This window comes from Drosophila novamexicana, unplaced genomic scaffold (genome assembly GCF_003285875.2).
Source record: "Drosophila novamexicana strain 15010-1031.04,08,12 unplaced genomic scaffold, DnovRS2.1 tig00000008-arrow-pilon, whole genome shotgun sequence".
NCBI classification, from domain to species: Eukaryota; Metazoa; Arthropoda; class Insecta; order Diptera; family Drosophilidae; genus Drosophila; species Drosophila novamexicana.
In genome coordinates, this window is record NW_020824765.1 from 4,070,487 (window position 1) to 4,192,301 (window position 121,815).

Consider the following 121,815-nt stretch of genomic DNA (forward strand, 5'->3'; position numbering starts at 1 on the left):
GTATTTACCATTCATAATTAAACGACTTCACATTGTTTTCAAATTACCGATTGAAATTTGTGTTGCTTACGAACAGATGATTTATATTTTAACAGTGCGTTAACAACGCACTGTTAACATAACATAACTTAACCTTGTATCATAACATAACATAACCTTAACATAAGCTGTTAAGTACCCGCGAAATTAGAAGTATTTGTCGTATAACGTTTTGCGCCAAGTCGTCTTTACTTATTAAATATGTAAAAAGCTACATTTTATTTTCTTGGCTAATGCATTAGTTAGTTTAATATAAGCATATATGCATGTGTGGTAAGGATTAAACGTAGGCAAATTGGAGAGATTTCTGCGATGCATCTTAATTCCGTTTCCAACCATTTCGACATTTTCGATAAGAATAGATACGGTTTTTTGTTCGATTTCGAATATTCAACTTGTTGTAATTTCGTGATAATTATCTTTATTATGAACGCTCGTATATATAGTATAAGAAGTTTGTTGAATTGGCGTTAAGCACAGCTTAAATTAGGTATTAGTTTAAAAATGGGTGTTGCATAAATAATTACATAAATACTCGTACGTACAAAAATTAACACGTATACGGAAAATTATTCAAGATTACAACGAAACGGAATCAATTCCAATTCTTGTGAGCATTTGCCTTTCGACTCGCAGGATTCGAGTGGACCCGATGTGATGCAGGCTACAGAAGCAGGATATCATCTTAAGCATAGTCGCGTGATCCTTCCAGTTTGCGCAGCTGTGGGATGAGAGTTGGGGGGAAAATGTTAAATGGAACTGTTTTCCAGCACGAATTTCACTTGGTAACTTATTTACACTGATTAATTTGAGAGTGTGTGAGTGTTTGTGGGTGTGTGTGTGTACGTGTGTGTGTGTGTGGATGTGTGTTTGTGGATGTTTCAGGTGTCTCGTTGTTGTTTCAATAGAAACTCTTATCGTGCCAAGCCGCAAAAGCTCTCACCTCACGTTCGTCGGCATGCGTGCGATATTTCTCGGCGACCTCGTTGCTCTTGGGTGGAGTCTTCGCCTCCAGCACCTGAGTGTAGAGCAGAGCAGCCGTCACGCCGCCCAGCACTGGTCCGACCCAGTAGACCCAGTGGGCGTTCCAGTTGTTGGTGGCAAAGGCCGTGCCCACAGTGCGAGCCGGATTCATGCTGGCGCCCGTGTACTGAATAGTGCCCAGGTGTCCCAAGGTGACGGCCATGCCGATGGCCAGTGGCGCCGTGTAGCGAGAGTCCGGCTTGTTGGCATCGCAGGCGCCGAACACGGTCAGCACCAGAACTAGGCCCAGGAAGAACTCAATGCCCAGACCCTGCAGCTCGGAAATGTTGTGGGCCAAGCTGGTGTGGCCCAGACCGTTGTGATATAGCGGATCGAGAAGGATCTGCAGAGACAAGGAGGCTTAGTTTGGCTACCTTGAACAATGAATCGGAACTCACCTTGACAGCAGCCGTGCCGGCAATGGCACCCAGGCACTGGAAGACTATATAGAAGACCGCTCGAAGTACGCTGATTCGGCCTGCTATGAGCATGGCCAGGGTCACGGCGGGATTGACGTGACCGCCGCTCAGATGGCCCACGATCTGAAGGAAATGCAGGATGTGGATTTAGTTGCCAAGTGGGTCGGTTCCCTCGGCTGTACTTACAGTGATGGCCATGAAGACACCCAGTCCAAAGGCCAGCGCCTTGAAGGTGCCATCCTCTGGCTGCGTGCAGGCGCCACAGGCGAAAAAGTTCAATATCAGATTGCCAATGAACTCGCCGACAAGCGCTTGCCACAGGCGCAGCTCCTTGGACTTGAACTCATTGAGGCCCAGCGAGTACTCGAACTTGCCCATCTTCTCCAGATGCCGATCGGCCAGACAATGACGCGCTGCAAGACACAGACAGAAGCCGGAGCCTATTAATTATGGAAGTGAACAATTGTCGGACACGGGCCGTCCAAGTGGGCGATGACCGCATTTGAATGCAGCTCTTAATACGGGCCCGACTACAGTCTGGACGTGGCCAGTGTAATGCGAATGGGTAATATCTATGAGTCGACGATGACAGCCACTTCCGCTGGATGACATCGTCGACATGGCACCTAATTGGTTATCCGACACCTTCACAGCTACTGCCAATTGACTTGGATGGCAGCAAAGCATTTTAATATGCACTTTAATTCAATTTAAAATCAAAACTTAAGGAGTGCAGATATTCCAAATGAAGCTAATAATAGCTGACACAGATTGCCATTAACTGCGAGACAACCAATATGATATTGAGTACACTTCATGATGTTCATTATGTTTCATGGTACATGCTCATTGCTGCTCATTGAGCTAAAAACAGAACAATATTGGCCAAACTCATTATATCTCATATGATCTAATATTTGATTACTAAAGGGATTCCGACAAAGGACTAACTCTTCTTTGTCTGACACATGACAAGTCCTGCTTAGCTATTTCTTCAGGCAAAGGCAATATAAACACTTATTAATTCATCTAATATAATCTAATGTATTGTCTTTGGCTTAAGGTATTTTATTTGCATTGTATGTCCGTTAATGAATTACACTTCAGCTGTTAGTTTCGGGAAATTCTTAATTAATTTGAAATGTACACAGACTAGCTGTGTACATACATATGTTTTTAGTCATGCAGCGCACTTAGTAAATAAATAAGCATACTTAATTAATAATTGAGCATTAAGTAGATATTGGCCTAACTGCGTCTCGGCTTTAATCAGCTGGAGAGCTGCATTGGCAATTGGCAATTGGCAACAGGCCATAAAATCAGTGTAAATATTAAATGGCAAATATTGGCAAGAGAACGGCATTAACACTAAGCCTCAGCCTAATTGAACGCATCGCCCGGATCAGGGGATTAGCAGCCACTTCTGCATGTTGGCCAAGGCGAAGGCCCTCCCCTCTCCCCCTGACCCCTCCCCCTAGATGGCCAGATCGTCGATTCTCGGTCTTATTTGGCGCAAGTGTCGGACGCAATGCGGTCAAGAGCAGTTGCCAGCCCAAAAATGGGTTACAAGCGGTTGGCCATGCCCCCGCACATCAGAGCAACAGCAACAGACACAACAACAACAACTACAACAACAACATTCGACAATAAATGCCTGATCTACGCGTTCTAAAGTCAGAGACTTGCCATTAATATCAATGAACGATTACTCAATGCTAAATTTTAAATGAAAACTATAGACTCGAGAACAAGATTTATGTATTTTCAAGTTTTTCATCTTTTCGTTTTTTGCCTTTTTATTTGTTTTTAATTTCAATGCATGCCTTCAAAATGTTTCACTTTAATCATTTTGTATACCCTGCAATAAAATGAGTCTGAAGAACAGAAGAACCAAGAGCACAGCATAGAGACAGCGAGAGAGAGAGAGAGAGAGAGAGAGAGAGAGAGAGAGAGAGAGAGAGAGGGGTAGAGAGAGAGAGAGCGAGATATAATTAATATGTTTCAATTTTATAAAATGTATCTGATAGTGATATATAGAGTATTTGATGGCCGTGTTTCTCCTGCGCACGTTCTTTCTTTTTACCTTGGAGTGGAAGATTGTACCTATTTTATCAATATCAGACCTTTAATGTCGAGTGCTCTCTTGATATCGATGACCATTTCGCAAGTGAGTTAAATTGACTCTTAATAGATAAACGTTCGGGTTGACATCTTGTTTGGGCTTCGCCATGAATTCAACTGGTGAATTGACAAATTTAAAGTAATTTAATTGCCAGGCCGACAGCAGAAGGCGCACCCAAAAGTCTTCATTCATGTGTGTTTACCTGTGTGTGTTACCTGTGATATGCCCATGTAACAGATCTTTTCATTTGAGACAGCGACAAAAGCAAGCTCTGAGTTACGTCATGTGAGATCACTTTTGATGGATTAACATTTTATTCATGGTATAAACGCAGTTCCAGTCTTTTCCAATTAGCTCAAAACGCGACTAAGTCAAGTTCGAGGAATCTAGAAACTAGTTTTGTTCATTTTGTTTTTGGGTTTTCTTCAAAGACATTTGTCATAGCAAAAAATAGCGATTATTCACCCAAACTGCAGCTAGGAATAAAATGTTGGCAATTTACTTACATTTGATTTGCCAATTAAATATTGTACTATTGTCTGAGCGGCATTCCACGTGAAACAGGGCTGGAAAGTAACATATTTTGCGGATTTAGCAAACACCTGCCCCCAAATAGAAATATCAATTCAGTTTCTGAAGTGGCAATCCGACAACAAAAACAATGATGATAGCGTGTTCTAGTTGTAGTTATAATTAATCAGAGTAGGCTTATCTGATAATGATTGGCTTTAACAAATAATGAAATCACAAAGGCTGATAAAACATTTGCTACAGTTTCTTATGGTGCGAAGGCAATCCATGTATATTTGCCAATTCTGTCATACTCGCATTGCATTTGCGGCTCGTGCGTGATATTTTGTCGAAATGTTTGCTCAACAAATTGGCGCAAACGCCGCGAACAAAACACACAAATTAACTGAATTCTTGCACACAATGCAACAAAAGACGCCGCCGCAAATGATTCGAACACAAAATATATATCAATAATCGGAATACTGCATTCTGACACCTTCCTCCACAAAAGTCAACACTCGAGTATTTTCGAATACTTGAATAAAAAGTAAAAAAAAAACACACGCATACATTCAAATTCCAGAACCTGCACACAAAAGTTCATGAACTGTTGCAAGCCAAACGGACGCTCGCATTAAATTGAGCAAAAATAAGTAAATAAATTCATTTCAAACAAGACTCTAAACTGAATCTGCTTGGCTTGTTTTAAGCACAAAGCTTGACGTCATCTATTTGATATACTACTGAGCAGCTTGTTAAAATTTAAATAATAAAAAGAAGCAAACAAAATAAATTAAATGAAATAGGGGTAAGCGTGGGTGTCATTAAAGCTGAAAAGCTGATCTAATGTCGGATGGCTTTAGATCAATTTAAAAACCGTTATACGCATACATACAAGCTGTTATATGTTATATGAAGATCAGCCACAAACCCAAGTTCCCTAATTCCATTTCTAGAGGCTGATAGAAGCTGTTATACCATAGCTAACATAACATGCCTAGATCTGTTATACTGAAGATCAGAAAATTCTTATATTGTAAAAGAGTCAATTTCTACGGTTAAATAACACGCCTTGATATTATCATCGCATACATATGTATTCAGACTGATATACTGCAAATTAGCCGTCTGCAAAAAAGCCAATTTCTAGAAGCTGATATCATCTTCGGATACATACTATCTGTTATACTGGACATCAGCCAATTCTCACACTGTAACTGCAAAAGAGTCCATATATGGAGGCTGATATATTGCAATAATATCAACGAGAGTCCATTTCAACGGGTTATTGACATGCCTTGATATTATTGTCGCATACATACAATCTGTTATACCGATGATCAGCCAATTCTTACATTCCGACTGCAAGAGAGTACGTTGGTAGCGGCTGATGATTTGCTTTGATATCTGTTATACTGGAAATCAGCCAATTCTGAATGCTAAAAAGACCATTTCTAGAGGCTGATGACTTGCTTTGATATCATCGACGCATATATACAATCTGTTATACTGGAAATCAGCCAATTTCCACATTTTGAATGCTAAAAAGTCCGTTTCTAGAGGTTGATGACATGACTTAATATCAACGTAGCATACACACTATCTGTTATACCGAAGATCAGCCGACTGCAATAGTCCAATTCTCGAGGCTGATGACATGCTTTGATATCATCGCAACTTGTCACTTAAATAGACATAAAACACACTTAAACTCAAAACGGAAATTTGTATGCCGCGCGAAGGCTGTACCGAAATGGAGATGGAGTCAGAGATTTAAAAGGCTGAACGTACGCAAGTTTCGATCCATTAAAATCGTGTAGTAAAGTCAGGGATGAAGTATTCAGATCTGAATAACGAATAAGTCGGTGCGAATGGCATATACAAAGCACACGAATAAGTTTATTATGATTGGTTTGCCTAATTAGCTAGACAATAGAGCTGAACTTTGTGGTTATAGTATATGCTTATATTTAAATGTGAAATGTTTTTATAGTACAGTAAATTTTCGCATCATTACACGCATCGCCGCGCCCAAAGTTTTGGGGGACAGGCATATATTTATACATCTAAAGCGTAATTTCTGTGGCACCAAAATTTAATGGTGGCCATAGAAATCTGTTTTTATTTAAATATATTTTGGTGGCAATGCATCATTCTCAAATTTAACCATATCGCAACATCTAGATGGAACACACATATATACATTTTAAAAAAATTATGTGCTATGTGTTGTTTCTTGGAATAATTTGTGGCTTGTGTCTGCCTCACATACAAACATAAGTGGAAGACAATTTTGATTTCGATTTGATTTTTTATGATCTCACACGTGTGCTTCTGGTCCGAATTTCTTGTATTGTTCTGTGAGATCATTTTTGGGATTGGCGCTCGAAAGAGCGAACGGCAACAAGTAAAACGATTGCGAAGGTAAGACATGAGGTCAAAGAGGCGACAAAGCGTAGCAGAAAACATTGTAGTCGAGTAGAAGGTGGAAGGTGGAATATGTCTATTCGTAGATTTGTTAATTGGCGTATTGAAAACTCTTTGTTCTAGCATATTTGTCTATTTACCTTTTTATGTTAAATAGTTTAAGCACAGGCTTAACGGCTTCTTGACACCTCTTAATGTGCAATAAATGCCACCTTTTCAATTATGTACATAAATAAATATTTAGCAACAGCAACAGCAACAAGAACACAGTTCACTTGACTTGACGACAAAGTTCAACTTATTTGGCAGGAGTCTCTCCCCTCCGACAAATGCGATCCGCGCACTTTGACTTAATAACAAACACTGCGCGCCACGAAAATCGCAAAGCTTGAAGACGTTGAAAAAAGCAAAAAGCGGTAAGCGCTCTGCGTCGCACACTGGGCTAAGCTCATTGAAAACCTGCTCAATTATTTTGGGAAATTTATGTTTAATGAATTCATTTAGCAGCTACTTCAAAGTGTTTATTGCTGTTCTGTCATATTGGGCTATTGTTCTATGAACATAAAACATTTTAATGTGTAGTTAAAAATTGTGGCGTTTGAAGTTTCATTTATTTTTGTATTATATATATTATAAACTGCCAGCTTATCGTTGTTATTTTGTTTATTTGACAATTTGAATGCTTATTTGCTCTTGCTTGTAATCTTTTAACTACTTACTTAAGTCAGTTGGGCATTAGGAATATGTTTTTTATTGCCCCAAGCCAAGAATACAAAAATCGTATTCTCATATTCTCTTCAAGCAGTTTGCTCGTGGTTTATCTGTGCGAAGCTAAAAATAACTTCTGGTAAGGCAGAATTATTATCAATTATAAACTTAAAGGCTTAAAATGATTATTCTGTAAATAAATTATAAAGAGAAACAGTTTGCGTAAGACTACGATAACATATCCAAGGATAAGAATACACAAAACAAGCATTAATAGTTATATAGAAAATAGAAATTTTTATTTGTTTTTATGGAAAAATTTAACTTACCAGCGTTTGGATAAAATATTACCCAAATGATGAAGTTATCCTGAAGATAGGAAATTTAATATTTCCCTCTGATGACGATGAAATTTTTGTAAATATTATTAGAAACAATGTGAAGCGTTTAATTACCAAGCTCTTTCATTTATTAAAAAAAAAACAATTGTTTATTATAATAAGCTAAAAACTAAAAGACTTAAGTGCAAGATTGATTCGTCGGTAGAACGTTTTAATAATGGTAATTTATGTTGAAAATTCCCCTTATAGCCGATCTACTTCTTTATAGTAATATAAAGTTGTTTGTAAGTTGGTTTTGCGCACAACTGGCCGAAGGGCCAGGTTTTACCCATAATAATGGGATTTTGCAAGTTTTTAAGGAAATGGGAAATGGGAAATAAAAAATAACGACGTACAAAAACAGTTCCCCAAATCCGAAAAATAAGGAAATATCGAAGAAAAAAAAAAATCAATATAAATTCAAGTATACAAGAATACTTGAAATGTTCTCCAGTCTGCAGATGGACATGGCTAGTTCGTCTGGACATTCTCAAGACGAACAACATCAATAATGGGATCGGAGATCCCTCCCTTTGCCTTTTGCATACATTATCACTAAGCCAATATACCCCTTGCAATGTGTAACTAATTTAAAGAGAGTAAGAAAGTACAATAGGCTTATATAATTGTATTAAGCCGTAAATAATTGGCACAAATTGACAATTCCACTGTGCGGTGGCAGACATAGACGGAGTAAATAACTGACAGCTGAAAACAATTGGCTAAAAAGAGAGGCAGGTGGCAACAGGTGTGTGAGGGCGCGCGCGCGCCGTCGCAGTTGTTCTTAAATGTTGTAATGCTTATCAAAATGCGAGCCCAACTTGGTAGTGAGGATGGGGGTGAGGGTAGAGGGAAGAGGGTAAGAGAGTCACGCTGTGAAACGTCAATTGTGACGACAACGCGTGCAATTACTCCCAATTCGTAAGTAAATAAACATGTGCAATCAGCCACATATTGTTTTATGATCTGTTTAAATATTTAAACATTTATTGCTGCAAACACAAAATTGGTACAACGCCCAGGCCCAGGCCCAGGCCCAGTCGGATGGGGGATCGCGTGACGTTTGTGAAAAAGTTTCCGCGCTGCCCGATTTAATTTTGTGCAATTTCCATGCTGCTTATCACAAGCGAAAGCCAAACAATTCGAGCAATGTTTTGATTTCTGTTTCTAAATTAATTTAGTGCAACCATTGCGAACTTTTCCACTGTGGCGTGCCATAAATTCTGATTTACTTGCTCTGCCACATGGCCAATATTGTCACTTTCAATTCGCTTTATGGCCCGTCAGCATGACGGGGATCGCGTGTGTGGGAGGGTGCGTTAAAAGTCGATCAGATTTCAGCCTGTCAATCCCATGACATTCGACTAATTGTTGTCAAGACAAAGTAAGTAAGTATAATAATGAAAATGTACAATTATTACTTAAAATTACTTGAAATGAGCTTAACCCTAACTAAATTGTTTGGAACAATATAATCATACTTATTTCTAAGCCTGTAAATACACGCATACATATGTAAATAGAGTTTTCAGCCAAATTACAATCGAACTGCACGCTCTATAAAGTGCAGCATACTTTTATGAGGTGTCATAAATTGGAAATGGTTTGAGTCTCGGGCTTGTGTGTTTACCGACTAATTTCCTTCGGATTAGGTAATTACAGTCGAAACATAAAGTTTGCAGGATAAGTTCGTAATCTAACGAAATGACAAAATTTCGCATATAACTAAACAAACAAAAACAAAGCTTTTAACTTGTAATGTTATATTTATGAGTAGGAGACATACATATGGCACACATAAAGTTGGTTGTTAGTCACATATAAAAAAGGTACTAAAGAAAATATGTGGAAATGGGAAGTACCCACCCATTCTGCAGTCGGAGCTCAAGCTGACTTTTCATTATTCAAATTTATGCTTTGTTCGCAGCACATTTGACATGTGGCTAGGACAACGCCCAGTTGAGTGCCAGGACGAGCGTCCTTGAACTTTGAGGCTCAGCATGACGGAGCACTATATTTGCATGCCTACTCCCCACGAACCCCTAGGGCTGCGGCTGATTAAATAGGCTATGGAACTACACCCCTGGGCAAGGATGTGGCATGGATCGGGATGTGAATGACTCTTGTGGGGGTATGACAAATGAAAAGCCGGATATATAACACAGAAGGGGGTCCAATCAATTAAACAAATTGAACATAAAGTGCGCGCCAAAAGAAGTTTCGAGTACCGTGCGGAAGCTAGTTTAAATGACATGCTGCTCACAGCTTTCTGGCCATTAAATGGCAACAGTTGAATGAGTTCACATTAGCAAAGCTGCCGCTTATCAGCTGCCCCAAACATATTTCCATCAATTTAACGTTCTCATTCCCATTCCCAATCCCATTTCCGAGCTAATGGAGCACGTACGAACTCTGCCCAAGTTGCGAAAACAAAAGGCGCCGGCCGCCTGCAAAAAGTTAACTAGCAAAAAAAAAAACTGAAATAAAATGAAATAGCGATATTAAGCTGAAAATTGAAATACTGTTCTCGGCATTCGGCTGAGCAAATACGAGTATTTCTGTACAACAATTAAATAAACACAAATGGCGAATTTTGAGCTAGACAAAAGCCAACACACGCACTTGACGGTGTCAATCAATTCGCGTTTGAACTCAAGTGTTCGGCTCTAAGAGTTAAAACTTAAAAAGCCAAAAAAAAAAAGCTAATACCAAAATTCTTAATTGCCTGCAATTTTGGCCGCGCACGCGTCTCGTTGGCAGGAAGTGCCCCAAGACGCGCCTCATCTGTCAGATCTGTGCGATCGGTCTCTGTACTCGGGGGCATGACGGATGCCCCCGAAATTCTATTCATTGCTTAAAAGAGTTTGCTTTTTGTCTCAATACTAATTAGAGTTTCTTGTTTAATTCGGCTTTCACGACGATTGCTATTCATTTCTATCCAAAAAGTTTGAGTTTGTTTTGTTTTAATAAGTATTAATTAGAGTTTCGTGTTTATTCAAGTGGATTTCGCTTTCAGGCTAAGTATATTTCCATTCATTTTCTGTTTGATAATTGATTCTAATTAATTCTTACTCTTAATATATTATATTGCCAAATCGATGGCGCGCTTTATAGGTGGTACGAAAGTCAGCTCACAACTCAGCGAAATAAATAACTTAAATAAAGGGAATTCTCCAAACTCCTATAAAGTCCTCATTTAACTTATATTAGCTGCACATACAAAACAAAGTACTTTTTGGTACTCTAAGTAAATAATGGGAATATTGGGAACAATCTTTGTTATTCAAGTGTTATAATCTTCGAGGTATTTTCTTGATATTGAGTACAAATTCGAGTGTATTTCACTAACCCGACTGCAGAGTATCTTTAAGTTGATAAATTTTAAGATACTTTTTTCATTCTAAGATAAATAACTGCAACAATCTAAAAATAATCGCACAAAGAAATACTGTTTCGTGGGATCTTGCTCTTCTCTAGAAAGAGGGAAATTCTTGAAGAGCTTATTGCGACGTAGATTCTTCACCTTTCCATAGCACATTTGTGTCATTCGAATGTAAGTACATAAGTAGATCTGTATGACATTGCCATACGCCCCCACAAAAATGTGGGTGTTTTGGACAATTTCCCACGATATGCGTGTGATGGGTTGCAGAAACAAAAAAAAAACATTTTGTCAATAGCTGAGCAATTCGAGCCACAATAACAACACTTAACGCTTCGAGAAACAGTTAGTCATAGTCATGGCAAGATCAGCAGACACTGCAAAATATCCGAAAACAACAAAAAATGTTGACTGTAGCCGCAAGCGGCGGCCTTATTGAAACACACGAGTGGATACACCTTATATATGTAGAAATATTAGGTACAAATCGGGGCTCTTAGCCATAATTAGAGCGGACGACGCAGAGAGGGGGGCAGAGGCAAAGAGATGGAGAGAGAGGCGGGCTGGACTCGCTCACGCAGTGGGCCCAGGTAGAAAAGATTGATGGATGAAGCTGAAGCTGAAGCTGAGCTGCGCTCTGAAGTGTCAAAGCTGCAGCTCAGCATTGAGCTGGCGACATTGACCTTTATTTGCCGTGTACATAGACCAAATTAATGATTCGCTCGTAGCTCAACAACAATAACAACAATTGCACGTGGCACGCTCCGGCTTCAGGCACCTGACCGAACCGCAAAGTGAACCAATTTTGTTTTAGCAATTTGATCAACATTTTGGTTTCGGCCATTTCATGGCTCCATTTCTACTGACTCATGTGCGTTTATTGCTGGCAGTTGCCTTTTTGCACACGAATTTCGTTTCATGATTAGCCCCGCCAATAACTGTAAATCATTCGGGCCAACAACAGCGACAGCTAGCACCACTCGCCGATCGGGGCACATCGCTCGATCTCCGATATTGTGCTCCGACTGGATTTCGCACAAGCCAACATTTCTTCTCTGGAAGCGCTAAATTACATTTTGGCTAACAACTTGGTCCAAAGGCAGTTCCAATGTCACCAGCAATGGGGCTGCGGACGAGGCAGGGTTCCTGTCGCTGCTTCGTTTATTGAATGACTTTTCAAAAATAACCGCGCTCAGTTTTGCTGAAAGCTAAATTGAAGAAATTTTGATAATGCTGAGAATATGAATGGGTAGAATTTACTATAATTATTATTTATTAAACGTGAGCGTAGAATATCTTATCCACGCCGAAGATTTAATACCCTTATATATGTTACATATGCCTTAAGGCTTGGCAAATATGTGAGAATAGGGAAGATCGTATATGCTGAGATTTATGAAAACATCTCGAAAAACAGAATATTTTGACACATAAGAATAGTGGTATTTGATAAACTTATAATTCCCAAAAGGGAATATCTTGATAAACCAAAAAGGTTTTCACACAGGAACCTACTTTTCTCTCTTTTCTCACCTTTTCTTATGGCAGCTATATGACAAAGTTGTCCAATCCGAACTGAGGGATAAGTTCTTATAGAAACAGACAGATGGAAAGAGGGTAAGACGGACATGGCTAGAACTCAACTCGACTGTTGATGCTGATCTGGAATATATATACTTTATGAGGTCGGAGATACCTCCATCACTTGTCTACTTCATGACAAAATTCAAGTATATCAAAATGAGATAAGTTAAGGTAATTAGAGTGCATCCCAAGTTGGCAATAAGAAACGTATAATTTAAATATCTAGTCTGTCATTTTTTTTTTTTAAGAAATTTAAAATTAGGAAAAAATTGAATAGTTGCTTTTTTAGGTACGTAATCATAAAAGTCGCACAAGCAGAAAAATATATGTAAATATTATTATTTCATTCTTATCATTTTTTTTGTGCATATTGTGGAAATTTTCCCAGGGTATTTCATCAGTAATTGATTCGACATGTTATTTACTTGGACATTACTCACAATACTTATTAGGCAACCGTTTTAAATGCTAAGACTAAAGATTTGCCTGTGCATTTAATTGGCTTAAGAATCCAATCTGAAGTATTATCAATTCGAAATTAAAGTGCGTTTGGTTTCGGGGGTTTATAGACGCCTTGGTTCGTTGTGCAAAGTCGATGATGTTTTTCAATTAGGAATTGGTTAAAGAAATGAAGAAAGATGTTTAAACAAAAGTGTTCCAATTAGGTTTAAACAATGCTAATGGGGAAAATAAACGCCTAATGCAGACAAGGCTAGGACTGTGCATCTTAAAATCAAGCCAAGTATCCAATTGTTGTAAGTATCCAATCGTATTATCTGGTCTTAAAATATTATTCTTAATAAGATAAATTCAGAAACAAATATTCAAATGCAAGAAGAATTAGTATTCTTTGACAGTTCAAGTACTTTTCGAAGCTTGGCTTGAATTTGTTCCAGATGGGACTTTTTTAATTGAATATGTGAATATTCACACATATATTCGATAATATAATAATTTATATTTCTACAATTGGAAACCAACAATAAAAAGCTGGTCGACAAATTACGAATAAATCAAGAAAATATTATTTTTTAATTAATTAATTAATTATATTTATCTTGCCGTAAAATTAAGTGTGAAAATAAGAAAAGTCTGCATTTGACATTTAGTAAGATCCATTTTGATTCTGCCGCCTAATTTTATTTTATTTTCAAAAATTACTGCAAAGTATTTCGAATATATATTCCAAACTTAAGACTCATATCTCGCCCAGTTCGAAAGCTACCGATTTGTGCCAGGTACTCAGAGCAGACGAGTCACAACGGATCGTCTGACTTTGAGTAGATATCATAAATTTTATAAGGCTGGCAAATTGGTTTCTTGAGCGTTAAATACGCCCATTCACAACTGGGCAAATAGAAAATCTGTCTGAGCGCGCATTATTTATCAAAAAGTGCGCGCTGCCATATCTTGCTTTTTTTGTTGTTGTCTTTGTTTTATGTTTTTGTTGGCCTGTCGCTTGTTTTGTCAATAAATGGCAACTGTTGCTTGAGCCCGAATAAAAATATGACAAGGTTCGCGTTGCGTGTATTTATAAGCAGGCTATTAACCAAGAAAACCCCTAATGATAATCAATATCAAAGCGATGCATTGGCCAGGTGAAATTGTTTAAAAAGTGAAATATGAAAAGTATTAAGCAGCCAGCAAGCGTTGCCTATTAGCCAAGAAAAAGTGCCCTAATGTGCAATTAAACTAGTCAAGCGTCAATGGAAAACATTTTCGCTATCTTCAGGTCGTGGACGGAACGGCTCGCAACTGGACGGGATTACCGCCAATCAGTTGAAGGTATTAAGTTCTTCAAGTTGATAAGGTATGCCTTAATCAGTTTTAGGCCTATTGAGTACAATTTCTTGAGTGGAACGTGTCAGCAGAATGACTTTAGGAAATTTCAAAACAACTGACAGAACTAATAGCGTGTGTGCTGTGCTATCAAATACCCTAGCTATGCATAAAGTGCATTAGCGTAGCATTAGGTACAATATTCTGCTATCAATAACAATTCTTGTACAAATTATAATTTAACTTATACTTAATGCTGTTGTACAATGATGAATTCCTCTTTCATTTTAGAAATGAATCAATGCTCAGCAAACGGGCTGTCATCAATATGGAGTTAGACTGTGCTGTGCTATCTAATACCCTAGGTATGTATAAAGTACCTCAGTGTAGTATTAAGTACAATATTCTGCTATTAATAACAACTCATAATATCATTTTTCATCATCTTTCATATCATCTGCAGCTAGGCAAACGGGTTGTCACCAATATACCTCTCGCACGCATTTGGGCAGGGTATAGCTAGTATGCAAACCTAGCTAATTAAGACATAAGGGCAGCCCGAAGCCAGTCCTGTAACGGTAACCAAACAGCTGAACGCCAAGCGCCAAGCCCAAAAAGTTAAGCGACTGCGCTGTCGACGTCGCCGGCTTCGCAGCCGCACTCGCCGCTAACATGAACGCAGCCGCAGTCGAAGCCAGCGCCGGCGTCGACGTTGTGCCGACCGAGAGTATATCAGTTACAGGCAAAGCGCCAGCAACGTTTATTTGCGCTCGAGCAGCGAACGTGGCAGCAAGCAAAAACAAAGCAAAGCAAAGCAAAGCAAAGCAAAAGCAAAAGCAAACTCAAACGGAAAAGCAAAAGCAAAAGCAAAAACTCAGCAAGTGCTAGACGAAACGAATCGAAGCGAAGCGAGCAAAACAGAAATCTGGCCAAAACAGTCGAAGCCAGAAAGTTGGAAAGATAGTTCGTCAAGTGCTCACAATAATAAATATAATTTTAATTTCGATTTCAATTATCAGAGGAAACGACTCTAAGCCAAGTTAATTAAATTGAGAAAATTGATAGTTGCATTCATTTTCGTTTTCAAACCAAATAAACGCAATCAAAAGATCGCGCCGCTTAAAGAAAATATAAATAAATACAAACGACGTGGTTAAATGTGAAATTGTCATTGCAAACATTTAGACAAGCTGCAAAATCGAACTGTTAATTCGCATTCGTGTGTGTCTGTGTGTGTGTGGGGGGCATTTGCGCAATTGTGAATTGATCGAAAAAGCGCTTTTCAATATCGAATCCAATTTTTATGGTCAAGTGCCTGCGTCTGGCCATTGTGCAACTGCCAGCCAACCCAGCCACTTAACCTTAACAATCATTATTTGGCAATAAGACATTTGGCCCAATCATTTGATTCAAGTGTGCCCAAGTACGCCAAATCGAACTTTTACCGTACAAACGAAAGCAAAGCAACAACAACAACAACAACTGGACTCAACGAACCCACGCGGCGCTTAACTCGAGTAGCAGCAGCATCCAAACACAAAACAGCACAAGAAGAAGACGAAGAAGAAGTAGAAGAAGAGGAGGGGAAACAAGCAGCAGCAGGAGACAGCTGAGACAAACAAAAATAGTGCAAAATGGTTGAGAAGACAGGTGAGTGCAAGTCGGAGTCAAGACTGAAGACTGAACGAATGATTCGGGGAAATTTCAATTGTTTGCATGCACGAATACACACATATGTACATGTGTGCATGTGCATGTGCGTGTGTGAAGGTTAGCGGAATCGAAAAGTGTGCGAATTTGAAACGTGCGTGGAATATATTGTGCACAATTTGCATGAATTTGGCAAATGAGTAAAAAATGTAAGTGTTAGAAAGTACTTGCATTTAATGAAAGCACATGTCAAATAAAACTTGAAACTTTAACCAGCAAGTTCTAATTTAACATTAGTTACAAATTTGCAAAGCGAATTAAACTCTTTAATCGAATTATACGCTTGTCAACTGCATTTAGCGGAAAATTCTCTTTGTTCTATAATTCCTAGCTTCTTTCTTGCTGTTTCTTTATTCTTTTTTATTTTAAGAAAAAATAAGTTTCATAACAGCATAATAAATCACTTTGCAAACTTTAATGAAAATAAATTAAAAATAAATTTGATTATTTCAAGCTTTTTTTTTAATGTGCATCCGATTAAATTTCATTTTCGCATTAACTTTAAGATTCTGCTCTCAAGGGGAATGCGCAAATTTATATTTAGCAGGCACACATTTTTATTTTGGCAAGTCTTAAATTAACCGATTGGGCTGAAACATAAACCAATACTTAAGTGACTTTTAGCTTGCTGATAAATTGTAATTTTAACTTGAAAATTATAATTCGCAAGGAACAGTATCGATGCACCCTAATGTGTGTGCAGGGTAATCCTAAAGGAAGTCTTTGCAAGCTTGCTCTTAAATTCCCTTTTAGAAATTGTAATACGCAAATAACAGGAACAATGCATGCTAATTTGGGACTTTCTAGAGTAGGGAAATTCTAAGGGATTTATTTCAAAGTTCACTGATAAATTGGTAATTCGATATGAAAATTATAATTAGGAAAGAGCACGATCGATTCAACCTAATGTGGCACTTTCTAAGAGTAGGGAAATCCTTAGGGAAATATTATGAAATTCGCCGATAAATTTATCATTCGATATAAAAATTATAATTAGCAAAGCGCAGGATCGATACACCCTAATGTGGCACTTTTCAGAGTATGGAAATCCAAGGGGAGTATTTTGAAGTATATTATAATAAGGATCGATACACCCTAATGTGTCACTTTCTAGAGTAGAGAAATGTGTGTTGCGCGAGTCGTCAAATTAATTTCAGTAACTATTTAAAAACTGAAATATCATCTTTGCCCATTTAATCGAATATGCATGTCTTTTGCATATGAGTGTGTGTGTGTGTGTGTGTGTCTTTTTTTGTCTCTTTATCAATAACCAAATGATTGCTTTTCAATTTCAATTTTCATCGCCGCAACATGACGGCAAATTGGTCGCTAGTTTTGCTGATTTTTGTTTTGTCGTGTTGGGTTTGCTTCCGTGGCAGGCAGCAGGCAACAGGCAGCTGGGTTTGATTTGTGCTTCTGAACTGAAAGTTTTCATGACACAGCGCCACAAAAAGACATTGATAGCTGGACGCAAGCACAGGCGACACAACATTAACGCCAGCTATTTAGGCGATGATGACTTCCTCGACAAAGGCTGACAATAAAACCATAAAACCATTAAAGCAATCAAAGAAACAGTTAGGCAAATTTGCCATTTGCCAACAAGTGAATGAACTGCAATTTCAAGACATTGCACATGATGTCAATCTAATGGCACGTATTAATTGATTATTATTATGGCTTATTTGGGCGTATAATTTCGAAGAATTCGTTAGAATCAACAGCACAGCCTGCAGCTTGTTTGCGCTGGGTTAAAAGCCTCGCGAACTGGCGTCATGTTCACGGCGATAAGAAATGAAAATAAAACAAATATATTTGCCGCACTAATTAATTTTCGACGCGGCCAACGCCAAAGCAATTGTCGTGCCCCACAATATTGAAATTCTTCGAGCAGCTAATTAATGTATCTGTTATTGTTTCAACAGTTGTCCAAATAGCGCGCGAGCTCAACACAAACCCAATATTTATATTTGGTTTAAAGATCAGCTGAGCAGGTTGTGCACTCCGCTTTATGGAGCTGCTAAAAGGCCCCGCGACATAGGCCTGCTCAGCTCGCAGCCCGACCTTGGCAGTGAACACACAGTGGAAGTAATTGATCTTCGCAGTTATTAGCGGCGTGTGAAGCTCGGCGGGAAGATTTTATACAAATTGTGGCAATGCCAAAAACGTGTTTGTAATTTCTCTTCTAACTGCAACTAAGTATTTTTATGGCGGCAAGCGTGCCTTGACCGTCTGTCGCATAATTCATGCTGTGAAACTGTGCATAGATGGCAGTCGGAAGTCGAGGCGGCTTTTTGCGTAGTAGCTGCAACTAAGTATGATGCCCACTAAATGTAATCGTGCCCGTAGCTGACAGTCTTCTCAATGACATCACGGCAAAATTGTAAACAAATGCAAATTTAAATAATGCTTATTAGCCTGATTGCTGAGCTAAATCTGAGTCGCTGCCAATGGAAGATTATCGAGTTATAGCTGCAGCGCCTCGGGCTGCGATAGGCGCCAGTTCGCTGTGGGCCGAGTTATCAACGGGATATCAACGTGTTATTAATGAACGCGGCTTATAATTAAGTTAATAATCTGGCAAGCGGATTGATCAGAGCTTGCAACAAACTTCTGTTTGCCATGGAAAGTTTTTGCTTGCGTGACACTGAGTAAATGGCATTAGCTAAATGGTTTTCAAACTTATTAAGTATCTCTTGACTTAGTCTTATTGCAATATTTAACGGAAATGCATAGCTATGTACATAGAATATTAACAGCTCTCAACAATGAGATAAGTAATAAAGTAGGCAAGATATTACCAGCTGCCTGTTGGGCAACGAAATTATCTTTAGTTTTTCACATTTCTTAATGTGGGAACTTTTTGTCGAGGTAAGGTTATATAATTCAGAGCTTCTTAACGTTTTCTATGGAAATCATTAGAAAGATCAGCTAATGACTTAATAATAGCAATAACAATGAAATTCCTGGATTCGCTTACGCATCCAATTCCTTAAACCTCAAATTGCGGTCTATTTGTTTATTTGACGAAGTGCCGCGGTGAGAATTGGTGCTGATTTATTGGCAGAGTAATCGTGCCCGCTTTAAGACATAAATTAGCAGGCCATAAAACACACCTCCCGCATAGCCCAGAACCGAACCCAAAGCCGAACCTCAGCGCGAGCCCGAGCTGGCTAATTAATGAATTTATAACAATATTTATGGCTGATCAGAGTTTTTGAGCAGAGCGAACAGGTTTTTGCACTAACTGTGAAGAACTGCGCTTTGATTGTTGCTGTCTTAATAAAATCATCACCTATTCGAGGCGAACGCAGGGCAAGGGTTCGCAGCGAAACTAATAATGGGATTAGATTGATTAATTGTCATTAGACAGGGGGTAAACACGCGCCTTTTGTTGAACTTTGCGCTCTTTTGTTTGCATCGTAATTACAACTGCCGAAAGCCAAGCCAAATCTAATGGTTAAGTCAAAGAGTGACAGGCAGATGTGCATGTGTGTGTGCATGTGTGTGTGCCAAAAACTTGAATAAAACATTAACAAACATATGAGAGACCATACGTAAATTAGCAAGTTATGCGATTTTTGCGTGTCTGCGGCTCATAAATGAGCCGCTTCTTCTATTAACCTATTCAGAATTTGCCATTTGGCATAATGAACTCACCAGCAGCTGGGGTTAAGGGAGAAGCCAGTCACATTGCTTATACGCAGCGTGGTGCGCTCATATCCAAGAATACGCAGGCTAGACCACGCCCCAAATGAACAGTGATTTCTTACAGGATTTGGGTGTGGCTCATCACAACCACACCCACACCCACACACAAAGTCCGGCCAAGCCTTTGACTTGACTCCTATCGAGGTGTGTATCTGTCCATCTGACACGTGTGCCCAGCCGCGCCCTCGTCTTTGCCTTGGCTGTGCCTGTTGGTCAAGGCTGGCCATGGGCCAGCACCATGTCGTGTCCTGCTGCACAACATCCTTTTTGGCAGCCCTGACTTTACGAGCTCAGGATGTGGCCGCCCGTTGCAGCGGAAGTGCACAAGAGCTGCGAACTGCAAATGCAGCGGCCATAAATTTATAAACATTTTGTGGCACTTGGCGTGCCTGCAGAGCTGGCATATAATTATAATGCCCTCCCGAAGGCCTTGCGTAACTGAACAATCGGAACAATAGCTCCAAGCAGCTCTCATCTGAATACGGCACACACTCTGCGCATTCTTGCTGGCCTTGTCGCTGGCCTTTATCTTATCAGCCTACACTCTAATGCTCGCAGTGCTCATAAATTGTCGAGACGCGTCGGGCACATGAAAGTCGGGCACAATGAAGATCGTATCTGGCTGGCGCAGTGACTCACAATAGGAACTCTACAATAACGGGCTGTTATACTTGCTAGAGGTGTTTACCCAGTAACTAGAGCCCAATCTGGTGTGGGACTTCGCTGGGTGTCAATCAAAATAACACATTTCCTTAGTGTGAAACATTGTGGCATATTTTGTTGGGACTTTCCATATGTTATCAAATAAAAGGAATTTTCAAGTTTATAGAATATAAATCACAATTAAGCTAAATAAGTGCATTTGTATATATCTTCGCCTAGCTCAACTATAAACACATTAAACAGTTTTTAAATAGCGTAAAACATTCAAGATTTGAATTTTTAATTTCTATCAAAGCGACATTTCAAACTACCCTCGCGCTTTTATGGCGTGCAACACACTCAAGCATAGTCCGCAGTATGCAATGAAATTTCCTTTCTAGGCCACAGCTTTACCGTTAGCCGGCCAAGGGACGTTAACGTAAATTATATGGACGGAGGCAAGCCTCCAAATAGAATCGCTTGGCCAACTTGCTGTCCAAGCCAAAGCAGCTCCATTGATGCCCCATTTCTGATAGCGAAAGTGCGCGGCAGCCAGAGGCACAACATAAGTACGAGTGTGAGTGTGGGTGCGAGTGTGAGTGTGAGTACTCGTATGAGTGTGACCTTGACATTAGAAGTGAATCGTGTTGTGTTGCAAATACTACAAGTGTATTCCTATGAATTCATTCATATGCCATCCACAGCAACAGCAAGATTTCAATCTATCTAAATAGTATAACATTGCTGAGCTCGACTAAGAAATACCCTGCATGCCATAAATATACATAGCTGTTAAAATTCCCACTTGCTATAACATAAATAATAAATAAAGAGTCTTCGACTACATTTTGCATCTGTACATACCTTAACCTAACAAATAATACACTCTCTTATCCATTTTATAAGTACAGGGTATTTTAAAAAAATGAAGATTTCTACCTGGCATTGTTGCTGTTCAATCCGTACACGGAAGCAACTAAAACGGAGTTTTCTACCTGTTTTGCATTTCAATTTTGTGTGTCGCAGGTTTGACTTTGAGTACTTCGGGTACTCGATTACCCGGCTACTCGTTATTTGTTACTCGTTATTCGGCCCAAATTGGGTTACATGTGCAGACTGCGAAGTTCCAGAGTGCCGTTGGGCACATTACACATGCCTCCGGAATGTGCGCTAACTGACGCCAGAGGGCGTTGCTGCAGCTGCCGTCCGCCGTTGACATTTCGCAATTAAAAATAAATGTTATTTGTATTTGATAGGAACTTGTTCTTGTGATGCGCACTCGCTAATTAATGTTTATGTTGCTGTCGTGTTCAGTTCTGCCGATACGGTTCTGGCCTCGGGTGGGAAGTGTTATTATGGCAAGTGGAGAAATGGCTGAGATTAGACAAGCACCTGCCTGAAGAAAGTCGTGTGTATAATTTGTTAATTGGAGCAATTAAAAGCCTTTTAAACAATGCTCACAATTAATGTGCTGTCTTTAAGCAAAAATCAAATAAAATAAAATCCATTAGATACAATCAACAATCGGCAATCGACTTTAGCTGTAGCCTTGCCTTGTGATCCACTCAATGCCTTGTCGTCACGCCCTCAGCGAAGAAACGAAAAATGGAAGAGAATGAGAAAAAAAAAACACCTTGCCATGTTTTTATTTTGTATTTTTTATTTGTTTCGTCCAATTGCCGTTTATTGTGTGTAATGTTTTTTGTCTTGAATCTTACTTTTTGCAACAATTATTAATGTGCTGGCAGCAACAATAATTCATTTGCTTTGTCATTTCGTAGACCCATTTTCGTAGCCCACAACTCGCCGATCTCTGCTCAATGGCAGCGATAGCGACCACTTAAGCCGAATTCTGCGAACATGAGATACTCATTTCCAGTCCATGGCCAAGGATGTTAAAAAAAACCTAATCAATAGCTGTGATCTTTGATCTGCGCACGGCTCCACACTCGAGCTAAGACTCTGCCGGAAGGTTGAAGTGTATCCATCTCTCTTTATTCCTTGTCATCGCGCCCAATAAATAAATTGTCCATAATGCAACAAGATTGTGCGGCAATTTAGATTAGATCAGCCGTCGTCTGAGCCAAGTTGATAAGAAAAGCCACAGACGTGGACTCTTGAATTCAGTTAGTTCTGATAAGTGCCAACAATTGGCTGCGTATCTTTATGAATATTATGCGAATGGTAGCCAGATTGGAATGTGGCATTTTCAAACGCAGTCATAAACAGGGCTTAGCTACCTATAAATATGGTCTTTTTCCCAGTATTTAAGTTGACCTATTTCTGGACTGATTACATCTAATATGTATTAGTCTCGTGCTCTTAATATCTTAGCAATAACAATTAGGAAAATTCCTATTTGATAAGAACACAGGTTCCGAACTTGGCTGCTATCCAATTTTAGGATATTTTTCTGTCGATAAGTTTTATAAAGTATTTTTGCAAGAATATAGGTGTTTTTATTTAAGAGAAATTTTAAATTGGTTACGTAATATGAAAAGCTATCGATTGCGACAACGATTTCATTTAATTTTAGAACTTTTAGCCAGCTTAGCACACTGCGAAGAAACGTTTTTCATAATTCGGAATATTTATTGTTATTAGCTTATCAGGCAATGGCTACCAATATGGCCACGGGCCAGATTAGGGCCCGAAGCATGTGAATTTGAAGCCATCAATTATAAATTGTGATTCAGTCAGTTCGCGGTAATAAAAGCTCGAGGAACGTAAGCCTCGACGAGCCCATCGACATGTGCTTGGTCTAAATATAGCAGCAGTTGCTATTTGCGCAATCATTCAAATGATTGCGCTAATAATATATAAAGGGAAATATATTAGCGGAGACTCCCGTAAAATGTGACATGGACATGGACATGGACAAGGGCAACTGGCAACTGGCAACTGGCAACAATTAGCTGAGTTTCTCAAGTGCATTTCCATTTCGTTTTCGATTTTCATTTGGAAGTTCGGCTCGAGCCACACAAACGGGTTGCTAAGGTTTCATTGAACTTGAGCTGTGATTCTGGGAGCCTCGCGAAATGATTAATCAACTAGCTTTGGTGCGATCAGGCGCCGTTATGGATAGAGCTATTAATGATGCGCTGCATTGCATTAGTATAACATGGGTTGATTGATTGATTGACTGACTGACTGATTGATTGTCGCACACATTAGCAGCACTTGTTTTGCTTGAATGCGAGTCTCGCATGCAACCGCCTGCCTCGCAGCCGTTCGATTTGCTGCTGATTTGTTATTGTTGCCACCGGCGGCAGCCGCAGCAGGCACAGCCACAACTACTTCTCGATTTGCATAAACAAATCGCGCTGTGGCAGTCGCTTAGCATACAATGAGCAGAGCGCGAATCGAACAAATGTCCAATGCAAATAAACCATAAATTTTGGCTTATGCTAATTGCAGGCTTAGATTGCGATGCTTGTCAACAAGCTGATCTCGTTTCTCTGAAAATTATTTATGATTGTTTCCACTTCAATCTCAATCTCGATCTCAATCTGAATCGAAATAGTTTCCATCATCTGTGGGCGTCGCGCCAAACTGTGCAGAACAGCAAGAATTTTGATCACATGATATGATTGCATTTTGATATAAATACGATCTGCAGACAGGTTTGAGAATCAAATAAATAGGTTAATTATGTAGCAGGTTTGGCACTTAGCTATGCCATATAACGGATTTAAGGTTTGACTCCATTTTGACCTTAAAAGTCGAAAGCAGGGATTTTAATGATACGAACTTTTGTTGACTTTGATTAGTTTAGCTTAGTTTCCACCCTTCCTATATTCAATTTCCCATCCCACAGCGATTACATCTAAACAGATTTCCTATTCCAAACACGTTCCGCTGCATTCTAATCTTCTCTATGCCACGACGATTCTCATATAGGATTGCAATGCGATATGTCCGTCACATGCCCAATGAATCTGAATGAAATGTGAGTCAAGCGTTTCCATTGTTAGTATACCCTGTACCCATTGGATAGGCTGTAAGGGATATTGTTTTGTGCAATTGGTGTTTGCTACACACAGTTTACTTGGTATGCAGGTTCTAGTAGGGTATAAAATATTCTACTTCTTGGATAACTCGACCCGTTCTGCTCGAATTATCGAGTATCGGACTATACGAAGCTGGGTCTAGGGTATCTCCTAGTCGAGCAGTCGCGACTCTGGCACTCTTGTGAGTTTTGTTGTTGTTTTCGTAAGCTCGCGGCACGTTGCCAATTGTTTTACGATGCGTCTTAGGGAGCTGCACTGGTTGAGCTGTCGGGCAAACAAACAGCCAAATGCCAACTGCCGTGTTAACTGTTTGTCTGTTAAGCGGCTCGGACTATGTTATTTTTTTTTTTATATTTATTTTTTGTACAGCCCCCCTTCCAGCCCAGAAATGGCGCTATGCCGTGCTCGTTATCGTCGTGTCATGGAGGCGTGAGCAAAACTGGAGATAATTGTCGTATTAAGTGAAGTGTCCGGACTCGTTGATAACATCGCTTATCAGAGCAGGGAACACTTAGCCAAGTGACTGGGCTGCCAAAAGTGGGCAATTTGATAAGCATGCTGCCTATTTACATGCGGATTACGAACATTTTTACGACCCTGGCCTCAAGTTCGAGTTGAGAAGAATCAAAATAAATATATATATATAAAGCGAATTCCTTCATATAGATACGGGCTTACTGATAAGAATTATAAGAAGCGCGTGGAACGTGCTAATTCGGATAGTTGGGATATTTTTGGCAAAAAGCTTCGTTAAATAAATTACCGACAGGCAATTCCCGTCGGGCCCTTAGGCAAGCCAGTGTGAACGTGCTAATGCGAATAATTGGGATATTTTTGTGTATAAGCTTCATTGAATACAAATACCTATTTACTGGACAATTAGCAACCCAGAGCAGACAATAAATCAGTTATGAAAGATGCTTTGAGCATTTCATTTATTATTATTGGGAGAGTAGGGCAGCAATATTTAAAATAACTTATCTTAAGTGTGCCCGCATTGGGCGCACTTAAGTGCTGCTCAATTCATTTACATTGTATTTGCAAATGAGGCGTCAATATTATTTGTTTAAACAAATTAATTGACACCTGCCGATTAGCATTGGCCTTAAGCAAACACACCAATGAATGGAGGAACAGCAAATGAGGAAATAATGTGCGGAGTGCGATCGAGCTAATTAATTAATCAAACGGTGTGAAATTATCAATGGATTACGAAAACTGGCACCACATGAGTTTTCACACGACAACCGGGAAGGGAAGCTAGGAAACATCTCCAGCTGTTTACACCCTTGTAGAATTTATTATATATACTTTGAATGCTAACGATTAAGAATTGATAAGTAAACAGAGAGTTTGACAGGAACTACTGTTATTCAATATTCTGTCCTACTTGCCTTGTGGTAGGAAAGACGATTTCTGTACAGATATATCAACAGTCGAGTTTATAGGTCACCTTCTATGGAAAATAGTGTAAGAACCAGGTTAACTCAAACATTGGTAATGAATGGGTTAGTTGATGTCGTTGACCATACAAATCGTGACTTAGATAGATATGTTTTTTTTCGCAATACTTGGAACGAAATACTTTAGATGTCATAGGAGTAATGTTTCAATGTCTGTTTGTTTTTCAAGTTATATGACGAGCTACTTTCCAGATTTCTGCAATATCGTATCAAGTCAAACTTCTGCATAACTTCAGCAATAAATCTTTAGCACTTTTATGCTATTTGTTGACAAGGGATGCCCGAAGTTAGCTGCTTATTTTTGTTTTATATTTGAGACAGCGATTTGCAGTCCAAAAAACAAATTATAATAATTGCTGCTAGAGATAAAACACATAAACATTTGCGCCTTTGTTTATGTTTCCATTCCAAGCAATCGTTAAAGTCTTACAGCCTTTTCCCATCTCAAATATGTTCTCATGCAAGATTATAGTTAAGCAGCGCTAATGTGTTTGGCGTACTGAGTACTTAAATTAATGTTAAGGAAATTAAACAAAGCTCAAAAATTGTGCTGGCGCAATGACAAAAAAGAACTGTTCGTTCAAGGTCTAAGCTTGAGAGAGCATGAGCTTGCGAAATGCTTACATATTTTCTAGCCAATTAATTAATTCTAATTTTTAAGAATAAAATATTTAAATGAATATAGCTGCTAAGAGCTCGAACTGTAAGCCAAGACTTCAAGTTGATTTCCTTTTTACACGATTTACTGATTTTTGATAAGTTATTTCCTATGTCTGATTTCTGATCGCTGATTGATTATGCTTGTCGATGCATGAGTAATTTAATAATTAATTAGAGCTAATTAATATTGAGTCAATGCATTATTAATGCCGTGCGTTTCTTTACAGACATATCGAAAATCGTTGGCGTTGACGACATCGCGAAGAACAAGAACATCTGGCGCATGCTGCTCGGCGAGCTGGTGGGCACATTTTTCTTAATATTCATTGGCGTTGGCAGCACGGCGATCGGAAGCGCGACCGTGCCACAGATAGCGTTCACCTTTGGCTTGACGGTGGCCACGCTGGCCCAGGTAACTAACCACAACCCTCTACTCGCACGCAGATTGCCATCAGAGCTTAGATTGGGCCAATACCCAATAGCCAACATCGAGTATCGAGCGCTCTAGCTGGTCAATAGAAATAGCAAATCATGCGTTCAAGGACACGCCACCGCCGCGTTACACTTTCGGCCGGTCCAAAACTCATTCACAGATCGCAGCCACTGGCAATTGCACTCGCATTTTGGGCAAGACATTGGCATTTAAAAGCCGACCGCAAACGACAAACGACAAACGGCAAACGGCAAACTTTGGGCTAACAACAAACGCATAAAAACGGCAATCGAATGCGGCGCAGTCGTCGTCGCGTTGGCTGCGTGCGAATGTTATTTACAAGACTGACAGATTTACAGACGCACACAGAACCGATTCAGATACAATTCGAGCTCGAGCTGCAGATACACAGATACACAGATACGCAGATACACAGCTATAGATTCAGCTGTGGTCATTAGCGGCGGCGCACTCTGCGTATGAGTAACGCGCCACGATTTTGAGTCCAAATACGAGTACGAGTATGAATGCGAATGCGAATGTGAATGTGAATAATAAATGCGCACTCGCTGCAAAAGCGTCTGCGTCGGCAATTAACATTAATCAACACGCAAAATATGCAATTAGATTATTATGCGTTTAATTACGTTATGCCTTTTCATGTTGTTCTTGTTGTTGTTGTTGTTGTTGTTTTCTGAATTTTAAACGCTGCTCGATTTTGAATTAAATTTACGACAACATATAACAAAACTGTGCCCGAGGCAATAAGCATCCCCTCCATTAAACTGGTCGAGACGCTTGTTCTCTGATCTCAGCCCGAAAAGATCTGCGATCGATTCGCAATTGCTTAATTAAGACTCACAGTTGGATAGAGTTGAAGGTTTGTAATCAATCATTGATCCATGTGATAGGTTCTGATTATTGACAACAAAAATAAGACTAATTCATTGGCTATTGACAATAAGTTGAATTTTGCAATTAGGTGCCAATGTGGACGAATCCAAATAAAAACATTTTGTAAAATTTCCCTATGAAGAAATATAAGAGAACATGATCGAATAGCAAAGAAATCAAAAGGTAAATATCAAAGACTTAAACCAATTTGTTTATATTCCAACCAAGAAAGGAAATCCTGAAGGAAATTTTACATATTGCAAAACTTATTTTATAGCATATTCATGTTTAAGCTTAGTCGACCAAAAAGCATATATAGGCTTCGGCTCTTTGAAGGCGGGACAGTCATCACGAAAAACTGCTGTGCATAGGCCAGACACGTGTGTCCACAGCAAATGCTGCCAGGTAATTGATCGCCACACGAATGCATCTTCGACAATGCAGCTAGATTTCCACACTTTCGCCGCTTGGCGATATCATCAGCGATTAATAACAAATTAGTTTCGATTGGCCAATGCAGGCGAGCGACTGGTGAAAGACAGTCACGAGTCTGTGGCACGTTCGAGTGTTACGAAAACCGATCAGCATTTCGGCAATTAGTTGCAGTTGCACTTGCAACAATGACGTGTGGCACGAGACTCCGATTCGGTCTACTGGACTCTGCGGTCGACCGATTTCCAAATACGCCCAGCACTATAACGACAATTTTCAGCAGATTCGATCACTATTTTTACAAGCCCGCAACAAATGGGAAACGTGCTAATTACCAGTTTACCATTTATTGCCGTCTGTGCAAAGGTAAAAATAATTTCAAGTAAAATATACTCTGAGCTGTTCCGGCATACTTATTCGTCTGTTGCTGTTCTTGCAAAGGAAAAACTGATTAATTAACAATCTGCGAATCTGAAAATATTTACATCAAAAGTAGTAACAAAGTATCCCTGATATTTCTTTGATAATAAATGAGTGATAATGATAATGATAATGAATGATTTGATATTGAATAATGAATGAGTTGATAATGAATAATGAGAGCAATAGTTTTTCTCTAGCTGAGATTGCAACCGTCTTCAAGGTACCCTTCGTTTGCTTGGGACATTGGGATATTCAGCTTTGGGATATTAAGAGTCTCCAATGAGCAGCCCTCTAATGGGTTCTTATGAAAAGGCTAATATCAATCAATGAACAAGGGTTAGAGTCAGCTTCTGATGATAATCTAATGAGAAATGTACAAAAATTTAATTTAATATGAATATCCACTTTGATGCGGTACGTTTTATAAAACCCATGCTCTGCGATATCATCGAATGAACTCGCCAGAGATTCAACAACAACAACAACAACAAGAGCGGCATTTGTATGCAGTTTGCATTGCGTTGTCTGAGACGATCGTTTGACAGGCTGCCAAAAGGAAGTGGGGCAGAAAGAAAATGCAAATAGCAATAATATTAAGTACTATAAGCACAACAATAGCGCACAATAGCAACAACAAGCCGTAGAAATGCAAACATGCGACGATTTGCTGACGCTACAACATTTGATTTTAATCGCAATTACTCGTAATTCCATATAAATATATAGATATACTGTATGTATGTTGTATAAGTGTTGGACCTGCTGGGGCTAGCAGATGGGGAAAATTCCAACGTTGATTTTTATGCGGGCCAAGACGCCAAACGAACGCAAAGAAATAATCATAAATTTCGAGTGCCGGCAGTTGCTGTTGTTGAGTTTAATCAGATGCACGGCTCGCAATTAGGGATTGGCTCTTTGATTTACGGGCATTATTAGGCGACACACTCACACACACACACACAATTTGTGGGGGGAATAGAACATGCTGCAGGCTGCCTCAAAGATGACTTCCCAAAGTTAGTCAAGAGATTGAAAGGCCAATGCGAAATATCCAACTCGAAGTCAAAGCCGAAAAAACCTCCAGCGCCAATCAAGGTGCAACATGCAAGATCAATAAAAAAAGCTAGTGTATGTGTGTGTGTGTGTGTGTCTTAATTATGCGAGCAAACGCAATAACAACATGGGCTACAAAATTGTGCGTGCACCATTCACGTTTTCAATTCAGAAATCAAACGATCCGCAAAACTGCACCGAAATAAACCAAAATGGCAAAGTCAACAACTAGCCGCAGCCGCAGCTCGAGCCTAAGGCACCTCGCTTTGGGCCAATGCTCGGCTTTTGGCTACAACGAACTTGAAACGCACAGCAACAATCACCAACAACAACAACAACAACGACAACAACAACAACAACTGCGACAAAAACAGCAACAACAACAGCCGCAGTTGCAGTTGCAGAAAAGCAGAACGAAACAAACAAGTTAACATTCAATTTAACTAAAAAGCCATAAAATATGATTTAAGCGCAAATGTCGCGCAACAACAACTACAACAACAACAACAACTAAACAAACAACAACAACAACTAGAGAAATACGCGCAGACATTCGTGCGCCGCCGCTGCGCATGCGTAAGCCCCGATCTATGCGATCGTTATCTCCATCTCTATATCTCTTCCATGGGTCCAGCTGCGAGAGCTCGAACTGACCAGCGTTAGACAGAGACAGAGATAGAGACAGAGACAGAGATAGAGGCAGCTAGTGAGAATTGATCGCAACAATCAATTTTATGGAAAACAACAAACCTATTCTGGGGTACTTTTACATATCGTTCAAGCCTTTGTTAACCCCACCATTCATGAACCCCCTCGCGCTGATTCTTACAAAATTTAAATAATAAAATGTTTAGGAACACCATGTTGTATGTAAGGCAACGTTTAGTTGTTTTCTGATTTGAATCCCAGTAGAACTAACTAACTAGAACTTAGAAGAAGTTCTGTTCAGAGGCGACTTCTTTGTCGTCTCTCTCATCTCCCTCGTCTCTTTCATCTCCCTCGTCTGGGTCATAGAGTACCTTTGGTAGTTTATGTTCCCCCAAGTGCAGACAAATCACAGTCAACCGGCGCGATTCTCACGCATTTGACGCATGTTCTTGGTGCATACGTAAATCATATTAGTTAATGATAGGTTTGTGTGCCCCATCGAGTGGCGAGTGGCGAGTGGCTTGCCGCGAATCATGCGAAAACCTCATGAGTCAGACGCAAGTCACAAGTCGCAAGTGAGTAAACAAGCGAGTTGCGTTCTAAAAGCCGATCTGATCGATGTGGCAGGCACAGGTTTTGTGGGCCGTCATCGCCGTCATCGCTCTTGATGATTAGGTGCGACTGGCAGCGCATTATTCACACACACAGAGCAACAACAAAAGCACATTTGATGAAGAGAAAAACCATCAAATAAATTGCAATGCGTGCGTACGCCAAATGCCAAGCAGTCGATGCAGATTCGTTGCCGGGCGTAACTCAAAGATTGCATCTGTATCTAAAACTGTTCGAACTGTTCGGCTTGAACTTGCTCTTTGCACTGGCGCTGTAATTAGCGCCGTGGAGCAGCAAGTGGCCAGTGGCCACCCCAGCCTCCAATCGCCTCCATTCGCCTCCAGTTGTCGCCGCTTGCGCATTTATTAATTAAACGCGAAACGCAGACACCCGACATTGGCCATGTGTGCACTTGAGTAGAGCCAAAGCCAGGCCGAATCCAAAATCGAAATCGAAATCCACATCCAAATCGCAGCGAGCCGAAATCAGCTTAAGATATGGGGCTACATAGAAGCCTGCACATCGGCCTTGGTCGGCCTCCGACGCGTTTCGACGTGCTGCGTTTTCATTCATAACACGAGTGTGAGTGTGAGTGCGAGTGCGAGTGCTATTAGTTCGAGTGTGAGTACTCACTCGCCGCCGGAGTGGCAATTTGTTTTATTTGATTGCTGAATTCGGTTCTAAGCGAACCACTTCACTGCTGGCTGACTGTGATGACTCAACAGAATGCGAAACACTTTTACTTTCAGCCGCAGTCAACCCCTCGGGCTTGAACTTTAAAGCCAACGGCATCGATCCAGTGAGATGGGAATCGGAATAGTCTTTGGCTTCGACTGCACTCGACTGCATCTCAGCTCTGACAAATTGCTTGTATCCGCTCAGACAACAACTGCGACTGCGATTGCGCAATAGCCAAAATGCAGACTCCGTGGCCAAAAGGGTAAACATTACCCAACCCAGAAACGCGACTCACTTGCCAAACGGCGATGACGTCAAGTGCGAAGCTAGTCAAAAACTTGACATTTGATAAGTGAGATCTGTCTGAGATCTAATGAAACTGTATCTGAGATACAATCGGAAATTATGTGTGATTTCCAATTATATGATCATGGATTCCTACAATTCCTTGTATCCAAGCGCATCCTCCGATCGACAATGGAATCGTGCTGATGAATGCTTCAAGATTTATTATCTCCACGACAGTTAACATTATAAAGCCTTACTTAGTATAGAAATGATTTAAATACGAGCTGAACTTGATTTCCAGCCGCAACATTTATGACCCCGTTCGAGACTGTAATTAACAGATTTCATTTGGCGATGTTGTTTACAATCTCATCTTGTCCATTTGCTACAATTGGCTATTATAAAGATTTGAGTAAATACGTGCATTGTTTGTGTTTATAAACAAACCGTGTCAGATCCGAATGGAATTCAAATATTTCTTATTTATATATACATACATGTAGATATGGACTTGACCAAAAATTCGCATACACCTCACGCACGATTATTTTATTATTAGGTGGATGACAAACTCTTATGCGTATATTGACATCACACAAAGAACAAATGATTTCGGGAGCGGGTTATAGTGATAACAGGAGCAGGTTAGAGGGAAATATAGAGTCTGAAAGAGACAGAGAATTAAAGCGTAAACAAAGTGAACGTATGACTTATTAGATTGCCAATGTTATTTGCTAATGTGCCACTTGTAAGCATGAGAATCGCAAAGTAGGGCGTTATTTAAAATTACGTTTCAATTAATATGCAAAGCTGCGAGGGCAGTTAACGCATAAGTGACTGTGTTCGGTATAGAAAACTGCCGTTAAACCTCCAATGAGTTGGTTTTCCATGAATCTTCCATGTTTCCCGGATTCATGTCTACGTGTTTGTGTCCTTACAGGGCCTGGGCCACATTAGCGGATGCCACATCAACCCGGCTGTAACAATTGGTTTCCTGGTCGTCGGCGAGATGAGCATCCTGAAGGCTCTCTTCTACATCATCGTGCAGTGCGTGGGCGCCATTGCCGGGGCAGCTGTCATCAAGGTGGCTCTCAGTGGTCTGGCCCCCAGTGGACTGGGCGTTTCATCCTTTGACGCCTCGCTGAATGTCGGCCAGGTGGTGCTGATCGAGGCTCTGATTACCTTCATTCTGGTGTTCGTGGTCAAGGCTGTGTCGGACCCAGGTCGCCAGGACATCAAGGGCTCGGCACCCCTGGCCGTAGGCCTCTCCATTGCAGCTGGTCATCTCTGTGCGGTAGGTGAAACGAGCAGCTGAATGATCCGATCCCAGGCAAATACAACTTTTGTTCTTGTTCCCGCAGATTAAGCTCAGTGGCGCCAGCATGAATCCAGCACGCTCCTTGGGGCCCTCCGTTGTCCAGAGCATGTGGACCGACCACTGGGTCTACTGGGCGGGCCCCATTGCGGGCGCCATTGTGGCCGCTCTCATCTACAGGTTCGTCTTTAAGGTGCGCAAGAGCGACGGCGAGACCAACTCGTATGACTTCTAAGATATCTTATCCGCGTATCCCGCCCTCACCTCTTATTCGTTTGGGGGAGAATCCACATCCTTGTTGTTGTACGTGTTTGTATTCACATTCGTATTCGTCTCATTCACAAATGTGCTGGCACTCTATCGGAACAATCGCACAATCCACAAGCCACTTAGATTAGCGGGCCAAAAGCCGCACAATACAATTAATACAATTTTTATTTGTTGAAAAATAAAAATCGCTTCGTTTTAGTCGTACTAACACCTAAAATATTGAGTATTCTATGTTTGTAGCTTAAGATACATTTAATTCGCATGTTTATTGAAACCAATTAGATACAGCACAAATTCGAGCCTCGAAACGCAGTTTGCTAAACCGAATTCCACATTATTTGTTAAAATTGTTATTGTCTAATTAATAATTATCGAGCACAAATAAACGTATTTGATAAATGACAATTGTATGTGTAATAAAAAACTATCAAAATATTTGCACAGAGTTTCATTTAAGGTGTTCTTAATAAATATTCATAATAATGTGTAATTTTCTTAACCCAGGATGGTTCTTCAATAGCTTCAGAGGCTTACAAGATCCATATGTCTGTTGTGAAATCTGACTAATATTGTATTTTAGTGGAAAAGTTTTTCCTTTTTATGAATATCAATGCTATAGAGCCTTACATTATATAGTAACAGGTAATACATAGACTTTCCTGTTATGAAACAAGTTTTTGTTTATAGCTAATTCGAATTATTCAGTTTATCATTTATTCATTTATTTATCATCATTTATATATTCAACAAGTAAACAATTTCTTTAACATTGTTTTATTAATAGACACATTATACATTATAGAAAACAAATTTTAAATAATTGGATAAGAATCGAATAAGTTCTTGTGTAGCATAAGAGAGCAAAGTTTTTGTTAAGTGTGCCTTAAGAAATATTAGATTCGAATATATTCAATCTGTTCAATCGAAAAGATTCTATTCTATTAGGGTTCTGCTTTTCCTGTTCCAGCTCGTAAAACCTAATTTTGTATTGTCTCGTTTCTGTGATAGCTAGAGATTCCAGAGAGAAGAACGTTTGTGCCACGTTAAAACTTATTTTGTTTTTTTATCTCGCTAAATATATAGATATAGAATGCAACGAATCTGTGAAGAGCGTAATGCCTAGAGTAAATGAATATATGTGTAAATATATTTGCAATTTTAATATTAATAATATAATATTTCAAGAAAAATTATGGTCTGTTAGTCTCAAAACATGATTTAGATACAAATATTGCATACTTCTTGGCATGATATAAAATTCCAGCTGTCCACTGCCAGATTATATTCGGAGTAATTAAAATATGTTGCATGCTTTCGGGCAATCACGGGATATTTATATTTCTGGTCTGGCGTGGAAGGGAAATTTTGCCCAAGAAAGTCTTATCTCATTAAAGTTTCAAAAATGTTTCTGTTCCATAGAAAGTACTTCGCTTAGGTTTTTATAATGCCAGGCTCTACTGTAGACGACTTTATGTACTTTACATGTTGCAAATAGCAAACGTAATCTAAAAGTGACCTTTGCAGTTTATTCACAATGCATTAAATGTAAATATCCCTTGATGGGATTACGTGCTAATTGAAGTTCAATAGCAGTTCGATTTGCATACGAGGCTTGTTGCATTCATTCATTTATTCGCAATTTTTTTGAAAGCAAAAGTTCTTTGCGTCATCAGCGTTTGCTGGCATTATGCGGGTGCAGGCAACAACAACAGCAACAACAACAACAACAGCAGCAACAACAACAACAACAACATAATGCTAAATATTAACTCTATTAAAAACGCGACAATATATATGTTACAAGGTAAGTCGCGCACGCGTGCTCATCCACCCGCAGGTAAGCAATTCAAGCGGTACTCGCTTGTGGGTTTCACTGCTGATAAGCCGACGATTTCCTCTTGCCCTTCGCCTTCCCCTTGCCCCACACTGCCCACAGCCATTAATGAGTGCTACACTTCGAGAAATGCACCATAGCTTTTGCAACTTAAGCGAGTCGCCGCACTACGCCAAGAACAGAGCTAAAAACATATTACTCATACGTTTTCCACGAATGGCATAAGTAAATTTAATAAAATGTTCACTGCCGACTAGCACAGGCAGCGGCAGCAGCGACGACAGTTGATGCCCGGCCCGGTGCTCGACACGGGATCAGTCTGAAAAGCAAGCAGCACACGACAGCACGGGCAATTGACTTTGTAAAATGCAAGTGAAGTTTAAGTTGCAGCTCTTGTGCCTGCTCTGGCTGATGATGCGCAGCCAAGTGCACGGACAAGACATTGAGCCCGAATTCCCAGAGGACTTTCCCACAACCACAACCGAGGCTCCCACAACCACCACAACAAAGGCAACAACAGAGCTGCCCACCACCACAACAGAACGAACCACAACTGAAGCAGACACAGAACCACCTACAACTGCAATATCCACCACCACCGAGGATGTGCAGATCAGCTTGCCAGATCTGCCGACCTTTGCACCGCCAGAGCTACCTCCCTCTACTAGGCCGCCAGTAGCACCACATTACCCGAACTTTTTTCCCTGGTTCTGGGACTTGGTTCAAGGTGTGCTGCAGCGCTGTTATCTAACGGAGCAGGAGGAGCGCACGCATTACCGATGGACCTGCGGATGTAAGTAGAGCGCGCGCGATATCGCGGGTCAGACCCCAACCCAATGAAATATATTCCAATTCGATTTCGCAGACACCAGCTGGCTGCCAACAACAACCTGTTATCGCTGCTGTTACTACGGCGACAGCGGATTTGCCGGCTGCAGTAAGCTGCACAGTGGACGCTGTAACAATATAAACTACGGCAGCTGGGAGACCTAATCTTCGCAAATGGGTATTACCCCTAATCGAAAGAGGGAGAGAGTGAGAGCGGAAGTGAGAGGTGGATGATTAACTAATCCAACATCGCTTAAAATTGTAGCACTAAATAGTTCGAGACATTTTTTCAGCAAATTAAATATATATATAAACAATAAATATTCATTAAAAGTTATGGGTATTCGCTAGACTCTAGCAGTTCGATTAAGTATTTTATTTAATGGGCTTCATATTCTACTCTAACCACAAGTAGGGGCTACATTTAGTTCAGATTGTAGACATTGCCCAGGTTCAGGAAACAGTCCTTCAAATGCTGCTGACACTCGCAGAAGTCGGGGAATGGGGGCGCCAACACCTCGTACATGATCCGTAGCAGGTCGACAAACTTGTTAAGCGCCTTCGAGTAGTCGCCGGTATCGTAGAGTCGCTTGGCGGTGCGCGTCATCATTTCGGTGTCCTGCATGACCTTGAGGCCCTTCAGGATGTTGGTGATCTCGCCGCAAGTGACGCACTTGATCATGAAATCGTTGCAGGTGGGCGGCACCTCAATGATGGCCGCGCAGTTGTTGGGCGCCTCGCAACGGAAGCGTATAATGTCCCTGGGCAGCTCCTCGAACAGCGGCCAGCTTTCCAGGCAGGCATCGCAGTTGCACTCGAACCAATAGAGATCCTTTAGCCGGGCCTGACGATCTTCACGCCTGTCCTGCGTGTAAATGGGTCCGTAGTTCTCGTTAATGGGCAGGCCCGCCTCGATGGGCCGCACGCTGTTGATGTGGATGGTGGTGCCCCGGAAGTACCTGACCACGCCCGGGTCGCAGGAGTGGTTGAAAAGTGCCAGCGTCGGGTATATAGCTCCGCCAATGAAGATGGATTTCTCCCTCCTCTCGGCCTGGAACTTGTGCAGCTCGGCCACCTCGTGGGTATTGAACTGAATAAACTGCAGACTCCGCAGCAGCAGCGCGCTGATGGCGCTCACCTGCTCCGGCTGCGGCTCGCTGCCGAAGTAGCCCGCCGACTGCAGGCATTTGGTCAGAAAGCGCGCCATCAACACATACTGAAAGAAGTTTGACGGTTGCCGCTGCCCCTCATGACGCTCCAAGTGGGCCACGCGCCGAAAGTCGTCCTTGGGCAGGCTGCAAAGATGGAGAAAAATAGATTTAGAATTCGTGGCAGCTGTGTCTATGCCCACCCCAATAGCTGCTCCAGCGACAGCTCCTCGTCAAGGCTCGACTTCAGCTGCAGAAAGTAGTCCAGCGGCTTGCTGGCAATGATGCGCAGGGCCATGTGATTGTTGATGGAGGCGCCGGATCGCCAAATCACCGGCAATATGCCGCACTCGTACTTGTGGTACTTGGCAGACGCACGCTCCTGGCACTGCTCCGAACAGTAGATGACATCCGAGCAGCCCGGACAGGCCACTGGCACCACGGTTCTGAAAAATACGGAAGAAACATAATATATAATATATATTTCCGCTGATTTCATAAAACATAGCCATACTAAGGGGAAATAGGAGTGAAAAGAAAGACCCATATTGAAATTTGTTTATTTTATTTTCTATCTGAACATTCACTTACCGGACAAAGCAATATTCGCAATGAGTCTGGGCGAATTTCTCGAGCAGCACAGCGACGTAAGGATGCTCCACTAGCAGCTCCTGGCCCACCTGGACGTCGGCAGCGGCGCGAGCAAATCGTCCCTCCTGCGAATTCTGGTCGATGCGAACCAGAGAGCTGACAAATTCCTTTTCCTCCGGCAACGTGTGTGCCTGCTCTAAGACGTTGGCGTTCTTCAGCTTCAGCTGCCTGGCTGCTTGCTTGCCCGTGCGCGGATCATGCTCTAGCATCTTGATCATGGTCATGGCATCCAGATGCAGCTTGGAGCGCCTGTCGGCGGGCAGCGTAGAATCGTCCATGGCAGTGATGCACTTTCTGCAAATAAAACCAAATGTTAGGCTAGCTTTTGTGGACACGGCCGTATCACCCACTTGAAGGCGCTGATCGTGCGTGGATAGTCCTTCAGAGCCATGTAACAGCGAGCCTGGCGCTCGTACAGCTTGTAGATGAGCTCTTTGGGATACTCCAGCTCCAGAGCGCGTCTGATATCCACCAGGCACTCGCTGTGTTTCTGCATGTGGTACAGCGTGGCCGAGCGATTGGCCAGCGCAATGGAACGCTCCTGGACTGGTGGGGAAACGGGATATAATTGATAAAGTGGCCCACAAAGTGGAGGCAGCTACTCACCCTTGTCATGCGGCAGCGCCACATAGCTCCGGCTGTAGAGCAACATGGCCTCCAGCCACTTCTTCTGCTTGAATGCAGCCGTGGCACGTTCCTTCAGCTCCGCTGCGACGGTTGCATTTTTTCCGCTGAACTCGCGCTGCACTTGCAGGTCCGCATCCCCCGCACGCACCCAGGCCAGCTGGTCCACGTAGGCCACGCGCTCGTCATCGTTGCCACATGTTGACAATTTGGCGATGTCCGCCTCGCAGCTGGCGCCGCCCGCTTCCCTCAGCTTGAGGTAGTACTCGGCAAAGAAGCCTTTCTGCTGGCTAAGTGGCATTTTCATGGCGTTAACTCAATTTTATAATTGAAAATCAGATAAAATTCTTAAATTATGCAAGTAGTGAAAATTTCCGATTCGCCTCTATCGCCGATGAATACTGCAGTCGCACTGAACAGGCCTCAACGTGTGGTATCCAGAAAACGGACGGGCCTTTTATTTTTAGATCGAAAAAGCATGGTATTCAGAACACCAGAGCAAGCAGAGCATCAGTGCGATTGTGCGAGATACAGAGAACAAGATTCGGCTAGACGAAGCTACATTTGTTTACAAACAAATTTTCGAAGCACTTTCCGATGCTCTTCGCGTTTTTTTTTCAAACAACCGGCAACGCAAAGTGAGGAACAGAAAACACCGCAGCAGCGCCTATCGGAATTTCCCCCCGCCAACCTGAGAAGGTGAACAGTTGTTCATACACGAAATAACATAAGAACACAGTTAATATTATTAAAAACTGGCTAAATTTAGCCGCCAAATAAAAGTCAATTATAGAGGTAGGCTCTCGCTATATATGATGCCAGTTATTTGGCGCATGAGCACTATTCGCCTCTTTAGCTCAGTGGCAGAGCACTGGTCTTGTAAACCAGGGGTCGTGAGTTCAATCCTCACAGGAGGCATAGTTATGAATTTCGTAGATTTTTATGTTATTTTTTTTTTATTTTTATTGTTTCGAGATGACCTGGATAACTGTCGAATTCCATTAAACTTACGCAAATACCTAATATTCTGTTGTACATCTTGGGGGGAAAATGAAGAAAAACGAGGGTAACTAATACATATTGTACTTTAATTTCTTATTATGTTGAAGGATTTGTATTCATATTAGAGTATAGCTAATTCGAGCTAAATTAGTGAAAATAAACTAAAACTATGAATTAGAAAAGCAAATAGTATAATTCTCGTTGCTGGAGTAGCAACGGAAATTACTTGGATCTAAGCCACACAAATCATTTGTGTCACAGCTGTATGAAGAGGCAAACTTGGGGAAGGTAAGCAATTAACAAACAATAGTACATTTGGGATAATAAATCTGTTAATTCTGTTATTGAAATAAACCATGTTAATTAAATATAACAATAGCAAAGTATTTAAAAATGTTCACCAAATCTTATTTTGTTTAATGTACATATTAAAACTAATATTTAAATTAAAAAAAAATGTACTCGAAGAATTGCCTCCTGTGAGGATTGAACTCACGACCCCTGGTTTACAAGACCAGTGCTCTGCCACTGAGCTAAAGAGGCATGAGCAACGCGCCTCGCTAAAACCGATGATAAGATCAACACCTCTGCACAGCTCGGCAACGCTTCGTCATCGTCTGATATAATTGCGTTGCTCGGGGGCTGTTTGAACAGTTGGCGGCATGTACGAGACGCAGTTCCAGTGGGGGGCGTTAGCCAATTTGAAGACGTGTTAATGCTATCTGCGTTAATTTTATGTCTGTTGATGCCAAGCCAAGCATTATCTAGCATCAGCAATTGCCTTGGAAATGGAACCAGCAGCAGCAGCAGCAGCTGTCGAGCTCGTAGGAAGGTTGCCTCTGCTGCTGTCTGCATTTGTTTTGTTCGACTAATTAAGACAAGTCGGTTCTGGAAATGTTCCAAATGTCAGCTAGGTGTAAGTGTGTACTTTCAAGCAGCAATTTGTTATGGTAACTTGTAGGCAAAATAAAAAAAACTTGGCTTTGGGTAGTTATGTATCTGTATCTGTTACGTGGGAAGCCAGGGCCCGTAACTTAATTGTTTCATCTGAGCTGACAATACAAAAGGTCGCAATTTATTGGATTTATTTGTACAAGATTATCATTTTCAGGGTTAATATGAGGGGATCTGGGGGACTAATTTGTTTAGAACGAGTAGTTTGAATTGTTAGAAGTTAAACCAATACAATTGTAAAAAAAAAATAAAATAATATAAGAAAAGTATTTTTTCTAAGTTAAATGTTACGTGAACTTTGGACTTGACGTAGTGACGTAGGGATAGAGAAGTTTAATCGGCTAGTCGACCCAGCAGTACAGTTCACCCGTAATTACCGTATAAATAAATAATACACCAAGAAGGAAGATTGATCATCAGAAGTCTACTGGAGTATGACGGTAACCGCACACGAGGATCCCAATTGATCAAGAACTGTTTCTGTATACAATTAATTCTGTCTTGATGAATAGAATATGGTGGCAACCGATACATGAGGTATACTCCAGGATTGGTCGTGCCATAAAGGATCTTCTTAATATTTTCGAAGCGTATAAAGCATCATGACTGTACTCCAAGCCAAAAGGTATATAAAAAGCAATTATTTTTGAGCAATTGTAGTAGTTGCATTCGTATACACGTTTATAAAGGTAAATTATGCAGCATGGCCATATCAAGTTACCCCGCGACAGCCCTTTTGCTATTGAAGTTGGATGCGTTATGCAAATTTGCGTGTCGCATAAAAGGTGAAATGCGTAAATTACAGTGTCAACATTACAACGCCCACTTTTCTTTACATTTACGTAGTTTTTCGGGTAAGTATTCCAAGGGTAGGGTGGTGGTATACCGCTGTGAAAATGCATTATGCAAAAGAATGGAACGCGATACCGAAACCGAGAGCTTACCTCAAGCAAGTCCAGGACTTAGCCGGAGTTTGGGCCCGGGGCGCAACGATTGCCGTGTATGGTAATTTCCTAAGCTGTTGAATCCGTGCGTTGACTTTGGCATTGTAACCCTTTACAGAGTGTGTCAGTGTTGGAAAAGAGTTGCAGGGTGGCTGCAGTCAGCCGAGCAGCAGCCGGACAACTTGTCAACGTCATCAATCAAAGGGGCCTGAAGGGCGACGGCATGTAAGCGGCAAATGAACGATGCTTACAGCAAATCCGACAGCTGTCACTTGTGCTGTGCAGTACAGTCCGTTGGCCACTCAAAGGATGCGTCCTGCTAATCAGTGTTACAAGTCCTTGATTGAACATAACCATTATCAATAGAGCAGCGACAGCGTGAATGATCCCATCCATTGACAGCGCTCCCCCTCTCTCTTTCTTTATGGGCTGTCATTCAGGCGCAAAATATTTATCATTCTCTGTAGTCGCCGCATCCTGGCAACAATCCATCCAGCCACCCCTAATTGTAGTGGATTGTGATGCGTAGCCAGGAATATGATTGCGAATGCGAATGCGAATGCGAATGCATTTCCGAATCACAGTCTAGTGTGTAGTGTCTTTCCCTGACCCTGCTCGGACGCCGCTGAGACTCGGTGATTATTATACTTATGTGTGTATGCAAATTCATGCGGAATAAATGAGTACCTACCCACCTATAAAAGCTATATAGACCCCATATAGACCCTATACTGGAGAGCCGCCAGTTAATTACAGTTTATTTCGCTTTCCTGTGCATTACAATTTTCGATTGTGCAAAACTTGCATTAAACTTCCGCTGAAACTGAAAAACTGCGCTCATTTCTGTTTGTTTGTTTGGTTTGTTTTGTTGTTGTTGTTGTAATTGTGCAATACGCAATGCGCTTCCGGCATTCTGTGTTGCGCCTGTTGCTATTAAAAGTGCAATCCATTGTGGCTGTTGCAACGATTCATGTCAACCCGAAGTGCACTCATTCACCTGGACGCAGGCAAGCGCAATGAATGGGCCAAGCCCAGACCCGATGCCCGACTCGAGCCCAAACTAAATGTTTAACGCCGCCGACTTGCAACATAATTGAAACATTTTTCTTAATCTAGCAGCGATCAGAAATGAGAATTGCAAAGTGTCATTTTTGGTTTTTCGTTTGTCGTTTTCTTTTGTGGGTGGTGAGCAATAGCTCTTGACATTTAAGCCGTCATAAATAATTTATAACCATTTGGGCTGGCATTGTGTGGCTAATCCCAAATGAAACGAACACTTTTGGCATGTTTTACGGCTCTGGTACATATTTGAACATTTGTATCGTCGTGCTGCTCGACTCGGCAAACGTATTTCAAAGCCGCCAAACGAGTTTCGTTGGCCAAGTTTTTCCCGCGGGCGATGCAAATTTAATTGCGCTTCTTAATTAATTTAAAACGAGCATTTAAATAAATTTTGGCTCAAGTTTAACACCGTGTTGACAAACCCTAGTCCAACTTATGCAAATACCATTCAAATGCAGCTTTTTAGTTCCAATCGATCTGCTGACATTGAAGAGACCTCAATCACAGTCGCAATCAAATCGAATCACAGTTCATTACATCTCAATAGACTACACTGAGAAATACTTTTTTAGGCACAGCCCTGAAGCAAAAACCGGCTCTTAGTCGGTCCAATTAAGTTGAATCAGCTGCTGTTACTTATAATTTATGAGTTCGAGAGATCGATTCGTTTGATTTTTCTCGATTATCTCAGATTATCTCAGCAACATATTTATATTTATACAACAATTATAATTGCAACCGATAAACGTATCAAAATGTTTTCAACTCATTGACTTTTTAGACCTGTTTAAGACCTTCCTCTCACACCTCCGAGCACCTGTTGGCCAGCGTCTAAAAACTAGATATGACACAATAAAGAAGAGTTGCCTTCAATTTGCCGAGCTTTGAATACCCTTTCAAAAGATAGAGAATTTACTTTAATTAGTAGATTTGCGATTCTTGGAAAAATAAATCAATAAACATACGGATATGGTTGATTGATGCTGATCAAGAATATATATACTTTATAAAACTTTACCTTGATTTAAGAAGCAAAGCTTGCTACAGTTTAGCAAGATTTGAATTAAGATTGAACCCTTCCACTTTATTAATTTCAGTCGTTTTGAAGCTGAAAATATGAAATGAAATATGAAATTTTGTAAGCAAATTATCTAAATTCTTAGCAAAACATTTTTACAAACCCCCAATTTAAAAGTAAGCATTGATGTTTTAGATTTCATTCTTTGATTGACTTCCGCTACCTTGTAAAAAATGTGTTTTCTTTGTATTTAATTAAAGTTCCCTCGCGGCAGCAGCATTAGGAACTCCACATGTATTCCCCAGTTTAGATTGAAACAACAAATAGGCAACGCGACGGGACGTGGCATGGCGGGAATGGGAATGGGAATAGAAGGGATCTATGAGTGCTGGCGGGTCGAGGGACCAAAGGCCAACAAAGGCGGTAATTGAATTTTCATTAACGCATTGCGTGAAACTCTTTGGCTTCGAAATCAGTTCAAATTAATTAAGAGCGCCGAAAAATTTGAGTGGAAAGCCAAGTAAAAACTGCATGTTTACAAAGGCAACCATGGAAAGTGCTCTCGACTGTGTCTGGCATTCTGCGCTTCAAGTGGAAAACAAAAGCTAATGCCAGGGCTGTGCATTTTCCAAGCGCTTCGTAGGGGGGTTGAAAAACAACAGCAACAACAACAACAGCAACAACAACAGCAGAAACAACAACAACAACAACATTTCGAGTGGCGGCGTCGGCGGCGGCAGCTGCAAGCCTCCGTTTTGTGCGCGTGGCGCGTGCGCAGGCTGCAGGCAGGATACAGAGCGAAGGACACGAAACTGTTAGAATGTTAATGTAAATGTTACAACCTGAGCCCGAGATTGATGATGAGCCGGGTCGCGCATGCAACTGCCTGTGACAGGCTGTGACGAATTGCTGCCATGCCTCAGACGTCCTTTTTTTACGGGCAGGATAATGACGCATTGATGCAATGCCTCTTCCTGTCAGCGGCCACGTTTTTTATGTGTGTTTCGTTTCTGTCACCAGTCGAACGCGCGCAATTTTACACTAAATCGGGCAATTTCTCACCCAAATTCTGCATTGTTTGTCTGCCGCATTCGTAAAAAATTAAGCCTCTAAATGCAGCTAATAGAGATCGGATGAGATTTGCCTCACATTACCGCACACTCTGCTGAAATCCTCGGAATGCGGTTTTGTTTTAATGCGATTGAACCTTTGGAAAGGCATTTTTAGCTAACGTGATAAGCTTCTCAAATTTCTAGGCATGTACTTTTAGCATTAACAAAGAATAGTTATGGGATGAGTAGGGCGAAATATTTAAATGTTTTTTTTTTAAGTTTTTTCAGCCAACTTTTTCTACTTTCTATTCTAACTAGTTTAATAAAAGGGTTGCTGCATAAAACATTTCAGAACTTGTCATTAAATATGTTATCAATCAAAGCTCCAAGCCGAACTGGTTCAAAGCCAGAGCTCGAAGTGAAATTAGAACTATTTACTTTTACAAAGATGGTTTGGCTCAATATATAAATTTATTTTCTGCCATCAGTTGTACTTTGAGCCGAACCATTTAATTTACCAAAAATGGTATGGCCTAAGATAAAAACTCACGAGGAGGTCTTGACTGGAAAGCACAAACAACTTCGGCCACAGCTTGTGCAATTAATTAAATACATTTTACAGATATCAATTTTGAATAGAGCTCCAATTTGGAGACGCCTATTGTATTTAATATGAATGAACGGCTCTTTTAAAATATTGGGTTCAAGGCTGTGATCCATTTCCATAAACTGAACAAAAGGGCAGAAACTTGGCTCGCAAGCTCAATTGAATAAATTGATAAAAAGAAATATGTTTAATAATCCCATGCTAATAAACATATTTTTATTTTTTTAAAGTTATTATTATTATAATAATATTATAGATTTCTAGATTTCATATCGAAATAGGCTATAATTATATTTCTATAATTATCCGTCTATAAAAAAGGACCAACTTTTCTTTTTGAAGGAGTTAAAGCCAAGCACTTTAGTCTCTACCATTAAAGTAAGCATACCATATGTGGCTTAAGATTCCGTCTGTCCAAACTACATACTAGCTCCCTCTTTGCTCGATGGCCTTGATTAAGTGTGCGATGCTAACGCCTCGGACGTGTCCAACAGCTGTTCCATTTCTCTGGGCCTCTGGCGGTGCACAGCACGCGCCAGTTGTTTGTCTCAGCTAATTGCAATTATTTTTTTGACCCGGTGGCCAGGTAGGCGTCTAAGTTCAGGCCTCGGGGCCTCGGCCTGCGCCTGCTGTGCGCCGTGTGAATCCTATTGCCACAATGTGTGCAGCACATGTGCGCGGAAGCCAAAATCGATTGATTTTGTATTGACCCGGGCGAGGCAACATTTGCCGGCCTGTACTCTGGACTCGTTCGAGTTCAAGTCCGAGTCGCTGAGCTGGGCCAGTGAAGCGCACAGATCGTTGATCCATTTTGCACGCACTGCTGCCTCGAAACTGAAATCGAACTGCTGCGCATCACACACGCATCGTGACGCAGCCGAAGAAATGGCAACAGCAACAACAACAACAAGCTGCGGTAATCAAAATGATGATGTGAAAATATTTGTTCATTGGGCATGTCGTTTTCATTTTGATGCCCGCGGAGCCTAATGGATCCATCTCCGTCTCCATTTCAGCTGGCGAGCGGGTTTCACTTACAACAGGTGAGCCTGCCGAAACTCAATTTCTATGGCCCTAATTGTCATGGGCCACTGAAGCGCAGCCCGAGGCACAACTTCAACTTCAACTTCGACAACAACAAAACGTGTTCAGATGTGCGATGATTATTAAGATAATAATAAGTATGAGAGTGTGTGTAATTTTTAAAATTAATATCCGGTCGTGAGCCTGACCTTGCCGTGTGTCTATATATTTCTTATGGGACTGTCGAAACATTGAAACAGTTATCAGCAGCAGGCGACAACTGTGTCAACATATGTTCGCTGCTATCTGTGTGTCGCAGAGACAAGATACAAGATACAAGATACAAGCTTGCATCTGCAGCAGTTGTAGCAGAAGTTGGCTACTTTAGCGCCTCTCAAGCAGGCGCCTCTTTAGCTCAGTGGCAGAGCACTGGTCTTGTAAACCAGGGGTCGTGAGTTCAATCCTCACAGGAGGCAATTCCAGAGTGAATCCTTTACTTTTTGCCAACCTATTTCCCTATTCCGTATCTAAAGCTGCTAAGATACTTCATTTATAATTACGTAGTTACTTATTTGAATCTTTTGGCAGTGAATGAATGACAGCCGAAACCTTCAATCAATTATTAAAGTTTTCTTTCAAGCCCCGCCCACTAATCTACGCACTTGATTATCCACTCTTACCAAGGCAACAATCAATCATTGTTTATTTATATAAAATAATGAGAAGGCATTCAACAATAAATTTAAATATTCTAGAATATCCCAAGCAAATTTACAAATAACTTGAGCATATATATTTTAAAGGAGAAAACTAAAAATGCAAGCAATATTTAATTATTTAATTAAGAATCATCTGTATCAGTAATTTCCATCTCTACCCTATTTACTTCTATCTATTCAAAACAGTTTTAAAATAACTCATTACTATTATTGTTTATTTGTTTCTGTTCCATAACAAATTTTAATATTTTATATTCCATATTATCATCGAAAAGGGTTGACTTTACAAACGAATCGTTGTTCTGGTCAACAACTTTTTTTTAGCCCATCGATTTTTAATTTGTTTGAATGCTTACTGATAGTAGGGATCCGTACGAATTCAAAAAGGTATAATACTTCAAAAACGGACGTTATTTGGCCGAGTTATTTAAAGAAAATCATCAAAAAAGTTTTGATTTTCGAACCTAGCCAGATTTTGAGAAAAAATGTGATGTAACCCCTTGCTTTTTGGTCGATTTGGGTCAAAATTTAGATTTTCATTTTTTTTATGCCAATCGATAGTACTGATCATTGCGAGTCCAAAATGGTATACAATTCCAAAATTTGACATTATTTGGCCGAGATAATCCAAAAAATCATCAAGAAAGGTTGTCTTTATAAATGAATCGTTTTTGGGTCCACAACTTTGTTTAACCCATCGATTTTTAATTTATTCGAATGCCAATTGATAGTAGGGACCTGTACGAATTGAAAAAGGTATAACAATTCAAAACCAGACAATATTAACCAGAGTTATTCAAAAATAATCATCAAACATGTTTCGATTTTCGGACCGAGTCCGATTTTGATAAAAAACGTGATGTAACCCCTGGCTTTTTGGTCGATTTGGGTCAAAATTTACGTTCTTATTATTTTGATGCCAATCAATAGTACTGATCCTTACGAGTTCAAAATGGCATTAAATTCCAAAATCGGACATTATTTGGCCCAGATATTCCAAAAAATCTTAAAAAAGGGTTGACTCTACAAGCGAACTGTTTTTTTAGTTAGCAATTTTTTTCAACCTAGCTAAGTAAGATTATTTTGTAAATTTTTAGTGAAGAATTCTTTTATTCTATTCAAATTAAATAAAATAAATAAATAATATAAACGAATTATGAACTGCGCTCCTTGGTGTATTACCTAGTTTCATAAATTGAGGAGACAGTCGACCTTTCCAAATTGCAGCGTGTTTATTTACTGAAATCCGATTCACAGCACATAAAAGATATAATTCTCGAGTTGGATAAGAATACACATATTTGAAATCAACAAACTGTTCAAAGGAAAACAACATTTGAGATATGTGGTTCCATCTGTCAACAGGCTTGGATTACAGCTAGTAAATAATGCACAAATGATATTAAATATTTTTCAAATATTATATTTCAAATACGTATTGGTTTGATATACCTACACTCCACTTGATAGTAAGCCACACGTGATCGAGTGAACTATTTACTCACCAAACAAATAAAGTATCTAAGTAGTTCGCGTAATAATGTGCGCCAGAAAAGTATGATTTCTTTGACAAGCCGATTTTATATTTACTTTCTTGTTGCACTTTAATTGCAAAGTTGCATTTGTGACACAATTTATGGAGCGCGATCGTGAAATGTTTTATTAAACATGTTTTATGCTTCACGGACATGCACTCGGCAACCGGGCGCTGAGAACCAGGAACTGCACCTGACTATGCCTCAACCAGGGGCTATATAGAGAGCCTCTCAATAACTGAAGTATAAATATGATGCTTATATGAGGAGAGGACATTAGCATGCCGCATAAATTAGTTTAATTGAGCAAACACACAGGGGCTGCCGTCGCAGAGGTCTCTCTCTCCCTCTCTCTCCCTCTCTATCGCTTTGGAAGGGCGGCAATTGGAATTTCAGGCATCGCATTGCCACTGGGCATAAATTAGGCAGTCGGGCTCCGTCCTGTTTCAAGTGCCCGAAAACTGCAGCCACAATTTGGGTTTGCTTTCAGTGCGCGGCAAGTGAAAACCGCTGTCTCTCTCTCTCTCTCTCTTTCTCTCGTAGTAACGCTTGAGATTTTCCTGGCACTTGCGGCATTCTCATGTTTAGTTTACTCTCTGTTCGTTTTCTCGGGAAAATCATAAAAAAGTGGCTGTGGAATGACAGCGACAAGTGATTTCTGAAGTCTGCAGCGCTCAGCCCTCGGCAGGGCATCCTCGAGGAAGTGTCTGTTATTTTATTATCGGTTTTTGTGGCAGCTTAACAGGCACACACACACACACTGAATATATGTATATACATATATCTTTCACGTTTTTTGACTATTCCCTGCTGACGTCTCTTCGTCTTTGTCTGTTTCGTTGTCATTTCGAAAGTCAGAATCGAAAGACTCAAGCAACGAACTCGCATGGAAATTAAATAAACAGTTTGGATTTTGTAACAGAATAACGGATAAGCAAACGCTTCACTGTTTTCTACGCATTTTTAATGGACCCGCACCATTGTCCGAGTTTTGATTTATGGGCGGCAACATTAGCTAATCGAAATGTTGCATACTCCGAATCAAAAGAAAAAAACAAAACCCACCTTGACAAGGGAGGGCGGAGGCAGCACTTGAAGCGCGTGCGCGGCGCGCGAGAGAAGCTCTTCTCATTTTTTTGGTAAATGCACAAACGCATCCTTTTCATGATTTATGCCCTTTAGTTGCGTGTCTGTTTTGGGTGCGGCGTGCTATGCTAATTTTAATGATTTTTAATGGGCAAATGTAATCAACGCCGGCAACCCCCGCCCCTAGACGCCAGACAGCGACAACCCCTACACAACAAAGGGTTGGCGTGGATTTCATTTTTTTTTTTTATGTGTTTGGGTTGTTGTGATCATTTTAATTGACTTTGCGCACGAGCGCGCTCTGATCTCTATCGCGGACGCCCCATCCAAATGCTAGCCACTTCACAGAGACACCACTGACATTTGCCAGTCAGTCAATGGGTTTACCGAATCCGAGCACGGAAATGGACATTTAAGATGTGCATCATAAAAATCTCGAGCCGATTGCAGCTGTCAAAATAAGGAGACGCCTCCTGCCAAAGACTCTATTCTCGGTGGGAGGGGGAGTTCAATGCGCTGCATTATTAACTAAAAATTTCGACGAGTATTACGATTCGAGTCAAAGTCGTGTCGAGACATGCCTAGTCCCATTGCCCAGCAATCCGTGCAGCTCTCTTAACTCGCTCTTGACAAAACCCACCACCAAGTGCGCAGAGCGGAGAGCAAATCCAGAGCGAATGCATTGCAATCGCTTTTCAGCGAGGGCAGATTCAGATGTTTATGGAACCAGACTGACAAAAATAAATAATTTCTCATTCCACTATAAAAAAATTAAAATTTTAATCTTAATTTAAATAAAAAGAAGATTAAACATTTTTTACTGCAACCAGTAGTTATATAAGTTTAAGAATCTGACAGAAACTAACGACAAGAGATGTATGCTTATTTTTAGAATAACAGAACATGAAAAAAAAACTAACAAACAACAACTTAAGCACGATTCATCAAGCGGTCATAAAACAAACACGTTGAAGAAAGCATAACTTAGGTCATGCAAACCGTTTGCCATATTCGAAGTGTAATAAATCATTGAAAAACTCCATTCTAGTCAACGCTAATGTAACAAATGTTTACAAAACTTTGTGCAGCGTCTCAAGCATCTGTCGATAGTCATGTTAATTAATATAGAACTTAACATTTAAGTTAAAATCCGTGTCGATTTACTGCCTGGGGTCAAATTGCTTTAAAAATAATGTTGCCAAGTGAAAGTTTTTGAAGGTAATTTTTTTTTCATATATCTACACGCCGCCGACTTAATATCTTTGCAAGAAAATTGCTTAGAGAGATTTATATACACCAACGTTATTTCCATAGAGTTAGATAACATTGCAGTTGGATGTTGAAGGAGCTCTTGCCAAAGAATTTTGCTTATTTCATCTTAAAAAACTAAAATCTTGCTTATTAAAGAACTGAATTAACAATTGATCAATCCTATCATAAATTGATCTAAGCCCAAGTTCTCACAAATAAACTTTAAGGCTTGCCCTCGCACTGGCGCAGTCGCTGCCGCTGCTGCTGCTGACGCTGACGCCGCTGTCACTGTCGCTGCCGCTGCTGCTGCTGCTGCTGAGCACGTTCAGTGCTCAAGTAGCCGCCGTGCCAGTCACAACGTTGCGCTCGCTCTCTGCTCTCACCGTTCGCTTGCCACTTTTCGCCTCTCGCCAAGATCTTGCGTGTTGTTCTGCGCGCCTGCGCAACTGCGAAAGGAGCTGCGGGAACTGCAGTCGGCGCATTTGGTTTTTAGTGCCGTTTGTTTATTTTGTCGTTCGCGTCCGAGTGTAAATTTCCTGTACGGGTCGCGGGGGGAAACGGAAATGCAGCGAAAAGGAAATCAAACGTTTGACAAACGGAAATTGAATTGTGCGCGAGTGCGCGCGCATTGAGAAATTAATTGAATCAAAGCAAAAACGGCAATAATTTGCGGCCAACATTTCCACTGAAAACCAAAACAACAACTTTTCACGAATAATAACAATAATAGTAAATAATAGTGATTCGTTTTAGCGACGGTCTCGGGCCGCGGCATCGCATCTAATGCCAACAATAGCCGCTCGCATTGATTTATGGCCCAAGTGTAAATAATCGCAGCCAAGCCGCACGAAATGAATTGAAACGAAACTAAATGAATTCAATTGAAATGAAATTCGTAAATTGATGCGCATTTGGACATATTCGCAACTGGCATTAACAGCACAAAACAGCACAACAAAGGCAATTCTGAGCGGCATCGACTAAACATTACTTTGTGGTAAGTGCAACAATTAACTAAGATTTGCGACCTACAACTGGGCATTACTCGACTCATTCGCGAGTGTATTCATTGTGTGAGCAAAGGTTAAGTCATTCGATGATGGCTTTGTCGCTTCTGAGGGGAACTCCGCTGCATACGCTCTGTACGATTACATACAGTGCAGCCTGCCTAAAGGCGCGCCCCTGTGATGCAATGATGTGGCAAAATATGCGAGCCACTCCTCCTCATCTACACAATAGTTGCTCACAAAACGATTATGCAATGTTGCAATGTTCTTCGGCTAAGATCTTGACTTTAAATTGCCGTGCACGTTCGCATTTTGGGTAAAAACTATTACGAAACAGCTGTCAGCCAAGTTTTTGTTCTGCTTTTGAGCGTCGTCTTTTAAACAAAAGACTTGCCCAAGTTGGTCTGAAAGTAGTTGGCTTATCATAACAAAAGAATTGCCTTTCGCAATCAAGAAAGAAAACTGTTAAGAGCTTATACAAAAATAATTTACGAGGCTCACGACTATTAAAACGCGATTTGAATTTCTGATGCTGTTCTCCAAGCGCCTTTCTGTATAGTAATTAAAAGCCAGCTACATTGATTCCATAACAACTCGCATTCATTCGCCGCAAAATCAAATCAAAAGAGTTCAATTCAATCGGAATTCTAATGATATTTCTAGTCAATCTGCCCTTGGCCCCCGTGCGAGTAGCTGCAGTAGCTCGAATCCGACTCAGCTATATAATTACATATGATTTTCTGCGGTTGACTCACAGCCAGTCGTCAGGTAATTGCTGAACAATTGTTCAACAGTGGCAGGTATTCTCTCGCTAGTGTCATTAATTCTAAGAGTCTGGATCTGGCTCTCCGTCTTGCATTTGAATGACAATTGAGGAGACCAGGCCAGACCAGGTAACTGGCCCGAACGGTATTGAAATTCGAATGAAGGGCCAAGCAGCAACCCTTTGGGCCCGTCCCGGGCAGGATGTTAGACCCGGGGGCGATTAACATATTTTCAGATTCTTCTGTTGACTTTGTCGTATTTGTTTTTCGTTTGCTTCTTTGTTTCTTGCCTCTTTGTGCCCAATCAGCGGTTTTTTTTTCGAGTGGGGCATTGATTTACATAGTGTAAATCTCCATATGAATAGTTGTTGGCTCTGTCTAGACAGAGATGCAACTGTGAGTTGTTGTATCTGATCTTTCGAATGGAAAGCAGAGTTAACGAGCTCAACCTTCTCGTTGGGTCGGAAACTGTTTTAGTTTCACTTTCAACAACAATTAAATTCACACTCAGCACGATCTTATTTTAAGATTTCGCTTCGATTCTGCGGATGGATATTTCCGATCATTGGACAGGTCGCTGAAAGATCAACAACAATTCGCGCTTTCGTTTCGATTGATGACAGCCAATCGATTCATTCAAACACAAATGCATACTATCTAATAGCTAATAGCTAGTATGTACCAGCTACGTCTATCAACTTTCTAGAGTGTCTCGAGAATTTTACACAACTTTCACGCGACCCAAATGACATTCTAGCTGAACCCATTGCCACTAATTGTGCGCTGAAATTATGGCTAATTATCAACAGAGCCAAGTACGCGTACACGGCTAAACCAGCTGCCAAGTGTTCACAACAACTCGCAGATACACAACAGCAGCAGCTACAGATACAGATACAGATACACATATCTCTCTCTCCCTCTCTCTCTCTCTTTCTACACACAGACCTCTTGCGGCCACTCAAAGTCAAAGTTGAAGCTGAAGGTGAAGCTGAAGAAATGCTAATGCAGAAACACAAACCTTAAAAGAAACAAAACGTATTTGTGTCAAGTCTATTAACTAATTTCTGTAATACTCTTCTCAGCTACACAGTTCCTCATTTTCTTTTTGGCCATTTCTGAGCGTCTTGTCGCTGGTCCATTTGCTGGCCATGTGCTCCGCTCAGCCTCTATTAAGGTGATTATTTTATCAATGTCGCCTTTGTTGCCATTGTCATTGTTGTTGCTGTGAAACACTTGTTCACATACCAGAGCACAAATTGTCAACTGGGTTTAGAGCTGTGCTAATTTGTGTGTGTCCCACACACACTAACACACAATTCATTTGGCCACATAAATTGTGTGTATAAAAAGCGCACGAGCTGAAACCAAAACTATGCCAAAGGCATTCGGCAGATACCCGCGTTCATCGAGTACTCAAACTTCAGTGCGAGTACCCGTATTTATCAGAGGGCAGCTGTTCGGAAATTCCAAGCCCGGGTAGGCAAATGTTTATGTTATTAAAACACACACACCATTGCATATAATAGCATTGTTCCCAATCTATATAATTTTGACTCGTTAATAGTGTTCAAAATAAACACAAACACAAAATTTTTCCTCTCAAAGTAGGTGATTTCTATTGTGCTGCATAGAAATTTGCTTTTAGTACTATATTTGATTACAAATTAATTAAACTAGAAATATTAACGTATTTTTAAATTTAATTTTTGTTAAAAAATAAAAAAAATAGGGTTCATATCCACAAGTTTTTCGAGTTGCCTCCTGTGAGGATTGAACTCACGACCCCTGGTTTACAAGACCAGTGCTCTGCCACTGAGCTAAAGAGGCGCATGCCAACATGTTGTCTGATTAGCAACAACACTTACGCCAACAGAATGCTTCTTAACAGAATGCTGGAAATGTTAACAGCGTGTGTTAGCAGATATCGTGCGGCTAACAGCGAAATGTAAAAAGAAGCAGTGACTAACAGCGCTATCTAACAGAGGCTGTTTAATTTGCATTTACTGACGCGTCATAAACAAGCTTTGATTTAAATGTTTTTACCTCTTTATACCGACTGCCTGTATTAGAAAACAAAACAGGTGTCATCTCCATTTAAGTAATTGTCGAGAATTATTTGCATGGCTTGTACGGCAGCACACACACACAAATTGTGGGCGCACTGAGCTCATCTCGCAACAATTTGTAGGTGCGCTTACAATAAAAAAGTCAAATATATAAATGAGTTTATTTGTAAGTTTCTGTATAAGCAGTTTGTCTACAAGCAACATACGACGTCGACGGGTGGGTAACACCTCCTTCAATCACAAAACGCGTTTCAAATTGGACATTTTATACGTGGGGGACTGACGTCTCCACAAACATTTCAGCTCAGCAACAACAGCAACAACAACAATAACAATAATAACGCAACTGTATAAATGTTATATGCATTATGTGTGTGTTTTCAAATTGAATTGCCTTTTGAATTCGTGCATTTAATTTGCATAAAAAGCTGATTACAATTTTCGCTCAGTGCAAAGCTCAGCAGTGCGTGGGAAGCCTGGAAGATTGGAAGCTGGCGATCTAGCGATTGGAGCTTTTCACTTTGCTGCGCACAGGCCGTGCCGTGCCATACAAGTAATTTATTTATGTAATTGTCAACTGATAGCGATCAGCCATCGCTTCAAGCCATATTTATGGGCAAAGAGAGCAGATCCGCTGAGGCGTTTAATTGCTTCGTTTTTCTAGCAAACGCCAGCCCATATAGACATCATCCACAGCATGGACAAACGCAACAAGCACTGAACAGGCCGCTCTTCCAATTAGAATTTATGTCCATTATCAGCATGGTTGCCACTTCGAAAAAGAATAGCTTTTACCAGAAATCACAGTGTACCAAATCGCGCGAAAAAGCAGCATTTTTAAGGGAATTAAGTTTTTCAATATATATTAAGAAATATATAAAAACTGCACTAATTGTTTAGAAATAAAAAATCAAAGGTACATAAAATAGGTACCACTGTTAATTAAAGTACGAGTTTTGGTACACTTGTACCAATGGGTACATTTGGAAATTGTGATTGTGAATAGAGTTGTCATCTCTTCCGTCTGTTCTTCTGGGCATTTGGCTAACCCACGAGAACTTGTCACTCAATTGTGACACCAATTTTGAGACTTGTGACCATTTTCTGAGGTCATTTTCGACCAAAGTCAAAGCCAGCGACAAGCTTGAGTTAAAGAGCCGTCGATAGACCGGAATCTACGGTCAACTTAGCAACAAGTTTCTTTCACCTTGCAGATGTCCCAGTTGCTTGACCAGCGCGTCGCCATCGTCCGCGGCCGAATGCAATTTGTGTGTATTTCAACATAAATTTAACAGTACATTTGCAACTAGTTCTTGTTCTTGGATATTACAGGCTATTCAACTGCTGAACTGTTCCACTAACACCTGTCCCGCCCCTTGCCCCAAGTGCCAAAACACGGGTATATGTATATTTTTTTTTGTCAAGTTTCTGTTTCACTGTTGACTAACACCGGAAACTGGCTGCCGCTTCACGGCAAGTTAAATGAAATTATTAAAGCGAGGGCCGTTCAATAAGTTAAAATTGTGATCTGTTAGGTATAATTTCGTTCTATCAAGTTAGACAAGCCAATCGCGTATAGACCAATCAAATGAAAGTCTCTAAAATTAAAGGGCCAAAAATTACTATAAAAAATATTCAAATTATATATAAAGAACTATTAAAAATAGCTGAGGGCTTCTTAAGATTAAATTTTAGTCACATGACTATTAAGTTTTTGTATGACAAATTTAAAATTAAATCACATTGTGTTTCTGGGTTAAGATTTCAACTAAACTTTGTAAGCATTTTGCTTATGCCTAACTTCTTGATCCACCCTCGTAGACATTTGTATAGCTATCGCAATTTGTTGTTGGTTAGTTTGGTGGACGACGGCGACCGTCGTTTGGTAATTATCAGGCAGAGGCATAAATAAGTACGGCTCTAGCTATTTCTCGTGGTTCTTCTGGTCTTGGGCTTGGTCGTGGTCTTCGTCCCGGTCTTGGCTTGGTTGCGCTTCAGCGGTCTCAACGCCCCGTCAGCGCCCACACGCCCCCAGTTTTTGCCTGGGAAACAGTCAACAGCCGTCGCAGTTGCCTTGTCTTGGCTTATGGCCATGTCTTGTTGCACTTGTTCTTATTGAATTGCGGACAGAGCCCTGCAGGCTGGACACGCAAATTGAGGCATTATGCGAGCATATTATGGCCATACTTCTTTCTATATGCACATGGTTGAACGATCTTCACGGTTGAGTGCAAAAGATCTTGTTGCCCTGCTTGTCTGTCTCTCACGCTGCAACTGACACTGCAACAATTTGGAAGCCCTTGGAGGCTTGCAGAGCCACAATTTGCACAAATTGTTTCATTTCGGTTGTGGGATAATCTATTCTTGATGAATGATCTGTACTCGGCCTGCTCGCTCGGGGACGCTCTAATTTGGGGGTCTCTCTGAGCTGATCGCCGAGTCATAATTAAGCATTAATGCTAAATTAGATTAATGATGGGCCCACATTAGAGTCTCGAACAAAACAATGGACTCCATTGCGACTAGAACATGGAATGTATCGTGTAGTTCCTGAATCTGTCCGTCTACCTGTCTGGCCAACACGCAAACCGAAGCCAACACACAGATAAGAACCAAAGCCGACATGCTGATGAAGTTCTAAGCTGAATTTGCGGCAACGATGCCAGCATGGTAATTAGTCTGGGAGACTAATGACTGCCTTGTTTCATCATGAAGCCAAGGAAGTTCACTCAAAATAGCACAATGTCAAAGTGATGTTATACACAGAGAACAAGCAAACACAGGTGCGAGTACTCAAGCCGCAGGTGTTCGTACACCTTCAACATTGCCACAAAGCGTCGCAGAAGCCAAGCAAACCGAAGGTCTCCGCAAAAATCTGTGCGAAATCAACATATTGTCAAGCACGATTATGAATTGGTATTAATATTAGTAGCTCGGCTTAGTATTTAGATGCTGAAGCATGCACAAGGGCTCGATGCAGAAACCTGGCTTTGCATATATACGAATTCAGACTTTGGCTAAATTTATTTATTTTTTTATATTTTTGATTCAAGGTTCAGAGTTCAGGGTAACTAAGAACTGTCAATTTTGGTTGAAAACTAGTTCCAATTAAACAAATTAATAAATGTTAAGCTCAACTGGAAAGTTAAAAATTAATGAAAATATTTATTAATTTATCACGAATAGTGCAATGTTATTGACCCCTCAAAATTCAAGCTTCCTTTCATGAGTACAAAAACATAATTTCTGTGTTCAAATATGATCTAAGCTGAAGGAAATCTTACTCTGCGACTATCTGAATTTAATGCCCCAAAGAATCGACCCTTTATTATCACTAAAATTAACATTTAATTATTACTATAATGATATTAAATATAATATATATTGTATTATTAAGAAGCTGACAGTTCACTGCACTTTCAAGAACATCATTCGCCATAGACAAGGACAGAAAAGTTAGGCAGCATTTGTGAGATACATTTCTGAGATACATTTGTGTGTCACAGCATCTATGACAAACCATGAATGCGACTCTTTGTTTCTTGTGCGCTTTGAGAGGCAGGGGAAAAAATGAAATGAAAAACAAAAAAACAACAAGTGAAAAGCACAAAGGCAACAGTTGCCGCCGCATTAGGTAATGCGATCTATGCAGACAGCCAGCGGCAACATCATCTTGCTATGTTCATAGCTGTATCTGCATCTTTTTGTGTGTGGGTATCTTGTGCGTGCGTGTGTATGTGTGTGTGTGTGTATGTGTCGCTAGGCAAATCTGCATATCGAATGCATATCTTTGTCTTGCGGCTGCCAGACAAAGACTCGAGTGTGCTGCTGTGTACACTGTGCGCATCCATGAGTACGATATGTATCTGCAGCGCAGAAAGTGCGTGTTGCCGTCGGTTGCAGTTGCATTTGTTGTTGTTGTTGTTGCCGTCGTAACGGCACATCGCCATTGGCTTTCAGCTTTCAGCACATTTGCATGTCATTAAAGAGATTCTTTCTAGTTGCTCGTAAAAGAAGCGTCATGATATAAGCACTTTAATACCTATTCACGTTCATTGAGAACGGACAAAAGCTGCAAGCATAGACGACAGCTAATTAAACTAACTCTCAACGAGACGCGCTACAAAACTGTAACATGCCAAAGAATCTGAGATCGACGAACCGAAAATAGCTGACTGGGATACGAGGACCCAAGACCCCAGACCCAAGACCTAAGACCCAAGACCGAAGACAACCTCAACTGCCTGTGGCTGGCAATTGTTTTTGCGCAACGATGCGGAACGCAAATTAAACTGACTTTGAAGTGGCAACACTTGGGCTTTGGGGCTGTCAACTTGCGGCAATCTTCAAGTCAGGCGGCTGAGAAGTTCAGAGGGCACGAAGATAGTCAAAGCAACGATCCTAAAATGTATTTCTCTCTTGCAGACAACACCCAAAGATCCGTCGGAACATGGACACCGGAAGTGTGGTTAGCGAGCCCATTTCCGCGCATCATCGCGCCTTTGCCAAGCAGAAATCGGCGTCAATGGTAAGTTCACGCCCAGTTCAAGTTGTGTAAACATATGCCCATATAATTATGGTTGGTGCACGTAGCGCCCTATTGTCTAGTTCGATTATGTAAGTGTGCAGCTAATTAGCTTCAGGCACGCGCAATATACAAATATCAGCATCAGTTGCTTTACATAATTTCACGCTAGAAAGTTGTCGAAAATGAAATTCACAAATCAAAATACAGGTGTACGAAGCCAACATGCAACGCGATCAAAAATTATGTCTGGCCAAAAATGAAAACTGCAAAATCCAAAGCCAGCTTCAACAATTTACAGCTATTAATTGTTAATGCATCGTAATGCATTTTTAAGCAACACTTTCTCGGCGACGACCGATTCCGACAAATGTTGCTGCATGCCTCACAGCTATTCATTTAGTGCTGAAGAAGATGAAACGTAAAAAAAAAACAAAACAAATTTCCCAACAAATTTTCATAAAATATAAATGCGAATTTTTTCATTCAGCAAGTCATTATTCAAATATTCGTCTAAGTCTTCAATATAAGAAACGGCAAAAAAATTAAACTCTGTTAACTTGGTAAATAACGTCTAAGAAAAATGTTAAATGCTTACAGAAACTGCCAATTGATTTAGCTACATATAAGTTTTGTCCTCTCTAAGTATCAACATAATATTTAACATGGCAGCTGTTATGTTGTCACGAAAAGCGGCTTTACCCAGCATTCTCTGTTGCTGAGGTATTGCATTAACAGAACACTTAGCCAAGCAGTAGAAAGCAGTGCAGAGCAGTGCCAAGCAGTAATAAGAGTAAAAACTACACCACAAAACTGATTTTGGTATAAATCATTTCATGTTGTTTCCGATAAATAATAAAAATATTTTAAAAATAAATAATCAAATAATACCTTAATCTTAAGTATAGCCTCAGCGGAATGTTGCAATCTGTTTTGTAGACAATTATGTTACACCTACGTTATCAAATGAAAACAGATTTTGATGACTAAAGTGATAAAAACAAATGCACCTGTAGGCGTCTATAAAGCCATAAAAGCTGACTTATATTACAAATAGATAACGCAGTTATTTCCGCTAACTGTTAACGTAAAAAACAACATATTGTTGACTTTCCACATGCGCCCGAGACATATGAGACTGAAATGCGTTTCTCTGCAATTTGGTAAAAAATAAATATATATAAATAAATGGTTGGGCAGTCATCCACAAAACTAAAAATAACAACTGTAAAACACTTCTATTGAAACACTTTCACTCAAAGCGAAATGATGGAAAGTATGAGTTATTTACGAGTATTTTTGGATGCTTAGCACTGATGAGGCCCGTTAACTGGGCGGCCCATTCGTCATAAGAAACTATTGGTAATATGTACCATACAATTACGTGCATGTGTCAATGAACTTTCAAACTTCAGAGTTTCAATCTGAATGCAAACTCAAATGATGATCGAATAGAAGCTGCCAATTAGCGTTATCTATGTATATGACATGACGTTTCCCAAATGAACACCCCGAGCAGAAATTCACACCCTTTGTAACGCGGATATCCTTCTGTCAAATACGGTCAATTAATTTCTTCCACATAATTACACAAATTTCTTCTCAGCTGCGGTTCAAAGTTGCAACTGTTGAGTAATGAGGAAAAGTGTATTTATGAGCTAGCGAAGTCAGAAAAAAAAGGATCATCGAAACAGAAAGTTCTCACGCTCAGACTGGACAATGTCCGGTCCGGTCATATATTTAGTGAAAAAGTGCTCGAACAACTTCCGTGCAGCCCGAAAACTTTACAAGATAAGGGTTAAGCCATTTGCTTCGTTTGCATTCAATTGGAGGGTGCCTCATATTCGGTGCATTCGGTGGTTGTTCTTTGAGTGCATTCGAGAGCCGATGTAACGGCCGTTGGGCGCTTCATATTGCAGCGTTAGCTTCGTCGTTCAGTTTTGCTGTCGCTTGGCACGTACTCGCACCCGAAAGCTTTCATTACGTCATTGGCAACAGGTTAGCGAGCTTTGACGCATAAAAGCTCGACGCCACTTGTCAAAGCTTTCAGTTGACGAAAGAGCGTACGCGTGCCAACAGCTGTTGGTTTCGACAGCTTTCCTATTTGTCGTGCAATTTGTTTGTAACTCGTCCAATTAGACAGAAATGTTTGTAAACGAATACTTGTGTGTTGTGCGCTGAAAGTGTTTAACATTGTAGAATCTGCTGTAATCGTAACAGCTATGCTGTGAATGCAACAGATAACATAGAATGTTAAAGGCAAAACACATTCATATGTATGCTAATATGTACATACACACATTGCTTAATTAGCGATTCGTTAAATGGAATCAGCCATAAATCCACATAGCAACGTTTACAAACATTTCGCTAATATATTTATACTGTTCAATACACACATGTGCTTATCTACACACATAACAGAAGTAAACACACGAAGATTTTCGCAATAACAGCGCGACCGGCACAACAACAACAGCAAAAGCTCTAAGCGTCAGTTTAGACCCTCGCACGCGCGCACACACACACATATACACAACGGTAGTTAATTTTAATCGGCTGTAGACCCCACCCCACCCCAGCCCCTCGCGCTCTATCGCACACTCGTCAACCAAGCTCCAATAAAATGAGAATCGCAGGCGTCAGTCTGTTTTCAGCTTTCGCTCGGCTACCTTCTCTGATTCGCGTAAGTGCAGCTCCTGTACCGACCCCTGTTTACGGGCACGTCAAAAGCTTCTGCGCACCTGTTTCACCACGATTGCTGCACAGCCAATCAGCCGCAATGAGTCTGCCGGAGCGTAAGCCCTTCACGCCGGATTTCTTCTTTCGGCAGGTGCGTGATGGCGTTATGTGAAATAATTGCGTTGCAGTGGCTGACACAAAGTTTTTCCAACAGTTGTTCGATGCGGAGAGCAGCACCTACAGCTATCTGCTGGCGGATGTGGGCACCAGGGAGGCCGTCATCATAGATCCCGTGCTGGAGCAGGCCAAGCGCGACGCGCAGCTCGTAAAAGACCTTGGCTTCAAGCTGAAATACGCCAGTAAGTGAGCGGGGGGAGGGGACGCATGTACCGAGAGCGGCTGACCACAAAACCCGTTCGATCTCTTCAGTTAACACGCACATGCACGCGGACCACATAACGGGCAGCGGCTGGCTGCGGCAGCTGACGGGCTGCCAGTCGGTGATCGCAGCGGCGAGCGGCGCCAAGGCGGATCGCCACATCGAGGAGGGCGATCGCATCGAGTTCGGACGCCACGCGATAGATACGCTGGCCACACCTGGGCACACCAACGGCTGCATGAGCTACGTGATCAACGAGCAGGGCTGCGTCTTTACGGGCGACACGCTGCTGATTCGCGGCTGCGGACGCACCGATTTCCAGGAGGGCAGCTCGAAGAGCCTCTATGAGAATGTGCACGCCAAGATCTTTAGCTTGCCGGACAACTATCGCATCTATCCGGCGCACGATTACAAGTAAGTTAGACATTGCCGTGTGCATTTGCCAGCCGGTTAATGCTCTGCTTCTGCCTCTGCAGAGGTCAGCTCGAGAGCAGCGTGTGGGAGGAGAAGCGCTACAACCCGCGACTGACCAAGAGTATCGATGAGTTCATCAAGATCATGGAAAATCTAAATTTGCCCTATCCCAAGAAAATCGGTATGCATAAAGAATTGATTGGCTTCCACTGAAAACTCATTCGGGTTCCTTGCAGATGCTTCGCTGCCAGCGAATCGGGAGTGCGGCGTATACGACATACCCAAGGAGTAGGAACTGCAAGGGACTTTAGATATACATATGGTTATATAGACCGACCCTTCAAGGGGAAATGGCTCAAAACACACCTCGGATTACGTCTTATACTTTGACTGCAATATCCCCACATACTTATATATACATAAACATTTTAAATATATTTTTCGTATTCGCATAATAAATACCTGTATTACAATGTACATGAAACTTAAACGAGTACCTCTGAAAAACATATTTGTATGCATAAATATATATTATATACAGTATATATAAAGTACATATAAATAAATATTTGAAAATGGACTAGGTAATACCGGCATTATTTATTTATAGGCATCCCAGTGTTATATGAACTTTAAGTTAGAGCTCATTCAAAACAAATACACTTTATGATTCACCTGAATTATTTACTTTACACTTAGAGATGACAATTATTGTGCAATTATTTAAGTTCTACTTTAAATTGCGTGCTGTCTATATGAAATGAATTTTACTTTCCATTTAAATGTCGTCAGTCTTTTATAATTAATGTGCATTCACCTGTTTTTGATTAGCCTGAAACTGTTAGGAATAGATTATTGATTTTGAGTACTACGTTTTAGGTCGCACTCCCCCATCTAACATTAAATCGTTATCACGAGAGGCCCTTATCAAATATTTATAATAACAACTACAAATGCCCGACTCGTGAAAACTTAAAAGTTAGAGTGACATTTTTTTGGGTGTGTCTCTTTGAGTGTCACATTTAGCATGCATATTTAATTTAATCGATATTAATTATAATAACTACATACATTTTTATGTTCCTCAAATGAACACAAATGTTTTAAATAAAAAGGAACATAAACAGACTTTTTGCAGCTCTCCCTAGGGCTCAGGTTTACGACCCTCGCGTCCTCCCTTATGCCTCGGCAAATTCTAGTTAAATGTGCATATAGTTTATTTATCCTTTGTTAATCATTTTAAACTTTAGTTAACATTGTTAATATAAACATCGTTTTAACGGATTTTTTAATTAACAAATATAACTGATCTACTTGCAGACTATACTCAATCCCAAGAGCTGCGCCAGCTCGGCCAAGTACAGTCTGCACTCGACGGCGGCGGCGGACAGCAACCACGAGTCGCAGCTGCAGCTGAGCAGCGCCGCCTCGCATTGCTCGACAACGGGACGGCGGCGCAAGGGCGGCTCTCTGGGCGGAACGCTCTCCTCGCGCTCCACACGCAGCGAGTCGAAGGAGTTGCGGTCCGCCTTGCAGGATCGCGAGGCCGTCATACAGAACCTGCGCATCCAGCTGTGTCTGGGCAAGCTGCCACGGCCCAGTGGACCGCCATTGGACGAGTCGGAGAAGCCGGCGGCAGAGCATAAGCTGAACCGCCTCAAGGCCGAGGCGGAGAACAAGCGCATCAAGATCAAGAACCTGAAGAGCGCCCTGGAGAAGCTGGACATCACAGAGTAAGTGCCTCCACAGTGTTATTCCACCATCTACATCCTGCTCATTACGGTCTTCCTCTTTCCGTAGCAACATCGACATACGCATTCGCCAGGCGGAACTGGAGTATGCGCTGGGTCGCGAAGAGCTGCAGATGCTCTCGATTGTGGAGGAGGCGCGTGCCTTGCAAGCACGCCTGGAGAAATCAAAGCCCGAGGCGCAAACGCTCTACAACATTATCAGCTCGGGCGTCACACTGAGCCTGCATGCCGTGCACGCCACCTCCGGACGTTGGGCGGCTCAGCAGAGGCCCGACCAGCCGGGCTTCTTTGTGGAGTGGGCCCTGGAGGGAGACGGGCTGTACAAGGGGGATCGCATACTGGAGATCAATGGGCGGCTGGTGACCAGCAAGACCAAAGAGGAGCTGCAGAAGCATGTGGGCAACTCCGGCAAGTGCCAGATGGTCGTGCTGCGCAAGAAGTCCGTGCCGATACCCCAAAAACAGCTCGACCAGGAGAAGGAGAACAACATGCGTCTGCAGCATCGCATCTCCTACCTGGAGGAGCAGGTGCGCGAACTGCAGACAGTTAAGGAGCAGCAGAAGCTCCAATCACAGCAGCAGCAGCAGCAACAGAAGCAACAATTGCCAGCAGCGACAACACAGTCCAACAATGCACATGTGACCAGCATAAGCATATCCTCGCCACCGTCGCCCTCCACTCCGCCGGACAAGCCGCTGATCTTCCAGCGCGGCAACTACATCACCACGCTTGTTGGGGGCAAGCCCATTGAGCTGGTGGGCGACGAGCTGCCGCCGGCGCATGTCACCAAGACGCTGATCAAGGAGAACACGCACATTGATCTGCGCGAACGCCTGCCCCATCCCCATCTCTATTCCATGCCGTCCAAGTCGCTGTCTGCCTCCAAGATATCCATCAACAGCGACTCTGCCTACATGCAGCAGCAGAAACGGGAAAAGGAGCGCCAGCGCGAGCGACACGAGCGCCACCGGGAAAGAGACAGGGACAGAGAACGCCCACGGGATGCACTGCAGCAGCAGCAGCAGCTGCACAGGGAGCATCTGATGAGCGCGCATGCACGCAGCGTGGAGCACCTCAATCAGTGCAACGGGTAAGACCATCTGGTTAACTATGTTCCTTCACTAACTAACGCAAACATCATTCTTCCCGGTGATAGCCTGGAACGCCGACGCGACACGCCGCGGCAGAGCGAGGCCCAGACCATGCGCTCGCGTCTGCCCAGCGACATGCGCAGCGTGAAGTCCCTCGACTTTGACAGCGAGAACGAATCGAAGCCGACGACGGGATCCCGCACCGTGCGACCCACGCCCCCAAAGAAGCCGTTGCGCCTGTCACTGCAACGCGCCCAGAGCCTGCAAACGGTGGAGCTGAATCCCTGTTCCGAGCACGACCGCAAGCGGCCCATGAAACGGGTCCACCACAACAGCAGCGCCAGCGGCGGCTCCTCGCCCAGCGACGAGGGACAGGGCCACGGATCGGCACCGGGTGCGGAGCTCATCGAGAACTGCAGTCCCATGCACACAGCCTCGCTGGGCCGGCACAAACTCATCTGAGGCTCGGAGCTTAATTGGAATCCCATCTGGATTTAGGTTACAAACTGGAGAAACAGCTGCTTCGCAGCGGAATTCCCAGCAGGCGGACATGTGCAAAACTAAACCCTAATTAAAATTACGAAATTTGTCGAATACGTAGAATTCCACATATACCTGTAGCTATTAAAATAAATATAACTATGTACCTACCAGATATCATTATTAGGGCTTGGCTTCCATTTCGCGTTTGCTTTATTATCGTCAACTTGGATGAATCGGAAGATTGTTTGCGAACTCGATTAGCACAATTTTCAACCCGATAGATATTATTATTTATTTACGGATTATTTACTATTCAAAATAAAAATTGCTAAAAGATAAACTATTTTGATAACATATTATTATCAAATATTCACAATTTCAAAGGTGACTTTGCAAAAGATTATGTGACGTGTTCGTAAATCTGTCTTACATAGAAAATTAGGTCATTTTACATGTATGTGTACAAAATTTAAGACTTTTTAAAAATGAACCCGAAAGTACGGATATTTTCATCGCGCCGATGATTAAATACCCTTGCAGACATTAACCTTACAGATATGTTAGAAAAAAGTTTGGAAAACTGAATATTTAGCCATACAAAAACTGATATTTCTATATAATATAGCAGTGTGATCTTGAAAAGATTTGATTTGAAGATATAAGCAGCATAGTTAAGCCAACTATTAATAAGATATCTTAAAAAAAAAGTGTTGTATAGAAGAATCTAACTTTTGGATCGATCGTTCCTATGCAATATCATAAGTGGCACGATCCGGCCGTTTCCGACTTTTGCAGGCGGACATCTGCAAATATTCAACTTTGAATCTGAAAAACTAGATGATGCGGATCAGAAATGTCGACAGCATTATAGTAACCTCTACAAGGGGATATAATAAGGTTTTGTTAAAATGGAAATATATAAATAGAAGTACATTTCTTTAAGTATATAAATGAATATGACAGGAAGTCAGAAGTCGAGTGTGCTCGACTACAAAGTATTCCCCACTAAATACAATGTTTTGGTATCAAATCATAAAATATCCCAATATTAATTCCTTATACATGCATTGGAGATATAGTGTTGAACAACTTCTATGTTTGTTGCCCGATCTTCATGAAATTTAAAGGACATTCAAATATGTGTGCGTGTTTATACCAAATGACAAGTGTCTAAAAATACAAACCAAAAACTTTGGTGGAATAGGGGAAGGGGGAAAATCGGCTTATATTATATGAGAACAGCACAAAATTGGTGTCTCTACCTCTAAAAGTTCTAGATTATGCTTAAATAACCAAGTCTGAAAGTCGATTATCGATATTTTGGGTATATGGGCAAGCAATTATGAACTCATTTTGTGAATGGTTGGGTCAAATATATTTTATAAATACAAATATCTAAGTAGTTCTTGCAGCTTCCGAGATCGGCGTGTTCGACAGACAGACGCACGAACCTGGCTCAATCGTCTCAACTCGTCGCCTTGATCAGGAATATGCATATATATCAGGATATATTATACCCTTTGATATCTGCGAATCCAATGAAGTCTTATCCAAATTATGCGTTAAAATATGTTTTTCATAAGTCTAAGCTATGTATGTTCCCATTGCAAAAGGAATTTAATAGATCGGACCTGAGAGCACGATCATTTCGCCTCATTCATAACACATGGCCAAATGATAAGTATTTGAACGGAACTCACGTAGTTGTGTTTTACAGCATTTGTATAATTTCTGAATATTTTCATAAATATTAATTTAAGAATTACAGCACCTCTTAAATATGACAATGCACATTCAAGATCTGATAGCCCGAAGAGAAGTCGAGAAAACAGATAAGCTAAGAGAGCCCTTAACTGTAAGCTGTGTAAGCGAGCGAGCACGTGGCTAGCCGCAAGAGACAGAGCGAGAGAGTAAACGCAAGCATGGCCGGACGAAGATAACGATAGCGCACGATCGTTGTTCGTGTCTTGCCACCCACGACGTCGGCGTCGACGTCGGCGTTGGCGTCGGCGTCGCAATCTCGCATTAAAGCTCAGGTACGCAGCCGACTTGCGCTGGCAATGCCAAAGCTAAAATCAGTTGCTTCGCAGGTCTTCAAGCAAACGCAACACTGCACTTCAATTAAAGCGGTAAATTTAGTATAGCTGTGAATCAGTTTACAATTAACTAATAAATACAAAGAAAACAAGCAACAGCTGCTAACTAGGTAAGTGCACAAACACAATTAAAAGTAAATAAATTTCCATAAAATAACTTTCATTAACTGCACCTGGGGATTAATGCGCAAAAGAATTTAACGAAAAGAACATGCTCAAAAATTCGCCTTATAATTGTTCACTGAAACAATAAAATAATCAAAACCAGTTTTCGCAGAGCTGCATACGCAGTTTAAACAGTACAGAGAATGCCTCAATTTTTGCGTTCATTGGTCCGCCCTTGTGTGGGTTACTGTAACCTGTTATATGGATACATATGTATGCATGTATTTGTGAGCCCCGAAAGCAGAAGCATAAAGAACAAGCACGAGTCAAGCACAGCCGCAGTCGATCTGTCTCTGCTTTGCTTTAACGGTTCTCTTGCATCCGAATTCGAGAAAATACCGTATATGCGAAACATATATTGTTTACAATACAAACGAATGCTCTGCCGATCTTATCTGTCCGGCAATTGACATATCAGTCTTGCAGTTAGTTAGTTAGTTAAAATATAAACATTTAACTGTGTGCTAATTGGGATTGGGAAATACAGCATATCAATTGTATTGTCTAAATAACAACAAGTCGGAAAGAGCTGGGAACTGAGATTTCCTATGTGAACAAGCATCTGAAATTCAGGGTCACTTCAGTTGCCTATAAACATGCATAGTATACGCTAATTGTGCATCACTATTTAGCATGTTGGGATAGCGGCATTTAGCGGTAGCTATAGATATACCAATTTTGCCTGATCAAAGTTATCCGTTCGATTAAGCATTATAGAAGAGAAAAGTTTAAGGGACAAATCTAAATTCGAAAGGTGTTAATTCTCTCATATAATATAAAAATGTGTAATGTGACAATTGGTTTAGTGACCTCTACTAAGCTTTTTTTTATTAGTCTAATTCAGTCTACAATATCCAACAGAAAGATATAAGCTACAAAATGTGCGATAATTGTGTTTAGAGATATTTCAAGCATACCCCTGATCACTTTATGCAGACTTTCGTATCAACGCCTTTTCACTTGCTCGAAGCTTAAACTCGTTGCGAATTTTAGCGAGTGTTGTGTCGTGCTGTTATAGTACAGCTGTTAGCGAGGTTATTAGAAACTTACTATTCAATTGAATCGAATTCAATAAATACGTATAAACATATATCATAGTGCGTAAGTAGTTTTAAAGAGAGTCAAATGAGTTTGAAGTACTTCATGCTGATTAGGGGCTGCCGCAGGTGACTTGCAAATCGTTGACAACCGCTTGATTAGAGCTACAGTAGTTACTGGCTAATCGCAACCAAACGGAGAGTGAGCAGCAAGCATTTAAGCTCATTAATTTATCATTAATCATTGTTGACATTTTTGTAAGGGCCAGCCACCCTAATAATACCTATTTGATGCACACGACAATTGGCCGACAATTTAAGTGAATAGCATTCCGAAATTAGGTGCTGTGAACAACGCACTCAGTGCTCAGGTACACCTAGACTAAAAAACAACTTATCTTATCCGTGAGAATATTCAGAATATTGCGTGCCAACAACGAGATTGAAGTCCGGGCAAATGAAATACTGAACGTGCAACCCAGTTGAAGTGGCAAGTATTGGCTGCGTATATGCTGCCGAGCGGTCCGTGATAAGCTACAGATAAAAGAGAGTTATCAAATATTTATTTGTTTATTAGTGTGTCAAGCCATAAACTAAACACATCTCAGACATTTCATTAAGTAATGCGCAGTCATAAATTAATCGAGAAGTGCGTACAAAAAGAGATTGTTGATTGGCCTTCGACGGCAACGGCAACGGCAACGGCAACTTGTTGGCCATCCGCACTTAACCCTGTGAAAAAGGCTATATTCATTTGCTTGTACATAGAATAAACATATATATACATATAATACACATTTATATATATAGTGCATGACCCAGAAATCGTATCGTAAATAGAGGTTAGGCGCTTCAATTCCGCACACACGGCAATGCAACATTTCCGAGCTCACAAACAGCTGATGGCGCTTTCATAGAGATGTGCGCTCTTAAATAACTAACAGTACTTATAATTCCCAAAAAAAAATATATAAATTTATAGTTGCTCCATATACATTCCTATGAATACAAGACCCATAATAAGCTAAAGGTATTTCCCATGCATATCTGTCAAGTTAGATCAAGGAATTCTCAAATAGTCACGTTTTTACTCAATTCTTAACATTCCTCAATAAATAAATAAATAATATATATTTGTACCCATCACGTCCATATTCATATTGTAAAAACATAATTTTCAAATAACAAATAAATTAGTTTAGATTTTTTCTAAGTTTACAATATCACATAATAGGAAATATAACACCCGCTCAGGGAAAATCTAATTTAACCAAATACATTCAAATTATTATATATGATATTATATTATATACATTCAAGGATAAGCCAATTGTCGTTTGGCAACCAGAACTAGGTCTGGGTCTTGCCTGTTTCCTGAAGCCTTAGACTGAGTCCAGTATAGACATTTATATAATATGATATGTATTTATAACAGTGATCGCGTTCCCTGCAGTGATCTGATATATATAGAGCTCATCTCTGAATTAAGTATTTCCAAAAAGCCGGATGACTTTGTGTATGCTCGTGTGTATGCCAGTAATCAGAGTGCGCTCGTCTCTCAATTGAATAAAATCTAGCGGCAGGTAAAGGTGGCATGTGGCAGGGGGGGCGGCACGGTCAAGCATAGATCAAAGCAGCGCTGTCAGACCTGGGTTATCTGACGTAACTGCAAACGAGATATGCGAATGTTTTGTGTGTTTTCCAACAACAGTCTCATCCCAGGGTTTCTTCTAATGCCAATCTTATCTTGCAGCCCAAAATGTACCAGCTTCTGACCATCACCTTGGCCCTCTGCGCCACACTGAGTGCCGGTGCACAGACGGTAAGTGCAAGCAAATAAATTAACAATACATGGAGTTAATTTTGATATTTGTACCAATCATGTTTAGCGCAACACGCCCATGGAGGCGATTGCCTATTTGACCGGGCCCTTGCAGTCGGACAACACGCAGGTGAAGGGCAACGTGACCTTCATCCAGAACGACTGCGGCCAGAGCGTGCATGTGCGCATTCAGCTGGAGAACGTGATGGAGGGCAAGCATGGCTTCCACATTCACGAGAAGGGAGATCTGAGCAACGGATGCACCAGCCTGGGCGGACACTACAATCCCGACAAGGTGGACCATGGCGCACCGCATCACGAGGTGCGTCACGTCGGCGATCTGGGCAACATTGAGGTGAACGCCAGCCGGACCATCGACATCACCTACACGGACTCGGTTATCAGCCTAAACGGACAGCGTACCATTATTGGACGCAGTGTGGTTCTGCACGAGCTGGAGGACGATCTGGGCCTGGGCAACCACACGGACTCCAAGAAGACGGGCAATGCGGGCGGCCGTATTGGTGCGTACTTAAATATACTACTCGACCAAGTCGAAATACTTATAAATACCCTTTTTCTTTGCAGCCTGCGGTGTTATTGGCATTAAGTAAATATCCGAGCAATTCGTAAATGAACTCAATTGATGTCTCTATATAAAAAATAACTTCTCTAATTTGTGTCAGCTAATAAACTATTGTGTTCTTACCACTGTACTCTCTGTAATGCTAACTGTAAAATTAACTAAAACTGTTATACACACGCTCTCTCATCATTCGCCACATTTGTTATACATACATTAAACATATTGAATGACTGGCTATTTCCGGCTTACTCCCTCTCAGTAGCTGTATCTGTGCATGTGTGTGTGTGTGTGCCTGTCATTAATATTATTGTAGGCCTAAATAAACGTCTATTGCTGAGTTTTGGCTTGAAGGGTGGCTCTGCGCTATGTATGTTATGTACTTATATTGATACTAACTTGATTAGGCTGTAGAATGTTTCATGCTAATGAAAAGCCATCCAATTCGACTAATTGTGTTTGCTTAACCTGTGATCGAAGCTAGCTAACAGTTCATCTAGTTCATCCATTAGCCACATTCACATTCACCATTTCCACACACTCTCAACTTCATGTGCCTCAATCTACTCCACTTTCTGCTGGGCCTGCTTTTGTTTTTGCAGCACGCTTGCCTCATACTACGAACAGCCGACAGCACAACAACAACAACAACAACACCAACAACCTGAACAACAACAATTACTTCAAGCATCCGCATTGCACAGAACTCGTCATCGAGCAAATCAGCCCACATTTTACGTGCCGCACGATCAGCCTCACGATCATGTTGTATATCCACTTCTGCGACATCCCTATCCATACGCATATCCGTACTATCTGTGAATTGTGTTTGTGTTCTGTCCAGCCCCGCCCCCCTCTCCGTTGGCCGATACACTCGTGTCCTAACCACATAACTCTACTTATAGGTCGGATGTGGATGAATGGCCCTGCCGCGACAACGGTGCCGGAACACTGGCTCAATCCTTGTCCATTGTGGCATTCGTAGTCGGTCTGCTCATTGCGCGCGGACTGTGAAGGGGCGGCATGTGACGAAGCAATACTATATATAATGATAACTAATCCACACTCATATCGTATTCCATACAGTACTTAAATGTTTTTCAAATACTCCCCATTGCATTAAGAGCACACAGTCCAAGGACCTACTAAACTGCTTGTATATCGCCTGAGAAGTTCATTGGAAATAAAATCGAAATTGTTATGCCATATATAAAAAAGAAAACTAACTTCATTTTGGGCACTCTCATGACCCATAAACGTTGCCAAATTCCACAGCACAGCCGAGATTTCTGCGACCCGATAAGAAGGAGCCAGCAGGTCCCCAGAAAATTGCCAAGCACCGTCGGACATTTGTGTCCTGGACAAAGCACAAAGAGGCCAACACGCAACATTAAAATCAACCCAAGCCTTGTGACATCCCCCCCCCCAACCGCGGCCCGCACGGATGAGGACAGAGCTTGGCATGCTTCTAGGTGCCAACTCTTGAATTCCAGCGTACTTTAATTATTCGCACAGTCTGGTATTTATTTCATGAATAGCATTTATAACTTTCGCCGTTATTCACATGAAATCACGCAATTTATTTAGTATTATGACGTCGGCCTGGTCTCCCACTCCGCGGGTCGTTTACCCAGTAATAAACCCGTTTATATTGCCTGATATACTGCGCTTAGGTAATCATTTATTTTTTAACTGTAGTATGGAGGTTTACTATCTTTCTTAAAAGAAGATAAGTCTTTCCAATCTGATTAAACTACTATTAATAGATGGTTTAAGGTATTCCCAGATATTCCCTGATCGACAAGATCAAGATCCTCTATCCACATATATTTGTAGTTATAATTTCATGCCAATCAACTAAATAAAAGGGACTTCGACTTGGTAATACAGTCTAGAAGATGGGGATAAGGTTATAGGCAACCCTCGCATAAAGTCTGCGGTGTCATACCTTACAGGTAAATTCTTGAATGTCGCACCTGTGCATGTATTGTGCTATTGTATTCGCGCTTTCTGTGCACCTTACGTTTGTCGAGTGCGCCTAATGAGTGCAATGACTTGGTGCCCTCCCCCTTACGCCACCCTGCGGAAGCCCTAGACGACCCAGAAAGCCTGGGCTAGCGTCTGGGAACTTTGCACAGCCGCTGGTCAAAGTTGTTGGTGCCTTCGTAGGAGCTACATGTAAATCAACAAAATGGGTTATAAGACCCGGCTCCCTCCCCCCGATTCCAACAACCAGGCCCTAATCGCATGGCCTGAATAGGCACGATGAACGGGCTATGGTTTCCTCGAAAAGACTTTCACTCACTTTTACTTTAGCTTCTGGCCATTGTAATGACCAGAGGCGGCTTGGGTCTGGGTCCGCAGTGTTTCCCGTTGGTTGTCAGCCGCGCCGTGGCCACAACACAAGCCACCGACTTGGTTGCCAACCTCATTAGCTTGGCCAACAGCCACCGGTCAGTTCCAATCGCAACGCCATTTCGAAAAGACGCGCGCGCTCCCAGAACAACCAAATCCCAGCATACTTATCAGCTTTGCTCATCATCACAAAGTTGCTCTAATTTTGGAATACCCACTACAGAAACACCTTAGGCAGGTTATTTTTATCGCACACGGACACCTTCGACTATTAGATGAGAATCAAAATGCGCGCCTGCGGCCCCAGTTTGATCAAATACGTTCTGTTTGCCTTCAATGTGCTATTTGCGGTAAGTGAAAAGTTCAACGATCTTTGGAAAAAAGATCTTTGAATAAAGAATATTTTAAATAGTTTTAACTTCTTCAAAACTTCTTTCAAATTTTTGATTTCATTATTTCCACACTTTCAAATAAAGTTGATTTTCTTATAAACAATATTCAAGTAAAACGAGCAGACCTTGCAAAATAAATTTCATTTGTTGCTTAATAAAAGCAAATTATATCAAAGTTTGATTAAGGAAAATGTCGTCATTTTTTAATTATTTCTATAGTTACATATATTAGTGAAATATCAGGTCGAAGCTAAGATTTAAATCAAATATTGAATAATAGGAGAAAAACCTTAAAAAAGCAGCTCAGCTGCCAATTATTATTATTGCACTTGTCCTTGTGATTATTAACCAAAAAAGTAAACCATTAGAAAAGAATTGTTAATTCCGCTATGTTTGAACCAGCGACCTTTCGTTTGCTAGTTCGACACTCAGACTAGACTAGACTAGCCCTATGCCAAGTAGGCCTGCTCGTTCCCGAAGCAAGAGTTAACTTCAGTAAGCCCAGTAACCCAGTTAATTCGACCATAAGCAATAATACTTAGAAGATTACCCCAGTTAGTCAATTTGTATGCCCTTAAAGAGGATGTTTTTTATTCTGCCGAGGGACATAGTCCTCTCTGACCCCGATTTGTATATGCATAGTATTTCTTGTGTACGCGTGCATGTCATTCAACTGCTTAGATTTTCGTTTACAGGCCGAACATTAAGTTGATATAAGAAGAACTTTTAAATTTCCAATATTACTTGACAAAACTCAGCAATTCATATTTTATACCGTGCTCCAAGCATACATATGTTGTATCTATAGGGAGAATATGTCAAGTTGAACTCTAATATTGAACATTTTATATATCTCTTGACCTGACTCAGAGACAACGAGCTTCACAATTTTCTTATTGAGTAATAAACAGATATATTACTACTCAATGACAATTCTCATACCACATCTGCAAGTCCCTATCAAATGGGCTGCTTTAGAAAGAGTATTTAACCTTCGGTTTGCCGAATATTGCCGCTCTTCGTTATTTTTAATAGTTTTGGTTAAGGTCAAACATATGCACTTACTTATCCACACGATGACCGATAAAAAATGACAGTTTTACTTGTCATTAGATGAAATGGCGTGCTTCAAAATAAAGTAACCCAGGTGTAATTTAAATAAACTGCATGTAGTTAGTTGCTTTTTAAAAATATGATGAAATTATTTGGCAGGAAAATATCACGTGTAATGTAAATAGTTGCTCTTTTAAAATAAAAATAAATATAATTAAGTATATGGCAGCAGCAATGGATAATTGATAATAAGCAGCGGATAATGGATTATTGTATAGTGCATAATGAATAAAGGATAGGGGATTGTGGATAATGGATAGTGGATAATATTTTGTGGATAATGGACAGTAGATAATATATAGGGGATAATGGATAGTGGATAATAAATATTGTAGATAATGTATACCAAATAATATAATGGATAGTGGATAATAAATACTGTGGATAATGTATAGCAGATAATATATAGGGGTGGATAATAAATAAATGGTAGTGGATAATAAAATTGTGGATAATGTATAACAGATAATATATAGGGGATAATTGGTAGTGGATAATAAATATTGTGGATAATGTATAACAGATAATATAAAGTGGATAATAGATCGTATATAATATATTGTGAATAATGGATATCAGATAAGATATAGTGGATAATGGATAGTGGACAATTTGCATTTGTTAGGCGCGCACAAAAGTAGGCAGCACAATTTTCAATGCCACAAGGCTGCGGCCTTTGATTTGACCAGCAGCGACAACAAAAACAAAAACAACAACAACAAGTACAGAAATGACGGCATGGAATTGCCATTGACTTGGCTAAGGTTGTGGCAGCGGCAGTTGATGCCTTATCAGGCAATTAGAGTTAGTAATGCAAACACAAACAAAAACACGAAAGCCAAGTCATACGGGTAAATGCGTAGGTTTTGATTGGGTGGGTCATTAAACAAATTGTGCCATGGATTAGTTATGGGCCATATAATGGCCGCTGCTTGAAGAAAATCGATGACCAGTTTCTGTTTAATTATGTGTTTGATGCGTGTTGCAGCTTTCCGGTCTTGGCATACTGGTGGCCGGTGCCATCGTCCTGGCCGATGTCAATGAATTTAACCATTTTGTGGAGGGACGCGTCCTGGCGCCGCCGATTGTGCTAATTGTCACCGGGCTGGTGATCTTTCTCATTGCCTCATTGGGTTGCTTTGGCGCCATCAAGGAGTCGCCCACTCTGCTCCTAACGGTGCGTACACACACACACATACACACGTTTAGCCATACAAAACTTACCTGTTACTCACCTGTGAACAGTACGCCGTGCTGCTGGCCATCATCTTTATCGTGGAGCTGGCCGTGGGCATTGCGGCGAGCGTGTTTAAGAAGGATCTGGAGAGCATGCTGAAGAACTCATTGCAGGAGTCGATCAAGCGCTCCAACAGCGAGGACAGCATCGCCTGGGACAATGTCCAGCGCAAGCTGATGTGCTGCGGCGTGGACACGCCCGCCGACTGGCGTGCCCTCAGCCTGAACAAGACCCTGCCGGCCAGCTGCTGCCAGCCGCAGTTCATCGATGCCGCCGTCGGACACTGCACGGAATCGCCGGCCCTTGGCAAGGACAAGTATTTCCAGGAGGGCTGCGTCGGCAAGCTCAAGGAGCGCATCGATAAGAACGCCGTCATTCTGATTGGCGTCGGCATCGGCATCGCCTTCATACAAATCCTGGGCATAGTGCTCGCCTGCTATCTGGCCTCCGCCATACGATACGCACGCCAAGCGAACTAAGCACACCTCCCACCAAGCATCTAGTTAATCTCAAACTCAATATGGATCTCATGTCAGTCCGTTAAATATACATGCATGAGCCCATTTTATTCCCTAGTCAATTTATGCATTACGACAAGTTATATACCGCTCTGGAGAACTTTTCCACCCTCTCATCGAGATAAACGAGGCTCGCTCTGGCAACAACTTTAGCTATAAATAGAACTTGGTTCTACATACTACCAACTATTCCAGATGTTTTTCTATATTTCTCGGGAACTGCGAATAGGAAGCAAATCATCTTGGAATCCAATGAGCCTTCCTCTTCTACTTCAAAACGCAACAAATCACAAAAGTTGAAAAGCTAAAAAGTTAATTGACCTTGATTAAATTTCATTTCATTTGATTTCCATATTATTTTCCAGCTTACCTTTGAGTAATCAGCTTGAGCCCCAAGTTTTTAATGAATTAATCTTTTGACTTATATGCAAACGAGTTTCAATCGAATAAAACAATTAAATTGCTCCAAGTAATTGTGTTTGGTGTCTACAATTTATTGTTCTCAGCTAATTTCAGTGGCGATTGGCCTGCACAGCGTCTTCAAGCATGAATTGCCGACTCTAGTTCAACTACAACTACGAGGATGCATCCTCGGATTGTGACTCAGCTGGGTGCGTAGCTGTTTAACGAGTGCGCTCTACTTCTACGTATGAAGATCTGCCCGTGAAAGGGGCTTGAATGGGTTTTATTAGGGCAAATGCATAACTTGGTCCTCGGCCGTGTCCAGTCTGCCGTGCTCACTCTCTCTGCAGCAGGGACTCGGAGAGGCGTTCGATGGCCGTTGTTGGCGACTTCTTGGTCTCCTTCTCGCCGGCGACGGCAGCCTCAGCCTCGGCCTGTGCATCGGCGGCCTCCTGGGCCTTGGCCTCCTCGTGCTCGCGCTGCTTTTGGAACTGACGGAATTCCGTGGGCGTCAACATGCCCCGCAGCACGGTGTCATAGCTAACACTTACACCCTTGGCGCACATCTTCTGATGCAGCTTCCAGCACTCGCGTTCCTTGATGCTGCACACGTACAGCGGGAAATTGTATTCCTGCTGCTGCTGCTGCTGCTGCACGTTGCAGTTGGCTGCGTTGTTCTCCTTCTTGTCCTCCTCCGAAGGTGAGCTGGATGAGTCAGAGAGCTGTTGCTGCTGCTGTCGCTGACGCGACTCCATCTGAATACCCGACTTGCTGCCAGGCTCGCTGAGGAAAATGGAGACGGGCGGCGCCGTCGGGGGTCGATTGGCGCGAATGCGCGCAGCCAGCGGGGCAATCGATCCGCGCCTGATCATGTGCGAGTACTCCTTGGAGGCCAGTTGAAAGGTGGGCGGATAGCTGTCTTGAAACGAGACTGCAAAAAGAGTTAGTCCATCTGACTGATCCTGGTTAAACAACGTTCCTAACTTTCTCTCTCTGTCTCTTTGTCTTTCTAGCATCAAGGATCTGATCTCCCACCTAAGATGCCAGCCCTCAAGAACAAGGAGTTGCCCTCAGGGCAGCATGCTCAGCACTTACCCGATTTGCCCGTTTTGCGCAGCAGAGGCGCCCGTCGCTGCGGACTGCGCTGCAATGCCGCCGGCGGCTGTTTCTCGCTGGAGGCGGAGGAGTTCTCCTCACGCTCCGAGTCACTGCCCTCGGAGCTGAGAAGCGACACCAGGGTAATAACATCCTGCGCAATGACACTGCGTGTGCGACTGAGGGCCTTCTTGCCGGAGCCGCTGGCATCGGTGCTCAGCATGGGGCTGTTATCGGGCGGCACCGCCACCGAGGAGGTGGCGCGCGTGAAGATCTTGCGCCTACGCAGCTTCTGCTGGCTGCGCTTGCTGGCGGCGGCAAGGGCGCTCTTGCTGCTCTCATCCATGCGCACCGGCGCGGACATGGCGCGCACCAAGGGCGGACGCCGCTGAACGGTCAAAGCGGACGAGACGTTCGCCTCAGTAGGGGTCGGCTTGGATGCTGTGCTCTGCTCCTTGGCCAGCTCGCTGCACTCCGTGGCGCTGTCAATGTCGCTGTGGCTGGGCTCCTGCTCGTTGGTGGCGCGTATCGTCTGCGCCAGCACAATATTGAGATTGATGCGATTCTTGTCCGCCTTGGCGCTGTGGGATCAAGAAAGCATATGAGTGTTTACTGATTGATTGACTGACTGACTGATTGACTGACCGAGTGACCTACTCGGGCTTGGCTAAATTTAAATCAAATTATTTGGCATTAGTTTGCAATTTATGCTGTGCTCGATTCCACATGCGAATTGGCCGCATGCAACATTGCGGCCCGAAATAGAAATTAATTCGTGCAACGCCTAAAACCTGCCCACCTTCTACTCCCCCTTCTCACGCTAGGCAGCAAGCTCCTGCTCCAGTCTGTCTGTCTTTCTGTCTTTCCGTCTGTCTGTTTGTGTGCATTCGAATTTGAAAACGAAACCATGTCAATTACATTTACAATTCGCGCCCAAAAAATGTCTTGTTCGGGCCAAAGTTCAATGAACCAGTTCCTGTCTTCAGCTCCAGTTACAGTTACAGTTACACTCACAGCTCTGGCTATCTAATCCTCCGACGCCTGCTGATCGACTTAACTGTGCCGCGACGCGGTGCCTGAGTGACACGGCAGGTGGCCCGCACTCGAGCACGTCTCCAAGTCCGGGCCGGATCCGGGCCCGCATGTCAGCCGTGTGTTTGCGCCAGCCTAATCATATGCATCGCACACATGCACACATGCACACATGCACACATGCATACATGTACAACTTTGACGTCGGCGTCAAGCATGCAAATTGCGCAAAGTATCGAAAGTGTCATTTCGAGAGAGGGGAAGGGGGCGCGGTTAACCAGCTCGTTTTATGCGAATATAAAAACATGCATTTATATGTTAATAAGCTCTACGCATGTGGAGCTGCAAACTTGACATGGTCAAACTAATCATTGACACTCTTGCATACAAAACATAACTTCTTTAACTTTTAGCCATATATACATATGTATATATATCTGCAGGATTAATAATGTTGTCTTAGGTCAGTTATATATTTTATTGGGAGAACGTGTGGAGTTCATGTAATGGGAATAAGTTTATTAAGAATGTCTTCGATGTACATGATGTCCCAATATCATTGTACTTTCATAAGATGGAGCAAAATTAGTTTAAATCGTATCTAATCTAATCGCACAACTATTCTTAAATGTTCTGCATTAATATATACTTATTTCACATGTGCTGATACAAAAACATATATGTAGAACAAGTTGTCTTATAATCATTCAAGTTTTCTTCTGTAAATGGCGTCGGAGTATATAGTCCGATTTTTATGGCAACCAAATATGTGCATGTAACAGATCTGACTTAAAGGAATCCGTTTTTTCTCCAAATTTAAGAGAGTGGAGAGACGCATGCAAGAAGTGAGAAATGTGAAAGCTGCATATACTCCATATACGAGAGTCGATCCACATCCAATTCTCTAGCTCTTATAACTTTCGAGACATGCTTAAGAAAACAATTCTTCAATTCGGTGTTGCTTGTAGTTTTGGAAATGGAAAGAGATATTGACGGGTTTTGGGTATAGTATGTGAGACGGAGAGACAGACGAGCATGTCTAGATCGATACAGGTCATTATTCGGATCAGGATCTTGCCATATATTAATATAACCAATCGCACTTTTTGTGTATAGCTATTTAATCTTGGTCAAAATCTATCAAAAATCAGATAGCTCTGCGTGTTAAAGCAAACATTAATTGGTGTCGTGTAAAAAACCGAAATAGAACCCGTTTTCTAACGACAATTGATAACAATGTTTTGGCCATAAAACGAAAGCAATTATCTATAAACAATTCAATGAAAGTAATACATTGTGACTTTGAAGATATCTCTAAGAACAATTGGGTTTTCTATAAGAGTACTTTATGATGTCAGCTTTTTTTATAAAGCTAGATCAATTCAATCGAACTCTTGTTATTGATGAATTGCTTGTGTGAACAATCTTTAGTCAGACGAGTAATATAAACTAGTATATGTTCGACTATTACATATAGTATATATACTTATTATACCCTAGCAAAAGGCATTACAATGCTGTGACAAAATGTGTCACACATGGGGGAAGACAGCTCAGACTACATAAAGTTCTTCTATATGTATTTGATCGGGATGAATGACAAGACCTTTATTACAAAATCTGTTATTGAAGATATCTTGCCAAAAATAGAACTCTTTAGTTTACTGTGATGTTGCATATGAGGAAGGTCTTATACTTATCGGACTACTATTACGTATAGCTGAAATAGGAAACTTGAGTAAACGTGAACAAATTTGTTCAGTTATCCAAAATATCTTCACAAAGCTCAATCTGCAAAAGCGTAAGGGTATTTTTTCTCCGGCGTGCTGGAGATAGTCGTTCTTCCTGGTTATTATTACTATGCACACAGTTAGTTGCTTCACAATTGTGAGGTTGTGTTTGAAGGAAGCTGGAATGTGCGAGGCATATATACCCGGAATATACCAGGTATCGCCCAAACGGCAGCACTTTCAATGGATATACCCCAGAAATACCCCTAACTGGAAATGGTGCTCCGTAGTTGACTTACTTTTCTGAATGTGTTTGGTCTTCTTTCGGCTCCTCCGGCAGCCGCTGCTTCTGGCCACCGTCACCGACCAGCGGCGTCTTCTGCAGAGAGGATGTTGATGACCAGGCCACCAGGCTCTTGTCCCTCAATCGAATGCCAAGGTCCGGCTGCGAGGGCGTTAGCCGGCCCGCCATTCTGGCCGCGGACTCGTCAAGGGCCAAGGATGTCTGGCGACTCAGGCGGCCCGCCGGACTGGGCGCGTACAGCTTCTGGCGAATGTTCTCAATGGAGCGGCCGACGGAGAGGCCACGCGTTAAATAACCGCGCTGCTGGGCTGAATATCTGCTTACGCCATGGGCGTGGCTGGCCGGCTCCATGAGCGAATGCTGCTTGCGCACGGCCAGCGACGCAGTCGACGTCGACGTCAGCTGCGACGTCGACGTTGCTGTCGTCTGGTAGCGACGGCGGCTTGCCACGGACAACGACATGGCCAGGAGTGTGTGGTATTCCGTTTGATGGCCAAAAGCCGACTGCTGTGCGAACGCTTCAGCAGAGAATCAATTGCCGCACATCCTCATCGAATGCAAATCAATTACTTTGCCATTAGGCAATAGCCAGGCAATAACTTTGTCAACAAAGGCGCTGGGCGGGTTGCGGGCTCGAATCCGAATCGAAAGCAAAAACCGGCTACAGTCACGAACCGGCGCGGCTGCCACTTGAGTTGACGTCAACTTTCACTTGGAGCTAATTTGCAATTGTTATGGCCAGGTGCCAGGCGTCCACCTCCAACTCCTCGCCGCCTCAGGTTCCAGATTCCAGCTCGGGTGGCTCTGACTTTCCACGTCCACTTTGTTTGCCTGCCGCCCGCCAACTGCGTTTTGTGAATGAAGCGCCCGCTTGGAGCAGCTTCGTCATGTTGCCAACAAACAAGTCAACAAGCCAACAAACCAACAAACAACTTGCCCGCATGGGCGTTGCTAACGCCCCCCTCCACCCCCTCCACCAAACACACACCCGCACCCACTCCCGTACCCGTGTCCGTATCCGTGCTGGAAGCGGCGCCATCGCCAGCGGTGCTGCGGCTCGGCTGTCGCTCGACTTGACTCCCACTGAACTGTTTGTCCCATTTCCGCCGGAGCGCACACGTGCAGGCAACGCCGCAACGAGGGCTGCTCGGCAGGTATTACAATTCCAGCAAGATTAAGCTGAGCCTAAGCCACAGACTAGAGCTCGCCTTGAGGTTCCTCTTGGAGTGCAGACGGATGAGAGTCCTTAAGCAAATATTGACAATGGAATTACCGACTTATCTTTCCTATTTCCGAATATTCGCATGAAGACAACGGCCTTTAATTGGTTGTCTGATTCCAATTGGAGCTCTCATTTATTTTTCGGTTATCGGAAAAAAAACTCGTACTACGCGAGGACTAGGAGGACCTACGTTCCAAATTTCAAGTCTCCAGCTTTTATAGGTTCCGAGATCCTTGCGTCCATACAAACGGAAGGATGGATGAACGGACAGAGACACGGACTTGGCTAGATCGACTCGGCTATTGATGCTGATCAAGAACATATAAACATTATTTTGATAAATACCCCTTTTATCAGTTACAGGGTATAAAAAACAAGATTGAAGGACTTTATGATACAATTTCTGATGAGTTCCTTAATAAAAGATCGTAACTAACCTGCCATAAGACATAGAAAAATCTCCCTTTGACTTCGATTGGGTATGCCTATAATCCTTTTCATCCTTTGCAGGGTATTTGTGAAACGTCCCTCGCCAGCATTTAGGGCTGATTGGCTGACTGGCAAGTTTTGCCAACTCAATGAACTCGCACGAACTTTTGTTTTCATTTCGACGCCTGCCGAATATGGTATATTCCACGCACACGCCCACTTTGAATGCTATCAAATGGGCCGAGAGGATTACGATATTTAACCAACAACAAATCCCTGTGCGTAACCGGGCCAACACAATGGGCCCAATGAATGAATGAATCGCCGCCGGGCGAGAGTGCGTGAAGTCAACTCGTGCAAGTCGCTCAATGTCAACAAATGTTAGATGCAAATTTCAAGCAGAGCGAGAGAGAGAGAAAGAGAGGGGAGGGGGAGGGAGCAGTACGAATATCTGATGGCAAGTGAAAAACTTTCACATTTGTGACAATTTCAAATTCATCAAAGACATGCAAAGTTGAATACAAGTTTTTCGTGCACGCTGGCAATCAAAAAGTAACGAACCTAACTGCTCCGCGAGGCAGTCGCAGCTGGGCGGGATGGGGATGAGGATGGTTCACATGGTAGTAGAAACAATAGCAACAAAAACAAAAACGAAACAGCAAATGGCATCGAGCACCAAATCAAGCCGATTTCAGGGTCACATGCCATTCACATATTCCCGTCCATGCGAGTATTTGGATATATATTCGAATAGATTCTATTGCAGTCGAAAATCGTTGCGAGTACTCAAAACAAAACTGAAAGTCGAGCCGGAGCCCGAGCCGGAACCGAAGCCCGAGCCGGGCGCATTAATCACAACAAGTCAATATTTATTGGCCTACCCTCAGCACCTTTTTCTTGCCGGCATTTTGGCAGGAAAATTCATTTTCGCTTTTCGCAATCTCGAGTCAATTATAATAGTGGAAATGAGCTAAACAAACGGCGCTAAATAAATTCATATTTGTCAGGCGGTGTCAAAATACCAGCCGGTACGAGCAGGCACCACATTGCCCGGCCGAGATCCATAACCATTTCAATAAACGATTGCCATTAAAGGTGACTGACTACGAGGTACCCTGCAGGACTTTCATTGCTCATTATTCAACTCATTGCAACAATATAATTAATACAACATAGAAAACGATTCGTGGAATGACAGGGATTGATTAGAGTCAAGGCAGGAGAAATAAATAGGAATACAATAAGAAAAGGTTTGGGAGAGAAAACGAAAGAGAGGTAGAGTACAAAAGACCCAAACAGAGAGAGAGAGAGAGAGAGAGAGAGGTAGAGTACAAAAGACCCAAACAGAGAGAGAGAGAGAGAGATAGAGAGAGAGATAGAGAGAGAGAGAGAGAGAGAGAGATAGAGAGAGGGAGAGAGAGAGAAAGAGAGGGAAAGACAGATAGCGAGAGAGAGAGAGAGAGAGAAAGCAAAAGCTGAACACTTCGTGAGTCATGAGAATTGCATAGAAGGGCAGTATATGCCAAACACAGAAATTCGCTACAAAACAAGTAAAATGGTTTTATTCAAATTTATGTTAAAGACAGAGAATAAAGCATATCTAACGCCATAAAGCATCAGAAATGTCCGAGAGAGCCAACATTATATAAGCCGATATTACCCGGCGTTGTCCATCCTTAAATTAAAAAATCATTTTTCCACCCACTTTCCGCCCGTTTAGAAAATGCAAATCTTTTCCACAAAGTATACCACATTGTATGCTCTGCTCTTACCCTTTCGCTATGAAATTTGTTTGTTGTTGTTAGGAATGATGGAGGGCTTATCAATGTAAGCACAGGTATATATATATTTTTTTTTGTATTATGTATTTTATTTACATTTGACCCAACAAACGTGATAAGCTCTTATGCTCCTGATTGTGCCTATAAGAGTCAACAACAAAAGCGAATCTTCAGTAGACGCGCGACGAAAGTGCATTCAGCAAGATGCAATTGCCTTCCAGCTTATTGATACTGTGCACGATCCTGTGGAGCCAGTCTGTAAGTAGTAGGGATCGGCTAATTGTGGACTTAAGCGATATCTGAGTGCAATCCCCAGCTCTGTGTGCGGGCTGACGAGGCGAACGGACTGCGGATATTGGAAGCACAAAAGTGCGGCATTTTTTTAACGATCCGAATAACCAATGGTCACGAGGTTGCCCTGGGCTCCAGGCCTTGGATGAGCTTGCTCCGCTTGCGTCACGGACAAGACGAGGCCTTTGCGTGCGCTGGCACGCTCATAACCGATCGTAAGTAGGATCGAGGATCGGGGATCGAAGATAGGAACTAAATGAATTTTAATTTAAATGCAGGCTTCGTACTCACCGCCGCCCACTGCTTGACGCGAAACGAACTGTAAGCATAACATATCAACCCGGCAGCACCTTGGCTACAATTGCAATTTACAGGGTATCTGTGCGCTTAGGCGAGCATCAATTATCTACGGAAACGGACTGCAAGCCAGCGGGCAGAACCATCAGATGCCTGCCGCCCGTTGAGGATATTGACGTGGAGCGGGTTTTTAGGCACGCGGACTACGTGCCGGAGACGAACCACAATGACATAGCTCTGATTCAGCTGGCCCGCCCCGTGGCCTTCAAGCGTGAGTATTTCGTGTGGATCGTGGAGACTATGGCTCTTAATAATTCCCTGCTTGTAGCACACATCAGGCCCATTTGCTTGCCGATTAATGCAACTTTGCAGCAAAGGGCGGAGTCGAGTGAAAATTTTGTTGTAACTGGCTGGGGCACCACGGAGGATGGCAGCGATTCTGATGTTCTGCTGGAGACGGCCATCGATACACAGACGCGCCGATCGTGCTTTAATTCGTACGCCCGGGAAATCAAACAGACCCAACTCTGTGCCGGAGCACTCAGGAGCGACTCTTGCAGAGGTGACTCCGGTGGCCCGTTGTCGTACCCGGCCATATATTCGAACAGACAACGCTTTGTCCAGTTCGGCATTGTCAGCTATGGTGCCCGCAGCTGTGGCAGCGGCTTTCCGGCCGTCTACACAAACATTGCCAGCTTCATACCGTGGATAACCAATATAATAGGCGCGAATTCCTAATCAGGAAAACACTAGCATACTAAATAATAATCAAATTACATTCATGACCTCATTATCATTATGTTGAGTTTGATTACAAATGGTAGATAATTTTCCTGAATGCCTTAGATTTCCAACACGTATTAACATTTAAAATAAAAAATTGACTGATTTGCAGCACAATTATATAAAATATAAAAAATATAATAAAAATGATACTATCTTCTGGTTCTATTTTATGCTGTGTACTTTATGCCAATTCTTATTCAATCCGTAAATTTGTATATTTTTGTATTATCAAGATTTATAATTTTACCGCCAAACAATTTAAAAACTAGACGCAGCTGTATTGAAGCTGATTGCCATATAACGTACATAGCAGCTCTTGTCAGTTAGCGCAGAGCTAACTCGGACGATCCGGCAACATTGAAACGTTAACAATGTTGAGAAATGACGTTTGCTGCTGACGTCTCGTCGACGTCGGCTGTCAAGTGACGTTTGCTGTCGTGGCGTTGACAGAGATAGAAAGTTTCGGTCGCCGATTGGGTTCGAGTTGTACGCTATATTTCGTTTATTCGATTTTCAATTAAAACACAAACGCAAGAATATGCAACGCCAATTGTTTGCGCTCTGCCTCATTGCCGTCGCCTGTGCAACTGGCGCCCAGGGCAGCTGCAAGGCCACGTTGAGTGCCTTCAGCACGCAGGATGCAACAATTCTGACCCAGCTGGCGCATGTGGCCGAATTCACGTTGCAGTGCAGCAACTCGGCCCAGCCCAGTCTGTTTGCCGAGTTCCCATGCGGCAAGGTGGTGCCCGTTGCCAAGGTGGGCGACAGCAAATACCAGGTGAGTTGTCCACATTCTCTTGGACATCAGAGCAACAGTTTCATCCAATGCACTCGCAGGTGAGCTGGGTGGAGGACATCAAGCAGGGCAGCAGCGGCAACGTGCAGGTGCGTCTCTTCGACGAGGACGGCTATGCCAATGTGCGCAAGGCACAGCGCGATGGCGATAAGGTGTCGTCGGTCAAGTCCCTGCTGGACATCACGGTTCCCACAAAGGGCGCGTACAAGGGACCCTGGATTAAGGCGGAGCTGCTCGCCGCCTTGCTTGTGGGCGGCGTCGCCTACTTTGCCTTCACCACCAAGAGCAAGGTTCAGTCCTAAGGCCAAGCATGTGCCTGGGATTGGATGCGCGTCGACTTCCTGAATGAAATTCATTCACCATACCAAGTAGTAACAAATTAACGACATTATTAGCGATTCGCATGCCTGGAACACGTCGGATGGGCTGCCTATCTAGTGTAGCATTTTCTAGAGATTTTCCACATTTTTTATCATTAAGTCTTAAAGTTCGAGAATCGTGTAAATAAAATGTCAAAAGTCCATCAACCAGAATTAAGACGACAAACTGCATTTTAATGCATCTAATTAAGTTTACTTAAGGTTAACAATACATCTGTAAGTATTTATAAGCAAGGTAGCCAGAGATTTGCGCCTCAATGGACAGCTCCCGCGGCAACTGCAGCGGCGGCGGCTGCACCAGCAGCGGCAGCCGCACTCAATCCTCCGTTCATATTGCTCTCCTCGTCGGAGGAAATGTCGATCATGCTCTCCACGCGCGACGGCGACATCACATATACAAAGTGTTCCGTGGAGCCCTCGGGCCCCATTCCCGGCGCTGCCATCAGCGCTGAGCCATCCTGTTGCGGTGGAGGCGGCGTGTCGGTACAGTATTTAAGATTAGCTGTGCTGCCCGACTCCTCGGGTGGCGGCACGCCGTTGCAGTCAAAGTTCTCCAGCTCGAGCTCAATGTCGCTGACGATGCGCATGCAGCGCATCTTGGCCAGCGACTGGAACTTCATGGGCATGGCGCGCACCTGTCGCGCCAGACTGAGAAAGAACAGCGTATTGGCGTCCAGTTCCCGATTGGCCTGCAGCACAGCGGACACATCCCAATCGCTGGGAAATCGCGGATCGCTCATCTTGCGCGTCTTGGCGGGTGAGGGCTGAGAGCAGTTCGCCGCTGCTGCCGATGAGCTCGGGCAGCTCAGATTAATGGCAGCGGTCTGCGGCGAGGGCTGTGCCCGCCGCACCTTTGAGCTGGGCGGCGCCGGAGGTGGCGGCGGTGGCGTGGGATTGCCCAGCCCCAACGATGCAGCATTACCATTGAGATGATGTCGATTGGCCAAATTCTGGAACAGACCCAGCGGCGCGCCGGCCGCGGCAGCCGCACTCAGCTCCTTCTTGAAGTTGTCCGCGGCGGCAAACAGATGCGGCTCGATAATCAAACAGCCCACATTATTGGCCGTGCTGCAGTTGGGCGTGGACGTCAGCGGCAGTCCAGCGGCAGCTGCGGCCGCTTTCAGCGTAGCCAGCGGAAACATTTGCGCAGCAGCCGCTGCAGCCGGCAGACCGCCAATGCCCATGGGCAGACTAGCTAGCGTTGCCAACGCCGCCGCGTTGGCACTAACCGAGGCCGCCACCGAAGCCTTGCCAGCGGCACTGAGCGGCAAGGCGGGCAGAGGCAGCACACCGCTATTCGAGCTGCTGCTGTTGGCTGGCGGTGTCATGGCGCTGAGGGTCAGTGGAGCGACTGCGGCACAGTTGCCATTGCTGCCATTGCTGTTGCTGTTGTGGTTCTGGGGCGGCGCACCGGGATTGCTGCCGGGCGAGATGAGGCTGGGCGGCGTGGCTGCCACGCTGGGCGTCAGTATTGGGGTTGTGTAGCTGTTGACGGTTTGGGTGCTCAGCGCCGAGGTCGATGCCGTGGCCGTCGCCGTGGCCGTGGCTATGGTTATCTTCAGATCCTCCTCGCCCCCATTGCTGGCCGCCTTGGCAAGCACCTGATACCCAAAGTCGCATTCGGTGTCATCCTCATCATTCGACTTGCCATTCCCATTCGCCGAATTCCTGTGAGAGAGCACACCAATTAGTAAGGCGTTCCACAGCCGAGACAAGGCTTGAAGGACTCACCTGCCAGGTCCCTGGAAAGGCTTCAGGAACTCCATGTGATCGGCGTGCGCCCAATACTGATATTTCTTGGAGGTTTTTGTGCCAACACGAAAAGAGCGCAAATACTTTGTATAGCTGTCGCGTAGATTTTTCCATTTTCGCTTTGAGGCTTCTGTGAAAATAAATGAAATTGTTTTAATAAGATAATCAGATAATGTCAGGATGTCAGACATGATCTGCATCAGAAATTGATCACATAGTAATCCGATTCTTCCGGCTCCAATATTCGGGATGCCGAGGATTAAGTAACTTCACCGACTTGCGATATGGTATATTGGGATGTATTGGGACAAAAAGGTTTACATTGATTCTATGGAGCTATACGAGAAGATGGACCAATGGATATTGTAGTAAAGTCTACATACTTGTCTTGAACATACATATATATGTATGTATATAGCTTTTGCGAACAAATATTTAATTTTTTCGATTGCATACCTTTAGTGTGCAATAAGGCTATTCGACTTATGCGAAGGGTTATGAATGTATGTATGTATAGAGTATATGTACTTATATTTCCATATATTTCTTACATCCAAATAATAATGTATAAGCATATTTTATATGCATGTATTGGAATACAGTTTTAGCAATGGAAATTTGATGACGCCGTCCTTTTTTATTGCCTCTTCGAACGATCTCCAAACGAAAACATTGAGCGCCAAGCACTCCCACTTGCAGACATACATACTCACATACACATACATTTGTATACAATATCGTATTTCTAGCCAATCATAAGAACTGCTCGGTTTGTCACATGTTAGAGATGAGCCTTTCCTGCGATCAAACTGATCGTGACTTTTAATAAGTGACTTTTGTTCGACTGTATTCAGAAATACTTAACAGAGACAGAAAAGCTATGGAATTATTAGTTGTCTGTTATTACAGATTGCACTGCTTACTTAACATTACTGTAAAGTTGCTGATAATTTCAAGTAAATGTAACTAAAAAGTGTTCAGTAATCAGTTAAATTGATCAACATATAGACATTTTTAAGTGAATTATGTGATCAACAGAATAAGTTAAACTGCCTATACTTGACTTTCATGCAATTATGAATAACTGAACTAAAGTACTGTAACTTCTGGCATTCAACATCTTGTCACTGTGACTCGCTTAACGGTTCATCTCTAAGTGCTTGTTCTGTTTTGACGACTCCAGCTATTTGATCTCTCCCTGTCGCTCTCCCTCTCCCACTCCCACTCCCTTTCACTATTCCTTTCCAGACCGGCGATAAGTGCGCTAACTCCTTAGCTGTGCTTGCTTTTATATTTTGTTCTTGATTTAGTTGATCAAGTTCTGTTAACCGAAGTGGATGTGTTCCAGGCGAGGATTTTGGAGGATTTCCAGTATACATATACATACATACATAAATAAAAAGCCTGGCGTAAGTGTGATTTCAAGTTTTCAAAAATGTAAATAAAACTGTTTTCAAATAAATACATACATGTTATATGCATGTAAGTACGTTTTAAGGAATATGTGTACATACATACATACATACATGTACGTATGCCAAGAATGGAATGATAAAAACAGCGCTGTTCAGTACAACTGTGTGCATTAATATTAGTGCAAGCGAAAATAAGTTCATTAAAACTCACATTACCATTGATAAAAAGTCACACACAATTAGAACTTTAGTTAAAACTTCCAATGAAAGTGAAATGCAACAGCGACCAATTGGTCTGCGCGCAACAAAAACAACAAAATGGCAACAAATTTGCTACGGCATTTGTTTTTATGCTGACATTCGAGTACACGAACTGAGAGAAGGCAAAGAGTGCGAGAGAGTGGCAGAGAGAGAGAGAGAGAGGAAAAACGATGCGCAGAAGCAACAGGGTGTCATGGCTAGTGCTGTTAAAGAAAACGGAATCATTACATGTACAATAAATGCTAACATCAATTTTATTTATTAGCCGTTCTTTGTGTAATTGGGACAGATTGGGAAAACAAAAAACCGTTTCCATTTTTAAGGTGTAGATTTTGGCAATGGACACGTTGTCCTGTTCTCAGTTTTACTACACATTCATACGTCAAAGTGTGCGGCGCAAAATTCTCTCTCAGCATCGCACTGACAATAAAAACAATAACAACACCGCACAACGCGCTGCTTGTATCAGTTTCGCTCTTATGTTTTTGTTTGCGTTTTCTGCGTGTTCGTGTTTTCATTTTACTCTTGCTGTAGCTACTATGATTTTGTCAAGCAGTTTGTTACGATTGAACATCATCATTATGATTGAACAAAGCAACACTTTTGCTCTATAAAACGTATAATATTTGAATTATTGAATTAATTATTGTATTCTGTTTCATAGATAAGAGTACGACAACATTGAAATAAATAAGTGACAGGGTATATCGGTTTCGGTGAGCTTTGGTTGCTTCTTGTTTTTGTTTTTGTCTCTCACTGCAATTCGCCGACCGCGGCCGCGTTCTGCACAGCGCCATGCCATCCGCACCGCAGTCGCCCCCACATACAGTCATCTGTAGGCGCGCTCACGCTCTTGCACATGCTTACACATATACAAACACACAAATATATACATATGTATATATACATACAAGAAGAACACATACACAAAATAAAACGGCCGGCGGTTCGTCGTCGAAGCGACGACGGCAGAACATTTGTCCGCTTAGCTGTGCGACGCGCGCCGCTGGTTGAGTTTGAGTGTGTGCGTTTCGCAGTATATACAAGTGTGTGTATATACATCTGTGTATGTATGCGAGTGTGCATGTTTCCCGTGCACGTAGTAATTGAATTTGAGCGAACAGGCGGCCGCTGCGATTCTCTGTTACCGCCGCCACACAACTTCCTTTTTTTGTATTTCGTAGATTTCTAAGTGTGTATGCATGTATGTATGTATGTACGTATATGTTTTTGTTGTTTTTCTGTGCCGCTTTGGCGATGTTTGCTCCTTACCCACAGATAATCCAATCTCGTCCGCTATTTGTGTCCAGACCTTCATCTTCACCTCAACGTTTTTATAATCGGGATTATGATTGTTGTAGACGACATCGTACTTCTTGACAATGTCAATAAAATCGGATGTATTATCGGAGGTGGTCGAGGATTCGCTAATCGCTCGCGCTACCTTCATTTCCTTCATGGCTTGGCGTTAACGGTTTTTCAAAAACTTTGCAGCGCCGCTTTGGCAGTTTTCACTAATACACTCACGAACGCACAAACGCACGCACGCACAAACACATACACAAGCGACACGAACAGAATTCTTTTTATAGGCGTGTGGGCGCGCTATTGACCGTTGACGGCAAGACCACGACCACAGCGCCTTCCCCCTCCGACCGAAAGGCAAAGAACAGGCAAAGCGAAGCGTACAGGCAACGAGCGAACTGCGAACAGCGAGAGGCCAGCGAGCGAGCGAGCGACTGCCGTTTTGTATGACCGCCTCGACAAAAGTTGGACACTTGAATGAGGAGAGCGCACATGAGCTGCATGCACACAACCTAACAGAGGCATCGGCAGCGGCGGCAGCCGCAGCAGCAGCAGCAGCAAAAGCAGAGACCGCAGCTGGCAGCGGCGCCAGCGACGCGACAGCAGCCAGGCAGGCAGGCAGGGCAACAACAAAAACAACAGTAACGCGCCAGCGTACGAACGAAGCGACAGTGAGGCGAACCGTCGTTGGAGGACGTGTAAAGAAGAACAAGAAGCAGCACAACCTCATCATCATCATCATCGCCGCCGTCGTCGTCGTCGTTGTTGTTGTCGTCGTTGTTGTTGTTGGAGTCGTCGTTGGCGTTCAACAGCAGCAGCAGTAACAACGGCGGCAGGCAGCCAGCCCCATGACATGCACATACATACATATACATGCATACATACATATACCCACTCACAGACACAAATATAAGTACACAAACACAGACGTACATTTACGCACACACAGAGCCGAGGTATATAGCGACAGCGCAGTTTGGCGCTCGCAATAAGCGCGCAACGGTTGCGACGCCATTGCCGCCGCTACAGCGCCGCTACAACGTTTCTGTTAACCGCCCACATGCGACGCCCGCTGCTGTGCGGAGCCAAACGGCAGCAGCAGCTACAACTTAAACAACAACAACAACAACAGCAACAACAAAACCAAACTCAATTTCATGACTACGTTCGTCCGTTGCTGTTGCCGCGACCCACAAGGCAAAAGCATGGGTTTGTTATTGTTGTTGTTGCTGCTGCTGCTGCTGCTGCTGGTGATGCCGTTTCGGTTTGTTTTTGTTGTTTGATGATGCCTTTGCATGTGTGTGTGTGTGTGTGCTTGTGCATGTGTACGACCGTACATGCCAGAGCTGACGAGCTTCATACTGTAAAAACACCCCACTCTTCCCCGTGAAACAACGCCCACATTTACACTATGCGGTATTTGGGGGGGGGTCCTGTTTTGGGGCTTGTACAAAACTATTGCTCTAATCACTATCCTGGCAACTAACAGATCTACGTTTTCTATAGTCCTTGGTGAATTTGTTGATCAGTTTCAAGAATACCCCAAATATTAACAGGTGTATTGACCTCTAATTTTGTATACAACAGAGACCAACACTTCGCAGGTATTGATTTGGCCTCCTTTAACGTTTAGAAAGCAAAAATCGAAAGATATTTATAACTGCAATTAATTTGCGATTGTTACTTTCCTACGCGTGAAAAGCTTTTATCCACGTTAACGGTTTTCTAACGGATGTTTTCAATCGGATGTGCATTTCATAGTAAACTCTGAAAGCTGTGCCAAAGCTCAGATCAATGCTTTTAATCTCAGCCTGATTGTTTTGTGTGTGTGTGTGTGCGTGCGTGCGTGCGTGTGTGTGTGCGTGAGTGCGTTTTCTCTCTTACATTTGCATTTGCCCGCCCGAATTCAGCTACAAGTTGCATTATTTGCATTGCACAAAAGTGTTGCACCTTCATTCGATGCAAATAGCAGTTGGCATTGCAGATACTGAAGTTCAAGGTCATTACTTAGCATACTTATGTATGCACATGCACATGTATGTACATATGTACGGTACATAAATAAAATTAGCTGGGCAGCTGATTTTGACACCCGCTGCTTGAAATGATCGTCGTTCATTCTCTGCATTGCACTGTTTCCGATGTCTAAATGTTGTTGTTGTAAAGTTCAGCCGTTGTCGCCGCTCTTATCAGTTGTTGCGGCCACCGCCCTCTCACAAACGTCTGTCTCTTTCTCTTTCTCTCTCTCTCTCTCTCTCTCTCTCGCTCTCCGTTGCGCTCTGTGCTTTGTTTCGCACTCTTCATCTTTCCCTCTTCCTATATTTGTATTTTTGCAACACGGCAGCTTTCGTTGTTGTTGTTGTTAAATAACTTTTGCTGCCGTTTTCCTCTTCTGCTCTTCTTTAGCTTTGTTTTTAGTGTTGTCGCTGCTGCTGGCTGCTGTCCGCCGTCGCTGAGCTGACTCGCATTTTATGTGCTGTCCCGTCCCCCCTGTTTTTCGTCTCGTCATAAGCTGCTTTGGCTGCGGCCCGAGCGAACGAGCAAAACGAACGGCCGCCCGCCGCTGACGCTGCCGCTGCGGCTGCGGCTGTTGAACAGCATCCCAAATTGTTTCCATCGATTCTTAAAGCAACAGCAACGTTGTAGAATTTTGTGCCCCATTGCCATACCCACCCCACCGCCCCCTCGGTCCACAGCATCCCCAGCATCGTTTCTCGCTGCGGCTCTTTTCCTTTTTCAAGTTGTTTTGTTGCTGTTGCTGTCGCCGCTGCCGTCGTCGTCGTCGTCGTCGTTGTCTCAGCCAGCGCCACACTTGGCCCACTCAGCTGCTGTCGCTGGCTTGCGACTGTAGCGAACCTACGACCAGTTCCCTTCCCAAGCACTGCGTCCCGCCCGCACAGCTCCTTCTACAGTATGTGCGTGTGTCTGTTTGTATGTGTGTGTGTGTGTGTGTGTGTGTATGTCTCTGTGTGCGATTGAGATTGTGTTTGTGTGGCGGACTAGCGTACCCAAACTAACACGTACACGTCGTCGTCGTCGACGCGCCTGCATATATGTGTGTATGTATGTGTGTGTGTATGCTTGTATCTCTTCAGCTTGTGCGCGTTTTTGTTGCTTTTATTATATTTTTTCGCTTTTCTCTATGTCCCGTGCTTCAGCCAGCGACGGCGACGGCGACAGCGTCAACAACGGCAGCAGCAGCGGCAGCCAACAAGCACCTTCCTTTTACCAGCTCCTACGGCGAATGACTGCCGCACATCGCCAAACCCCTCCTCCCTCCTCTTCATTTAGCGCCCCTACCCATACAGTGTGCCGCCTGCCGCGTCCTTGTGGCCTCCCCATTCCCAGTCACCAGTTCTCGTCGTCATCATCATCATTGCCATCAAAAGCCCGGCAGCCAGCCGAGGGACGGCAATGCGCGTCTCCCCTCCCCCAAGCACTAGCGCCAAATGGCTGAGCGGACGGGCAGACAAAGGGAGGGGAAACTGGGCGAGAGGAGCGGGAGTGGGGCGTGGCGCGTTTGCGTGCGGCGGCGTGAAGCCGGAGGCATGGTTGTGTGCATGGGCGTGTAGAAGTGTGAATGTATTTGTGCATGGCTATATGTATTGTGTGTGTATATGTATAAGTGTGTGTGTGTGTGTGTTTGTTGTTTTTTGTTGTTGTTGTTGTTGCTGCTGCTGATTCTCTGCCGCTGCTGCTGTTTGGGGTCTCGCTATCATGCTGAAGCGGCGCGGCCTACAAAGAGCGACGAAGTTGCCGCCGCTTATTTTGAGCTTTTGTTGTTTTTGTTGTTGTTGTTGTTGTTTTAGTTGTTGCTGCTGTTGTTGCTTTTCGCAAATCGATAAACGATGTCCGGGACTGCGGCATAGCCCAGCGCTTTGCGTGTGTACCTATGTACACGCATACATATGTATATTTAGTATACATATACATATACTCATGTATGTACATGCTATATGCATAGGTGTGCTTCTGTGCATGTATGTATTCACTGACGTGCGTGTGTCCGTGTGGAGCAAAGCGGCCCCAACATGTCCCGTGGCTGGTCAGCAGCGTTCTGAATTTTGATGCAGTTATCGCAGCGCTCACCATGTAATATGTTTCGTATATAACACACATACATACACACAAAGGAATATATGTAGCTACATATGTATGCATGTAGTAATATACGTATATGTACGCACATATGTATGTAAATAACTGCATGTAATTGGACACATACACATTACATGCATGCATACATATATACCTGCTTATTTACTTATCACAATACATAGCTTATTTCATTTGACGATAATTAACAATAACGGTTAACATTCGCAACATGAAATCAATTTGAAGAAAGCCGCCATTCAAGTTCCTTATCAATAAAATCCCACTCAGGTTGAGAAGAGGACACAATCTTTAGCATTAACATGTGTCTGTACATATGTTTCTATGAATATATGATATGTATGAACGCGTCGATCAATAAGAGGAAAAAAAAGAGCTAGAGTCTTGAAATTCTAAATGTGGGTAGTCTTAGTATATCGATAACACGTACTGTTTACACGAAATCGATAACAATCGTTATCGAAATCGGGTTAGGACACGAAATATTGCGCCTGGGCTTTGGTTTTGACCAAACCAATCCGAATACACGATCGGAAAATGGGCGGAAAAAGCTTTTATGTTTTTCTATGTAAAAATCAATATGAGGTGCGTTTCAACCATGTTATTTTGATCTAACTGTAGATAAATAATAATAATATTTAATTGAACAAATATTTAGTTCTTACCACAATTGTATCCAATCTGATCATGTTATTTCACGAGCAGTCCTGGAAGTCCTCACAGCACCATCGAAATGTCGAATTTTGAGTTTTGTCTGCGCGAGATTGCCGATGATATTAGAAACCCGAACGATTCGACCAATGCCAACGACTTCTTTGCTGTCAAGGATTACGTATTGAGCATAATGCGCAATCAGGGTTCCTACTTTCGAAAGATATGCCAAAACGACATACTATTCGGTAAGCGCCCAAATCTATCTCAACTATATGTTGGGATACAGATGGATTTGTATCTATTACAGGCAGCATGGCGCATGATGTACGTCTCTACGATGACGACGAGCTTGATGTGCTGATGGAGTTGCGCTTTCCGGCTTACAGCCGCATCGAGCAGGTGGACGACGAGCAGCATCCTGGAATGGTGTTCCTGGACTTCTCGGACGCCTGTGTTGACAATATGGTGTTCAAGCGCCTGGCCAACAATAATAGGATGTACATGAATCGCTATAGCCTCAAGCGCTGGCTGAACAACATCTTTGTGAATGCCCTGGACAACTATGGCAATGTGGTGTACGGGGACTACGACGAGTATACGCTGGACTACAAGTGGCGCGGCATTACGTACACCATCACGGCGGAGTCTCCGTCACGGATCTTTCACATTGACTTCGTGCCGGCCGTAAAAATTGTGCGTCCCAAATCAGGCACCTGGCTTGCAATTCCCAAATATACGAGCGGGAATACGCAGCATTTCACGTTCCTGATCAGCAATGCGCAGGCGGAGCTGCAGCACGTGGACCGCTGCGGCCAAGCATTGCGGGATGCACTGCGTCTTTTGCAAGCTCTGCGCAATTCCAAGCAGCTCTGGCAGCTGCGCTGCTATCACTTTGTCACGCTGGCCATTTGGTTGGCCAGGCGCGTTGGCCACTCTAAGATGTTCCATCTGTCGGTCAGCGAGCTCTTTCTTATGGTAAGTACCGATTACTTTGAATCTCCAAATGTCTAAAGGCCTTCGTCTCATGCAGTTGCTGTCGGATCTGTGCGACGCACTCCTCGAAGGCCATCTAGCATATGTGTGGAACTCGCAAATGAATCTCCTCGGCAACCTTTCGGATAACGAGATGTTGCAGTACACCAGCGAACTTTGCGATGCCTACAATGTGCTTGACTCGTATTCATATAAGCCAACCGTTAGCTTTGCACGCTGCCGCAGGTTCTTTGATTAGAAATCTCGAAAGTACCTCAAATCAACCAAATACTTGACATATAAATATATTTATTTAGAACTTGCCAAGTTCATCTTCAAAACCATTCAATGACCTACTTTTCTACTTTTTCACTTTTTGTATTATCCTAATAAACCAAAAAAAAAAAATGAATTGAAATTTAAGCTATTTCATTTCTGCCCGTTTTGCGCGGAAAATGTGGCATATATATTCCTTTAAGCGCGCTTTCAACAAACTTGTTCCGTTTCACTGGTTATTTATGTTTTGCCAACAAATTGAATTAGTTGCTAATAAGCGGGCAGATTTAAAATAAATATAATTAAACGCGTTTGCAACAATATATATATATGTATATGTAAACATATAAAAACGAGCACATAGGTTTTGGTATATTCTTCTATGATCTTTTGGGCGGGCACACGTTCGATTAATAAAATACTAAATCAATGTGGGCATTTTGCAGTAATTCAGTATTTTTATCGATATCGATAGATAGTATTGTTTCTATGCCACACTGTTACAACTGTGACAGTTAGAAAAACAAAGTGGCAACGCTGGTTTTCTAATTTATTTTGAGCAATTCTGCGTATTTAACAGTTTCATCAAACCGAATTTAAAGCAATATTCAAAAGGTAAAATGTGCATCAATATGTGCTTATTATTATTTGAGCAGCCATTTCATCTATTAAACATGACAATTTTCTCTATTACAAGATGTCCGAACCATTTAACGATTATTTAGAAGATATTGTCGAGGAACTAGAGAGTCCCAAGTTATGGTCAGAAACCTCTGATTTTGAAAGCGCCAAAAATGATGTGGTGTACAATTTGCGTATGTGTAGCACTTCATTTAATATCCTTTTTAACAGATCCATACTTTTCGGTAATTGCTAATTGTTGAATATATGTATATATATGTATATGCACATGAAAGTATAGTAAAAATCAATCTATTTTACAGGCACCGCCGCTCACCGCACTCGCCTTTACACTGACGATCGGTACGATGTGATGCTTGAGCTGCTTATACCGTCTTATCAGAAAATCTCTTCATTTGAGAATAATGACAACTATGTGTGCTTGGACGTATCAGATGTTCCCTACGATTTGCCAATATCAGATCAGAAGGACTTGATTAATCGGCATTTGCTTAAAAATTGGCTGGATGACATATTTCTCAAAGCATTTGACAGATATATAAATAGTTTCTGGGGCTCTAAGTATTACGAATTGACCTATGAATTGCACGACATGTCGCACGTTGTTTTTGCACGATCGAAAACGCGGGCTTTCAAAATTGTATTTGTGCCCTCGATAAAGTGTGTACTCGGAGCTCCTGTTTCCGCCATAACCAAGCTGGTGCCAGGCAGCCTGGCTAAATACTCTTTCCTGCCCAGCCAGCCGGAAGTAGAGCACAACCGGTTACAGGTGGATGTCGTGAGGAAGGCGCTGATTCTCTTGCAGGCCTTATGCGAAGCGAAGGGCCTGACCGAAATACGCTATTATCAGCTTGTGAATTTGGGAATATCGCCGCATGTTAACAAATACGCAATAACTACTACTTTGGACGATGTATTTCTAATGGTAAAAAGTGGTCTCAAATGAATGCCTCTCTTAATCATGAGCTGAAATATAACTACCTTTCTCCATTGCAGTTGCTTGCCGAACTGTGCGATGCTGTTGAAAGCCAACATCTAGCCCATTATTTTCTCGGCGACTTGAATCTTCTTGGCAACATAAGCTGCGAAGAACTGTACGAATATGAGAGTATACTTGACCGGGCTTACAGCACTCTCAGTTCGTATGTCCATCAAGGAGCGCTGTCGTATGAACGTTGCAGAAGTCACTTTGAATAGCTAAATAACATTTGTTTATATAAGTCTTATGCTCTATATGAAAGCTAATTCAACAAACTCCTGTTAACAATTAGAAAACCTCACTTAGATGAGTTATTTGATCGATAGGCTTTAATAACTCCACATCTTTGGGTATTGAAATCGCAGGACCTTGTTTTTTATCCTGAAGCTGGAAGAGCAATTGCACCAGAACTATTACGTAATTAGCCATGGCATTAAGAACCTGAAAGAATAAAGTTCTCTTTAGTTATATTCCATCTTTAAAGTGCTTGGAATAAGTTGCCGGAAAATCGAATTTATAAACTAAAATTATTTTGAAATTTGTCAAAATTAATCTTAAACAATATTTGAATTTTAATTGTTTTTTGTTTTTGCATAACGCGAATATATGAAGTCGACTCGAGAATAAGTATATAAGTATATCATTAATAAAGAGAATGAAACTAGAATCCAATCAGAGCTAGTATAAGCCAGGAATTACACTTTTATATCAACCATTAAGCGATAATTCCCATTGTCGGAATGAAAGTGGCATGTTATATATGTTTAAATATTATGAATTCTGAATTAGGGGCTTACCAGGTATATCAGGGATATATTGCACGGGTAGCTTGTGCCTATGGTCGCGATCTGGTTATTGTGCATACGCCAGTAGAGAAAGCATTCAAGCTGATCCTTATGTGTTGCCTGGTTGCCAAAATGCTCGGCGTAGTTACTGAGCAGACGCATGCAGTTGCGTTTCTGGGCAGGATTCAGAGATGTCGTATGTATTGGGGCTGGCGATTAAGTACAATAGGATTGAGAGTTACCTCACGTTGCAGCAGGTAGCCGTAGATGCTGGTGATGAGCACCTTGTAGATGTGAACTGCGAGATGCAGTGATATATATGCATATTGCGTGTCCCACGGCTCGATGCGGAGTAATTTCTGGCAAAGCACATACACAAAGCAGGTCATGTGAGCAAAGTCATAGAAGATGCCCGCGGCGGCAACGTATCCACAGACCCCATTCATCTCGGTTAGCAGCTGGGAGCAGCGCTTGGCAAAGTCAATAAGCTGGTCCATGCGCAGCTGGAGCTCATCCTGCTCGTCCTTGTCTGCCGCCTTGTAGAGCTGCTCGACCAGCTTTATAATGAGGCGAAAGCGTATGCGCAGGTAGTCCATTAGGCCAACGTGTATGAAGCCCATCAAGCCAAGTGTGCTTGTCAGCAAGGAGTAAGTGCCTGCGATGAGTATCGTGGACACATAGCCGCAGCTGCAGTGCGTCGTATCGAGCATGAGGGCGAGCGAAATCGATACATAGCAACAGGTAACCACGACTGTGCCGTACCAGTACTTGGATCGTGTGAGATGATAGCGCCAGCGTACGTGCGGAAACTGTGCAGAGATTTGCGTGTCCAGGAGCTGCATGCTGGCCAGCATCCTTATGTGACGCCTGCGATGCGTGTCCAGCGACACGCAGAGCTCCACGTACGTTATGATACAAGCGAGACACTCCCAGGTGAAGATGATCTTGACCACGGGCGACAGGTGGCTAAACATAGCCTGCGACATTTGCTCATCGCTCAGCTTTATGTAGATGCCAGCACCAAAGCCAAAGACCAGGCCAAAGCGCACACTCAACGCATACAAAACCCGCAGAGGAGTTGATCTGGGTCCACCGTCGCGCTGATTGTGCAGCCGAAACGTAATCACGCCCCAGTAAAATAACAGCCTGTACAGGCTGTTGTAGCAATAGACGAATCCGTCGCTTCGGTGCGTTGTCTGCCGCTTCATCCTTTGGAACTGTCTGTGCTGTGCGTCCGCTCGAAGGCTGCTTTTAAGTCACTCGCACGGCAACAATTAGCCGTACAGCCGTAAGGTGCGTTAATTGCCATTAGATAAAATCGCGTGTGGTAATTGAAAACACAATTTGCCAGTTGGTTTTATTTAGCGCCATTGCGTACACACGCTACACACATATGTGGACTATCTAACGGCTAGAATTAGATCATATTAACGTATATAATTGGCGTACTTTACTCCTAGTTGTGTTGTTACTGAGCAGATGTCTGTTTAACTGTATGATTTTGTTCAATATGAAATTTTTAAAACTAAATACGGTTTCTGTTGTTGTGGTTGTTGTTGTTGTTGGGATTATTGTTGCATGAGTTTTGGGTAAGGAAACAGCCGTCACAGGGCTCGTTTTCAGGTTCGCCGATCCTTCTTGTCGTTCACAGCACCGTTGGTAAACGCATGATGGTGCGCATCTGATTTCTTGCGGCGCAGAGTCTTCTGCAGCACATGGGCATCCGCTGGCTCGATGCGTTTGTAGTATTGCTCTTTGGTGTCGACAATTTCAAAGCCAAATTTCTTGTAAAATTCGATGGCGCCATCGTTGTTGATTTGCACATGCCTGCCAGAAAGAAACGTTAGGCTATTATTCAGGCCAAGCACATATCGATGGGCATACTCACAGAAAGATGCTGTCGAAATTGCCATCCTTTTCGGCAAAGTTCAGTATGTGCTCGAACATGACGGTGCCAATGCCCAGGCGTCGGTACGGCGACAAGCAGCCCAGTGTCATTATATAGAGACGCCGCTGATTATCGGTCGTATCAATGCGGCAGCAGACGGCGCCCACAACAATATCGTTGTAGTAGGCGAGCTTGGCCAGTTCGCCGGCTTCCAATACGTCCACGTAGAATTTGTCATTGTAGGAAACGGGAAACACAACCGTGTTGAGCTTCTTCAGTTGCTTTATGTTATGTGGCGTAACGTCGCCCAATTCGATACTGGATCTGTAAAAATCGGCCACACGATGATACATTTGTTCCTTATACTTTTAGGTTAGGGTTTCGGCGCCCTTAGATGGAATTATTTTCGTCTGCACCTATAGCACTTACCTAGTCATACTTTTAGTTCACAAATTTATTTATGCCTTAACAATGCGCTTAGCGCTTTAATTTTTAATAGAAATCTTTGTTAAATTAGAAAAAAAAAACGCTATTATCTTGATAAACTATTTTTACGCTGTCATCGATAGCAATAAATTTAATATCGACAACAGAAAACAGCTGCTCGTGTGATTTTGAAAGTGTGACCAAATCGAAAAGTATTTTTTTTTTTTCAGTATTATAATAGCTAATATATACTTGTCACAGGGTGTACATTGTTGCCAGAGTCATACTGTGCCAAGTTTGTTGTGAAAATAAATGAGTTACAAATTAAAGACAAAATGAATCCAAATATGAATATGATGCAAATGTCTGGGCCGCCTATGATGCAGGTCTCGCCCATGATGCAGTCGTCGCCACAGCCGATGATGCCCTCCGGACCACCCGGGCCCGTGCCAATGCAGCAGCAGCACCAACAACAGCAGCAGCAGCAGCAGCAACAACAACAACAGCAACAACAACAACAAGCGGAAAAACTAGACAACATCTCGAGAGTCAAGAGCCTTTTGGGACCTTTACGCGAGTCCATGTTTCTCACGATTCGCTCTAGTGCCTTTACGCTGCAGCAAAACAATCTGGCCGACAACCTGAAACGCGATACAGGCGGCCATGGCCATGTTCCCCGCTTCGACAAACACTTGGAGGACTTTTACGCGTGCTGCGACCAAATGGAGCTGCATCTTAAGACGGCGATTCAGTGCATGCAGCAGCTGACATCGTCGCAGCATTATCTGCCCGGAGCTGTAACTGCGATGAGAATGGAAAACTTCATGCAGGACAATCCCGCTGGTCCCATTCCATATCCCACATATCTGAATACAGTGCGCGTCCACGTTCAGTCGGCGAAGGATATTCACGACACGCTGATTAGCGCAGCCCAAAATATATCTCAGGCCGATTGATAATTGTAGTGCGGTTATATTTTAAGTCTGATATTTTAGAGGAATTAAAGTTTTACATATATTGATATGAACAGTTGATAATGTGTTTATTCTTCCTGTGTGGCACGGACTTTATTAATTAAACTCGCAAAGCAATTTCAGGATCAGCATTATTTTAAATTACTAAACGCCATCTATACGGCTAGTTCATGAACTAAATACATAAACAACTATAAACTCCCCACAGACAAACAGTGCCAGGCCTGTCAGTGATTTTAGGCAATTTTATTTTTTTTAACTCTGGCCACACTTAAGTAGCACAGCCAAGCAAGCGCGATTTTGTTATGCGTCTTTTCCATTACAAACTTGAATGCAATTAATGGATATTTTGTAATTAAAAGTAATGACGAGCATACGCAAAAAGAAAAAGCCAAAATGTGACCCAAAGGCGTCCGAGCAAATGCGCAACTGGTTAACTAAGCATAAAAGCACAAACAGGTAAATCATAGTAAAAGTGGAAAATGTGAAGCAATGCCAATTTTGACTATGCGTCTTTTTGCAGTACTCCGCCAGTCACGTTCAGTGTGTTTAGCAAAGTAGTGGAAAACCTACCGGATATCGCATTTCAGATACAGTGCACCGAGTTTGCCGCCTCGAACAAAACATTGGATGAGTGCGCCCTCTGGTATTACCACGCCTTCTACAGTAATCCCTCAATACGCACGAAATACGAATTCAGACTGAGATCCTGCCCGTTGCGGGTTAAGGAGAAGCTGCTGCAAGTCACCTCGGATGGTTCTACTTCTGAGGCGACCACGAATCCGATTGGTGGACTCCACAATGAATGGGTTCCCACTGAAGATGGGGTTGAGGTCAGGGTCAATAGGTGAATGATAAAACCGGATAATAATGAGCTGTGGTTGTTAATCATATTCTATTACGTCAGATGCGGACGTTTCCTGTTTCCAGTCTCGTTAGCCACGTTTGAGCGTTATATTGATAAGAAGAAAGTGCTTGATGGCATTGTACGAAAGGAGGCCAAGGACAAGGCGCAGCGTGCGGCCATGTTAGCCAATGAGGCTATGTGCCGGAAGCTTTTGCGCAAATACTATAACGCATTTTATATCTTTCCAAGCAGGCGTCGCCTCGAAAGATGCAATTTCGCGGAGGCGCCAGCGGCACTGCGGCAGCAGTTGCTTAAAATAGGCGTTCCTTTGGATGAGTTGGCAGTGAAAACGCTGGAGAAAAAGTCACAGTAAGAAACGTATACACCAGGCGCTTCGGAATTATATAATGAGCGATCCTTTTCTCCGCAGGCAACAGCAGACCACTGAAGCACCGCTGCCCTCAGCCGACAATCAACCAAGCAGGTGAGCTCAACGCCAACTGGCTGCAGCTGACACACTTTTATAATAAAAATATTTCCAGTTCGCGTAGCCCGTCGTCGATTGTGAGCTTTGGGGTTTTTGAAAAATTTATCATAAATATCTATGATATCGTGTGGCGTCTGAAGCTTGACGAGCCCGACTATGCTTACAAAGGTTTCGAGGAATGTGCCTATGAGTATTACTTGGATTTCTACCTAACACCCGAAATCCGCGATAAGTACCCGTACGTACTAGCACCCTGTACGACATCAATGAAAGACCGCCTGCTCGCATTGCCTAGCCCAGAAGATGCTCCGCTGTTGCTGCAAATGAAATCAAATGCGAGTCAGAGCCAAAGCATAACAGCGCCCACTCATGTCGAGCCGCAAGTGGAAATCGTTGACACAAACAAGCCCACCATACAAGATGAGGACATTGCAGTGGAATCCGATGAGTATGAGTTCAAATAAAGCATAGCTTTCTGCGCTATAGTTGTTTATCAATTTTTCAGAAATCAGCCCGTCATTCAAGTTGCAGAGAAGACGCCAACAATAAGGGATGAGCAGCCACAGCTCAAGGCACCCGTTTCCTTCCAGCTATTCAAGCGCTACATAAAAAATATCGACAGAATTGTGCAACAGATGTTGTGTTGCGATAGGTACACGGGCAAAACTGAAGATGAGTGCGCCCTGGAGTACTACAACATGTTCTATACAAATCCGAAAATTCGCGAGCAGTTTCCCTACCAGCTCAAACCATGTCCGGCCAGAATACGTGATAAATTGTTGACTCTGCCAGCTGAAGTCGCCATTTCGGCGGACAAAGTCACGGACAATAGTCACAGCAACGAAGGCAATTTATTATTGAATTCTGACCGCAAACTGGTTAAACTTTCGGGCATAACGTATGAATTTACGGTTTCTTTTGAAACATTCGTGCGATATATTAACTACGAGGATCTTAAGGCGCAGCTGGACAAGACATACGAAGAGAAAAAGGGAAAAAGTGGCGAAAAGCCAAATGATGAGCAAATAATGCAACGCTTCTACTATTTGTTTTATACAGACGAAAGAGTCCGCAAAGCATTTAAATTCAATTTCAATGCAGCTCCAGCTACGCTAAGAGAAACATTATTGAAGATGGCAACACCAATTGGCAGCAAGGAGCAACAGTCGTCGAGCAAAGTGCCGAACGACGAAGCTACGTAAATTGCAAATCTCATTGTTGCTTCTTGGGCAGATTTTAAGATTTACATTCTATTGCAGGCCGATTTCCGAGGAGGGGAGGAAAGGAGTGGAGCAGGAAGTGCCTACCATGCAGCCAACGGCCAGGTAAAATAATTATCATATGAAAAAAGAATAATTTCTAATTACCATTAAATTGCAGTGAATGTGAAACCACCGAAATCTTCAGTTTCGATGTGGTTGAGGATCTGGGAAAGTATGAAACAATACCTGTTCTATCCATTGCACATTGTTTTAAACCAGACTCTTCCTTACAGAGCCGGCCGGTTTAAGTTTCCCGTCGCCTTTGAAACTTTTATGCGTTGCATTAACTACAAGGAGCTCATTAGGCCATTGCTCGTACATGTCATACAGGACGAGTCGCAGATGGCTGCTATAGTAGAAAGTCCGATGCATCCTCAGTACCAGAAAATATTGAGAAGATATTATCACTCGTTCTATGTGCGCCCGAACATTCGCAGCGTATATGATTATCGATTTGGGAATGTTAGTGCGGAGCTCTTGCAGAGATTGTTAGCCTATGCTGTGCCTTTGGATGAGAATGCCAATAAAGAGATGGCCGAAGCCGCAAACGAACTTGCGTTAGCTGACAAAATAAAAGCCCAGGAGCAGGATGATGAACTAGTCAAAACGTTTCCCGTAACATTCAAATTATTCAAGCGTTGCATCAAAAATCTCGACGAGATTGAGGAACAAATGTTGTGTTGCGAGGAGTATAAGGACAAATCTAAAGATGAGTGCGCCTTTGAATATTTTAAAGCTTTTTATACGGACCCGCAAATACGTAAAAAGTTTGAGTTCGCAATAAAACCGTGTCCGGCAAAACTGCGTGACAAACTCCTTATGTTGCCAGCTGGTAGCTCTCCGACAGAGCTTGACTTAGTAGAACCCGATCCAGATCAACCCGAACTAGCTGAAATCGCGCCGGAACCCAGTGCAAAGGAGTCGGAGCCAGGGCAGGAGGAGTCTCCAGTTGAAGTGGTTGAACCAATGCCGGATATACTCGACGTAAACTGCAACTCGGATCAAAGCAACAATAACAACATTTTAGTGCAAAGCGAAAGGGTTTTGATAACCTTACAAGACATCACCTATGAATTTCCTGTTTCAGTGCAAACATTTAAGCGCTACATTAACTATGACACGGTCAGGATTGAGCTAGCCAATGCCTTCACGAAATGTAAACAGAAAGTGGGCAAAATACTGAGTGACGATCGCTATGATCTGGTATTACTGCGGCGTTTTTATCACTCATTCTACGTCGATGCGCGTTCTCGTAAATTATGTAACTACAATTTCGATGCGGCGCCAGCCGAGATGCAAAATATACTGCTGCAGTTTGCTGTGCCCTGTCCCAAAGCCCTTTCAATACCCTCACCGTTGCCGTCGCCTTCGAAGTCAGCGAGTGCTGCCGTTAGTGAAGAAAGAGACTCAAGAGAAGAAAACACTGTAAACACAGTTGCAGAGCGACTTGACGACCAAGTAATGGAACAGGAGGCACTGCCACAGCGGCAACAAAAGGCTGCAATTAGATATCCCATCTCATATAATATTTTCTCGAAATTATTAAATTTGGATGAGGTTGTCCAGCAAATGCAACAGGAAGCTCAGTATGCAAACGCTTCCGCCAATGAGTGTAAGCTCGCATACTACGAGGCTTTCTATCGCAATCCGGAGATACGTCAAAAATATAAGTGCACTCTAAAGGCCTGTCCGGCACTTCTAAGAGAAAAACTGCTTCAACTACCAGAGGAGGACCCAATGCCCGAACAAAGGACAACATGCGAGAATAGTGCGCAGGATATTCAAAGTGTGGCTGCTCTGTATGCGGCCAGAAAAGCAGAGCTTGAGCGGTAAGTTTTCTATTTTTATTTTATTATATAGGTATAACCCAACATTCTTTCAATTTAGAATGGATAAGGCAAACGTGGTTCAGTACACACCCCACAATCTGGCGACTTATATAGCGCTTCGTACGCAATGCCCCAAAAAGCGTGCACTGTTGGAGCAACATTTTATTGGCAGGAAAAGATTGAAGCAAAAAAACATGGAGAAAACCGCAGCGCCAACCACTGACAAAACAGGAGCAGCAACCGCTGAGCCCGCCCGGGTTAGAGCAGGCGCATCAACAACTATGGAGCAAAGCACTGAGGCGGCAGCAAAAACTCAATGCTCGGCTGCAGATGCAATGAAAGACGTGGAATCAGACTCAATGAGAAATTCGAGCACAGCAATAACAACCTCAGCAGTTACAACTCCAACAACAACTTTAATTGCAAAAACAACAGAAACATTAACAACACAAATAGTAGACAAGTCTGCAGCCCCCGAAAAGGTTGCCTTGACAAGGCCTGTGGCAACAACGCCAGCGGAAACCTTGGAAGGTCCAGTTACCAACACACCAGCAGCAACAACTGCCTCGATGTGTGCACCCACAACTGTGAGGATCGCCAGCAATACAGCTCCTAGTAAAGCAACATGCGCGGAAACATCGTCTGAGAGTAGTTCCAGTTCATCCAATATGGTAAAAACGGTAGCTGCACTGAAAAAAGCAACAGCATCAATGGCAATTTCAGCGGAAAGAGCTGTGGCAACTGGTCTAGGCAATACGCAAATTACCTTGCCAGCTACAATATCGCCAACAGAGATCCCTGCCTCTGCGGCAAAGGCAGCCGAAGAATTTTTTGCAGAGAGCAGCAAGGTAATAAAAAGACGATAGCCGCATTTAATATAAATAAATCTCATAAATCTTAAAGATTCACTAAACTCTTTAAGGAAACTTGTAACTAAGCTCGCTTTTAGATTTTGTTCATCTGCTAAGCAGTTCTATATCCTCATGCCCAGTGCATCCATCTAAATCTGTAGAGCAAGTGGCTGGATAAAGATCCAACTTATATAGAATATTGAATCTTTGAATTTGAAATTATGTTCTAACCAATTTATCGTTTGTTTACAATAGGAGCACAACATTAAGTACTTGCTATGCACTAGCCATGGCGTAAAGAAAACGATTTGGCGCATACTCTCGCAGCTAAGCTACCCGGAGTTCAAGACATATACGAGCATATATAAGGGAGCGTCGTTTTATAAGGATGAAAGTATGTTGAGTCGATGCTATTACCATGTGCTGGGCAAGGGAAACTGGCCGGGTAATTTGCATCTGAAGCTGCAAATGTTGCCCCAACTGTTGCACAGTAAAGGCGTTCAACTGGACGCCTTCGATTTGGGTCAACTGTCACCCAAGATGCTGCATTACATGGAACTACTCCGGTTCAGCAACTTGGACGAAATCGTTGAACGGAACTTTCACGCACGCACCGGCCACGATATCGAAGATATGCAGGAACTGTGCACTGAGATTAAAAAGTTCTACAAGTTGTGCTGGTCACACGATCAGTGGCTATATCAAGTGCCACAGGTAAGAGAGGAGTTAGCGCAGTCTATCGCTAGGATGGACAAAGTACCAATAGGTGAGCCAATGGAGGACTCTGCATGTCAATGTAAGCACCTTCAAATAACGCGTATCAGAACCGTAACTAAACTTCCATTTTTAGTACCCCTTTGCATGATTGAGGAAATGGCTGCCTCTACTGTCCCAGAGAGCCCAGACGAACAAGCAGAAGAGAACAGGAATAACTTATCAGAGCAACAGGAAGAAGGGAACAGGAATAGCTTATCAACTGATACGCTTGCGACTACTGCTGCGGATACATCTATGGCAGACTTAAATGAAAACGAATGTAGGTTCGATAGGTTTTAAAATATGCATTTCTTTATAAAACATATACATATCATTTTAATAGCGCTGCAGGAATCAGTTTGTCCGTCCACACAACTTGAGTTGTCTGTCCGCCCGCCTTGTTTTGTGGACATGGAAAATGTTTTCCCCGCCTCGCAAGTGGCGGAGAGCCAAACTGATCCACTCAATCAAAGCATATGCCCTGCAGCTGAACCAACTCAAATCAAGGAGGAGCCTATCAAATTTCTCAACATGATGCGCTTCTCGCTCAACAGCGATAGCAACCCCAGTTCGGAATTTAAATGCGAAATTATAACAACTGAGGAACAAATCATTAATCTGGACGATGATATCGTGGAAGAACGGGAGGCAGCAGATCTGGCTTGCTTTGAGATAAACAATTCCAACGATTGCAATGTGCCAACATTATCCCCCGATTCAAACTTACCTTCAACGTCAGGGGACTCTTTTCAAAAGTTGCTAGCAGAAGTACAACGATTAGATGATGTTTCGCAGGCGCCCACAGTCAGCATGTGGGTCCCGAACACACCGGAACCGGTGATTGCAGCGCCTGGTGCGGAAACAGTAAACACAAATGTAATCGAGCCAAAACATCCAGAGCCCGATCCAGTTCTACCAACAGCGGTGCCTCTAAGGCTTGCTTTAGACAAGAAACAGATGCCAACAACGACAGCGGTGTCTAGGAAAAGGCCACGTCTGATGGCTGACAATGTGCCACAGTTGCGACACGAGTTTCGGCCCCTGCCAATAGCAGCTATGGTTCGCATCGAGTCGCCAGACCTCTTGAATAAGGAAAGATCACCGCAGCGAGAAATGCCGACGAGTTCCAGGAGTCAGGCGCAGCAGTTCGAGAACCAACTGACAAACGAGTTGGAAGGCGCAAGGACTGTTTCGCAGGAACTCGCTACCGACAACACACTGATGGCATCCTCTCAGATTCAACACCTGCTGGATGCACCATTCGTTAGTAAGCGCAAGGTAAATGTAGACGAGGTTAGTGATAGCAATAAGAATGATAGGGCTACGAGGGCGCCAGCAGAGAAAGACAAGCGCATCGTGTTCCGGACCCTGGAGCGTTACATTTACTTTAGCTCTCTGACAACGGCTCAAATTAGCAAGTACCACATCAATAGCCTGGCCGTGGGCAGCCCGTATCAGCAGGCCCTGATCTGCGTTAACGGACAGCTCTGTAACGTCTACGGGCCGTTGCTGGAGACCTTGTTCTCGCATTGCACGCCCAGTTTGTTGGCCGATTTCAAGTACTTGTTACGTGATATCGGCGAATTCACATACAGCTCTCGGAGACAATTGCAAACGGATTCCACTGAGGATTTACGTACTCGAGTACTCTGCACATTTATGCGAGTAGCGACACCCTTTGCACAGTTCCGCATAGAGTTCGAGAACGAGACGCGCGAATGGGCCGTTTGTAGAGTAGCTGATAAGCAGGAAATCGAGTCTACTAAAAGAAAGCCCAAGTGTGATGTTCGCTCCGTCATACGGCCCGTTATACTGGAGCGTATGAAGCAAGTCAAATGTTTGTTAAAGTATAAACACTAGCATTTTTGTTTTAAATAAATTATATTCTTTATACCTGTGGGCTTATATGTTTTTTTTCTTTTCAGAAGCGACGATAGTATTTGTGAAGTTAATATAAGCTGCAATTGTGAAGTTTCGGTTACTTTCGAGATAGATTCCTTTCGCTCAGGATTCCATTTACAACTATTTTATCAAGCGGCTTGCAACAGTTCGGGCTCTATATGTTTCTTAAAACAATTGATCAGATTTTCTGTCGCAATTCACAATTTCATATCAGATTGAACTTTAAATAAAAGAGATAATTATACAATAAAAATGTATGCTTTAAATGATTTTCATTGATACTAAAACTGTTTTATTACTGATGAGCTCGGACCGTATTGTAAACAAAAGACTTTCATAAAAAAGTTGTTAACACAAACAGTTTTATTTATAGAGATTAAAAAGATTTATTAAAAGGGAAACAACAGAATATAAGCTGATTAGAATAGGGCTGACTTCCCACACTTGTGCAATGGGCGCCAAACTTGAACTTGAAAAACTGCTTAAAATACCGTTTGAATTTTGGCAATCAGATTGGCAATCCTGCATGCACAGAGTTGCTTTAAAGACTTTGCAGAGTTGCTTTGCGAATTTACATCTGTTGGTTAGGTGAGGTTATGTTGATAGCGCGCAATTTGAATATCCCAGTAACAACTGTTGGTAAGGCTAGAAATGAAATGGGTAAATTAATTGAGTTAAACTTGAATTGAAATATATGAGTAATTTATAATTTGTTCCATTGCATTCCATGTTTTGTGATGTCCTCATCAGTTAAACAAATGTCAACATAATAAAACTTCCTATCCTCATTTTGATAAATGTGTTTTCCTTAACCCTATCAACGCTTGTATCTGGACATAACCCTTTCCCAGTATGCCCACAAATGTGGCACACACTGACACACGGGATGGCAACAAAAACAATAAACTAACAACCGAAAGGAGAACAATTTAATTAGCGATGACATGTTGCCATTTAATTTTCTTGTAAAAAGTGTAATTAAAAATGTTGCGCTTCGCAGCTGGAGTGGCAGCTAGAAACAGAAGCAGAGGCAGACACGGGGATAGGAGCACGGGCAAAGGCCAAGCAGACACTTTCTATAAAGTTGCCGCATCCGTAGACAAACAAAAACACAGGCGATCATATATCGGTTGGTCGGTGATAAATCATATTGCGGCTGCCTCTGGTGCATATTAGGCTCTAAACGACGAGATAATCTATGGGCTGCCCGTCTACAAAATGTTGCAAGTGGCAATAAATTTGGAAAATACAAAACACGCTGACAATTTTCCATACATAAAGGTGTGCGGTGCGTGTGTGTGTGTGTGAGTGTGAGTTCTGTGCGCACACACGAAGGACTGAGAACGGAGGACATAGTCGCCGTCACGTCAACACTTTCAACTCTTTGTTTTGTTGTTGTAACTAGCTATATGCTGTTGTTGTTTGTTGCATTTGTTTTTTTTTTTGTTTTGTTTTCATTCGTATCCTTTCGGCAATAAAAATTCCGCTTGCTATTTATCTTGATTGTCCCTTCGCTCAAGTCCAAGTCCTCCTGCTCGCCGCGCAGGATCTGGGGTCGCGGGAACGCAAACGTGGCATACATTGTATGCCAGCGCCAGTGGCATTGGCGTGGTCCGTGGTCTGTCGCGTCGCTAGAAATTTTTTGCTTAATGAAATGTACATAAAACTAAACGAAATTAAGTTTCTGACGTGCTCGTTCCAAGAGTCCAAGAGGCCCAGCTCCCCGCAACCCTTCCGAGGAGCGTTCGCCTTCGCGTTCGCGTCCGCTGCGTGTTTATTACCACGACGGGCATAAAATGCAAAACGCGTCCAATTCTTAGTCCTATCAAATGGCACAAAATGGCCGTTGCCGTCGCCGTCGCCGCCCATTCGAGTGCGAACCCTTTTCCAAGAACGCGAGCCGTCCGAAATGGTCCGAGAAGTGGTCGCTGCGAAAGGATGACGAGCGGGGTGGGGGAGAGGGGTGGGGGGAATTAAAGCACTTGCCAAAAGCAGAATCGCAGCTGCTGGCACTGCCGAGGGTTGCGGCGCGGGCAGGGTAAAGCTCATAAAGTCGAAATTAAATAATTTGTCTTCTTAATTTTCAAATAAATTCTTCATCATCCAAATAAAGGAAAACCCCAAGCTGCAAAAACAATTGTGCGCAGCACACCCGAAAACACTCAGCCAACCAGAAGCGTGGCGAAATCCCGGCAACAACAAACCAGCCAAGCCCAGCCACCCCCCTCCACATCCTCCCTCCACCATTCAACTCGGCACCCACACAACAGCCGTGCTTTCCCCCAGACTCCGGCAAGGGCACACTCGCACTCGAGATGTTGCCGCGCAGGGACTTTTATTAAATTCGACCTACGCCATGCCATGAATATGCGAGCGCTGCCAGTGCTCACGTTCTCATCCTTATGCCCAACCTCGTCCTGTTCCAGTTCCCATTCCTGTTCCTACTTATGCTTCAGCCGCCCTCGCGACAGTTTTCGTATTGTATTTTTTAATATGTTTGTCTGTCTGTCCGACTGTCTGTCGCCAGGCACAAATAATCGTGTACACCATTAATCCTTATTTCACGGCATTGTTCCCATTCCCATTCCCGTTCCCCATGCCGTGCTTCTGCTCCTGCTCCTGCTCCTGGCGGAAGCTTCACCCTCCGTGCCGCACAAGTGGCATGTAAGCGATTATCGCCCAGATAAATGTATGAAGGAGAAAAACAATAAATGTAAAAATAAATAAAAGGGTGTCAATGACTTTTGATAATAGAAATGATAGTCCAAAAAATACTGGCACAATATTTGCCGATGCACTGCACAAAATTGGCCAATTGTATTCAAATGCGAAATAAACAGATGCAGTCGATCAAAATCCAACATTGCTTACTAAAATTGAATTCAAAATAAATTATTTTGCTGAAATTACATTATATATATATTTTTTTAGTTTAAAAAGGGTTTTGAGCTAATATGAATGATATATCATTGCAAAATCGCACAATATTTTTGTCAACAACCTTTTTTAACCCATCGATTTGAATGCCAATTGTTAGTCGGGATCCGTACAAATTCAAAAAGTTATAACATTTCAAAATCAGACAATATTTACCTGAGATATTCAAAAATAATCATCAAAATTTTTGGATTTTCACTTTTTTAATGCCAATCGATTAAGCTGATCCTTGCGAGTCCAAAATGGTATAAAATTACAAAATCGGACTTCATTTGGCCGAGATCTTTCAAAAAATCATCAAAAAAGGTTGACCTTACGTAGAAATCGCATTTTGACGATTTACCCGAGATATTAAAAGGTGCTTATAGCTTTATGTTAGATCTCTGATATAATATTAATTTTATTTGACATAAGACGCTTCAAATCTCAGTTCCGTAATCTTCCGACCCTCGTTTAATGCTTAAAACCCAACGCCTGGGCCCGATCATAAAACTTAAAGATTTCTATCTTAATGCATGGAAATATTTGAAATTAATGTAAAAGTAACCATTTAACTAATTTAAAATTTGAATATTTCTTATATTGTTATGGGAACGCAACTCACACACAATTTATATACTTATGCATTATCAGTCCAGTATCTTTTATAGATTTAATAAAAAGGCAAGTTTGACTTTGAAATTTCAGCTATTTCATAGTAAAACACAGATGTGGGTGCTTTTTAACCATTTGAGTAATATCATATCTAAAGCTGAAGTATTTTTCTGTCAGTGTAGATGAAATCTCGTGGCAAGAAACCAATAAAGTCCAACGACAGCTTTTAGCAATCACAAAACGATTTGAAATACACGCACAGCCAACCAACCAACCAACCAAGCAACAACCAACAACCCCCTGTCACCCGGCCCTTGTCAGCCAAATCATCAATGTCTTGGTCCTTGGTTCTGGCCACGGCGCCCTCTTTAATAGTTGCGCACGCTTTCCGCTTGGCCTAATTGCCGGATCAGCAGCATCAAGATGCTGATGCTGATGCTGATGCTGAACCCGATGATGAAGTTGATGACAATGATAATGGTGATGGTTCTGGTCCTGCACGGAATGTTGGACTTTTCGACATATACAAATTTCGGGGGGGGCACTGCGCAAAATGAAAAATGACAACATTGCCAGGGTCGACTGACGACCGCACGCATTTTCCGGGCCCGGAATAGAGGGGAGCCTGACTTTGACTGGGTGCGTGATCCCTTTTGCATCCTTTTGATGCTGAGGGTGCGAAACGTTTGAATGCGAAATTAAATGATAAAAGATAGCAAGGACACACGCACACAAAGCGTATGTTTCGCCCCTGACGGGCGTGGCGGGGGGCGGGGGGCGGGCCCGCCCTTCATTTACGCGCCGCGCCGTCAACGTTGAAGGTCGAGCACCTGTTTTATTAAAAAGCAAATAAGCGAATTGTGCGCTCCATGAACGATGTGCCAGGACGCCGCAGACAGCGGCAGCCGGGGCATTCTTAATGGTCGGGTGGTGGTGGTGGTGGTGTTGTCCGTGGTGGTGGATCTGAATGTGACGGCCAGCTGGGCAGGGCGCGGCACAGCAACAACAACAACAACAACAACAACAACAACAACAACGACAAGAGGAACAATAACACTTCGCGTATATATTAGGGCTCATGGACTCATGACTGTCAAGTGGTTGGCGTAGCATAATAATTGTGCATATTTGGCTTTTTAATAAAATCTAATCGTCATGGCATCAAGGGGGCGACAGGGAGTGGAACGCGGAGGTGGGTGCGGTAGCTTGGGCATAATATTGGGCTTAGTCCACCGAAATGAGTGTGTGCGATTGCTCTGGCCATTAGCGGCCCATGGGCAATGAAATTTTAATTAAATTTGCCATACACTTTCGGGTTGGAGATATCGGCATACACTTTCTGCTGACCCCGGCCAAGTGCAGCTATGATGCAAGCCTAGCAAATGCTGTGCAATGCGAATGGGCCATACTTGAGGCTAATAACGCATATCAACCGCAAACGGCTCAATGAGCGGGCACAAGCCAATTGGATGCGATTGCGACGACGGGTTATGGCCCCTCGATGTCCCGCACAGCTCCGCGGAATGGCTACCGAGCGGTGCGACTGCGACTCCGACTGCGACTGGCTTTGGCTTCTGCGAAGCGGACAAGTAAGGAGCTGGATGGGGGAGAAAAAAAAAAAAACCCAAGCAAATGCCGAACATGAAATTTTTCGAAATTAATTTCTGTTTCTCTTATCGCGCTGGCCACATTGGGACGCTTCGAGTCCAATTCCAGGTCCGAGCCCACAAACCGAACGACCGGATACTGCGCTAAACGTGATGATGCATTTAAGATTCTTCCGATTGGTCATTATTGCCTGGCATTTAATGCTGCTCCGCTGACGGCGCTTTTGATTGATCTACTCATTGACGTTGTTCCCCGCAGATGACAGAAAATCATCATAAGACCATGAACAGGCAAGGGGAGCGGGGAGCAGCGGGAGCAGCAGTTGGCCAACTGGAGGCCGGAGGCCTGGCAGATGACAGCGCCCCGATAAGCGAAGGGACTGCAACCCAGCTCTGGTGTTGGCGAAATGAAAGATGATTCAAGGTTTCGTGCCATATACAAGAATTCAATGGAGCACATTAAAGACCATAGAATCATTTCTATATTTGTCCCAAAAAATGTACTCGGCAAAATATAATATACTATATATAATTAAGGCTAAGGACGTCAGCTTCTCAGAATAAAAGCATTGGAAAATTAAATGACAAATTGTTGAAATAATTGCTTAAAGTTAATATCATAATTAAGAAAAGTTATTGTTATATTAGCCTATATACATATTGTAATTCTGTTAAAAAGTAAATTGTTTTTATTGTTTGAAATATACGTATCTTACTTAATCCGAAATTGAGAAAAATAACATCTCAACAATATAAATTCCATTCCAATTTTTGAAAGAGCGAGAAAATAAAATATAAGCAGAGCGAGAGAAAGAGAGAGAGCGAGAGAGAAAGAAAGAGAGCTGGCATTCCATTGTTCATTGAAAACATGTATAAATATTTTCAACAAGTCTTTGATAAATAATACAAATAACTGATCAATTAAATTCGATCCACGTAGTATATAATTGCTGAGAGAAGCTACTTAGCTTTTAGTTTATAGATTAAAGTAAACTAAAAGCTAAGTAGAGCATCGAAAGTGGAAAAAGGGGTATATATTATATATAAGGGGTATTTGTCCGCCTGTTTGCACGTGCTTTGCTCGGAATCTATACAAGCTACATGAAATTGATTGAAATTTGATAAGGAGTTTATAATTTGTTCTTCAATATCTTCAATATCGATGTTTTCACGTGATATTGATATAATATGATCGAGATCTATCACCCTCTTTAAATATTCCCATCATATACAAAACTTGCACCTTTTTCTTTCCATCTAAACTTTTAAACTATATATTCACTTTCCTTGGGAATTTGTTCGCCGGTTAGCTATACTTTTAACTAAACTATCCTACATGCCAAAATTAAAACAAGAGCTAGATACTTCAAATTTGGTGTGCAGGTTCCTGTGTATACAGTATTTGATTGTTTCACTCTTTGAAGAGCTCACCCATTTCTTCTGAAGTTGAAAGGTCGAGGCTTGTGCCTTGGTATGTGCACACTTTTAGAACCTATATTTGAGACTTGAAAATCTCATAAGGATCGTACTCCGAAGTAAAAGAAGAATATATATTGCCTATATAGAGGGTATGCGAAGCACAGTCGCTGCAATATATGAGTTGGTTTTAATTGGGAATGTATAAAAGAAGGCTTGAATTTTCGATATGTTTGGAAGCATTTTGTTGAACAACTCACTTTTAGTTAACATGACATCTTTTTGAAAAAGTGGCCCGATCATTGATTGACTGACAGCTCGGAGACTTATTTGCATAGAAAATTAACGACGGACAGCCGGGCGTGGCATGCTTCCGGGCTAAAATTATAATGCCCTCTGCTAGAGCTTAACAAGCTATATAGAAGGTGAGTTATTTACTGGCAAGTATTCAGAGTAGTAAAAGTAGAGCTCGAAAAGAGATAAATGATTCATTTCGGGAAAATTGCAATTTACTTTGCTTAACATTTTGGATCGTAGAAAAGCTCTTGACTTTCACTTTGGCCTGCGCCCACGTGGATACGGATCGAACTATGGGCCATTAGTATTAGTTGCCCCTGTCACACGGTCATCCTCATCGTCATCGACAACGACGTCTCAAACGTCAATCGTGGCAAGACGGCGGGGCGAGGCCCAAAAGCAACAAACACACCGTGTTGCATGCCCGCGCGTACACGGGAGGCATGCAACTGCGTCCCTGCCCCAGTCTCAGTCCCAGCTCAACTGCTCTGCAACTGCAGCGATGGGAACAACAACAAACCGTCCATGACTAAAAAGTTTCTCAAGCCTCTCATTGGGATCGTGCGTCATGTGTGTGCGTCTGCATGTGTGTGCGTCTGTGTGTGTGTGCGTGTGCAAATACATATATGGGCTATAAATGTGTATTTGTGAATTTTGTGTAGTTGCCGTCATCATGAAACAAATTTGGTTGCTACTCGTTTGCTGCTTGCTGGCTTCGAATGCTCGATCGACGAATCGCATGGTGGAGTATGATGGAGTGGAGGCGGCTTGGGGTGGGGCGGGGTCATTTGTGTGCTGGTAACAACTGCATTCGACTTGAGCTGAAAACGCAACGTTGCCAGCGAGCAAAACAAAAACGACTTGAAAGCATTTTGCAGTTGAGCCGCCGCCGTTGCCGCCGCTTCGTGGACTTCATCATCTTTGGGCCGAGGTTGTGGGTCTGCGGGCCAGGCCGAGACGCGAAAGCGGACGCAGTCGCAGTCGCAGTCGCTGGCAATTTAATGCTGACGAGCGTCGGCCGTTTGTTTGGCCATTTGCCGACGCAGATAAGAAATTTGCGATTGCTGCCGCAGCGACGACCAATTGGGAAAACTAGAAAAGCAACAATTTGATTATCCGGCCGTAGCCGGCTTCATTTCCAGGTATTGTAAGCGCATGCCTTATCAGTGTCTGAAACCGGCAATGGGACTCGGCAGTCGGGAGTCGGGAGTCGGGAGTCGGGACACGAGACTGGCCATGACGAGCACAAAAGCGATCGTGTTCGATATCGAAAACTGCGCTTAGAATTTCGTCCTGCTGCGATTGCCCATCGGAGCTGCTGCTGCTGCTGTTGCTGTTGGCCGTGTTGGGCTTTGTCTTTGCCAGTGCCGCCGAGAACAAATGGTTGTCCGACCAACTGGGCCCCGTGCTGGACCAGGGCCAGCGAGCTCCAGGGTAGGGGAACGGTGGCAGCAAAAACGCACAGAATATCAAGTCAAAGCGAAGACTGCAAAACAGAAGCACGCGCGGAATGTGAAAAGTTGGTTCCCATGACTCCATGGACGAGCCGCTGTTCAAAGACACCGAAATTCGTCGTCGTTCGTGGGTTTGTCGTTTGGTCTGTCGTTTTGTATTGTTTCTTGTTGTTGCTGCCAGTCGGAGTCGGAGTCGCAGTCGGAATCGGAGGCTGCTGCTCCCGGTCTCTCTGCTGCCTCTCTCGCCTCTGCTCTCCCAGCTGGGGGCAGCTCGCAGTTGTTGCTTTATTTTGCAGCGTTTATCAGCGATTTGGAAGCATTCAACATGCTGTTGAAAAACATAAAAACATATTGAAACATTTCGCATTGCGATAGAAAGATGCGCTGCATCATAAGGTGGAGGATGAGGACGAGGACGAGCACAAGGAGCTCTGCCCAAATAGGTGCCGCAGTCGACGCGTGTTGATGCCACATCTTGATGGGCGTTCATATTTCCCGGATACTCGCAATACAATTTGCAACTCTTGCACTTTCATAGCATACTTTTGAGCGCGCGACTTTCACGCCCCTATTTATCCTTGTACACACACACACACTCTGTGTGTATTGGCCAAGTCATTCGCGATTACCTCAAAGTAAACATCTCGAAAACATTTTCATTACGTCAATTTGTCGTCGTCATCTTGGAGTCGTTCTGGCTGCTTCTTTGGTTCGTTGATTCGCCGGCTCGATGGCTGCCTGATTACGCCTCCTGGGCTCTCCATCTCTATTCATTACTTGGCGCTGCGCAAGATTTGGCCAGGTCTGGGGTTGGCAGCGTGCGCACGCGGCATCCCAGCGGGTAATGAGCCCAAAGTTGCGCCCGCTCCCATGGCAATGGAGATGGCAGTTCATCAAATGGTTCGCCCTCCGCCGCTCGATTTTTATTTAATTTGTGTTCCATTGAAAGCTTATCGAAGCATCTTGAGCACTTCCTCAACCGTTGAGACCGCGCATGACCTTGCGAGCAGTGGGAGAATTGGGTGAACATAAATGGTCCGAGCACTGGGATAGACAATCCAATAGGACAGCTTGCGTATTCTTGTTATTTACAATTACAATTGCAATTAACAAATGATTTTTGTAAGAGTTCGGTTTTCATTGAAGC

The 121,815-nt window shown here is 42.6% G+C and overlaps 18 protein-coding genes and 4 non-coding genes across 36 annotated transcripts; 14 read left to right on the forward strand and 8 right to left on the reverse strand.

Moving 5' to 3' along the window:
• Positions 1-443: 443 nt before the first annotated feature.
• On the reverse strand, positions 444-6,904 carry LOC115760777 (aquaporin AQPAn.G). 2 transcript variants are annotated; one of them, XM_030702280.1, is made up of 5 exons: positions 6,684-6,902; positions 1,668-1,894; positions 1,461-1,604; positions 983-1,405; positions 444-760 (listed from the first exon to the last, which is right to left on the reverse strand). In XM_030702280.1, exons 2-5 carry the CDS (start codon positions 1,857-1,859, stop codon positions 725-727), a joined length of 795 nt encoding a protein of 264 aa, XP_030558140.1. In that variant the 5' UTR covers positions 1,860-1,894; positions 6,684-6,902; the 3' UTR covers positions 444-724. The 2 variants fall into 2 exon arrangements, with proteins under 2 accessions (XP_030558140.1, XP_030558131.1); XM_030702271.1 differs by lacking the exon at positions 444-760 and having other exon boundaries at positions 926-1,405; positions 6,684-6,904.
• A 7,940-nt stretch (positions 6,905-14,844) lies between these two features.
• LOC115771472 (aquaporin) lies at positions 14,845-33,835 on the forward strand. The gene is made up of 4 exons (XM_030717198.1): positions 14,845-16,026; positions 26,800-26,984; positions 32,974-33,327; positions 33,395-33,835. The coding sequence occupies exons 1-4, from the start codon at positions 16,011-16,013 to the stop codon at positions 33,581-33,583; spliced, it is 744 nt and encodes a 247-aa protein (XP_030573058.1). The 5' UTR covers positions 14,845-16,010; the 3' UTR covers positions 33,584-33,835.
• A 1,921-nt stretch (positions 33,836-35,756) lies between these two features.
• On the forward strand, positions 35,757-36,585 carry LOC115771480 (integumentary mucin C.1-like). The gene is made up of 2 exons (XM_030717205.1): positions 35,757-36,245; positions 36,318-36,585. The coding sequence occupies exons 1-2, from the start codon at positions 35,819-35,821 to the stop codon at positions 36,443-36,445; spliced, it is 555 nt and encodes a 184-aa protein (XP_030573065.1). The 5' UTR covers positions 35,757-35,818; the 3' UTR covers positions 36,446-36,585.
• A 46-nt stretch (positions 36,586-36,631) lies between these two features.
• LOC115771423 (SET and MYND domain-containing protein DDB_G0284059) lies at positions 36,632-66,353 on the reverse strand. Of its 3 annotated transcripts, XM_030717144.1 has the most exons (6): positions 66,290-66,353; positions 38,686-38,993; positions 38,430-38,625; positions 38,020-38,373; positions 37,632-37,874; positions 36,632-37,575 (listed from the first exon to the last, which is right to left on the reverse strand). In XM_030717144.1, exons 2-6 carry the CDS (start codon positions 38,729-38,731, stop codon positions 36,705-36,707), a joined length of 1,710 nt encoding a protein of 569 aa, XP_030573004.1. In that variant the 5' UTR covers positions 38,732-38,993; positions 66,290-66,353; the 3' UTR covers positions 36,632-36,704. The 3 variants fall into 3 exon arrangements, with proteins under 3 accessions (XP_030573004.1, XP_030572988.1, XP_030572996.1); XM_030717128.1 differs by lacking the exon at positions 66,290-66,353 and having other exon boundaries at positions 38,686-39,060; XM_030717136.1 differs by lacking the exon at positions 66,290-66,353 and having other exon boundaries at positions 38,430-38,620; positions 38,686-38,780.
• On the forward strand, positions 39,550-39,621 carry Trnat-ugu. Its single transcript has one exon. It is a non-coding gene; the product is annotated as a tRNA-Thr (tRNA).
• Positions 40,177-40,248, reverse strand: Trnat-ugu. The gene has a single exon. It is a non-coding gene; the product is annotated as a tRNA-Thr (tRNA).
• Trnat-ugu lies at positions 46,770-46,841 on the forward strand. The gene has a single exon. It is a non-coding gene; the product is annotated as a tRNA-Thr (tRNA).
• LOC115771443 lies at positions 51,308-66,296 on the forward strand. Of its 2 annotated transcripts, none has more exons than XM_030717157.1 (5): positions 51,308-51,953; positions 59,222-59,324; positions 64,117-64,529; positions 64,597-65,637; positions 65,704-66,296. In XM_030717157.1, exons 2-5 carry the CDS (start codon positions 59,247-59,249, stop codon positions 66,098-66,100), a joined length of 1,929 nt encoding a protein of 642 aa, XP_030573017.1. In that variant the 5' UTR covers positions 51,308-51,953; positions 59,222-59,246; the 3' UTR covers positions 66,101-66,296. The 2 variants fall into 2 exon arrangements, with proteins under 2 accessions (XP_030573017.1, XP_030573025.1); XM_030717165.1 differs by lacking the exon at positions 51,308-51,953 and adding an exon at positions 55,004-55,013.
• Trnat-ugu lies at positions 54,486-54,557 on the reverse strand. Its single transcript has one exon. It is a non-coding gene; the product is annotated as a tRNA-Thr (tRNA).
• Positions 61,399-63,336, forward strand: LOC115771458 (persulfide dioxygenase ETHE1, mitochondrial). 2 transcript variants are annotated; one of them, XM_030717187.1, is made up of 6 exons: positions 61,399-61,468; positions 61,746-62,154; positions 62,218-62,362; positions 62,433-62,796; positions 62,859-62,977; positions 63,033-63,336. In XM_030717187.1, the coding sequence occupies exons 2-6, from the start codon at positions 61,948-61,950 to the stop codon at positions 63,086-63,088; spliced, it is 891 nt and encodes a 296-aa protein (XP_030573047.1). In that variant the 5' UTR covers positions 61,399-61,468; positions 61,746-61,947; the 3' UTR covers positions 63,089-63,336. The 2 variants fall into 2 exon arrangements, with proteins under 2 accessions (XP_030573047.1, XP_030573037.1); XM_030717177.1 differs by having other exon boundaries at positions 61,404-62,154.
• A 1,858-nt stretch (positions 66,354-68,211) lies between the features above and the next one.
• LOC115761378 (extracellular superoxide dismutase [Cu-Zn]) lies at positions 68,212-73,033 on the forward strand. Its single transcript, XM_030703132.1, has 5 exons — positions 68,212-68,327; positions 71,173-71,241; positions 71,309-71,765; positions 71,830-71,851; positions 72,730-73,033. The coding sequence occupies exons 2-5, from the start codon at positions 71,179-71,181 to the stop codon at positions 72,836-72,838; spliced, it is 651 nt and encodes a 216-aa protein (XP_030558992.1). The 5' UTR covers positions 68,212-68,327; positions 71,173-71,178; the 3' UTR covers positions 72,839-73,033.
• A 1,061-nt stretch (positions 73,034-74,094) lies between these two features.
• On the forward strand, positions 74,095-77,809 carry LOC115760650 (CD63 antigen). The gene is made up of 3 exons (XM_030702117.1): positions 74,095-74,529; positions 76,673-76,861; positions 76,930-77,809. Exons 1-3 carry the CDS (start codon positions 74,455-74,457, stop codon positions 77,398-77,400), a joined length of 735 nt encoding a protein of 244 aa, XP_030557977.1. The 5' UTR covers positions 74,095-74,454; the 3' UTR covers positions 77,401-77,809.
• A 210-nt stretch (positions 77,810-78,019) lies between these two features.
• LOC115762445 lies at positions 78,020-82,464 on the reverse strand. The gene is given in 3 exon segments (XM_030704649.1): positions 78,020-78,772; positions 78,937-79,568; positions 82,073-82,464. Coding segments are annotated over 3 exon segments (1,620 nt in total). The 3' UTR covers positions 78,020-78,176.
• Positions 82,465-85,561: 3,097 nt separating this feature from the next.
• Positions 85,562-86,906, forward strand: LOC115758864 (serine protease grass-like). 2 transcript variants are annotated; one of them, XM_030699666.1, is made up of 5 exons: positions 85,565-85,692; positions 85,751-85,940; positions 86,004-86,046; positions 86,100-86,293; positions 86,351-86,906. In XM_030699666.1, exons 1-5 carry the CDS (start codon positions 85,639-85,641, stop codon positions 86,758-86,760), a joined length of 891 nt encoding a protein of 296 aa, XP_030555526.1. In that variant the 5' UTR covers positions 85,565-85,638; the 3' UTR covers positions 86,761-86,906. The 2 variants fall into 2 exon arrangements, with proteins under 2 accessions (XP_030555518.1, XP_030555526.1); XM_030699658.1 differs by having other exon boundaries at positions 85,562-85,692; positions 86,100-86,906.
• A 344-nt stretch (positions 86,907-87,250) lies between these two features.
• On the forward strand, positions 87,251-88,137 carry LOC115771258 (translocon-associated protein subunit delta). The gene is made up of 2 exons (XM_030716876.1): positions 87,251-87,586; positions 87,646-88,137. Exons 1-2 carry the CDS (start codon positions 87,347-87,349, stop codon positions 87,904-87,906), a joined length of 501 nt encoding a protein of 166 aa, XP_030572736.1. The 5' UTR covers positions 87,251-87,346; the 3' UTR covers positions 87,907-88,137.
• A 30-nt stretch (positions 88,138-88,167) lies between these two features.
• Positions 88,168-97,578, reverse strand: LOC115763765 (pneumococcal serine-rich repeat protein). Of its 3 annotated transcripts, none has more exons than XM_030706603.1 (3): positions 97,499-97,578; positions 89,716-89,866; positions 88,168-89,652 (listed from the first exon to the last, which is right to left on the reverse strand). In XM_030706603.1, exons 2-3 carry the CDS (start codon positions 89,748-89,750, stop codon positions 88,239-88,241), a joined length of 1,449 nt encoding a protein of 482 aa, XP_030562463.1. In that variant the 5' UTR covers positions 89,751-89,866; positions 97,499-97,578; the 3' UTR covers positions 88,168-88,238. The 3 variants fall into 3 exon arrangements, with proteins under 3 accessions (XP_030562463.1, XP_030562379.1, XP_030562541.1); XM_030706519.1 differs by lacking the exon at positions 97,499-97,578 and adding an exon at positions 92,685-93,167; XM_030706681.1 differs by lacking the exon at positions 97,499-97,578 and adding an exon at positions 91,368-91,471.
• On the forward strand, positions 91,060-98,851 carry LOC115764023. Of its 2 annotated transcripts, XM_030706972.1 has the most exons (4): positions 91,060-91,145; positions 97,539-97,732; positions 97,795-98,462; positions 98,518-98,851. In XM_030706972.1, the coding sequence occupies exons 2-4, from the start codon at positions 97,567-97,569 to the stop codon at positions 98,716-98,718; spliced, it is 1,035 nt and encodes a 344-aa protein (XP_030562832.1). In that variant the 5' UTR covers positions 91,060-91,145; positions 97,539-97,566; the 3' UTR covers positions 98,719-98,851. The 2 variants fall into 2 exon arrangements, with proteins under 2 accessions (XP_030562832.1, XP_030562752.1); XM_030706892.1 differs by lacking the exon at positions 91,060-91,145 and having other exon boundaries at positions 97,505-97,732.
• A 407-nt stretch (positions 98,852-99,258) lies between these two features.
• LOC115764166 lies at positions 99,259-100,667 on the forward strand. 3 transcript variants are annotated; one of them, XM_030707089.1, is made up of 4 exons: positions 99,259-99,350; positions 99,433-99,601; positions 99,680-100,302; positions 100,374-100,667. In XM_030707089.1, the coding sequence occupies exons 2-4, from the start codon at positions 99,433-99,435 to the stop codon at positions 100,572-100,574; spliced, it is 993 nt and encodes a 330-aa protein (XP_030562949.1). In that variant the 5' UTR covers positions 99,259-99,350; the 3' UTR covers positions 100,575-100,667. The 3 variants fall into 3 exon arrangements, with proteins under 3 accessions (XP_030562949.1, XP_030563110.1, XP_030563029.1); XM_030707250.1 differs by having other exon boundaries at positions 99,433-99,550; XM_030707169.1 differs by lacking the exon at positions 99,259-99,350 and having other exon boundaries at positions 99,366-99,601.
• Positions 100,625-102,363, reverse strand: LOC115763947 (putative gustatory receptor 47b). Its single transcript, XM_030706770.1, has 3 exons — positions 101,384-102,363; positions 101,154-101,315; positions 100,625-100,797 (listed from the first exon to the last, which is right to left on the reverse strand). Exons 1-3 carry the CDS (start codon positions 102,347-102,349, stop codon positions 100,645-100,647), a joined length of 1,281 nt encoding a protein of 426 aa, XP_030562630.1. The 5' UTR covers positions 102,350-102,363; the 3' UTR covers positions 100,625-100,644.
• A 118-nt stretch (positions 102,364-102,481) lies between these two features.
• Positions 102,482-103,541, reverse strand: LOC115764443 (probable N-acetyltransferase san). The gene is made up of 3 exons (XM_030707499.1): positions 103,459-103,541; positions 103,030-103,353; positions 102,482-102,968 (listed from the first exon to the last, which is right to left on the reverse strand). The coding sequence occupies exons 1-3, from the start codon at positions 103,464-103,466 to the stop codon at positions 102,761-102,763; spliced, it is 540 nt and encodes a 179-aa protein (XP_030563359.1). The 5' UTR covers positions 103,467-103,541; the 3' UTR covers positions 102,482-102,760.
• Positions 103,542-103,768: 227 nt separating this feature from the next.
• On the forward strand, positions 103,769-104,475 carry LOC115764367 (mediator of RNA polymerase II transcription subunit 29). Its single transcript, XM_030707373.1, has one exon. It carries the CDS (start codon positions 103,791-103,793, stop codon positions 104,409-104,411), a length of 621 nt encoding a protein of 206 aa, XP_030563233.1. The 5' UTR covers positions 103,769-103,790; the 3' UTR covers positions 104,412-104,475.
• A 180-nt stretch (positions 104,476-104,655) lies between these two features.
• On the forward strand, positions 104,656-112,585 carry LOC115759430 (protein telomere ends associated). 4 transcript variants are annotated; one of them, XM_030700341.1, is made up of 14 exons: positions 104,656-104,888; positions 104,953-105,276; positions 105,337-105,645; positions 105,707-105,760; positions 105,819-106,211; positions 106,269-106,961; positions 107,023-107,088; positions 107,144-107,197; positions 107,259-108,854; positions 108,913-109,702; positions 109,961-110,501; positions 110,556-110,741; positions 110,805-112,308; positions 112,387-112,585. In XM_030700341.1, the coding sequence occupies exons 1-14, from the start codon at positions 104,794-104,796 to the stop codon at positions 112,580-112,582; spliced, it is 6,801 nt and encodes a 2,266-aa protein (XP_030556201.1). In that variant the 5' UTR covers positions 104,656-104,793; the 3' UTR covers positions 112,583-112,585. The 4 variants fall into 4 exon arrangements, with proteins under 4 accessions (XP_030556201.1, XP_030556209.1, XP_030556227.1 ...); XM_030700349.1 differs by having other exon boundaries at positions 105,828-106,211; XM_030700367.1 differs by having other exon boundaries at positions 110,805-111,739; positions 112,387-112,475.
• Positions 112,586-121,815: the final 9,230 nt, after the last annotated feature.

What these genes read in the sequence shown, in the direction of transcription:
- LOC115771443 (XM_030717157.1), top strand. Translation starts at nt 59,247, where the DNA reads ATGGACACCGGAAGTGTGGTTAGCGAGCCCATTTCCGCGCATCATCGC. An exon ending in AGCAGAAATCGGCGTCAATG is followed by an intron (nt 59,325 to 64,116) that starts GTAAGTTCACGC and finishes ATCTACTTGCAG; the next exon opens with ACTATACTCAATCCCAAGAG. An exon ending in GAGAAGCTGGACATCACAGA is followed by an intron (nt 64,530 to 64,596) that starts GTAAGTGCCTCC and finishes CTCTTTCCGTAG; the next exon opens with CAACATCGACATACGCATTC.
- LOC115764023 (XM_030706972.1), top strand. Translation starts at nt 97,567, where the DNA reads ATGTCGAATTTTGAGTTTTGTCTGCGCGAGATTGCCGATGATATTAGA. An exon ending in CCAAAACGACATACTATTCG is followed by an intron (nt 97,733 to 97,794) that starts GTAAGCGCCCAA and finishes TATCTATTACAG; the next exon opens with GCAGCATGGCGCATGATGTA. An exon ending in TCAGCGAGCTCTTTCTTATG is followed by an intron (nt 98,463 to 98,517) that starts GTAAGTACCGAT and finishes CGTCTCATGCAG; the next exon opens with TTGCTGTCGGATCTGTGCGA.
- LOC115760777 (XM_030702271.1), bottom strand. Translation starts at nt 1,859, where the DNA reads ATGGGCAAGTTCGAGTACTCGCTGGGCCTCAATGAGTTCAAGTCCAAG. An exon ending in GTGTCTTCATGGCCATCACT is followed by an intron (nt 1,605 to 1,667) that starts GTAAGTACAGCC and finishes CATTTCCTTCAG; the next exon opens with ATCGTGGGCCATCTGAGCGG. An exon ending in CCGGCACGGCTGCTGTCAAG is followed by an intron (nt 1,406 to 1,460) that starts GTGAGTTCCGAT and finishes TTGTCTCTGCAG; the next exon opens with ATCCTTCTCGATCCGCTATA.
- LOC115764443 (XM_030707499.1), bottom strand. An exon ending in AATTTCGACAGCATCTTTCT is followed by an intron (nt 102,969 to 103,029) that starts GTGAGTATGCCC and finishes TCTTTCTGGCAG; the next exon opens with GCATGTGCAAATCAACAACG.
- LOC115758864 (XM_030699658.1), top strand. Translation starts at nt 85,639, where the DNA reads ATGCAATTGCCTTCCAGCTTATTGATACTGTGCACGATCCTGTGGAGC. An exon ending in TGGCACGCTCATAACCGATC is followed by an intron (nt 85,941 to 86,003) that starts GTAAGTAGGATC and finishes ATTTAAATGCAG; the next exon opens with GCTTCGTACTCACCGCCGCC. An exon ending in TGCTTGACGCGAAACGAACT is followed by an intron (nt 86,047 to 86,099) that starts GTAAGCATAACA and finishes TGCAATTTACAG; the next exon opens with GGTATCTGTGCGCTTAGGCG.
- LOC115764367 (XM_030707373.1), top strand. Translation starts at nt 103,791, where the DNA reads ATGAATCCAAATATGAATATGATGCAAATGTCTGGGCCGCCTATGATG.
- LOC115771458 (XM_030717187.1), top strand. Translation starts at nt 61,948, where the DNA reads ATGAGAATCGCAGGCGTCAGTCTGTTTTCAGCTTTCGCTCGGCTACCT. An exon ending in CTTCAAGCTGAAATACGCCA is followed by an intron (nt 62,363 to 62,432) that starts GTAAGTGAGCGG and finishes CGATCTCTTCAG; the next exon opens with TTAACACGCACATGCACGCG. An exon ending in TATCCGGCGCACGATTACAA is followed by an intron (nt 62,797 to 62,858) that starts GTAAGTTAGACA and finishes CTGCCTCTGCAG; the next exon opens with AGGTCAGCTCGAGAGCAGCG.
- LOC115771258 (XM_030716876.1), top strand. Translation starts at nt 87,347, where the DNA reads ATGCAACGCCAATTGTTTGCGCTCTGCCTCATTGCCGTCGCCTGTGCA. An exon ending in TGGGCGACAGCAAATACCAG is followed by an intron (nt 87,587 to 87,645) that starts GTGAGTTGTCCA and finishes ATGCACTCGCAG; the next exon opens with GTGAGCTGGGTGGAGGACAT.
- LOC115763947 (XM_030706770.1), bottom strand. Translation starts at nt 102,349, where the DNA reads ATGAAGCGGCAGACAACGCACCGAAGCGACGGATTCGTCTATTGCTAC. An exon ending in GCTACCTGCTGCAACGTGAG is followed by an intron (nt 101,316 to 101,383) that starts GTAACTCTCAAT and finishes AATCCTGCCCAG; the next exon opens with AAACGCAACTGCATGCGTCT. An exon ending in ATATATCCCTGATATACCTG is followed by an intron (nt 100,798 to 101,153) that starts GTAAGCCCCTAA and finishes TTATTCTTTCAG; the next exon opens with GTTCTTAATGCCATGGCTAA.
- LOC115771480 (XM_030717205.1), top strand. Translation starts at nt 35,819, where the DNA reads ATGCAAGTGAAGTTTAAGTTGCAGCTCTTGTGCCTGCTCTGGCTGATG. An exon ending in TTACCGATGGACCTGCGGAT is followed by an intron (nt 36,246 to 36,317) that starts GTAAGTAGAGCG and finishes TCGATTTCGCAG; the next exon opens with ACACCAGCTGGCTGCCAACA.
- LOC115771472 (XM_030717198.1), top strand. An exon ending in CGGTGGCCACGCTGGCCCAG is followed by an intron (nt 26,985 to 32,973) that starts GTAACTAACCAC and finishes GTGTCCTTACAG; the next exon opens with GGCCTGGGCCACATTAGCGG. An exon ending in CAGCTGGTCATCTCTGTGCG is followed by an intron (nt 33,328 to 33,394) that starts GTAGGTGAAACG and finishes TTGTTCCCGCAG; the next exon opens with ATTAAGCTCAGTGGCGCCAG.
- LOC115764166 (XM_030707089.1), top strand. Translation starts at nt 99,433, where the DNA reads ATGTCCGAACCATTTAACGATTATTTAGAAGATATTGTCGAGGAACTA. An exon ending in TAACAGATCCATACTTTTCG is followed by an intron (nt 99,602 to 99,679) that starts GTAATTGCTAAT and finishes TCTATTTTACAG; the next exon opens with GCACCGCCGCTCACCGCACT. An exon ending in TGGACGATGTATTTCTAATG is followed by an intron (nt 100,303 to 100,373) that starts GTAAAAAGTGGT and finishes TCTCCATTGCAG; the next exon opens with TTGCTTGCCGAACTGTGCGA.
- LOC115771423 (XM_030717128.1), bottom strand. Translation starts at nt 39,010, where the DNA reads ATGAAAATGCCACTTAGCCAGCAGAAAGGCTTCTTTGCCGAGTACTAC. An exon ending in TGCGAATATTGCTTTGTCCG is followed by an intron (nt 37,875 to 38,019) that starts GTAAGTGAATGT and finishes CGTATTTTTCAG; the next exon opens with AACCGTGGTGCCAGTGGCCT. An exon ending in TCGCTGGAGCAGCTATTGGG is followed by an intron (nt 37,576 to 37,631) that starts GTGGGCATAGAC and finishes CCATCTTTGCAG; the next exon opens with CCTGCCCAAGGACGACTTTC.
- LOC115763765 (XM_030706519.1), bottom strand. Translation starts at nt 92,871, where the DNA reads ATGAAGGAAATGAAGGTAGCGCGAGCGATTAGCGAATCCTCGACCACC. An exon ending in CGAGATTGGATTATCTGTGG is followed by an intron (nt 89,867 to 92,684) that starts GTAAGGAGCAAA and finishes TTATTTTCACAG; the next exon opens with AAGCCTCAAAGCGAAAATGG. An exon ending in CCTTTCCAGGGACCTGGCAG is followed by an intron (nt 89,653 to 89,715) that starts GTGAGTCCTTCA and finishes GCTCTCTCACAG; the next exon opens with GAATTCGGCGAATGGGAATG.
- LOC115759430 (XM_030700341.1), top strand. Translation starts at nt 104,794, where the DNA reads ATGACGAGCATACGCAAAAAGAAAAAGCCAAAATGTGACCCAAAGGCG. An exon ending in GTTGAGGTCAGGGTCAATAG is followed by an intron (nt 105,277 to 105,336) that starts GTGAATGATAAA and finishes CTATTACGTCAG; the next exon opens with ATGCGGACGTTTCCTGTTTC. An exon ending in GTGGTTGAGGATCTGGGAAA is followed by an intron (nt 107,198 to 107,258) that starts GTATGAAACAAT and finishes TCTTCCTTACAG; the next exon opens with AGCCGGCCGGTTTAAGTTTC.
- LOC115761378 (XM_030703132.1), top strand. Translation starts at nt 71,179, where the DNA reads ATGTACCAGCTTCTGACCATCACCTTGGCCCTCTGCGCCACACTGAGT. An exon ending in CAATGCGGGCGGCCGTATTG is followed by an intron (nt 71,766 to 71,829) that starts GTGCGTACTTAA and finishes TTTTCTTTGCAG; the next exon opens with CCTGCGGTGTTATTGGCATT. An exon ending in TGCGGTGTTATTGGCATTAA is followed by an intron (nt 71,852 to 72,729) that starts GTAAATATCCGA and finishes CTCTACTTATAG; the next exon opens with GTCGGATGTGGATGAATGGC.
- LOC115760650 (XM_030702117.1), top strand. Translation starts at nt 74,455, where the DNA reads ATGAGAATCAAAATGCGCGCCTGCGGCCCCAGTTTGATCAAATACGTT. An exon ending in CCTTCAATGTGCTATTTGCG is followed by an intron (nt 74,530 to 76,672) that starts GTAAGTGAAAAG and finishes TGCGTGTTGCAG; the next exon opens with CTTTCCGGTCTTGGCATACT. An exon ending in CGCCCACTCTGCTCCTAACG is followed by an intron (nt 76,862 to 76,929) that starts GTGCGTACACAC and finishes ACCTGTGAACAG; the next exon opens with TACGCCGTGCTGCTGGCCAT.